The sequence below is a fragment of the Nycticebus coucang genome, chromosome X (genome assembly GCF_027406575.1).
Source record: "Nycticebus coucang isolate mNycCou1 chromosome X, mNycCou1.pri, whole genome shotgun sequence".
NCBI lineage: Eukaryota > Metazoa > Chordata > Mammalia > Primates > Lorisidae > Nycticebus > Nycticebus coucang.
Genome location: NC_069804.1, coordinates 46,320,832 through 46,442,727, shown reverse-complemented (window position 1 = coordinate 46,442,727; position 121,896 = coordinate 46,320,832). Strand labels below are relative to the sequence as shown.

General features: G+C 40.2%; 1 protein-coding gene and 1 pseudogene across 1 annotated transcript; both read right to left on the bottom strand.

The window, feature by feature from the left end:
- Positions 1-3,517: 3,517 nt before the first annotated feature.
- Positions 3,518-104,266, bottom strand: MAOA (monoamine oxidase A). The gene is made up of 15 exons (XM_053579508.1): positions 104,022-104,266; positions 82,524-82,618; positions 77,703-77,840; positions 56,630-56,734; positions 55,489-55,580; positions 50,429-50,570; positions 37,420-37,569; positions 36,970-37,129; positions 33,480-33,576; positions 15,278-15,331; positions 9,889-9,946; positions 8,113-8,210; positions 6,983-7,094; positions 6,719-6,781; positions 3,518-6,578 (listed from the first exon to the last, which is right to left on the bottom strand). The coding sequence occupies exons 1-15, from the start codon at positions 104,092-104,094 to the stop codon at positions 6,432-6,434; spliced, it is 1,584 nt and encodes a 527-aa protein (XP_053435483.1). The 5' UTR covers positions 104,095-104,266; the 3' UTR covers positions 3,518-6,431.
- LOC128577317 (chromobox protein homolog 3-like) lies at positions 36,033-36,960 on the bottom strand (annotated as a pseudogene).
- Positions 104,267-121,896: the final 17,630 nt, after the last annotated feature.

Below are 121,896 nucleotides of genomic sequence, written 5' to 3'. Positions count from 1 at the left end.
TGTGGAGGTTAGGTTCTGTCCTTTAATTTCTGAGATCTTACTTTGCTCCTGATCCATTGTGGTGGTCGGTGTGCAGAACAGGTTGAAGTATTTCCTGTAGAGCTGGTCTTGTTGTGGCGAATTTCCTCAATGTTTGTATATCCATAAATGATTTGATTTCTCTGTCAATTTTGAAGCTTAGCTTAGCAGGGTACAGAATTCTGGGCTCGAAATTGTTCTGTTTAAGTAGATTAAAGGTAGATGACCATTGTCTTCTTGCTTGGAAAGTTTCATTAGAGAAGTCTGAGGTCACTCTGATGGATTTGCCCCTGTAGGTCAACTGGCGCTTACTCCTGGCAGCTTGCAGAATCTTTTCTTTTGTCTTGACTTTGGACAGGTTCATCACAATGTGTCTTGGAGAAGCTCAGTTAGAGTTGAGGCAACCTGGGGTCCGATATCCCTCTGAAAGCAGTGTGTCATGATCTTTGGTGATATTTGGGAAATTTTCTTTTATAATATTCTCTAGTATGGCTTCCATTCCTCTGGGCATTCTTCTTCCCCTTCTGGAATTCCTATAACTAGTATGTTGGAACGCTTCATAAAGTCCCATAATTCTGACAGTGAACGTTCTGCTTTCTCTCTCTTCTGTTCTGCTTCTTTTACTATCTGAGTTATCTCAAAAACTTTGTCTTCTACCTCTGAAATTCTTTCTTCTGCATGGTCTAACCTGTTGCTGATACTTTCCATTGCATCTTTAAGTTCCCTGATTGACTGTTTCATTTCCTTCAGCTCTGCTATATCCTTTTTATGTTCTTCATATCGTTCATCTCTTATTTGATTCTGTTTTTTGAATTTCCTTTTGGTTATTTTCCACTTTATTAGCAGTTTCCTTCATTGTTTCCATCATTTCTTTCATTGTTTTCAACATGTGTATTCTAAATTCCCTTTCTGTCATTCCTAACATTTCTGTATAGGTGGAATCCTCTGCAGTAGCTACCTCATGGTCCCTCAGCGGGATTGTTCTGGACTGGTTCTTCATGTTGCCTGGAGTTTTCTGCTGATTCTTCCTCATGAGTGATTTCTTTTATCTGTTTCCTTGCCCTAATTTTCCTTTCACTTCCTCTTGCTCTTTAAGTTCTCGTGCCTGTGGACTAATGGTTACAGGACCAGAAGTGTGAGAAGTTTGAGAAGCAAAAAAGGGATGAAAGAAAGGAGGACCGAGTGATAAGAAAAAAAAAAAAGAAAACTAGAGAAATGAGAGTGGGTGGGTAAAAGGAATATTGACAAAAAGAAGAGAGGCACAGAAAGAGGGAGACAGAGCAATATAGGTGTACAGTAGGGTACTTTGATACAACCTTAAAAAATAAAACCACCTTCTGGGGGTGCCCAGTTGGGTGGTTCCCTTGAGGTCAGCAGCTCTTTGCTAACCTGATCAGACACAGTACCCCACCTCCACCAAGTAGAGAGGAAAGATAAAAATGCTGTAAATCAAACCAAAACAAGCAAACAGAAAACCTTACGGGATAAAATTGGCTGGAAAAACCAAATAATAGCGGTAGAAACACTAACAAAAATGAAGTTCTAATTATTGAAATAAGCAGCAATGGGAAATTATAATTAAACTAGAAAAATTGAGAAAGAAAGAGGATCTGTATGGAAAAGGTTGAACTTAAAAAACAAAACAACAATCAACAACATCAAAATAAACAAACAAACAAAAAAAACCAAACCAAAAAAAAAAAAATCCACAACCAAAAACAAAGCAGTATGTATATGTTATTGAATATTGTCTGGGCAACACGTGGTCTTCTGGGGTATCAGATGTTAATCACAGTTCTGATACGACTGGAGGCTGCTAGTTTCTCAAACCCCAGCAGGTAGACACCCTAAATCTCTCTTCAGCCCACTTAAAAGACACTTTGCGCTTGTTCACTTGCTGAGCAGAAGCTTTCCCAGGGAAGTGCTTGTCGCTGGAATCACTGCTGAAGTGGCTATCCACTTACTCTGTGTGCCAAAACTGGTCTCACTCTGCCCCTGAGGGTTAGGGCTGCAAGGCGGCTCAGACCCCGCCCTTAGGCTACTTGGTCACTGGGTTACCAGCTCCCACTCAATTCCAGCTCTGCGTCCCTGAGGGCGGAGCTTGCCGGGGCAGTTCGCTCACAATGGCTCCCTGTGACCCAGAGCCAAACACTATTAGCTCCGTCTGGCTCAGCAGCTCAGACTGGGGCCCTAGACAAAGGCCAAAGTTCTCTGCACTCCTGCTCAGGCTCTCACCAAGGCAGTTCAGCTGAGTGCCAAGTCCAAAGACACCAAAACAGATCACAGGTAAGGCCTTTCTGGTTTGCAGTCTCGCTGCTACTGAACTTACAGTTGCGGGCGGGTTGAGACGGATTGAACACACGTGACCACTTGCCGGTTTTCCACTGTTTTAGTCCTCCTCTTGGGGTCCAGAAGTCTCTCGCTGACTCCCTGTATCCTCTCAGGGGTGATGATAGGCAGATCCCACCAGCCAGAGATGCCTGGAGTCCTATCTCCCCAGACTCATGGTGCCCAGATGCAAGGAAGCTGTTACTTGGCTGCCATCTTGCTCCTCTCCCTACATTCACTATTCAGAAATACAATCTTCTAAAAGAAGTTCCCTTCCCTAAGAGGAATAGTTTCAGAGATAGCTCAATTCTTTCCACAAAGCCAAAGCTCAAATATACAACATATTTTACATGTCAAGGCAACTCTATGGAAGAGTAAAGTAGATACTGTGGTGAACTGTCCTGGATCTGTCAGCTGCTGAGACTACAGCTATAGTTCCTCACTAAAACTGTCTTTGAACCTACCTGCTTACCCAAGGTAATATCCTCTCCCAGAGAGCAGCCAATGAAGGGACATGGAGCTAGGCCTCTTTGTCTCAATGAAGGACAAGTCTGAAGGGTCTTTCCAGCTCCCCATTAGGATCTGCTGAGGCCTCAGTTGCAACTACATCGTAGGTTGACTCTTCCTCCTGCCCAATCTTGCCTTCTTCCACCCCTTAGGTATATTTCCTGAGAGCTGTCTCCAATAAGCTTTCTGTTCTGACTGCATCTCAGAGTCTATTTCCAGGAAATCCAATCTAAGACAAGGAGTGAACCAAGATACAGAAAGAATGAGTGTCTTGCCCCTGCCATACCAAAAGGCGAAAAAGTAGATATACTGCTGGCAACAAGGTACATAAATTACAGTATGCTACCATGAAAAGAATCCTGTGAAGCCAGCTAGTGCAATCCACCCTTTTCCAGGTGGGGAGATTGAGGCAAAGAACAAAAGTGATTTGCTCAAGGTATCATAAGCTAATTAGGAGAGAAACTTTTGGATCAGGATCCACACCTATGGCCTAGTCAGGCCAACGAAAGTATTCTGTAGTTCCCAGGATAGTCAAAAACAAGTGAGAGTCAAACCCAACTTTGGGAATTTGGAGTCAATGTCAAGTAGTGTTTTGAACCCACCCTTCATGGACAAAGCCGCTGAAACTTGAATAGAACCATCAACTGAAAAGAGGAGGCCGGTCTGAATCAGGGATGGGTAGTGCACTTTATTAGCAAACAAAACAGTACCATATAGGCAAGATCTTACTTCAATGGCAAAACACACACATATGCATACTCCCACATGTAGCACTAGGGCAAACTTCAGACATGGAACATTAGGCACCAAATTCACAATCAAACTAAACATAACTTTACAATCCTTCAATGATTTTTTTTCTTTAGTGGAGTATGAGTCTTTATTTAACAGTTAATTGTGACAGATAGATGAACTTTTGAAATCTATTTTTTCAGCAAACTATGGAGTAAGGCTGACTCAGCCTCTAGAACTATAAAGTGAATAGCTGAACAGCCAGGCTCTATCAGCCATTTTTTTTTTTTTTTTTGCAGTTTTTGGCCGGGGCTGGATTTGAACCCGCCACCTCTGGCATATGGGGCCAGCGCCCTACTCCTTTGAGCCACAGGCACTGCCCCACTATCAGCCTCTTTAACTGACTTTATTTTTCAGGTTCAGAGAAAAGACCTATGGTAGCTTCATGTTGGACAGCTTTACATGGGGAGTTCTTAGCTCCAATTTCCTGTCTAGGCACATTTGGACTGGCATTCATTTTGATGCCCAATCTGTAGCTTAATAGGGTTGACATAATTAGAATAAATCAATTTTTCAAAAAAGAGAAGAGGGTAAATCACATACTAACAAGTCCTTCAACATTCAAGATACAAATATGTTAATAATCTGATTACTGTTAAAACTGTTGCCAGTTAAAGACTTTAACACTTCCCCAAAGGTGTGTTAGGACTGAGTTAATCAGTAAGTGAATAGAGACAACTGTACTAGATTAGGGAGAGATTTCTTGAATCATTTTAGTGTTTTATGTGGCAACTCCTTATGTACTGGAGCATGTCCAAGATGTTAACAAAATGCCTAACTTAGCAAAAATGCCTTTGAATTACAAGGTAAACAGTGGCAGAAAAATCTAGCTCTTAGGACAGGCAAAACTTTGGAAGACCAAAGTCCTTGCACCAAAGTCCAGTGACTTAAGTTTGGATTTATGATAAAGTTAATGATGCAATAAAATTGGCTTCGGTGGGGTTTCCTCTGGCAATCTTTAATTTTCTCCTTAAATAAAACAAAATATTTTTTAAAAAGAAGTATTTTATGGGCAGCGCCTGTGGCTCAATGAGTAGGGCTCCAACCCCATGTACCTAGGGTGGCGGGTTCAAACCCGACTCCAGCCAAACTGCAACAAAGAATAGCTGGGCACTGTGGTGGGTGCCTGTGGTCCCAGCTACTCGGGAGGCTGAAGCAAGAGAATTGCCTAAGCCCAAGAGCTGGAGGTTGCTGTGAGCTGTGACACCATGGCACTCTACCAAGGGTGACAAAGTGAGACTCTGTCTCGACAGAAAAAAAAAAAAAGAAGTATTTTATGATTGAAACCTTTAGGAGGGGCTTCTAAAAATAGAATTGTTTTGAAAATGAGAAAGATAAGAACCCCACATTACTCCTAAAATAGAGAACTCAGTCTTTCTATATAAAATCACAAAATTTCATGTCTTTTATAAGACTTAATAACTAGGCTCAGCACCTGTAGTTCAAGCCTCATACACTAGAGCTGGCAGGTTCCAATCCAGCCTGGGCCTGCCAAACAACAAGAACAACTACAACCAGCTGGGCATTGTGGTGGGTGCCTGTAGTCCCAGCTACTTGAGAGGCTGAGGCAAGAGACTTGCTCAAGCCCAGCAGTTGGAGGTTGCTGTGAGCTGTGATGCCACAGCACTCTACCCAGGGCGACAGCATGAGGCTCTGTCTCAAAAAAAAAACAAAACTTAATAACTAAAGCAAGTGCAGTTATAATATACAGCCTTAATTTCCTTTCTGTCTTTGACAGTCTTAACAAATAATAATCAGAGATATACCATGTGTTCAGGACTTGAGAGAAATTATTTACACAAAGGTAACCATGTTGAAGGCATATGCAAGCTAGAAGATCTGTCTAATTCTATGGTTATAAGAAAAAAAATCTACGCCTCTTGTGGCCTTCGAACAGCCAGGGGTCACCTGGAAAAAGGAAATACTGCTCTCCTGAAGCCAACATAGAATGTTATCACTAATAAGGATTGATTGGTTCCTAGTTGACTTATAAGGAGAAGAAGAGATGCCCATAGTAGTTGGTCTGAAGCCATACTAGGCTGGGAGGCCTCCTGGGGAATGGTCCTGCCACTTCACTCATTTGGGGAGTGGTACACAAGTCACAGCAAGTCAACTGAAGCATTATGACTCAGTAAACTCTCCTCTGTAGGATGCAAAAGAGGAAAAACATACAAATAAGCTAGTGTTGAGACTAGAGGTCTAGAAAAATCACAGCAATTGTTAAGGGCTCAGGAGCTTCCTGAGGCAGCAGCCCCTGACTGGTTTGAGGGCCTACAAGCCCCTGGCCCCACAGTGCTTTCCTTTATTTCCTGATCTAGAGTGGGGGGGCCTGCTGTGGCTGTGAGCCTCCAGGCTCTGTACCAATACTTCACCATCACCTAAGAACAGAAAAAGGACAGTCACAGATTGGATCTTAATTTATTCCACTTCTATAGAGAGAAAGTCAAATGCTTTCTTTTTGAAATCATCAGGTATTTTGCATTAAAGGGCACATAAATAGGACACAGAAATTGTTTTGAATGAACACATCAATTTCAACTTTTTGAAAGCGATCACCAGGCTTTATTCTATCAATCAACATGAGTTAGTCTACATAGACAAAAAGATGGAACTTGATCTTACTAAAATTAATTAGGTGATTCTTTGGGTTGATTTTACTTTAACATTGAGACTAAATTAAAGGGGGCTAAATCAAGCGCACTTAAAAATTGCCCCATGACATAGCCTTTGTCAGCATTTTCCTTTTGATGGTACTGAGGCCTAAGGAGAAAGCATGAGAAGGAACTTCAAGACCGTGTCAGAAGCTTGAATTTGTACGCTATAATCCACAGGGCAGTTACTGATGTAGAAAATCCAATGATCTTCAGCAGGCCTGTAACAGAAGGCAGGTTTCTCTCCCAGAAGGTGTGGGTGGTCTCTACTGCTGGAACATCCTAGATGAATGAACACAGATCATTAGCAAAACCTCCTGTGCTGATAAGAAGGAATAAAATACATCCTATAAGATCCATGCCAGAAGGTCGATGTGGGTTTTAGATGTCATTGGAGATGGTGTTTGTAGCCATAAACTTACCTTTGATTCAGGTTCTTCAACCCATATGTCCTTCTTGGCCACCTTCCCCAAAGCATTTAAGACCTGAAAGACAGTGACCATGGTATTATGAAACTGTGTAGTTTCAACAGATTCAAGGCCCTGTTGGCCCTGAATGAGCCTCATGAGTGAGGGGTAGAGTAGACATACAGATTCTATCAGTGTCAAGAACTAGCAGGATTTAGCTAGTGCACTGGGTTTAGCTACCATGACTCAGAAGGGAGAGTGCCTCAGCTTCCCCCTTACCTCTCTTGCTGCCCGTTCTCCGGCCTCGACTGCTCCTTCCATGTAGCCGCTCCATTGTGTGGCAGTCTCTGTGCCGGCAAAGTAAACCCTGCCTACTGGCTGACGAATCACCCTTTGAGGGAACAGAGAGGTCACACAGAATTATCCGGGAAGGTGCTAAGGAAAAAATGCCAATTACTGCCCTCAGTTACTCTGCAGAAGACAAGGAAACTCAAAGCATTCTAAAAAACACCCATGTGACTCAGGTCAGGGTGAAAGGTTACTCCTGGTTTCCTGGACCTGTACACAAGGATCTGAACTTTCAAGCCAGGGAGAATCAGGCTGTCACTAAAGTGATACTCATCTTTTCCAAGGCAGCCAGAGCGGGGATCTAAGAACATGCCTTTAATCCCCAAATCAAATTTCTTTGCTGTTTCCTGTTAGTGGTCCATTCTGCTCTCTACAGTCTTTCTAAGAGGCACATTCTTCTTGAGAATAGCTCTGGACCCCAGTCATACAGGCACTCCTAATGAGTCGGAGGAATTGCAGTGGTGAGTGGGAAATTAACTGTCATTTCTGGCAAAAGAAAGACCTGAGAAATTATATGGATGTCTCCTTAAAATACAGTTAGGTTCTCTGAACTTCTCTGGAGACTGCTTTAGGGCAAGGAAATGGGCCTCCTTTTACAAAGAGGTCCTGCCAAAGAGAACCAAGGAAGGGCTGGACTGAATGGGCAACTATTCCCTCCAAGGAGATAATGGGAAAACAGATGTGTTGGATGAACACATTCGATGTCCTTCTGTGTAGACTAGTGCCAAGGAACCTAGGGCAGTTATTTGAGATTAAATATTGAGCTGACTTCAAGAAGGCCCCGGGAGGAGGCTACAGAGGACACTGTGGATTGCTTTATTCTCACAAGTACTATTGACATCTGGAGTCCTCCCCAATGTTCTGTTATTGTTCTATATGCTGACAGCTACTACTCCATGTACTAACATCCTTATTTTCTACAGACATGCAGGAATGTACAGACTGACTATCTGGAACATTAGAAATAGGGATACTGACTACTATCTCTAGAATTCCCATTGAACTTTGCTTTTAAGTTTGGTGTAGGTCTTGTATTAATTGGAGTGGTGCTTGGGTAGTACCTTCCATATAGAGTCATGATCCCAGGCGGGAAGTAGGCTGTGTAGCAGCCCCCAGAGTACTGTTCCTCACACCAGTTCTTCTCTTCATAATGCACAGGCTGCAGTTAAGTGGGGAGAAAATGTCGAAGAGAAAACAAAGCTGAAACCCTTCAAGTCAACAATAAAGACTCTTGATCTCTTAATTATCTTTGTATAACAAAAAGTTTACCTTAAGACAATAAAGACAACCCTGTTTTGCTAACTCAATTAAGGAAAACATGATAGTACCAAGTAATGGCTTTTTGTGGGATAATAAATTGTAAAACATGTATGCTTTGATTTTCTCAACCTTTTGACTAGGGAAAGCATGAACTATTCTAATATCTAGAAGACAGGGCATCCCCATGCAGATTCTGGACTTTAGAGCCAAGTTTCCATCAATAATCAGCTTATGAAAAGATCTGCTCAAATCTCTGGAATCTATAAAATAATAGGCTACCTAGGCATACTGCTCTGAAAAGGGTGGGAAGGAGGAGGTAGAAGACAAATAAATGTCTAAGAAAGGTTTGCCCCTCAATCCCTTCTCTAAGCTAGAAAAGTGGATGATAGGAATCCCACTAAAAAGGGGGCAATTAAGATGGAAAATGTTTCCTAGGGCTGCAGTCCCCAACCCCCAGCCCACAGACCTATATAGGTCAGTCCATGGCCTGTTAGGAACTTAGCCACACAGAAGAGGTGAGCAGAAGGCAAGTAAAGGAAGCTTCATCTGTATTTACAGTCACTCCCCATCACTCACATCACTGCCTGAACTCTGCCTCCTATCAGGTCAATGGTGGCATTAGATTCTCAGGAATGCAAGGCCTACTGTAAACTGCACATGTGAGGGATCTAGGTTGCACACCCTTTATGAGAATCTAATACCTGATTATCTGAAGTGGAGTTGAAGTGGTGATGCTAATGCTGGGGAGTGGGTGCAAATATAGATTATCATTAGCAGGGAGGTTTGACTGCACAGAGATCACAATAAATCAATTACCTTCAGACTCATATCAAAATCATCCCCCTACCCAATTTTTCCTGTGGAAAAATTGTCTTCCATGAAACTGGTCCCTAGTGTCAAAAAGGTTGGGGATCACTGTCCTAGGGGACAGGAGAGAAGCTTCTCTGATTTCCCTAACATATTCTGAAAGCTTATTATTTGAACAGTTCAGAGATAATCCCTAAAAGAGCCTCCAGAGCAGTAGGTTCTTCAGAAATATATAATTTCATTCTCCTCATCATTTTCAGTGGCAGATTTAAAGCAATAAAATTCCTAAGAGAGTTGTGAATTGAGTCTACACATGAAAAATTAAATTAGTATGAGTTTGACCTGGGCAGAGTCTAGATTCAGTCTATCTTATCAAGTATATACCACTGTGCTTTCACCAACAAATGACACTTCTGGAATTTTATTAGGCAGCAGGCAGGTGACACTGGCAGGAGGACAGGACCCTGTTCTAGGAACCTACCTCCCTCATCCTTGACACAATACCTGCAGCTCCAGGCTCTGATCACACTTGGCTGCCAGTTATCCAGTCAACATTTAAATAGCCTGAGGAGCCTCAGCATCAGAAATTCCATGTACCTGATACCAGCTTTTAATGGCCTTTTGTGGTTGCTTAAGTTTTTCCTCCAAGTTAAGCATATCTCTTTATACTCTCTTCATAAAATTGTCAGGAAACCAGAATCTGCTTTGCTTTACCACTTAAGAGAAAGCAGAGAAGAACTTGCTAGAGATTAAAGCTGGGGGTTTCTTACTTGTAAAGCTTCTTGGGATCCCAGTACTTTGGCATAGAGCTCACAGATTTTCTTCTTCCTACAAAAAAAGAGCCAAAAACATGTTAGAGAGTAATAACTGATGGGTATAGAATAAATACAGTGTGTTCCAGGACTCTTGCCAATGAACTAGATTTATTATAAAAAAAATTAAAATCAATGGCCTTCTGTAATTCCACAAAATGAACAGTTCCATGAATCTCTGGATTCAAATTAACTTTCTATGCCTCAATAATGTCATTTGATTTGAAGATTCCACAGAATTCTCCTTTGTTTTGACATTTTTTAAACACCAAATAATGCTATTTGAGGTAAAATGGGGAAAATAAGATTAAATTAGATTTAGTCCGTCTGAGGAATTGATTCTCTATCACTCTTTTGGAATATGCATAATTCTAGAATGATCTCTTTTATAGGTCTACAGTGCAAATCATAGTGAGTGCCCTTTATGCTATACTTGTGTTTTAATGATCGATCTCCAAACATACAGAAATCATTTAATCTTTTTTTTTTTTTTTTTGAGACAGTGCTTCAAGCTGTTGCCCTGGGTAGAGTGCCGTGGCATCATAGCTCACAGCAACCTCCAACTCCTGGGCTCAAGTGATTCTCTTGCCTCTGCCTCCCAAGTAACTGGGACCACAGGTGCCTGCCATAATGCCCAGCTATTTGTTGGCTGCAGCCATTACTGTTGTTTGGCGGGCCCAGGCTGGATTCGAACCCGCCAGCTCAGGTGTATGTGGCTGGCGCTTTAGCCGCTTGAGCCATAGACGCCAAGCCCATTTAATCTTTTAAGCATAACATAAGACATGCTATATTGGGGGAGGCTATTATCAGACTAGTGACCTATCACTTCATAGACTGGTCTGTGAACCACAATACTCCAAAGGGTACTATGTGCTATGTCCATATGTTGGTACTTCAAACATAGTCTTTGGTCGCCCTCAAAATTCATTATATAAAAGACTAGCATAGGGCGGCGCCTGTGGCTCAGTTGGTAAGGCGCTGGCCCCATATACCGAGGGTGGCGGGTTCAAACCTGGCCCCAGCCAAACTGCAACCAAAAAATAGCCGGGCGTTGTGGTGGGCGCCTGTAGTCCCAGCTACTCAGGAGGCTGAGGCAAGAGAATCGCTTAAGCCCAGGAGTTGGAGGTTGCTGTGAGCTGTGTGAGGCCATGGCACTCTACCGAGGGCCATAAAGTGAGACTTTGTCTCTACAAAAAAAAAAAAAAAAAAAAAAGACTAGCATAAAACATAGCATTTTTATGTCTGAAAATCAGTAGCTGTATTTAAACTTTTCTTGAAATAAGATACATTTTAAACTCATAGCTGCTCCTGCTGAAATTAAAAAATTCTAATTTACTAAATCATCCATTTTAGAAATTAATGGTTCTAGCCAGGCATGGTGGCTCATGCCTGTAATCCTAGCACTCTGGGAGGCCGAGGCAGGTGGATTGCCTGAGCTCATGAGCAAGAGCGAGACCCCATCTCTAAAAAAAAAAATAGTTGGGTGTTGTGGTGGGCACCTGTAGTCCCAGCTACTTGGGAGGCCCCCCCCCATAGAAGGTTTTAACTGAGATACAATTGCTACTCCTGAGGTGATTATCACCTGACATGATGTAGATAGTTAGGTTCCAGGACAGTCAGGAAAAGTTTGGTTTCCTTCAAGTTGTTGTTCATGCTATACATCAAAAATCATAAAAGTTGTGGCTCAGTGGGTAGGGTGCCATATACCGAGGGTGGCAGGTTCAAGCCCGGCCTTGGCCGAACTGCAACAACAACAACAACAACAACAACAACAACAACAACAACAAGAAGCCAGGTGTTGTGGTGGGCGCCTGTAGTCCCAGCTACTCAGGAGGCTGAGGCAAGAGAATCGTCTAAGCCCAGGAGTTGGAGGTTGCTGTGAGCAGTGTGACGCCACGGCACTCTACTGAGGGTGATAAAGTGAGACTCTGTCTCTATTAAAAAAAAAAAAATCATAAAGGAAAGGAAGAATGGGAACAGTTTCAAGACCACTGTCTGGAGGGTGGCGCCTGTGGCTCAGTCAGTAGGGCACTGGCCCCATATACCTAGTGTGGTGGGTTCAAACCCAGTCCCAGCCAAACTGCAATGACAACAACAACAAAAAATAGCCAGGCGTGGTGGTGGGTACCTGTAGTCCCAGCAACTAGGGAGGCTGAGACAAGAGAATCGCCTAAGCCCAAGAGCTGGAGGTTGCTGTGAGGCCATGGCACCTTACGGAAGGTAATAAATTAATGGCAGGGGCAGCTCTACTCATTTCTTTTTTTTAATTATTATTATTTTATTATTAAATCATATCTACTCATTTCTTTCTTTTTTTTTTTTTTTGGCCGGGGCTGGGTTCGAACCTGCCACCTCTCGTATGTGGGGCCGGTGCCCTACTCCTTGAGCCACAGGTGCCGCCCAGCTCTACTCATTTCACCCATAAATATTTGTTGAATCAAAATTCATCTTTAATCTAGTATAGTACCCTCTTTCGTAGTCTATGAAAGATGACTGATTCTTGTCTACTTCACGAGTGTGTTACAAGCAATAATTCAGACATTTTGTGTTAATTAGAATATAAAAGTTGACAATCATTATTCTAAAAAGCTTAATGATTCTTATTTTTAGGATACACAATAAAATCTTTATTAAAGCTGAGCGAAACCTAAAATCCAATCAACCATAGCTGAGTTTTCATTCATGAATGATAAAAACAGTTATGATAGTTGTAAGTCACTACTTACTGTACTTTATATCACTAGATGAGCCAAGGACATTTACAAAAATACATCAAAAATGATCTTTCCTTCCCTTTAAAAATAAAAATTCTTAGAAAAGATATCCTTAGGCAAGGATGTTGGAGCAATACATTGATTGATTAGTTTGGCTCTTAAAATATAATGTATTTTAAATGATGGCTAAAAGAAGTCACTTCCTCTTGCAGTTGAATTTATTTATCCACTGGTTTCTAAATATATCTTTTCATCACAGTCACTCAAAATGCTGATTAAAAACTACAAATATTCAGCTCCCACCTAAAATCTACTGAATCATTCTGTACAGTCCTCATACTTTGTGAGATTTTGATGTAGTTAGTTCTTAGAACCACTATACAGGGCAACAGTGACATATACAGTAAGGGTTTTGCCTTGCAAGAACTTTTGAGAAGTTCTGCCACCACGTAGAAGCATAACCAAAAGTCTATCTCCAGGCTGGTATTTATTTTTCTATTAATAAGGAAGGAAAGCAGGAAATCCAAAAGAAAATGTCAAGCTTAGTTTGGTGCAATGAAAAAAAGTAGGAGTTATGTGCTCAACTCAGTCATAAACTAGCTGCTATGACTTGAATATATGTGCCGCCCCCTCCAAAACTCATATGTGAGAACTTAACCCCCAAAGTGATGGTATGAAGAAGTAGGGCCTTTTGAGAAGTGATTAAGCCATGGGGGCTCTGGCTTCATTAAAGAAATGAATGTCCTTATAAAAGGACTGGAGGGAGCCAGCTAGATCCTTTTTGCCTTTCTGACTTCCACCATTTGAGGACACAGAGTTCATCCCTTGTTGTCCTTCCCCTTTCTGTCTTTTCTACCATGTGAGGGCACCATAAGAAAACACAATCTATAGAACAGACTCCTCCCTCCCCCCACCAGACACTACATCTGCTCGCAGTTTGATCTTGGATTCCCAGCTTCCAGAATTGTAAGAAACAAGTTTCTGTCCTTTATAAATTATCCAGTCTTAGGTATTTTGTTACTGTAGCACAAAAAGACTAAGACACTAGCTGTGGGGCCTTGAAAAAAATCATTCCCCATTGCTGGACCTCAAATTCCTCCTCTACTGAGTGACTAGGTAAACACTAGAATATTTTTCCAGACATCAAATCTCATGGTTGCTCAAATAAACAAATCCGTGTGCACACGTGGAACATGTTCTACAATCTTCCCTTGACTTGTAAAATCATCAGAGTAAATCCTAAAGCAAGGGATGCTAATGGATTAGCTATTTAATTTTTAAATTAAATTCAGAGGGAGGTCTACATTTGTGTGTGTGTGTGTGTGTATTGGATCTCTTCGTGATTATTTTTTTGTTTCTAAACATTTAGGGGGTGGGTATAAGTGTTTTTTGTTACATGGATGAATTGTAACATGCTGAAGTCAGGGCTTTCAGTGGATCTCTTTAAAAGCTAGCAAAGGATTTATGGACACCCTGAAGAGAATGCTGAAATTCCCATGGGCATCCCCCAACAGCCAAATGACTCTGATGTTCAATGGCTTACTTTTCCAGGTAAGATTTTATTAGAACAAAGGAATCCAAGTCAAAACAAAACAAATATAATAAGACAGAAAGAGAGAAAGGGAAAAAGATAAAAAAGCTACTGTCCTAAAGTAACTTTTATATTAGGAAGCTTTTGGAAGAACAGAATGTCAGAACTGTGTCTCAGATAATCAGTGGTGAATACTTCCATGTATGTGGCATACAAGTTGTTACAGGTTAAAACACATAGATACAAATTTGCTTTTTAGAAAGACCATGTCAGAGAACCTTAGAAAAGGTATGATGGACTTGCAAGGGGGTCAGGATTTGTTTTTGTTTTTTTTTTGAGACAGAATCTCACCATGTCATCCTTGGTAGAGTGCTGTGGCGTCACAGCTCACAGCAATCTCAACCTCTTAGACTTAAGCATTTCTCTTGTCTCAGCCTCTCAAGTAGCTGGGACGACAGGTGCCTGCCACAATGCCCGCCTATTTTTCGTTGCAGTTGCCATTGTTGTTTAGCTCTCCTAGGCCGGGTTCGAACCCACCACCCTTGGTGTATATGGGCGGTGGCCTTACCACTGTGCTATGGGCTCTGAGCCAGGATTTGGTTTTTATAGCTTTTATCACAGCTAACGTTTTCTATATTTTTCTCCACCCATCTTATGGGAAAAAAGGGCTGGGTTGAGGAAGCTATAACAAAATATAAAAAAGATAATTTGGGGCGGCGCCTGTGGCTCAGTGAGTAGGGCGCCGGCCCCATATGCCGAGGGTGGCGGGTTCAAACCCAGCCCCGGCCAAATTGCAACCAAAAAATAGCCAGGCGTTGTGGCGGGCGCCTGTAGTCCCAAGCTGCTCGGGAGGCTGAGGCAAGAGAATCGCGTAAGCCCAAGAGTTAGAGGTTGCTGTGAGCTGTGTGATGCCACGGCACTCTACCTGAGGGTGGTATGTGAGACTCTGTCTCTACAAAAAAAAAAAAAAAAGATAATTTGTTGGGATTTTAAGAATATTTGTGAAATACAACATTTTTCCTGATTGCTAGTCCCCTATTATCAGTGCAAAAACACAATATAAAGCTAACTTTTAATCTGTTTTTCAGATATAAAGTCTTACCTTATTTCTTTATGGAGCTTAGCAAGGCGATCAGCTTTACGGGCAAGGATGAAGCTGGAGAAAATGGAAATGTTGAAATGATCAGGTTATAGCTCTTTATCTTTCTGAAGTACTCTTACCTCTACCTACTCAGCATTAATGAACTCTCCTAGACCTTTCTCCTCTACTAACGCAAATGCCATGCTGCCTTCAGTCTGCTTCTGTGTCTGAAACCCCAGCTAGGCTGTGCGCTTTTAAATGATAGGTTGCCTTCTTAACACAGTTTTGGGTATACAGTAGGAAGTCAAATTTTAGATGAATTAATGCTGTATTAAGTTATTATTATTATTATTATTATTTTGAGACAGAGTCTCAAGCTGTCACAGCTCACAGCAACCTCCAACTCTTGGGCTTCTCTTGCCTCAGCCTCCCGAGTAGGTGGGACTATAGGCGCCTGCCACAATGCCTGGCTATTTTTTTTTTTTTTTTGGTTGTAGTTATCATCATTGTTGTTTGGCAGACCTGGGCTGGATTCAAACCCGCCAGCTCCGGTGTATGTGGCTGGCGCCCTAGCCGCTTGAGCTACAGGTGCTGAGCCTGCTATTAAATTATTATTTTCATAATTACTGTTGCCTTCTGCCAAATACTCAACAAAAGCTGGAAAAAATAAATACAAAGTTGGACAATTAAGTTCATGAACTCATCCTAGAAAAATATATCTCACTGCTGAATATTACTTTGGTAATCTTTGAAGTACTTCTCTTGGAAAGCTATGTACTGACTTCAGTGCCCACTCCACCCTTCAAAGCATTTTTGTTTTTTTTCAAAGCACTTTATTGATGACAAGTTTGTGAACTTAACTGTCAGACCTCATACGATGACAGCACTGACGGCCATTCCAGAAGAAGTTTCAAAGGCATTGGTGGCAATGTATAGCTTCCCAAGGGGAGTACTTTGAAGGTGACCATAGTGATATTCATCAATGAGGTGTGTAGCACTCCTTGTAAGAGGAGTTCGCAAACTTAATTGTCTGACTTTGTATGTGTCTGTAGTGGACACCATGGTGGGGCTTCAAATCCACTTTTAGAAACCAGGCACTTGGGGGGTGGAGCAAGATGGTGGCCGAGTAACAGCTTCCCTGCATCTGGGCACCGTGAGTCTGGGGAGATAGGACTACAGGCATCTCTGACTGGTGGGATCTGCCTATTATCACCCCTGCGAGGATACAGGGAGTCAGTGAGAGACTTCTGGACCCCAAGAGGAGGACTAAAACAGTGGAAAACCGGCAAGTGGTCGCGTGTGTTCAATCCATCTAAACCTGTCTGCAACTGTAAGTTCAGTAGCAGCGAGACGGCAAACCAGAAAGGCCTTACCTATGAACTGTTTTGGTGTCCTTGGATTTGGCACTCAGTTGAAATGCCTTGGGGAGAGCCTGAGCGGGAGTGTGGAGAACTTTGGCCTTTGTCTAGGGCCCCAGTCTGAGCTGCTGAGCCAGACGGAGCTAATAGTGTTTGGCTCTGGGTCACAGGGAGCCATTGTGAGCGATCTGCCCTGGCAAGCTCCGCCCTCAGGGTGGCAGAGCTAGAATTGGGTGGGAGCTGGTAACCCAGCGACCAAGTAGCCTAAGGGTGGGGTCTGAGCCGCCTTGCAGCCCTAACCCTCAGGGGCAGAGTGAGACCAGTTTTGGCACACTGAGTAAGTGGATAGACACTTCAGCAGTGATTCCAGTGACAAGCATTATCCTGGGAAAGCTTCTACTCAGCAAGTGAACAAGTTCAAAGTGCCTTTTAAGTGGGCTGAAGAGAGATTTAGGGTGTCTACCTGCTGGGGTTTGAGAAATCAGCAGCCTCCAGTCGTATCAGAACTGTGATTAACATCTGATACCCCAGAAGACCACGTGTTGCCCAGACAAAATTCAATAACATATACATACTGCTTTGTTTTTGGTTGTGGTTTTTTTTTTTTTTTTTGGTTTGGTTGTTTTTTTTGTTTATTTTGATGTTGTTGATGCTGTTTTGTTTTTTAAGTTCAACCTTTTCCATACAGATCCTTTTTCTTTCTCAATTTTTCTAGTTCAATTATAATTTCCCATTGCTGCCTTTTTCAATAATTAGAACTTCATTTTTGCTAGTGTTTCTACCACTATTATTTGGTTTTCCACCCAATTTTATCCCGTAAAGTTTTCTGTTTGCTTGTTTTGGATTGATTTATACCATTTTTGCCTTTCCTCTCTACTTGGTAGAGGTGGGGTACTGTGTCTGATCAGGTTAGCAAAGAGCTGCTGACCTCAAGGGAACCACCCAACTGGGCACCCCCAGAAGGTGGTTTTTTTTAAGGTTGTGTCAAAGTACCCTACTGTACATCTATATTGCTCTGTCTCCCTCTTTCTGTGCCTCTCTTCTTTTTGTCAATATTCCTTTCACCCACCCTCTCTCCTTTCTCTAGTTTTCTTTTTTTTTTTCTTATCACTCGGTCCTCCTTTCTTTCATCCCTTTTTTGCTCTTCAACCTTCTCACACTTCTGGTCCTGTAACCCTTAGTCCACAGGCATGAGAACTTAAAGAGCAAGAGGAAGTGAAAGGAAAATTAGGGAAAGGAAATAGAAAAAAGAAATCACTCATGATGAAGAATCAGCAGAAAACTCCAGGCAACATGAAGAACCAGTCCAGAACAATCCCGCCAAGGGACCATGAGGTAGCTACTGCAGAGGATTCCACCTATAAAGAAATGATAGGAATGACAGAAAGGGAATTTAGAATACACATGTTGAAAACAATGAAAGAAATGATGGAAACAATGAAGGAAACTGCTAATAAAGTGGAAAATAACCAAAAGGAAATCCAAAAACAGAATCAAATAAGAGATGAATGATATGAAGAACATAAAAAGGATATAGCAGAGCTGAAGGAACTGAAACAGTCAATTAGGGAACTTAAAGATGCAATGGAAAGTATCAGCAACAGGTTAGACCATGCAGAAGAAAGAATTTCAGAGGTAGAAGACAAAGTTTTTGAGATAACTCAGATAGTAAAAGAGGCAGAAAAGAAGAGAGAGAAAGCAGAACGTTCACTGTCGGAATTATGGGACTTTATGAAGCGTTCCAACATACGAGTTATAGGAATTCCAGAAGGGGAAAAAGAATGCCCCAGAGGAATGGAAGCCATACTAGAGAATATTATAAAAGAAAATTTCCCAAATATCACCAAAGATTCTGACACACTGCTTTCAGAGGGATATCGGACCCCAGGTTGCCTCAACTCTAACTGAGCTTCTCCAAGACACATTGTGATGAACCTGTCCAAAGTCAAGACAAAAGAAAAGATTCTGCAAGCTGCCAGGAGTAAGCGCTAGTTGACCTACAGGGGCAAATCCATCAGAGTGACCGCAGACTTCTCTAATGAAACTTTCCAAGCAAGAAGACAATGGTCATCTACCTTTAATCTACTTAAACAGAACAATTTCGAGCCCAGATTCTGTACCCTGCTAAGCTAAGCTTAAAAATTGACGGAGAAATCAAATCATTTACGGATATACAAACATTGAGGAAATTTGCCACAACAAGACCAGCTCTACAGGAAATACTTCAACCTGTTCTGCACACTGACCACCACAATGGATCAGCAGCAATGTAAGAACTCAGAAATTAAAGGATAGAACCTAACCTCCACACTGATGCAAAAGATAAAACTAAGGAATGGACTCTCACCAAATAAGACGAATAGAATACTACCACACTTATCAATTATCTCAATAAATGTTAATGGCTTGAATTCCCCACTGAAGAGACATAGATTGGCTGACTGGATTAAAAAACACAAGCTAGCCATTTGCTGTCTGCAAGAAACACACCTGGCTTCAAAAGACAAATTAAAGCTCCGAGTCAAGGGTTGGAAGACAATTTTTCGGGCAAATGAAATTCAGAAGAAAAGAGGAGTTGCAATCTTATTTTCAGATACATGTGTATTTAAAGCAACTAAAGTCAAAAAAGACAAAGATGGTCACTTTATATTGGTCAAGGGAAAAACTACAACAAGAAGACATTTCAATTCTAAATATTTATACACCCAATTTAAATGCTCCCAGATTCTTGAAACAGACCTTACTCAGTCTGAGCAATATGATATCTGATAATACCATCATAACAGGGGACTTTAACACTCCTCTTACAGAGCTGGACAGATCCTCTAAACAGAAATTAAACAAAGATATAAGAGATTTAAATGAGACCCTAGAACAACTGTGCTTGATAGACGCATATAGAATACTCCATCCCAAAGATAAAGAATATACATTCTTCTCATCACCCCATGGAACATTCTCCAAAATTGATCATATCCTGGGACACAAAACAAATATCAACAGAATCAAAAGAATTGAAATTTTACCTTCTATCTTCTCAGACCATAAGGCACTAAAGATGGAACTCAACTCTAACAAAAATGCTCGACCCCACCCAAAGGCATGGAAATTAAACAATCTTCTGTTGAATAACAGATGGGTGCAGGAAGAAATAAAACAGGAAATCATTAACTTCCTTAAGCATAACAACAATGAAGACACAAGCTACAAAAACCTGTGGGATACTGCAAAAGCAGTTCTGAGAGGAAAATTCATCACTTTAGATGCCTACATTCGAAAAACAGAAAGAGAGCGCATCAACAATCTCACAAGAGATCTTATGGAATTGGAAAAAGAAGAACATTCTAAGCCTAAACTCAGTAGAAGAAAAGAAATATCCAAAGTCAAATCAGAGATCAAGGAAATTGAAAACAAAAGAATCATACAGAAAATTAATGAAACAAGGAGTTGGTTTTTTGAAAAAATAAATAAAATAGATAAAACATTGGCCAGAGTAACGAGGAATAGAAAAGTAAAATCTCTAGTAACCTCAATCAGAAATGATAAAGGGGAAATAACAACTGATCCCACAGAGATACAAGAGATCATCTCTGAATACTACCAGAAACTCTATGCCCAGAAATTTGAAAATGTGAAGGAAATGGATCAATATTTGGAATCACACCCTCTCCCTAGACTCAGACAGGAAGAAATAGAGCTCCTGAACAGACCAATTTCAAGCACTGAGATCAAAGAAACAATAAAAAATCTTCCAATCAAAAAATGCCCTGGTCCAGATGGCTTCACTCCAGAATTCTTTCAAACCTTCAAGGAAGAGCTTACTCCTGTACTGCAGAAATTATTCCAAAAAATTGAGGAAGAAGGAATCTTCCCCAACACGTTCTATGAAGCAAACATCAACCTGATACCAAAACCAGGAAAAGACCCAACCAAAAAGGAGAATTTCAGACCAATCTCACTCATGAATATAGACGCAAAATTTCTCAACAAAATCCTAGCCAATAGAAGGGAGACAAGATGGTGGACTGAAGCCAGCTTTCAACAAAGGCTCCCGTCCAGAAGGAGAGTTAAGGGACAGGAATTTAGTAAGTATCCTGGTGGACTTGAGCCTCACCAAGAGAGAAGGCTGAAGAACGCACATCAACACCGCTGAGGCAAGTTGTGATCACAAGGACGCAAACAAAAGGTACAAAATCCACCACCAAGCGGACGGGAGTCTCCCTCCCCCATGAGACCGGCTCTAGAGCCGCACAATTGAACAAGCGGGCAGAAATTAAAGGCCCTCCCACTACACTCCACGGGAGAGACCTTCTAAAAACTGGACTTACCTCCCCCACTGGGGTGCCGTGGCGTTCTCCTGCCGGACATAGGGCTGAATAAAACTTTGGGAATCCTTTGCCGGCAACCCTGAATCCCCGGCGCTCCCCTCCCGCCCACTGAGGTCTGGAGGCCTGTCCCCCAGGACTTCGGATCCTTGGGTGATTTCTCAAGGGGAGTGGACAGTCCCCGAGTTGCGACTGGTCAGCATTGACTCTGAGGCGCGCCGAGTGAGGAGAGGGCACCGGGCTAAGGGGGAGTAACGCCTCGCGGCACTTCCCTACGGTGCAGTGCACCAACCGTCCCCGGGCATAGGGGGCCCAAGACTGAATAAGACTCTGGCCTACCCGCTGAGAGCTGAGAACCCCTAATCTCACTCGGGGTCTGAGGGCCTATCCCCCAGGAGTTCGGCTCCTTGGGTGATTTCTCGAGGGGAGTGCACAGTGCCTGAGCTGCGTCAGGTCAGCGCTGATTCTGGGACACGTGAGCGAGGAGAGGGCACTCTGCTGAGGGGAAATCAAGCCTTGGCGGCACTTCCCTGCGGTGCAGTGCAGGAGCCCTCCCCGGACCGTAGTATTGCGTGAAACTGAATGAAACTCTAGCTTCCCCCCGCCCCACTCCCAATCAGGGTCTGGGGGCCCATCCCCCAAGAGTTCTGATTCTTGGGGGATCTCTTAAGGGGTGTGGACCCAGCACAAACTGCGGCCACTCAGTGCTGACTCTGGGGCACAGGACAGAGGAGAAAAGGGTCGCCTGAGTGCCCACACCAGAGCAGCAGTTCCCTGGAGGTAGATCAACAGCCGTTTTTTCTTTAACGGCAGAACGCTCACTTCTGGATATTCTGAGGCCACACCCCCTGTCTCCCTGGGCAACCAGAGGAGGCCACCGGTGACACGGCTCACAAACCTGGAAGCCTCCAGGGCGAGGCCGACCCAGAGAGGTGTTCAGACGCAATTCTCCAGCGGCAAAGACGTTTGAACTCAAAACAGCCCGTCTACTGTAGGCGACGACAGGAACAGAGACAGAACCTCACAAAGTTGTCTGTTCTCTTCTGTTCTGTTAGCAGCATCCATCAGGGACGGGGCTAAGCCTGAGTGAACACCTCCTTCCCATCACCTGCATCAAACACTCAAAGATGTCAGGCCCCATCTCCTCCTGCTAGATAGCGGCAGTCTGCGGGGGCCTGGCAGACTTCCTTGCGATTCAGGAAGGTGCAAACCCCTGGAGTGTCTGTTCACTGCAGGCAACTGGGTTAGCCATCTGCAGAGATACCAGTGACTGGGTCCGACGGAGGGGCAAAGTGGGGAAGGAGACGTCAACCTTCCCAGACTGCTCTGTTTGCTGGGTGGCTCCTCCTGACTCCACGCTGCACTGGGGTGAGCTGTGTCAGAGGAGTCACCAGGCCCCTGTGATCCAGTTCCCAGAGACCTCTTGAACCCTTCCACCCGAGACAAGTGCCGATTGAGACAGTTGATTTGGACCTTTTGAACTGGGCTAATAGACTGAGGACTTTTCAGGCGGTGTCCTGGGTGTGCGATTGTAGGAAGGTTTGATTCTCCTTTTCCAACTGGGGCCAGAGGTGGGCAGGCGGGGTGACTTAATTGCTGATTTTTCCACACAGCTGAGACTTCAAGCCAGAGTAGAAGTTGCAATAGGATCGAACAGAAACCAGCTGAAAACAAGACAGAACCACTTCGCTCCACCACACCAGACAGGGCCCCAGTCTCTCAGGCCACAACACTGTACGGGCCCTCGATAAAACCCCAGGGGAAAAACCAAAGGGAGTAAACCATGGGGTGGAATCAGCGGAAAAACTCTGGTAACATGAATAACCAGAATAGATCAAGCCCCCAAAGAAAAGATACGGCAGATGTGATTGAAGATCCCATTCATAAACAACTGGCTGAGATGTCAGAAGTCGAATTCAGAATTTGGTTTGCAGACAAGATTAATAAAATGGAATTAGCAATTCGAGGAGTAATTCAAAAACTGTCTCAAGAATTTAACGAATTTAAAGACAAAACCACCAAAGACTTAGACACACTGAAACAAGAACTTACAGCTCTCAAAGATATGAAAAATATAGTAGAATCCCTCAGTAACAGAATGGAGCAAGCAGAAGAAAGGATTTCTGACATTGAAGATAAAGTCTTCGAACGCTCCCAATCTCTCAAAGAGGAAGAGAAATGGAGAGCGAAAACGGATCACTCACTCAGAGAGCTCTCAGATAATTCGAAAAAAAACAACATAAGGGTTATAGGAATTTCGGAGAATGATGAAGTGGCTGCCAAGGGCACAGAGGCCCTTCTACATGAAATTATGAAAGAAAAATTTCCAGACATGCCTAGAGAATCTGAAATTCAGATAGCAGACAGCTTCAGAACCCCAGCACGATTCAACCCCAATAAGCCATCTCCCAGACATATCATAATTAGCTTCACTAAAGTTAACATGAAAGAGACGATTCTCAAAGCAGCCCGGTGAAAGAAAACTATAACGTACAAAGGTAAGAATATTAGAATAACTGCAGATCTCTCTGCTGAAACTTTTCAAGCAAGAAGAGGCTGGTCATCAACTTTTAATCTCCTAAAGCAAAAAAACTTTCAACCCAGGATCTTGTATCCAGCTAAACTGAGTTTCATCTATGATGGAGAAATTAAATACTTCAATGACATTCATATGTTGAAAAAATTTGCCATAAGTAAACCAGCTCTTCAGGATGTTCTCAGACCTATCCTCCACAATGACCAACCCAAACCTATACCACAAAAGTGAACTCACTCAGAAACTTCAGATCAAACTCCAACTTCCACACTGGCGAAAGGATTAAAAATGTCCACTGGACCTTTGAAAAACTCGATACCCAAAATTCCACCAGACTTATCAATACTCTCCATCAATGTGAATGGCTTAAACTGTCCTCTAAAGAGGCATAGGTTAGCTGACTGGATACAAAAACTTAAGGCAGATATTTGTTGCATACAAGAGTCACATCTCAACTTAAAAGACAAATACAGACTCAGGGTGAAAGGATGGTCATCCATATTTCAGGCAAATGGTAATCAGAAAAAAGCAGGTGTTGCAATTTTATTTGCAGATACAGTAGGCTTTAAACCATCAAAAGTAAGGAAGGACAAGAATGGTCACTTCATATTTGTTAAGGGTAATACTCAATATGACGAGATCTCAATTATTAATATCTATGCACCCAACCAGAATGCACCTCAATTTATAAGAGAAACTCTAACAGACATGAGTAACTTGATTTCCTCCAGCTCCATAATCGTTGGAGATTTCAACACTCCCTTGGCAGTGTTGGATCGATCCTCCAGAAAGAAGCTGAGCAAAGAAATCTTAGATTTAAACCTAACCATCCAATATTTAGATTTAGCAGACATCTACAGAACATTTCATCCCAACAAAACTGAATACACATACTTCTCATCAGCCCACGGAACTTACTCCAAAATTGATCACATTTTAGGTCACAAGTCTAACCTCAGTAAATTTAAAGGAATAGAAATTATTCCATGCATCTTCTCGGACCATCATGGAATAAAACTTGAATTGAGTAACAACAGGAATCTGCATACCCATACAAAAACATAGAAGTTAAATAACCTTATGCTGAATGATAGCTGGGTCGGAGATGAGATTAAGAAAGAAATCACCAATTTTTTGGAACAAAATGACAATGAAGACACAAACTATCAGAACCTCTGGGACACTGCAAAGGTAGTTCTAAGAGGGAAATTTATAGCACTGCAAGCCTTCCTCAAGAGAACGGAAAGAGAGGAAGTTAACAACTTAATGGGACATCTCACGCAACTGGAAAAGGAAGAACATGCCAACCCCAAACCCAGTAGAAGAAAAGAAATAACCAAAATTAGAGCAGAATTAAATGAAATTGAAAACAAAAGAATAATACAACAGATCAATAAATCAAAAAGCTGGTTTTTTGAAAAGGTCAATAAAATAGATAAACCTCTGGCCAACCTAATCAGGAAAAAAAGAGTAAAATCTCTTATCTCATCAATCAGAAACAACAAAGACGAAATAACCACAGACTCATCAGAAATCCAAAAAATCCTTAATGAATATTACAAGAAACTTTATTCTCAGAAATATGAAAATCTGAAGGAAATAGACCGATACTTGGAAGCATGCCACCTTCTAAGACTTAACCAGAATCAAGTGGAAATGTTGAACAGACCCATATCAAGTTCAGAAATAGCATCAACTATACAAAACCTCCCTAAAAAGAAAAGCCCGGGACCAGATGGTTTCACGTCAGAATTCTACCAAACCTTTAAAGAGGAATTAGTACCTATATTACTCAACCTGTTCCAAAATGTAGAAAAAGAAGGAAGACTACCCAACACGTTCTATGAAGCAAATATCACCCTGATCCCCAAACCAGGAAAAGACCCAACAAGTAAAGAAAATTATAGACCAATATCACTAATGAATATAGATGCAAAAATATTCAACAAGATCCTAACAAACAGAATCCAGCAACACATCAAACAAATTATACATCATGACCAAGTTGTTTTTATCCCAAGGTCTCAAGGCTGGTTCAATATACGTAAATCTATAAATGTAATTCAGCACATAAACAAATTAAAAAACAAAGACCATATGATTCTCTCAATTGATGCAGAAAAAGCTTTTGATAATATCCAGCATCCCTTCATGATCAGAACACTCAAGAAAATTGGTCTAGAAGGGACTTTTCTTAAACTGATAGAGGCTATCTACAGCAAACCCACAGCCAATATCATATTGAATGGAGTTAAATTGGAATCATTTCCACTCAGATCAGGAACCAGACAAGGCTGCCCATTGTCTCCATTGCTTTTCAACATTGTAATGGAAGTTTTAGCCACTGCAATTAGGGAAGAAAAGGCGATCAAGGGTATCCATATAGGGTCAGAAGAGATCAAACTCTTGCTCTTCGCAGATGATATGATTGTGTATCTGGAAAACACTATGGACTCTACTACAAAACTCCTAGAAGTGATCAAGGAATACAGCAGCGTCTCAGGTTACAAAATCAACATTCATAAATCGGTAGCCTTTATATACACCAACAACAGTCAAATTGAAAAAACAGTTAAGGATTCTATCCCATTCACAGTAGTGCCAAAGAAGATGAAATGTTTGGGAATTTACCTAACAAAAGACGTGAAAGATCTCTATAAAGAGAACTATGAAACTCTAAGAAAAGAAATAGCTGAAAATGTTAACAAATGGAAAAACAGACCATGCTCATGGCTAGGAAGAATCAACATTATCAAAATGTCCATACTACCCAAAACAATATATAATTTCAACGCACTCCCTATTAAAGCTCCACTGTCATATTTTAAAGATCTTGAAAAAACATTACTTTGTTTTATATGGAATCAGAAAAAAACCTCGAATAGCCAAGACATTACTCAGAAATAAAAACAAAACAGGAGGAATCACACTACCAGACCTCAGACTTTACTACAAATCGATAGTGATCAAAACAGCATGGTATTGGCACAAAAACAGAGAAGTAGATATCTGGAATACAATAGAGAACCAAGAGATGAATCCAGCTACTTACCGCTATTTGATTTTTGACAAGCCAATTAAAAACATTCAGTGGGGAAAAGATTCCCTATTTAACAAATGGTGCTGGGTGAACTGGCTGGCAACCTGCAGAAGACTGAAATTGGACCCACACCTTTCACCATTAACTAAGATAGACTCTCATTGGATTAAAGATTTAAACTTAAGACATGAAACTATAAAAATACTAGAGGAGAATGCAGGGAAAACCCTTGAAGAAATTGGTCTGGGTGAGTATTTCATGAGGAGAACCCCCCGGGCAATTGAAGCAGCTTCAAAAATACACTACTGGGACTTGATCAAACTAAAAAGCTTCTGCACAGCTAAGAACACAGTAAGCAGAGCAAGCAGACAGCCCTCAGAATGGGAGAAGATATTTGCAGGGTATAACTCTGACAAAGGTTTAATAACCAGAATCCACAGAGAACTCAAACGCATCAGCAAGAAAAAAACAAGGGATCCCATCGCAGGCTGGGCAAGGGATTTGAAGAGAAACTTCTCTGAAGAAGACAGGCGCACGGCCTTCAGACATATGAAAAAATGCTCATCATCTTTAATCATCAGAGAAATGCAAATCAAAACTACTTTGAGATATCATCTAACTCCAATGAGACTAGCCTATATCACAAAATCTCAAGACCAGAGATGTTGGCGTGGATGCGGAGAAAAGGGAACACTTCTGCACTGCTGGTGGGAATGCAAATTAATACATTCCTTTTGGAAAGATATATGGAGAACACTCAGAGATCTAAAAATAGATCTGCCATTCAATCCTGTAATTCCTCTGCTGGGCATATACCCAGAAGACCAAAAATCACAACATAACAAAGATATTTGTACCAGAATGTTTATTGCAGCCCAATTCATAATAGCTAAGTCATGGAAAAAGCCCAAGTGCCCATCGATCCACGAATGGATTAATAAATTGTGGTATATGTATACCATGGAATACTATGCAGCCTTAAAGAAAGATGGAGACGTTACCTCTTTCATGTTTACATGGATGGAGCTGGAACATATTCTTCTTAGTAAAGTATCCCAAGAATGGAAGAAAAAATACCCAATGTACACAGCCCTACTATGAAACTAATTTGGGACTCTCACATGAAAGCTTTAACACAGCTACAACTTAACAATAGGGGGAAGTGGGAAAGGGGGGGGTGGGTAGAGGGAGGGGAATCGGTGGGATCACACCTGTGGTGCATATTACAGGGGTATTTGCGAAACTTGGTAAATGTAGAATGTAAATGTTTTGGCACAGTAACTGAGATAACGCCGGAAAGGCTATGTTAACCACTGTGATAAAAATGTGTCAAATGGTTTATGAAGTGAGTGTATGATGCCCCATAATCATATCATTGTATACAGTTATGATTTAATAAAAAAATTAAAAAAAAAATCCTAGCCAATAGATTACAGCTTACCATCAAAAAAGTCATTCATCGTGATCAAGTAGGCTTCATCCCAGGGATGCAAGGCTGGTTTAACATACGCAAGTCCATAAACGTTATCCACCATATTAACAGAGGCAAAAATAAAGATCACATGATCCTCTCAATAGATGCAGAAAAAGCATTTGATAAAATCCAGCATCCTTTTCTAATTAGAACACTGAAGAGTATAGGCATAGGTGGCACATTTCTAAAACTGATTGAAATATGACAAACCCACAGCCAATATTTTACTGAATGGAGTAAAACTGAAAGCTTTTCCTCTTAGAACTGGAACCAGACAAGGTTGTCCTCTGTCACCTTTACTATTCAACATAGTGCTGGAAGTTCTAGCCAATACAATTAGGCAAGACAAGGAAATAAAGGGAATCCAAATGGGAGCAGAGGAGGTCAAACTTTCCCTCTTTGCTGACGACATGATCTTATACTTAGAGAACCCCAAAGACTCAACCACAAGACTCCTAGAAGTCATCAAAAAATACAGTAATGTTTCAGGATATAAAATCAATGTCCACAAGTCAGTAGCCTTTGTATACACCAATAACAGTCAAGATGAGAAGCTAATTAAGGACACAACTCCCTTCCCCATAGTTTCAAAGAAAATGAAATACCTAGGAATATACCTAACGAAGGAGGTGAAGGACCTCTATAAAGAAAACTATGAAATCCTCAGAAAGGAAATAGCAGAGGATATTAACAAATGGAAGAACATACCATGCTCATGGATGGGAAGAATCAACATTGTTAAAATGTCTATACTTCCCAAAGCAATCTACCTATTCAATGCCATTCCTATCAAAATACCAACATCGTACTTTCAAGATTTGGAAAAAATGATTCTGAGTTTTGTATGGAACCGGAAAAAACCCCGTATAGCTAAGGCAGTTCTTTGTAACAAAAATAAAGCTGGGGGCATCAGCATACCAGATTTTAGTCTGTAACTACAAAGCCATAGTGCTCAGGACAGCATGGTACTGTCATAAAAACAGAGACATAGACACTTGGAATCGAATTGAAAACTAAGAAATGAAACTAACATCTTACAACCACCTAATCTTCAATAAACCAAACAAGAACATACCTTGGGGGAAAGACTCCCTATTCAATAAGTGGTGTTGGGAGAACTGGATGTCTACATGTAAAAGACTGAAACTGGACCCACACCTTTCCCCATTCACAAAAATTGATTCAAGATGGATAAAGGACTTAAATTTGAGGCATGAAACAATAAAAATCCTCAAAGAAAGCATAGGAAAAACACTGGAAGATATTGGCCTGGGGAAAGACTTCATGAAGAAGACTGCCATGGCAATTGCAACGACAACAAAAATAAACAAATGGGACTTCATTAAACTGAAAAGCTTCTGTACAGCTAAGGAGACAACAACCAAAGCAAAGAGACAACCTACACAATGGGAAAGGATATTTGCATATTTTCAATCAGACAAAAGCTTGATAACTAGGATCTATAGAGAACTCAAATTAATCCACATGAAAAAAGCCAACAATCCCATATACCAATGGGCAAGAGACATGAATAGAACTTTCTCTAAAGATGACAGACGAAGGGCTAACAAACTCATGAAAAAATGTTCATCATCTCTATATATTAGAGAAATGCAAATCAAAACAACCCTGAGATATCATCTAACCCCAGTGAGAATGGCCCACATCACAAAATCTCAAAACTGCAGATGCTGGCATGGATGTGGAGAGAAGGGAACACTTTTACACTGCTGGGGGGACTGCAAACTAGTACAACCTTTCTGGAAGGAAGTATGGAGAAACCTCAAAGCACTCAAGCTAGACCTCCCATTTGATCCTGCAATCCCATTACTGGGCATCTACCCAGAAGGAAAAAAATCCTTTTATCATAAGGACACTTGTACTAGACTGTTTATTGCAGCTCAATTTACAATCGCCAAAATGTGGAAACAGCCTAAATGCCTAGCAACCCAGGAATATATTAACAAGCTGTGGTATATGTATACCACGGAATACTATTCAGCCATTAAAAAAAAATGGAGACTTTACATCCTTCGTATTAACCTGGATGGACGTGGAAGACATTATTCTTAGTAAAGCATCACAAGAATGGAGAAGCATGAATCCTATGTACTCAATTTTGATATGAGGAGAATTAATGACAATTAAGGTTATGGGCGGGGGAAGCAGAAAGAGGGACGGAGGGAGAGGGGTGGGGCTTGGTGTGTGTCACATTTTATAGGGGCAAGACATGATTGCAAGAGGGACTTTACCTAACAATTGCAATCAGTGTAACCTGGCTTATTGTACCCTCAATGAATCCCCAACAATAAAAAAAAAAAAAAGAAACCATGCACTTGGTACCTCTAGTTAATAGCTGACCTTCCCCAGCAATTGCACTAGGCAACAGAGAAAGGCCTTGTCTCAGTTCAGGGCAACTTTGAAGGCTCATCCCAGCTCCATAGCTTCCCAGGGGATGGCTGAAACCTTTTTTGGGATAACATTGGTACCCACCTTCTCCCTCTGCCTGATCCTGATTCCTTCCCTTCCCTTATAGATAGTAATGCCCAGAGTATTTCCCCATAAACCTCCTGTACCCAAATCTCCATCTCCCAGTCAGCTTCCCTGGAAATTGACCTAACACAGTCCCTAAATAAAGTAACTCAATAAAACACGGTTATAACTTGTCTGCTTCCCTCTAATCAGATTCTATTTATTATACTATTTATTACTAATTTTATATATATTTTAAAGAATTGAATTGTGACATGGAAGTCCTTAGTTAAACTATTATTAGAAAACTTTCAAAAATCCAAATGAGCTAAAGGACAATGAAATTATTTCTCCATTAAAAAATATAAAACTGTACTTCTCTCATTCAAGACCAAAAAGACAAGTACATCAGAGCTGAAAACAGATGTTTCCTTCTCTCTCCAACCGCCAAATTAAAGTGTTCCTCAAATTTGGCAATTCCCATAGGGCTATTATTAGAGATTGTTCTGAGAAGTAAAGATACAAAATGTGTTAATAAAGAGAACTGTATTTCAGAGGAAGCTATGGATTATTTAAGAAATTCGAACTATTGAATTTTATGGGGTAAAGTCATAATTTTTGCATGATTTATTTAGCACCTTAACTTATGACTATTAATGATTTTAATTAAATTTTAGGGTTTTACAAGAATCAGTAAGTTTAGACTTATGCCATACTTTTCTAAAGTCCTTAATGTCTGTTAAAAGATTAAATGATTTATCTGAAAACCTCTTTAATCAATTCATCTTGCGTGCTTTTTATAGTTCCTTTCCCAATGGGAAGTTAGTGTTGGCTATTTATGTTAAATCTCAAATCATAAATGAAATAATATCTTTCATCTAATCTTAACGATAGACAAATATCCTTTAACTTTCTTTGGTGTTTTATCAAGGAAATTAAACATGTTTGTTTTGTGTTTGGGACATTCATATTTCTAAAGTACAAGGTCCTTTCTAGTTTCCCAAAAAAGCTGGTTGTTACAAACACAGTGCTAGGCTAGGCAATCACCACTCCAGGCTTTTGTGGCCATAGCCAAAAACAAAGAGCAGTGGGGAGGCCATCGTCCAGATAAAACAGATTAGAATATCTCTTGCTAGAAACTGCCTAAGTAAGGCAGTTTAACCCCATTAACATCCGGAAGTACCCTGCCAAACAAAGCCCAGAAGGTCAGATATCACTGTATCTAACTCCTAGGGCAAGAAGAATATCAGTGTTTCTCCATCCATAGTTGGATTGATCTTAGCTGACAGTCTCCTGAAGCCTGTACCCCAGCCTTTTGATTTTCTCTGGCATATAGAAAGAAAGTGATGTCAAACTGCCATGACAATCTGTATCCTTTCTTGCCCGCTGGGGTTAGGGATAAAGATGTATTGTTCCAATGGTTATTATGTGGTAAGAATATACCCTTCTCAGGGAAGCTGGTGCTATTTCTTATATTTTACAACCAGAGAAATGGTTTAGTAACCCAGGACCTGCTTTCTAGAAGAAACCACAGCCTCCTTTCTAAGTCCCCTGGGACACGGATTTGCTCCTTTTATCTTTGTAATTTTCCTTCCAGACATGATGTGCATGTGTTTTGCTTCTCTCTTCAAGCAGGAGGTGTGCATTTCCCAGAGGTAAAGAGGAAACCACTGGTCTCTAAAAGTTACTTGACTATTATTAAAGCTGTGTTCTTTTTGTTACAGTGCCATAGAATAAACAGCTTTTTATTCATGTAGCTTTTGATGGAAGCCAAAAGGCAGGCAAATGAGAGCTAGGGTACTCCTTGGTGATTCCTTTGTAGAGACCCCACTTCCTTTCCTGAACTCCTAGTCCCCAACAGCCAAGACAACTGTGTGCAGGGATGGGTTTTCTAGACAGAACCACAGCTCAGACCATCCACACACTTCCATGAATAAGTGAAGCACTGTTGATGAAGGATAACTGTGGAGTGATTGACCAGAAAAATGTGCTGTGCCATCCACTAAAGCAGTATTTTTTTTTTGAGACAGAGCCTCAAGCTGTCACCCTAGGTAGAGTGCTATGGCATCATAGCTCACAGCAACCTCCAACTCCTGGGCTTAAGCAATTCTCTTGCCTCAGCCTCCCAAGTAGCTGGGACTACAGGCACCCGCCACAACGCCCGGCTATTTTTTGGTTGCAGCCGTCATTGTTGTTTGGCGGGACCTGGGCTGGATTCGAACCTGCCAGCTCAGGTATATGTGGCTGGCACCTTAGCCGCAGGAGCCATAGACGCCGAGCCTAAAGCAGTATTTTTCAACCTCTTCTATCTCATGGCACACTTGAACCTGTAGTTAAACTTCGGCAGCACACTTAAATTATGTGGATCCAAAAAAAACAAGACTAAAAGGAATTTACTTACTGTGCTTTGAACTTCTTTTGAAAATAATTTAGTTAATGATCTCTAAAAATTTTTGTGGCACACCTAAGATCCTTGCACAGCACACCAGTGTGCCGCATGGCACATGGGTTGAAAATCACTGCAGTAGAGGCCTGGCTTAGACTCTGAACTACATCTCCTAATGGGTCAGCTATCTTGTATCTTAGGGTAACAACTGACTTTTGCTACATAGTAGATGTCTGGAATGGAGAAAAGGGGTAAGCCCACAAACCCTGAATTTGGAAAGTTTTACAGGATAAAGCAGTTAGTTCTCATTCCAGGATAGTTGTGAACATCCTGCTTTTAGGTAAGGCTCGCTATGACACCACCTGTCTAGCTGCCTTGTTTTTTTTCACTTGGTCCTCAACATGTAAGCTTTATGAGAGAAAAGCATACATGAGCATAAGTTCAAAAATAATGTCAATTTTAATAAAGTTTCCCTGTGTTCTTATGCTACATAAAACATTACTATAATTTTTAATATATGGAAACATCATATAGTTTTGTATGGGTATTCATCATAGCTCAATTCCAAAGCAATATACTTTGCCAGCATCCAACACAACTCAGAAAACGCAGAATGGCCAGCTTAATCTTACCCCATGATGGCGGGCAGCGAACCATCTGGCTTGGTGTCATCCAAGGTTATTGAAATTGGGGCTTCTTCATCTTCAATGATCATGCAGCCACAGTAGTCTTAACCAGGAGAAAATCAACAGGAAATTGATTTTCATCAGTCACTTCATCAGAGACACACACATACATAAAATATATATAAACTATTTTGCTAAGAGGAAAGCAAATCTTAAATTCTTGGTCTTTGCCCTCAACCCTACAAACTATTTCCAGTTAAAAATACACAGTAACTATACAAGATATGACCTATTTCTTTCCCCTTTATGTAAAGAGCTTAGGGCTGACCAAGGAAGGGCAAAAATGGAAAGATGTCCCTGGATTCTGGATACATGGGGAAAGAGGGAGTGTACTAAAGGGAATCAATCAGCCCTACCAATCCATGGAAGAAATTGCAGGAGGGAACCCTGTGAGTATAAGCAGGAGGCTTAATCAATAGTAGTCACCATCTTTGGGTAGCCTTCTAAGTCCCATACTTGCCTCACTGATCCTCATAACTACCTGACAATTGGTTTTATTGTCCCCATTTTTTTTTTAAGAGGTAGAGTTTTACTTTGTCGCCCTTTGTAGAGTGCCATGGTGTCACAGCTCACAGGAACCTCCAGCTCTTGGACTTAGGTGATTCACTTGCCTCAGCCTCCCGAGTAACTGGGACTACAGGCGCCCACCACAACACCCGGCTATTTCTTTGTTGCAGTTTGGCTGGGGCCGGGTTCAAACCTGCCACCCTTGGTATATGGGCTGGCACCCTACTCACTGAGCCACAGGTATCACCCTACTGTCACCATTTTAAGCTTATAGACTGATGCTAGTAAGCAAGTGAAGTACACAAATGCATGACTTCAACACTGCACTTTTTCTCCGGTTCCCCCTGGCCTTACTCTGTTCATTAACAGGAAACAGCAGAACAAATGCTAGGAGCCAGCACAATGGTGGCTATGTGATTGATGTGATCTCTTTCTTCCCTCCCATTGCTAAAAAGTGCTCTTGGTGTCATTTTGTGTTGCCAAGGGCTATGAGAAATTTAACATACCAAGATTTTTTATCTCTTCTCTGCCAATTTGAAAAGACTTTCTCCCTGACCCCCCTTTCCCGCCTTGAGACAGAGTCTCACTTTGTTGCCCTCAGTAGAGTGCTGTGATGTCACAGCTCATAGGAACCTCAAACTCTTGGGCTTAAGTGATTCTCTTGCCTCAGCCTCCCAAGTAGCTGGAACTACAGGTACCCACCACAACGCCCGGCTATTTTTTTTTATTTTGAATATAAAACTATTTATTGACCACTGTTCACTATTATTTACAATAAAAGTAAACAATATACAATTAGATAACATTCTGATTATTATGACTTTTTTTATGGCTTCTGCTCAACCAGTAACCCAAATACTGAAAAGTTTGAGTCTACATGTAAGGAATGAGTTGCGGTAAGGAAAAAACATGCACGTCAATAGTTTTAGATTACAAAGTTTGTTCAGACATTTATGTAAAAAGGTATGCAACTGCCAAAATGGCTTAACCATCTGATTAGGTTTCTGTAAGCCAAGCCTAGGAATGGATTACTACAAGAATCTTTAATGACCATTTAACTAAGTCTTATTTGTTTACCCATTAGAACACACCAGGATTTGTCTAGTTTCCTCATGCGAGTGGGTAGGTTATTGGTTATGATAAAGCTTTTCCTTTTAGAAATTTTGTAAACACAATTTTGCATTTATATGACTATACATACAGATTCTGACATGGCTGCTTTTAAATTATCCATTTAAATTGTTGAATTAAGAATCAACTATTTAATTTGAAACATTATGGCTTCAGGAAAATTTTCTATTATTACGTTGCTCAGAATGATGGTATTGCAGACACCTGGGCTTACCTGTGACTTTTGTTTTGGTGAATGTTTAAAAACAAAGAAATCATGTACATATGAATGTCACATATACACATACAGAAACAAATTAAAAAAAAAACAACAACCCCAGAATAAACTTTGGCAAAGAGTTAAACACAAGTTCTTACTGAATAATGGCTATGGAAATTTCCCTTAGTATTTAGAAAAACTGTTTTCTAATGCAGAGGAAATAATATACCAGGGTATCAAGTGTTTTTTTTCTGATAAAGGAAGCAACAAGAGAAAGCTTTTATTTGTTCAAAGTAACCAGTGCTATTGATGCAAGCCCCCCCCAACGACTCTCCTAGTACTACTTTCAAAATGAACATATCAAACTTGATTTATTAGAATGTAGTTATTTCTTCTCAATCTCAAGACCCAGATTTTTTTTTTTTTGTAGAGACAGAGTTTCACTTTATTGCCCTCGGTTGAGTGCCATGGCGTCACACAGCTCACAGCAAGCTCCAACTCCTGGGCTTAGGCGATTCTCCTGCCTCAGCCTCCCGAGTAGCTGGGACTACAGGCGCCCGCCACAACGCCCGGCTATTTTTTTGTTGCAGTTTGGCCGGGGCTGGGTTTGAAACCGCCACCCTCGGTATATGGGGCCGGTGCCCTGCTCACTGAGCCACAGGCGCCGCCCAAGACCCAGATTTTATATATATTTAAGTATATATAAAAAGCAATGCAAACAATTATTGAGCTTCATCTTCTGGACAAGAATGCCAAGTTAGTCTCTCTTCATAAAAAGCAATAACAATTTGAGGACACTTCATGTTTGCCTCTTTTGCCAACACCAAATCTGCCTCATCTGAATGTTTCCACTTCATAAGAAACATTAATTCTCCACTGCTCTCTGTGGCACCAATTATTCTTTCAGGATCAAGACCTCTGGCAAAGCCTCTTGGTTTCAGCAGCATCTCTTTTCTTCTTTGATGTGCTATCATCCGATTCACTGTCAGATAAAGATTTTCTTTATGTACCATCTTTTTCTTTACCAGCTTTTTGAGAATTAAGAAATGCTTCAATTAACTCTGGACAATCTAAATTTTCTTCAGGTTCCCAAGTATTATCAGCATCTGTAAATCCCTTCCACTTCAGGAAATACTCCACCTTCCCATTTACTATTCGTCAATCTAGAACTTTTTCCACCACAAATTCTTCAGGCTCTGTCTCTTCAACCTTTTTACTCTTTCCATTCTGCTTCTTTCCCATTTTTTGCAATGTAGTTTTATTGGAGGCCATTTTTTATTGCAGACTTGAAGAGCTATTATTCACCAGCTCTGAGCTGCTCCGGGTTGCGAGTCTACGGCGTCTCCGGCCCTGCACGCCTTCAGTTGGAGCCACATACCCCGGCTATTTTTTTTTTTTTATTGTAGTTGTCATTGTTGTTTGGCATGCCTGGGCTGGATTTGAACCCACCAGCTCCATGTATGTGGCTGGCACCCTTGCCGCTGAGCTACAGGTGCTGAGCCTGCAAACACTTTTTATGTTCAGCGTCTCCTGGTCAGTATTTGTAAGAGTATGGTTCCTTTACATAATATAGTTTAAACATGAATAAGAGCAGCTTACCCTTTTTCTTCCAGAAGGCCTCCTTGTAATACATCATGCATTTAATGACAGCCCCCATTGGAAGTCGCTGAATTAACTGGTTTCTCTCCGATGGAAGCTCTGGTCTAAAGTGAATCTTGGCAGTCAAGGCTGGAGGGATGGCAGTAATTACGTATCTGCACTAAAACAACACAAGCAAGATATCACCTCAAACCTGAGCTACAGTCTTTGCAGAGAGTGTAAAAAATCATCTTAATCATTTTAAAATAATACTAAGCAGTAAGAATACACAAAGTGAGGCAACTGTGAAATAATAAGAACAAGGTAGGTCAATGAAGGCTGGTGATTTTAAAGAGTGAGGAAGAAATACGTCAGCATTAATTATACCACTGCTTAGATTATATCTGTTTGGAAACTGCAAAAGACATAATGCCTGTTTATTGTATGCTCCTTTTGACTGAATTGAATTACCTCATAAAGTTCATGATTCAATGTCCCTACAATGACATGGTCACTTGACTGGTCAACATAGGTGACAGGACATTTCAGCTTTACTCGGTCCCCGAGGAGGTCCATTATCCGTTCACTCACTTGTCCAGAGCCACCTACGAACTTCCGTTCCTACAGGAGATAGGAAGAAAAGAAAATGTTATAAAAGCCCAAAGAAGGAAACTTTTTTTTAGTCATTGATTAGAAAACCTTGAGTCACAGGCCAGACCTACCCTCTGCATACTGTCATATATATATAATATAGAATATATAACTTCTATTAGAAGAACTCTTAGGACAGAGGCAGAAGAAGCGTTTAAGACACATCAGTGATCATTCCTGAATAGCCTCCAGCAGTACAAAACTGTTACTAGTTTATAAAATCACAAAACGAAAGAAGAAATGATGCCCTATGCCACTGCTGCCCTGAACAGATGGGAATATCAGCAAGTCTGTGGGCTGCAAGTGCAGTGCATGGAAGGAGTCCAGAAAAAGGAAGGTGCTTTGCTTAGCCGGGGATATGTGCTTTCTAACTCCCCTTAGCTCTCACAGTCCTAAGCCAGGGCTGTGCAGGCAGTAAAGATGCAGATGATGCCATAGTATAGACAATGTCACGCTAGGAGAACATGCTCAGGGTGCTCTTTGTGATAAGCTATTGTCCTACCATCAACACCAAATGATGTCCTAAGAATCTGACCCTTACACCTTGAGAAACTTTGGAAAACAGTTGGAAAGTTTCAAGGCAGAGGCAGAGAAATGAAGAGTAGGCATGTTCTTATTCTTTTAGACATTGTTAAAGTTCTCTTAAGAAGCCTTTATAAGACCAGGAGTGCTCTGCCCATTGCTCTCTGCTATGATCACATGGAAATGCTTCTAGCTTAATCTAAGGAGGTAAGTCCTTAACACAATGCATTTGGTAAAAATCAGGAAAATATTTTTAGCCCATTGTAGAAAATCCTTTGAATGATTAGAAATACACAGTGGTAGACTGAGGCACACCTCACCATTTGACAACCAGGTACTTCAATCATGTTCCTCCAGAAAACTTTGCATGAGCAGCCACATAGTGAGTTTTACACTTTGACAAATTACTATTTTAATGACACCATAAATGTTCTTTATGAAAACATTCCCATAGTGATTCAGACCTAAATTCATGATTTGTCCTTCCTCCAGAAATTGGTACCATTTAACTTACAATCTGACCTATGTTTTCAAGAATTACTTTGAATTTTAGTACAGTGGAAAGATCATGAACTATTTCCATCTGGTTCACTGTCCACTGGTCCAGATCTAGTATTTGTTCAATTAAATTGTTGCAGGATAAATTTAAGTTTTGTACAGAGATATTATGATAATTGTTTAAGATTCATCTAAACTATACTTTCCAAAAGGCATTTTGGCTCCTCTGAATGAAGGATACCAATATCAAATATGACTTGAGATACCTCAGAAAGTAAAATATAGGTTAAAAGGAGTAATGTGGAATTTCTGCTCATTAAATAAAGACAACATAAGAAAATGCGACCATCAGGGCAAGATGTCTGATTAGAGACATCACTTACTGGACTGTTGTGGAAGGAAGGAAGGGTTTCAGATAAAGAGGGGAGAAAGACCACAACTCAGGTGTAGGTCAGAGAAATAAGCACCGGAGCCTGTTGGGGACCTCATAGAGGAAAATTGCAAAGCAGAGAAAGAAGGGGAAAAAGAAAAACATCAGCAAGGATCAAACCCAGAGAGGCTCAGATCTCAGTGAAGAAGTAAATGGGGAATCCCTTTTTCGTTACAACACTCCTTCAGTGATCAGGAAATTAGCTTCCAAGTAACTTGGCTACCAAGTAACTTGGGTTCCAAGTAATTTGGAAGCTTTTCCAGCCTCATAAGCCCAAGCACTGTAGCAACCATGGAACTGTGGGTCGGGGGAAGTTGGATAATTCCAGAGCTTGGATATATGTGAAGTATTTTCCTCCAAGGAGAGTGACCTGAGAGGCTGGATGGCCAGTTTTCTTCCATTCAGACTCTTATCCTCCCCTGCCCACTGCCACCAGGAGAGCAATTTGAGCCAAGAATTTGGTGAGTGGCTACCTCTCCCCAGCTAGTATATCCTCAATTCTGAGGTTTCCACAGAGAGTTGGGTCCATACCTTTCCCTTTGAGGACCTGGCGTGCCTAATCCCCATGGGATCTCCCTGCCCACTAGCATTTCCCAGAAATACATGCCAGTGGGTCAGACGTGCAAGCCAGATCCTATTCCTCCATGACTGGAGGGAGTTCTAAGGGACACAGCAGGGAGTCGAGGGAGCCACATTGGTGGAACTGACAGAAGAATATGGTGGGGGGGAGGGGGTTCTGAGACTTGGTGATGGGGGGAATGCCATCCCCTCCATAGAAAAGCTGTACTACTGGGACTAGGGTGAGTCCTCTGGCGGGGAAGATTCCAACCCACAGCACCATAGCAACCTCATGTGATGCATTCTCATTTGCAAACAGACACTGGAGGGCAGGGGCAATACAAGAGGGATGGAGCTCACTCCTGACAGCCAGTTGGGTAATTGAGCCCCCTTCCTCATGAGCAGCCTTCCTAGTTTGGAGAGGCTGCCTTGACCCTCTTTCCAATGGCTTTACTAGTAGCCAGGAAAACAACCTTGGAGTCCTGCTGAGGCTCAAAGCTGCACTGTTAGATTAGGGAAGCTTCCCCAGCAGGTAGGATCCCAGCCCATGGTGCCATAGCAGCTGGGTTGGGGTACATTCAGGTACCTGTTTGCAACCAGACTTAGGAAGGCAGGGGTAATGCAAAAGAGGCAAGCATCCTGGTTTGGAGACCCTGCCTTAACCCTCCATGTGGCTCCCCTTGTGGCTGAGCAAATAACCTTTGAGCCCTGCCAAAGTTTTGCAAAGTCTTCCAGGCTCACCCAACCCACCTATGCCCAGACTCACTCCTTCAGCCAGCCCTCTGTGCTGTGGTAGAGATTAAGCAAACTCCTGGGAGTTACAGGGCCCTTCCCAGATCTTCGGGCATTCAAGTGTTTCACCTGAGGGACTACAGCTATCATCAGCACAAAAGAACATCCTGAAGTTGGCTCTTTCCTGTAAGCATCAACGACTGATAGGGAGAACAACTCTATAGCTCTTTTTTTTTATTTTATATATATATATATATTTTATTAAATCATAACTGTATACATTGATATGATCATGGGGCATCATACACTCGCTTCATAAACCATTTGACACATTTTTATCACAGTGGTTAACATAGCCTTTCCGGCGTTATCTCAGTTACTGTGCCAAAACATTTACATTCTACATTTACCAAGTTTCGCAAATACCCCTGTAATATGCACCACAGGTGTGATCCCACCGATCCCCCTCCCAACTCTATAGCTCTTTACAGCATCAACCAACTCATTCAATCAGGGCATGGCTAATTCTTATCTTCTACTATCTTGGAAATTAAGGTGGGGGTCCTAATGCAATTCACTGCTGGGAAGAGGTGAAAACAGCAGGATAGAAGCAACCTGAGGGGACACTACTTTTTAGGAGAGAAAAGTTACAGGCAGCTCAATCTGTGTGGTATTTCCCTCTTGGTAGCCAACAAATTACTGCAGACCTCTGGGCTAATCACGAGCTGCTCAGAGTCTGTGCAGAGACATTACACTGAAGAGCAGGTGTGACAGAGATCTGGTGCCTGTCAATTCCAGGTTTCTACAGTGAATGCCATCCTGATCACTCTGGCACACAGATCCAGGTCCACCTGGGACCCAGTCTTCCAGCATTAGCTTTTGTTTCACCCTCACTGGGGCAGGTGAAGGAACTGATGTTCCCTCATTTTGTGTCCTGTGACTACAAGCCAAGCACGCCTCCTCCCTAGTGTGGGAGCTGAACAGAGGAAGAGCCCCAGATGCCATAGGCACCACTTGGGAAGCCAGTGGTGACTACCTCAGTCGGTCCTAGGCATATAGTGCAGAACCTTGGCCAACCAGCAGCCTAAGAGGACCCTGGGACACTGAGATAACCCCCTGCATGTGACTGGGTATCAGCAGTCCCAATATTGATGGAATAGCCCTCCATAGGGGTAGCTCTGCCTCTGAAATCCACAGACCCAATTCTGAAGCTCTTGCTGTGCCTGAATCCTCTTTCCGTGTAGATCCAGGGCCCCCATTGGGTCTACAACTCTACCCCTGAGACTGTAGAGTTGTGCTCATATCCAAAGACCCATCACTAAGTCCCTACCACTACCACTGGGCTGTCAGAACATCCCTGAGGTCCAACAACACTTCACTCAGGACCCCCCAGCCCTGAGCAGCCATCACTTAAGTCCATCACTTATGGACTTGGTTCAAAAAAGTCTGCGAAAGGAGAACAGAAAGATTGTAGAACGCTACAATCTTTTTAACCTAGAGCTAAAAGAAGAGCAGCTGGATGAGAAGAAACCAACAAAAGACTCTGGAAACATGAAAAAAAAATAGTTTGATAACTCCGGGGAACATAATGGAGCTACAGTAGATTCCACAGTTTTGGCAAGGAAATTGTCAAAATGACAGAAATGGAATTCAGAATATAGATGGTAAATAAGATGAATGGAATTGAAGAGAAAGTTGAAAACCAACAAAAAGAAGCCAAAAAAAATTTCAGGAAGCCAATGAAAAAAGAAAGAAAAAGTCACTAGAAGCTAGCACATAAGAGAGGACATAATACAGCAGTTCTCAACCTGTGAGTTGCGACCCCACAGGAACTGTATTAAAGGCTTGTGGCATTAGGAAAGTTGAGAACCACTGATATAATAGAACTTAAAGAAATGAAAGAGTCATTTATGGAATTTTAAAACATAGCAGGATGCTTTAATAATAGGCTAAACCAAGGAGAAGAAAAATATCTCAGAGCTTGATGACAAGGTTCTCAAGATAACTTAGTCATTCAAACAGACAGAGAAGAGTATTAAAAAGTACAAGAAATCACTAAGAAAGAGGGGCTATGGGAAGTGAACTAATATTTGAATAATATGTATTCCTCAGGGAGAAGAAGAAAGCTGAAAGCATGAAAAACCTTTATGAGAAAATTATTAAGGAGAATTTCCCTGGTATTGCCAGAAGTTCAAAAATATAGACATAAGATGGACATTGAACACCAGGAAGGTTGATAGCAAATAAGTCATAACTAAGGCACGTAGTAACCAACTTAGCCTAAGTGAAAATGAAGAAGTAAATTCTTCAAGTGGCACTATGAAAGCATCAAATAAACTACTAATTAACTGTAGACATCTTAGCAGAAACCTTACAAGCCAGAAGGGACTTCAGGGGAAAAACTGCCAGCTTAGAATTTTGTACTCTGAAAAACTAAGTTTTGTAATTGACAGAGAAATTAAGTTTTTTTTTTAGACAAGCAAATACTGAGGAATTTGCCATGACCAGACCTGCCCTGCATGAAATATTCAGAACAGCATTATACACAAATCCGTACAACAGATAGTAGGTGTAAAATCACCTAATGAAACCCCCAACACTGAGGATTCTTATAAAACAATAGAAGAATTAAAGCAATAAGGTACTACTTAACAGGATGAAAAGAACAACATCTCACATATTAATACCATCAATTAACATTAACAGACTGAATGTTCTTTTCAAAAGACATAGGTTAGTTAAATGAATTAAAAAACACACAAGGTGGCGTCTGTGGCTCAGTGGGTAGGGTGCCAGCCCCATATACCGAGGGTGGCAGGTTTGAACCCAGCCCTGACCAGCTAAAACAGCAATGACAACTGCAACAACCAAAAAATAAATAAATAAATAAAAGCTGGGCGTTGTGACAGGTGCCTATAGTTCTAGCTACTTGGAAGGCTGGGGCAAGAGAATCGCTTAAGCCCAAGAGTTGGAGGTTGCTGTGAGCTGTGATGCCATAGCACTTTACTGAAGGTGACAGAGTGAGACTCTGTCTCAAAAACAAAAAACAAAAAACACACAACGTAAGTATTTTCTGTCTCCAGAAAACCCATCTAACTCACAAGGCCACATACAGACTCAAAGTGAAAGGATGGTAAAAAATATTCCACAAAAATGGAAATGAGGGTGGCACCTGTGGCTCAGTGACTAGGGCGCCAGACCCATATACCAAGGGTGGTGAGTTCAAACCTGGCCCTGGCTGAACTGTAACAAAAAAATAGTTGGGCATTGTGGCAGGCGCCTGTAGTCCCAGCTACTCTGGAGGCTGAGGCAAGACAATTGCCAAGGCCCAGGAACTGGAGTTTGCTGTGAGCTGTGTGATGCCACGGCACTCTACCGAGGGTGATAAAGTGAGACTCTGTCTCTACCAAAAAAAAAAAAAAAAAAAAAAGAAAGGAAATGAAAAAAAGTAAGTACAGCCATTCTCATATCAGATAAAATCAACTTTAAGCCAACAAAGCTAAGGAAAGACAAAAAGAGTCATTATATAATTGTAAAGGGAGCAATTCAACAGAAGACATAACAATCCTAAATATATATGTGCCCAACACAGGAGCTCCCAGATATATAAAGCAAAGACATAAAAAGTACCATCATAATTATTGTGGACTTCAACACCCCACTGTCGGAACTTGACAAATCATCAAAACAGAAAATTAATAAGTAAATAATGGACTTAAACCAAACTCTAAATCAAATAGACCTAACAGACATTTACAGAACATTCTACAAGAAAATTGCAGAATACACATTCTTTTGAGCAGCACATGGGACATTCTACAAGACGGACCATACCTTAGGCCATAAAACAGGTCCTGACAAATTCAAAAAAATCAAAATCATACCCTGCACCTTCTGGAACCACAGCAGAATACAACTAGAAATTAATCACAAGAGAAACACTCAAATAGACACAAAGTCATAAAAATTAAATAACCTGCTGCATAACAATTATTCAGTCAAAAAGGAAAGTTGATCTGAATGATAAAGGGAACACAAGCTATCAAAATTTATGAGACACAGCAAAAGCATTCCTCAGGGGAAAGTTCATAGCCTTTAATGCCTACACCAAAAAGACAGATCACAAATTAACAACCTAATTTTACACCTCAAGGAACTAGAAAAGAAGAACAAATCAAACCCAGAGCTAACAGAAGAACAGAAATAATGAAGGTCAGAGCAGAACTACCAGTAAATGAATAAGAAAACAAAACAAAAAACCCCATAATACATAGGATTAATAAAATAAAAAGTTGGTTCTTTGAAATGATAAACAAAATTGGCAGACCTCTTCCTAGATTAACAAAGAAAAGAAGAGAAAGGACCAAAATAAACTCAATCAGAAATGAAAAAGGTGGCATTACCACTGATAACCTCAGAAATACAAAATATGGTCCATGAATATTACATAAATCTCTAAACGTATAAACTATAGAACATAGAAGAAATGAACAAGTTCCTGGAAGCACACAATCCCCCAAGACTCACCTAGAAAGAAACAGACCAATAACAATGAGATCAAAACAGTAATAAAGGGCAGTGCCTGTGGCTCAAGGAGTAGGGCGCCAGCCCCATATACTGGAGGTGGTGGGTTCAAACCCAGCCCTGGCCAAAAACTGCAAACAAAGCAAAACAAAACAGTAATAAACAACTTTCAAACAAAATAAGCCTTACATTAGATGCATTCACAGCTGAATTCTGTCAGACCTAAAAAGAAGACCTGATACCCATAATACAGAAATTATTCCATAATATTGATGGGAATCTGCCCCAGCTCATTCTATAAAGCCAGTATCACCTTGATACCAAAGCCAGGAAAGAACACAACAAAGAAGAAAACTGCAGACCAAAATCTCTTATGAATATAGATTGCAAAAATCTTTAGTAAAATACTAGCAAACTAAATTCGATAGCACATCAAAAAATAATCCACCAGGACCAAGTGAGCTTCATCCCAGGGATGCAAGGATGGTTCAACATACATAAATCATAAATATGATTCATCACATAAACAAAGACCATATGACAATCTCAGTAGATGCAGAAAAAGCATTCAACAAAATCTAGCACCCTTTCATGAATAACTCCTCAACCAACTAGGCATAGAAGGAACATATCTCAGAATTAAGCCACATACAACAAACCCACAGCCAACATTACACTGAATGGGGAAAAGTTGAAAGCACCCCCAAGAATTGCAACAAGACATGTATGCCCACTATCACCACTTCTATTCAACACAGTTCTTGAAGTCCCAGCCAGAGCAATCAGGCAGGAGAAAGAAATAAAGTATATCCAAGTCAAGAAAGAGGAGGTCAAATTATCATTCTTCACTGATGATATTATCTTTATTTTTTTTAGACAGAGTCTTGCTTTGTCACCCTGGGTAGACTGCCATGGCATCATAGCTCAGAGCAACTGCTAACTCTCAGGCTTAAGTGATCCTCTTGCCTCAGCCTCTGAGTAGCTGAGACTATAGGCATCTGCCATAATACCCAGCTATTTCTTAGAGACAGGGTCTCCCTCTTGCTCAGGCTGGTCTTGAACTCATGAGCTCAAGCAATCCACGCACCTCAGCCTCCCAAAGTGCTAGGATTACAGGTGTGAGCCACTGCACCCAGCCTGATGATACTGTTTTATATTTAGACCCCCCCCCCAAATTCCACCAAGAGTGTCCTGGAATTTAAATTCAGCAAAATCTCAGGATACAAAAGTAATGTATAAAAATCAATAGCATTTCTATATATCAATAATGAGTTAAGCTGAGAGTCAAATAAAAAACTCAATAGCATTCACAATAGCTGCAAAGAAAATAAAATACCTACGGATATACTTAGCCAAAAAGGTGAAAGATCTCTACAAGGAGGACTACAAAATTCTGAGGAAAGAAATCACACAGGATATAAACAAATGGAAAAACACATTATGCTCATAGATAGAACCAAGAATGTTAAAATGTCCATAGTACCCCAAGTTATTTACAAATTCAATGTAATCTCTGTCAAATTACCAAAGTCATACTTTATAGATCTAGAAAAAATAATTCTTTGCTTCATTTGGAACTAGAAATGAGGTTGAATAGCCAAAGCAATCTTAAACAAAAAACAAATCTTGGAGTCATTACATCACCAGACTTCAAACTATACAACAAAGTGACAATAACCAAAACAGCACAGCATTGATACAAAAACAGACAAACAGACCAATGGAACAGAACAGAGAACACAGATATAAAACCATCTACCTACAACCAACTGATCATTGACAAAGCAGAAAACAATATACACTGGGGAAAAGAAGCTCTGTTCAATAAATGGTGCTGGAAAAATTGGATAGCCACATGCTGAAAAATGAAATAGGACCTCTACTTCTTACCACTCACAAAAATTAATTCAAGATGTATAAAAGAGGCTGGGCACTGTGGCTCACAACTGTAATCCTGGTACGCTGGGAGGCTGAGGCAGGTGGATTGCTTGAGCTCAGGAGTTTTGAGACCAGCCTGAGCAAGACCTCATCTCTACTACCCTGTTTCCCTGAAAATAAGACATCCTCTGAAAATAAGACCTACTTACAGGAAAGATAAGACATCCCCTGAAAATAAGACCTAGCACATCTTTGGGAGTACACCTTAAAATAAGACACTGTCTTATTTAGGGGGAAACAGGGTAAAAATAGAAAAAAAAATTTAGAAAAACTACCCAGGCATTGTGGCAGATACCTGTAGTCCCAGCTATTCAGGAAGCTGAGACAAAAGGATTGCTTGAACCCAAGAGTTTGAGGTTGCTATAAGCTATGATGCCACAGTCTACCCAGGGCGACTAAGTGAGACTGTCTTTAAAAAAAAATGTACAAAAGACTTAAATGTAAGGCCTAAAACTATAAGAACTCTAGACGAAAGTGTAGGGAAATCCTCTTCTAGATATCAGCGTAGGCAAATAATTTATTTACCCAATGGCAATTATGGTAAAAATGAAAATTAATAAATGGGATTTTATTAAACCAAAAAGTTTCTGTACACTAAGGAAACAATCAACAGAGCAAATAGACAACCTACAGAATGGGAGAAAATATTTGCAACCTATACATCTAATAAAGGGCTAATATCCAGAATTTACAAAGAAGTCAAGCAAATCAGCTAGATAAAAACAAACAATCCTATTAAAAAGTGGGTAAAAGACATGGACAGAAACTTCTCAAAATAAGAGAGAAAAATGGTCATCAAACGTACAAAAAAATGCTCAACATCACTAATCATCAGGGAAATGCAAATTAAAACTATAATGAGATATAATCTTACCCTCATTAGAATTACTTTAATTAAAATTCTATTCGGCGCCTGTGGCTCAGTGAGTAGGGCGCCGGCCCCATATGCCGAGGGTGGCGGGTTCAAACCCAGCCCCGGCCAAACTGCAACCAAAAAATAGTTGGGCGTTGTGGCGGGCGCCTGTAGTCCCAGCTGCTCGGGAGGCTGAGGCAAGAGAATCGCGTAAGCCCAAGAGTTAGAGGTTGCTGTGAGCCGTGTGACGCCACGGCACTCTACCCAAGGGCGGTACAGTGAGACTCTACAAAAAAAAAAAAAAATAAATAAATAAAAAATTCTAAAACAACATGCTGGCATGAATGCAGAGAGAAGGGAATGCTTATATACTGTTGGTAGGACTGCAAGTTAGTACAACCCTTATGGAAAACAGTATGAAGATTTCTCAAATAACTAAAAGTAGACCTGGCATTTGATCCAGCAATCCCCCTATTAGGTATCTACCCAAGGAAAAATAAGTCACTTTATGAAGAAGACACCTGCACTCAAATGTTTATTGCAGCACATTCACAACTGCAAAGATGTAGAATCAACCCAAGTACCCATCAATTCATGAACAGAGCAATAAAATGTTGTATATGTATGCCATGGAGTATTACTCAGCCATAAAAAGATGAATTCATACCTTTTCAACAACATGGATGGAACTGGAGACCATTATCCTAAGCGAAGTATCTCAAAAATGGAAAAACAAACACAACACATACTCACTATTAAACTGAAACTAACCAATGAGCATGCATGTGCACAGAGGGAAGCAAAACTCAGTGGAAATCGACCAAGATGGAGAAAGAAGGAAGGGAGGGTCAAAAACCTAATGGGTACAAAAATACCATTTGGGTGATAGGCACACCTAGAGCTGGGACTCAAGCATTACAGAAATGATTCATGTAACCTAAAACATTTGTACCCATATATATTTAGAAATAAAATGAATAATTTAAAAATAATGAAAAAAACCAAATCAGCTGTCCTGTGTTTTGTCCTTGCTAAAGCTAAGGGTCAAATGGGCAATAACTCTTGGTATTACAAAAACAATGTGGGGACCTCTCATGGTCTCCCAAAGAGAGGAATAATTCACTTGTACTACTATGCACTCAAAGTAAACTGCTACCAATTAAACTTCATCCCATCCAGGCATACCATTCCTAGAAAAGACACACCCCATTTTCTTTGGGTAAGGGAGATCCTTGAAACAAAGGCTCAATGTAAATTCTAGCTTCACCCTGGGTTTCCTGTGTTTTCAGTCAATGAACCAAATTGGGTATGGAAGCTGACAATAAAAGTGGGCAGCAAAAATTTAAAATTCAAAATGTAGAATTTACTATTCAAAGAGTGGCCATAAATCACTTGTGTAAATTAAAAAAAAAAGTCACTTCCATTCTATCAAAGTTAACATAAAGGAATAGCTCTGAGAAACAGGGCAGATGCCTTATGTCTGGACAGAGATGACTTAAAACAATAATTTTGTAAGCACTATAATTTGAGGAAATTAATTTATTTTTGTAATTGATCTCCTACATAAACAGTCTAATTTTACTTAACTCCAAAGGAAGGAACTTAATTCTTTTTTTATTTTTTTTTTGGAGTTTTTGGCCGGGGCTGCGTTTGAACCCGCCACCTCTGGTATATGGGGCCAATGCCCCACTCCTTTGAGCTACAGGCACCGCCCGAGAAGGAAGGAACTTAATTCTTTTTTTTTTTTTTTTTTTTGTAGAGACAGAGTCTCACTTTATGGCCCTCGGTAGAGTGCCGTGGCCTCACACAGCTCACAGCAACCTCCAAATCTTGGGCTTAAGCGATTCTCTTGCCTCAGCCTCCCGAGTAGCTGGGACTACAGGCGCCCACCACAACGCCCGGCTATTTTTTTTGTTGTTGCAGTTTGGCCAGGGCTGGGTTTGAACCCGCCACCCTCGGTATATGGGGCCAGCACCCCACCGACTGAGCCATAGGCGCCACCTTTTTTTTTTTTTTTTTTTAACTTCAGAGACAGAGTCTCACTTTGTCACCCTCGGTAGTGTACCCTGGCGTCACAGCTCACAGCAACCTCCGACTCCTGGGCTTAGGTGATTCTCTTGCCTCAGCCTCCCAAGTAGCTGGGACCACAGGCGCCCACTACAACACCTGGCTATTTTTTGTTGTTGTTGCAGTTTGGCTGGGGCTGGGTTTGAACTGCCACCCTCGGTATATGGAGCCAGTGCCCCACTCACTGAGCCATAGACACCACCTAATAACTTAATTCTCAAAACATAATTAATTCAAAATGAAATATTCTTTTTTTTTTTGAGACAGAGGCTCAAGCTATCATCCTGTGCTGAGTGCTGTGGCATCACAGCTCATAGCAACCTCCACTCCTGGGCTTAAGTGATTCTCTTGCCTCAGCCTCCCAAGTAGCTGGGACTACAGGTGCCCGCCACAACGCCCGGCTATTTTTTGGTTGTAGTTGTCACTGTTTGGCAGGCCCGGGCAGAATTCAAACCCGCCAGCTCTGATGTATGTGGTTGACATCTTAGCCGCTTGAGCTACAGGCACCACCGAAATATTCTTTAGCTGTGAACTTCTTTTCAAGAATGAAAAAAGGGAAATGAGAAATTTTTTCCATAAAAGATTTTTGAGGTCATTTTACATTTCTAATTATTCATTTTTCAAAAGATTAAAATAATTATTAAAGATACTTCTCTGGTGGACAAAGTCACTAAGGAAGTTATAATTTCAGAATGGACACATCATACCTGGCCTCCATTGGTGACAGAGAATATCCTAGTGGTGCCCCCGCACTGTTTCACATACCACAAGAACCACAGGGCAGACACCTCATGGGGCTCAGAGGTCACGTTGATATTCACAAAAAGAGAAGCAAACCGCCTAGCAGTCCTGTTCACAGAGCAAGAGTGCAAGTCAGGTATCAATACATATAGGAGTCCGAGGACCTCATGTTTTTAAAACACAATTTAGTATGGTTAGAAAGTATTTCTATTGCATTTGGAAGAAGGAAAAAAAAACCTCGTGGACTCAATTTCTGAAGGAATGCATTTAAAAAAATTTTTAAGACAGAGTCTCAACCTGTTGCCTGGGCTAGAGTGCCGTGGCATCAGCCCAGCTCACAGCAACCTCAAACTCAAGTGATCCTTCTGCCTCAGCAGGGGACTACAAGTGCCTGTCACAAGATCCAGCTAATTTTTCTATTTTTAGTAGAGATGGAATCTTGCTCGTGCTCAGTCTGGTCTCAAACTCCTGAGCTTAGGCGATCCTCCTGCCTCAGCCTCCCAGAGTGCTAGGATTACAGTCGTGATCCACTGTACCTAGCCTAGGAATACATTTTTTAACTCTTGGAGAAAGTAAAATTTTCTCCGGCTTTTAAGAAATTATCAATTAACTGCAAATATGTTAATCCTGGTTCTGTATATAGGTCAATATGCTTGCCAGGAATCATTAAGGTTATTTGCGCTCATCTATCTTAACAACCATCCTCTCCTTATCTTCATTGCCATGGCCCTGGCCCAGGCTACCATGGTCCCTCACCTGGGCTACAACAGTAGTGGCTCCTACTCCGCCATCCTATATCACCTCTTGTATCCTCCTCCACATGACAGCCAATGTGATCTTTTAAAAGTATAAAACTCAAAAAAATCTTCTGTTTATAACCCTTTAATAGCTTTCAATAGAGAAAGGCCAAATCTTGAATGTGAATAATATATCCTACACCACTGGTCTCTCCATTAGTCCTTCAACATCCTCTTATATCACTTGTTGGGTTATGCCTAAGGTCCAGAATGGTACCTATTCAGTTGCTCAAACATGCCAGTATCCTTCTTACCTCAAGATCTTCACAAAAGCTCCTACCTGGCTTCCCTGCCTAGATCCCCCATCCCCAAATCACTGAATTCTTCCTGTATCCCCACCACTCACCACTGGGTCAGTCTTGGAAGATACCATTATCCCTCCATCGTCCAACATTCCCTGTCTCTCCATGGGTTCTGAGGGTCATTCCTGGAAAATATCATCCTGCCTCATTACCCAGGATTCCTGTCTCCCTCTACCCCTCTGGATCATTTCTGAAAGATATCCCCATACACACACAATATCCACCATTCTGGTCTGCCCCTTGCCCTTGTAGCCCATTTCCAGAGGATATCATCCCCCTCTGAACATTTCCCAACCCTGTGGCTCATTCCTGGAAGATGCTATCCCCTCCATATCATTTATCCTTCCTGTGTACCTCCTACTCCTATGGGTCATTCTTGAAAGTTACTCACCCCCTTATACCATCTATTCCTCCTGTATGTCCCCACATCACCCATGTGTCTAATTTTTGGATTATATCATTCTATTATAACATCTTATCTTCCTATCTTCCTTCACCCTCCTTGGTCATTTCAGGATGAATCCCCCCCACCCCCCACCCCAACATCTACCTTTCCCTGACTCCTTCCAGAACCTGTAACACATTCCTGGAAGATAACTACTCCTCACACTATCCACCCTCCCTCTGTATCCCCCTTGTCCCTGTGGGTCATTCTAGAAGATACCACCCTGCCCACACAATCTACCTTTCCTGTTTTCTCCACCTGATTCCCTAAAGGTCATTTCTGGAAAATACTATTCTCCCTTACCATCCATGCTTCCTGTCTCTCCCCACTCCTTTGAGTCACTGCTGGAACATATCCTCCCACATTATCCACCCTTCCAGTCTCTCCTAGGAACTTTTGGGTCATTCCTAGAAAATACCATACCTCCATATAAGCCAGTCTTAACAGTCTCTCCCCAGCCCCTGCAGCGCATAACTAGAATATATCATTCCCTTCCCCACATAATCCAACATTCTCTATCCCCCTCCTTGCCCCTGTGGGCCATTCCTAAAAGATACCATCCCCTCATAACATCCATCCTTTTTATCGTCTCCCTAACATTGTGGCTCATTCCTGGAAGACACAATCCTGCCACATTATCCACCCTCCTGTTTTCCCCCTGCCCCTGTGGGTCCCACTGAAAATATCATCCATCCACATTTTCCATCTTTCTCTACTCCCCCCCCCACAATCATGTGGGTCATTCTTGCATCCTCTCCTCACCATTCCTATTTACCCCTGCCCTGTGAGTCATCTCTGGAAAAAAAAAATCTACTCTGTCTATCCCCCTACACCTATAGCTCATTTCTGGAAGATACTATCTCCCTAACAACATTAACACTGCCATTTATACCTACTCCCCAACCACTGAGGGTCATTCCTGGAAAATACAACCCTGCCTCACCATCCATGCTTCCTGTCTACTTCTCCCCCCATCGGGGGGAGATACCCTCACCAACATCCACCCTTCCAATCTCTCCCTTGATCCTTTAGGTCATTCCTGAAAGATACCATTCCATAACACAAACTATGCTTCTCTGTCTCTCTCTAGCTCCTGTGAGTCATAGCTAGAAAATATCGTGCCTCTACCCTACATACTGTCCAACATTTCCTGACCTCCTCTTGTTCTTGTGGGCTATTCCTGGAAGATACCATGACCCCACACCATCCATCCTTCTTCCCCCCTCCTAATACTGTGGGCAATTCCTGGAAGATACCATCCTGCCACATAGTACCCCCCTCTCCCTGTGGCTCATTCCTGGAACGCATGGCCAGCTATGCCTTCCATGCCTCCCATCTCTCCACTATCCTTCTGTGCCACTACTGGATGTTGCGGCATAACAACCAACATTTACCTTTCTGTCTACCCCATGCTTCTTTGGCTCATTCTTAGGAGATACTATCCTGCTACATCATCTGTGCTTCCTGTTTTGCCCTATCTCTGTAGCTCATTAATGGAAGATACTATCCTGCCCCACCATACACTGTCTCCTCCTTTGAACCTGTGTGTCATACCTGAAAGATACTATGTCCCCATACCACCAATCATTCCTGTCAATCCCTAACATCTCTGGGTCATTCCAGGAAGATCCAATCTCCCCCACACCATCCACGGATCCAGTCCCCTTCTGTCCTGTCTCTGTGGGTCATTTCTTTTTTTTTTTTTTTTAGAGACAGAGTTTCTCATTTTATCACCCTCGGTAGAGTGCCGTGGAGTCACAGCTCACAGCAACCTCCAATTCCTCGGCTTAGGCGATTCTCTTGCCTCAGCCTCCCGAGTAGCTGGGACTACAGGTGCCTGCCACAATGCCAGCTATTTTTGTTGTTGTTGTTGCAGTTTGGCCGGGGCCGGGTTTGAACCCGCCACCCTCAGAACTCACTGAGCCACGTATGCCGCCCTCAGAACTTAGAACTCATTGAGCCACATATGCCGCCCATCTGTGGGTCATTTCTGGAACATCATCCCTCCTTTTCATGTTTCATCCTTCTCTTTTGCCCCTCTTGACCCTGTTGGTAATTTCTGGGATATATCATTCCCTCTGCATCACTATACTATCCCACCTTCCCTGTCTCCTCCTAACCCTGGGGTTATTCTTGGATGATACCATCCTTTCCACACACCATCAATCCTGTGTGGTCATTACTGCAAGATACCATCCCTTCATGCCATCTACCCTATTTCTCCCCTACCCCTCTGCATCATTCCTGGATAGTATCAGCCATCAGTCCTGAACATCATCCACCCTTCTGTGTCTCCCCACTGCCCCTGTGGCTAATTCTCAGTTGATGCAGTCACTAACTCTTTGGTTTCTGTTTGAAGCTTGCTTCATTAAACGAAGTTCTTGCTGTTACAGGCAGTGTCCTGTATTAGTATCATGTAATAGTAATTAGTATTATGTAATTATAATAATTAGTCTTATTAATTAGTACTATGTACTAATTAGCACACCATAATTAGTATTATGTAATTATATGTTCAATGTTAGTCTTGCTTGCTAGAAGTATATAAATTCCATGACGGTAAAGGCTATTCCTAAGAAGTTCACCTCCATCCCTTAGTGCTAGGTATAATGTCTTCACATAGTAGGCCCCAAATAAACACACGCTAAATATATGATGATATAAATAAATATTATAAATAATATAAATATAAATATATAAATGTAAGTAAAATAAATAAGTATATGTATTAAGAAATAAATAATACAAGCAAAATAAATACTAATTAATTATAAGTAAACTAAAAATACATATTCTAATGGAAAAGCTTAGGTAGTTTATATTTTTATTATTACAGACTAGTTTTCCTCTAGTTTCCTATTATTCTTTCTTTATTTATTTTTTAAGAGACAAGAGTCTCACTTTGTGGCCTCGGTAGAGTGCTGTGGTGTCACAGCTCACAGTAATCTCCAGCTCCTGGACTTAGGCGATTCTCTTAGCTTCCCGAGTAGCTGGGACTACAGGCGCTCACTACAACGCCCGTCTATTTTTTGTTGCAGTTTGTTCGGGGCCAGGTTTGAACCCGCCACCCTCGGTATTGGGGCCAGTGCCCTACTCACTGAGCCACAGGCATCACCCTAGTTTCCTATTATTCTTTATCTACATGGAATTAACGTTTAAATATCTTTCCAAATGGCTTTTGTAGCTAACCTCTAAATAATATGAAAACACAGTTACTGGTTTTGTTACAGATCACATGATCCATTCATTAAAAGAAATTCTACTTCATTCACCTACTTTTCTCAATTTTTAGATTCATTTTCTGTTCCAGCCTGCTTTAAAGTGTCTAAAGTACCCTCAGAGTTGCTACTAACTAAAAGATTATTAGGTTTCCTCTAATTTTTTTCCTGTAACTTATTAAGAAAAGCACTATAGCTTGAGACAGGATAAAAGGATAGGATGGGAACATCAAAAGTAAGTTTTACACAGTCTAGCCTACTTACTTTGTCCAGCAGATTTTATCGATGAGCTCCTTCATGGTCATTTTGTCCCATTCTTCGGCATGTGGTGCCTGCCAGGGTGCATCAGCTGGAATCTGCAGAGAAAGGAGGTCCCACACTCAGGTGTGATGGTTAACTGCCATCACCTACAGGCCCTCATGAGAACCTCTGAAAAATGGGTCTCTTGGTCTCTATGTTGCTGTGTGTGATTGGCATGGAATTCTATGTAGAGAAAGGGGGGAGGAGTTCATTATTATGCTTTCATGCTATTGTCAAAACAACAATAATAATGACAATAATAACATATAAGTCTGAGCATAAATTTATTGGTTGTTTTTGTTATTACTTTTGAAAGTTAACACCCATTTTATGCCCCCAGTTCAAGTTTGAGAGAATGATGTTACAGAGCCTGAGACTAAGTAAAAACAATCTCTGGGCCAGGTGCAGTGGCTCACTCCTGTAATCCTACCACTTTAAGAGACCAAGGCAGGAGGGTCCCTCAAGGCTAGGAGCTCAAGAACAGGCTGGCACAGCAAGAGTCTGTCTCTGCAAAATAAATAAATAAATAAATAAATAAATAAATGCACACCCATATATATACATAATAAAAAATTGGCTGGACATAGAAGATTGCTTGAGCCCAGGAGTTTGAGGTTTCAGTGAGCTATGATGATGCCCCTGGGCTCATCGATAAAATCTGCCTAGTTGGGCAACAGAGCAAGACTTTGTCTCAAAAATAAAACAAAAGAAAATGAAACAAAAACCAACCCATCTGGGGGCAGCAAATCCTTCTCTCCTTTGGCATTTACAAAGCATTATGTATGGATAAGACAAATGTAAGTAGAGGTACCTGGCAAAAATATGTCATATAAATGCTCAGTGATATAGAGTTGAAGACACATAGGCATTAGCATCAGAGAGTTGGATTTGAATCCTGGTTCCCTTGCTGTGGGGTTTTGAGTAAATTACATAACCTCTTAGCACTCATTTTCCTCATTTCTCAGTTGGAGATACTACCAACTTTGCAGTTGTTGAGTGCTTTGGAAATGATATGCATCAATGTCTACAGCAATGTTCCTCACACCATGAAAGGATGTTAAACAGTTGTCACTGAAATATCAATAATTGGTAATAGGCAATTTACCTCCTTTCCCATGTTATCCATTGTCCGCCACAGATTGTTGTAATCCAGATATGCAATAGGATCCCAAACTGGTGGAAAGGCACCTCGAAATGGATAAGTTTTCCCCTATAATACAAAAGCAAATAGAATCAGTTGAAAGTGGTGATACCTTAAATTAGAATGGCATTCTAAAAATAAAAAGAAACCGCAGGTGTAATCCCATTAATCCCCCTCCTTCCCCCTCCCTCCCCTCCCTTGCCCCTTTCTCCCTATTCTTAGGTTGTAACTGGGTTATAGCTTTCATGTGAAGGTCCTACATTAGTTTCATAATAAGGGTGAGTACATTGGGTACTTTTTCTTCCACTCTTGAGACACTTTACTAAGAAGAATATGTTCCAGCTCCATCCATGTAAACATGAAAGAGGTAAAGTCTCCATCTTTCTTTAAGGCTGCATAATATTCCATGGTGTACATATACCACAATTTATTAATCCATTCATGGATCGATGGGCACTTGGGCTTTTTCCATGACTTAGCATCTTACAAGGGTATATGTGAATCCTAGTAAATGTGGAATGTAAAGGTCTTAGCAAAATAACTAAGAAAATGCTACAAAAGCTATGTTAACTAATGTGATGAAAATGTGTCAAACGATCTATGAACCAAGTGTATGGTGCCCCACGATCATACTAATGTACACAGCTATGGTTTAATAAAAATAAATAAATAAATAAATAAAAAAAATGCAAAAAAAAACAAAACAAACAAACAAAAAAACAAAAAACAAAAAAAAATTAAAATAAAAAGAAACAATCAACCTAAGACAGCCATTTTCAAAGTAACTGCATAACAGTTAACACAGTTGTAGCAGAGTAACCTCTACTGGGTCAGAAGCATTCACTTTGATGGAAACTAAATATAGTTTTCCTATACAGGACCCAATTTTAATAAAATGAGCAAATTTTCCCTGGTGCCATGTTAGCTGTTTTTCCTTTATAGGAAATAATAACTTCAAATTTATTTCTATTTATTTTAAGGTAGCTCATCCTACTACCTAATGCTGACACTATGATATTCTCATCTCCGGAGTTCCTATCTAATTTCTTTGGAAGGATGTTCCCACTCAGATGAGAACAGGATGATGACATGGAGGACTGTCTTTAGACCACATCTAGGACAGGAATAGCAAGGCAGAATATCTCAAACTGTGTTTGAAGTTCTACACAGGCTACTTAAAGACTTGCTAGACTATAGGCTCTGCCAAATGTATCAGAGTATTAGCAATTTGAAATAATGGGAATTTGTCATTTTGGGCTTCCCAGAATCCATTCCACTTCCTAATAGCACTGTGGTTTCTTTATAGGGAACTGCTTCTCCTGTGTATAGCTGTGTAAGGAAAACAGATCTAGGTACCAGCTCCCATTACAGAAGGTGATGGTTTAATACTTTCTCTCCCCCATCCCCACTTCTGCCCCTGGCTGTGAGCCTATAATCTGAGTTTAGCCAATCACACACTCCCAGAGAACTCTGACCCTGAAGTAGGTCACCCAAGTATAGAACAAAGTGGACTGTAGGTTCTCCTGCTCTGTGGCAGCATGCTAAGCAGATGTGTCCTGCTACAAAGACCATGGCTATGGTTCTTGTCCCTAAGTTTCCAGAGCTCTCCTGCTCTCTGCTCATTCTCAAGCATGGTCCTCTAGCATCATGCCAATTCTGCAGGCCCTCTCATATCCTTTCAGTAAATTCCTTCTTGTTCACTCAAGTTGGTTTCTATTGCTTGGCACCAAGACTTCTAACATGAAGATGTCTCATTATTAGCAGCCATTTACTTCATTTCAGTGTATAACAGGCACTGGTGCTAAGTAAAAGCAAAGGTGAGTGGAGAATGAATCTTTAAGAAAAGATACTATGTTTAGGTAGTTTCTAAGGCCTTATTTGCTAATTTAATTCCTTTTACTTTAAAAATAAATGTCTTGCAGATCTTCATAAAGTCAAAATCCTTTCTATTAGTACAATTTTGCATGAGAATTTGATTTTTTTAAGGGAACAAATTATTTGTAAAGAAAACCTATTGTGTGTACTGCACAATATTTTGTGTTGAATTTTTAAAAAGAGGATAAAGCAAAACTCTTGACCATCAAGGCAGAAACACAAGACACAATAAGCATATACACATACATGCACAGGTGTATGCACACCCCCCAACTGAATAAGAATATATAGCAGCCATTAAATGATAAAGAAGTAATTTTCCGGGCAGTGCCTGTGGCTCAAGGAGTAAGGCGCTGGTCCCAAACCTATCCCCAGCCAAAAAATAAAAAAAAAAAAAAAAAAAAAGAAGTAATTTTCCCTTTCACATAGCAAATTCAAATAACTTTGGCAGGGCCAGGTGCAGTGGCTCATGGATGTAATCTTAGCACTGTGGGATGCCAAGGTGGGAGGATTGCTCGAGCTCAGGAGTTCAAGAATAGCCTGAGCAAGAGTGAGACCCTGTCTCTACTAAAAATAGAAAAATTAGCTAGGCATTATGGTGTGTGCCTGTAGTCCCAGTACTCAGGAGACGGAGATAGGAGGATTGCTTCTACCCAGGAGTTTGAGGTTGCTGTGAGCTAGGCTGATGCCATAGCACTTTAGCCTAGGGAAACTGAGTGAGACAATATCTCAAAAAGAATAACTTTAGCAGATTATGTGATATGATTTCTTATCTGAAAATGCTATTTTGTAATGCTGCCATACAACTTTTTGAGACTCCAAATCCTTTATCATAATTGTCACCATCATCACTAACACTGATTAAGATCTTTCTCCATGGCTGGCATTAGCTGAAGCTTTTCATACATATTATCTCATGTAATGCTTGCTCCAACCCTATGGAGGCAAGCACTATTAATATTTCCATCTTATAAATGAGGAAACTAAAGCCCAGTGACATTAGTAGCTAGTAAATAGTAGAACAGAAATTTCCTGCTCCTAAAACGCTTGCTCATAAAATATGCTTTCCTATAAGGCTGATGGAATGTGGAGATAGGTTTATTCTAGAGACATTTAAACTTCTCAACTAAAAGAAAAAGAACTTTGAAATGTGAAACTTATAAATCTTCCACATGCATTTTTTTCTGTTTCTAAGGAGTAAAAATAGAGACTAAGAAACTCCAGGGGTATAAGATGACTACCGAGGAACATGGCCAATTGGAAAATGCTAAAGCATGTTCTGAGAGAAATACACAGAGACATTTTACACAAAACACAAAAATAGCTATGGAGATGTGAGAGGCTGAGGTTAAGTAATAGATCAGGGGCAGCCTTCAGAATAGCTGATTCTTGTTATAATTCTTCCCTTAACTGAAATCTGGAAAAATCTCCATTTCCTCTATAAGATGCATCTATATTAAAGAAACAGTCCAACATAAAAATTGATCTTTGCTTTGAAAAATACATTTGATTAAAAACTATATTCTCAACAGTTTGGACACATTAAGAAAAGTGTTATAAATATAATTCAATAGAATGTATTCCACATTCCTAAAGAAATTCTTCACAGAATGATGCCAGTTTGAGTATGATTTCACACAAGGTCTACAGACCCCATGATCTGGGCCTTAATAAGCAGAGATGGCAGGAGAAGTGAAGAGTTCAGGGAGAAAGGAGAATCTGGCCTGGCAATCTTTTTAGGAATGGGAGCCATGGAAATTCTGGAAGAGCATAAGAGTGTATAAAAAACTTTTATCCTGTTGACAAATGCAACAAGTAGATAAAGGATTTCATTAATTAGTTTCACTCTTAATAGTATCTGGCTTCTTTGTTCTTATTCCACAGAAAACCTAAATCTGCTAAGGAAATACACGTAGTGGGGAAGCGGTACCTATGATTCACTTCCTGTTTTCTCACAAGTGCCTCCTCCATGGCCTACCAGACAATTTAAGGTTACTTTTGCGTATGTCAGTCCCTAAAGTAGTGGAGCTGTCTCTTGGCTGAGAGAAAATTGCCTGAGAGTGGGGACTCTCTCAGTCTCCTAAATGTGATTCTAAAATTGATGTACACAGCTATGATTTAATAATAAAAAAAAGAAGTAATAAAAAAAACACAGGTGCATCTCAGGAAATAAAAATTAGCCTTCCAAATTGAAAAAAAAAAGTAGTTTCTCAATCCTAAACGGTAGTTTCTCAATCCTAAACCACTTTTCTTTTTGTGTGTGTGTGTGTGGTTTTTGGCCGGGGCTGGGTTTGAACCCGCCACCTCTGGCATATGGGACCGGAGCCCTACTCCTTGAGCCACAGGCGCCGCTCTAAACCACTTTTCAATAAGAAATTCCTTCATGACCTAAGAGCGTGAGGCAAGAGCTCTGGGAATACTTCAAAATGATGACTGCTCTTTAAAAATAAAGGGCAACAAAACCTTAGAGAAATAGTCAAGTTCATTCTGTACCTCTACTCCAAAAAATTACTATCTTTCTAAAGTGGCCTTTAATCTCTAAAGGGCAGTGCTTTTGATAAAGCAGAAACTGTTGCTGTTGAGTAGAACACAATGTCCCTGGAATTGTGCCCCAAAATGCTTAAGTCCTTTGAGAAACTACATCTTCAACCTACCAATGTTCATAATAACAGGAGATTATTGCTAGGGTATGACAGTTTACGGCTTTCACATCATTCTTTATTGTTGGTCCTATAAGATAAGCCAAGTTTATAGTAAGTAAGAAAATAGCATTTACTGATTGGCATGCTGGAATTTCATCTCTCTGCACTTTTATATTTTAGTTAAGCAAATGGAAGTAAGTGTTTTAGAGTATCATAGGTTACTGGGGAAGCTGCCAAATTTCTTTCTTTAATCATCTTGAAAATAAACAGATTATCTTTTAGGAACATGCCTGTCCAGCCCGAATGAATTCCTTGGGACCTGTCTAGTCCCATTGTTTTGTGACAAAACCTGTAAAATAGATCTTTGGATAATTTCTATAGTATATAATAATGCTTTAAATAAAAAAAAAATCTAAAAAAACCCCCATGAAATAGGATGGCAGTATTGTGGTATATTAATAATTAATAAATCATTTTCTTCTTGGTTCCAAATGCAGGTAGCCAAGCTTTCTTCAAACATATTATAGTTTCTACTCTACCTAGAAAAAGCCTTCATATTCTACATAGAAGCATCTATCCTTTTCAATTATCACCTTCTTTTCATCCTTAACAGTCCCACTCAAATGATGCCTTCATTCCCTTCCTATCTGTTTATTTTCTAAATTCTAACTTATATCCTCAAAAGTCCATGGATGAGGGTGGCGCCTGTGGCTCAAAGGAGTGGGGTGCCAGCCCCATATGCTGGAGGTGGTGGGTTCAAACCCAGCCCCAGCCAAAAACTGCAGAAAAGAAAGTTACTCCCTCGAAAAGAACAACAACAAAAAAATGTTAAAGAAACCAAACCCAAGAAAATAGAAAAACAAACAAGCAAACAAACAAAAAACTCCACGGATGATCTGTTCTCTAAAGTCACTAATAAGCTCCTTTTAGTCAGATCTGAAAGGATATATCCATCCTATTAGCACTTGGCTACATCTGACACCACCCCATTGGATTGTTCTTGTTCTCTTAAGCCTCTACCTAGCTCCACAAGACCGTTCCTTCTCTGATCCACAAAGTCCTCCAGGGTTTGATCCTCAACCTTTTCTTTTCCTCTGCTTACTCATTTCCCATTTCCCTGAGGAATACATCCACCATCTGGGTGTGCTGATATATTGGCACAGTCTTTTGGTTTGCATTTTTTTATTTCTCTGCTCCCTCTATATTTATGAATACCAGAGTATCTACAACCTCTCACATAACACTTCAAGGACTGGCAGCACATTCCTGTGTGTTTTCTCATGACCTGATATTACATAATATTCTCAGCTTCTGGCTTCTTCTCTTTAGACAATCAAGACTTGCACAACTATCAAATAACACAGTGGGCAGCTGAGTTGTGCAGTCCCATCTCTAGAAAAAGAGAACCACTAAACTCAGGTATAAATAGTGTCAAGAGTGAAGGTTTTTAAATGAATAATTATGTCATCTTCCTCAAGGGGTTCTAGTTGTATACAGAAATTACAAACAAAACAAATAAGATAGAAACAATATGAGTTCTTCTGGAGGCGCTTGGGTAATTATATATCACTGACAGCATTTAAAAAATATTTTTCCTCTTTCAGAAAAGCCATTCACTCAAGAGAAATAGGTAGTTAGATAAAAAGATGAAAATGTTATGAGGACGAATGGCTGTTTAACAACTTTATTAACATATCATTCATATACAATATAATTCATTCATTTAAAGTGTACAATTCCAAATTGTGTATAAAATCAGCACATTGTACCTCACAAATTCAGTAATGATCTAATTCAGTTATGATCTAATAAAAAATAAAGAGTAGAATTCAATAGTTTTTGTATATTCAGTGTGAATTTTAGAACATTTTTGCTATTCCAAGAATAGATCCTTACTCATTAGGAATTACTCTTTGTTCTTTTCCACCCTGTTTTGAAGAGCTGCCAAATTATTTTGCAAAGCAACTATACCATTTTGCATTCCCACAATTAATGGATGTTGATGCCAATGTCTCCCCATCAACACAATACTTGTTATTGTCTGCCTTTTTATTAAAGCCATCCTGGTGGGGATGAAGTGGCATCTCATTATAGTCTTGACCTGTTTTTCTCTAATGAATAATGATGTTGATCATCAGTTTATTTGCTTATTGGCTGTTTGTATATCTTTAGAGACACAGTCTATTCAAGTCTTTCACCCATTTTTGAACTGGCTTGTCTTCTGAATTGTAAGAGTTTTTCATACATTCTGGATACAAGTCTTTTATCAGATATATAATTTATAAATTATTTTCTCCCATTCTGCAGGTTGTATTTTCAGTCATTGGTATCCAAATGACAAAATTAAAAAAAAAAAAAACTATTTTCAAGAAGTCCAATTTATCTGTTTTTCTTCTATTGCTTATGTCAAATAAATTATCACCTAACTCAGATAAAAGTTTAGTCAAATTTTTTCTTCTAAGAGTTTCATATGTTTAGCTCTTATATTTTAGGTCTAAATCCATTTAGAGTTCATGTTTGTGCATAGTATGAGAAAGGGGTCTAAATTTATTTTTTTGTATGTGAAAATCCAATTGTTCTAATACCATTTATTGAAAAGACTATTTTTTCCACACTGAATTGTCTTGCTACCCTTGCCAAAAATTAAATGATCATATATGTAAGGCTTTATTTCTGAACTTACAATTCTACTTCATTGACCTACATATTTATCTTTTTTTTTTTTTTTTTGAGACAGAGTCTCTCACTATGTCACCCTAGGTAGAGTGCTGTGGCGTCACAGCTTGCAGCAACCTCAAACTTTTAGGCTTCAGCGATTCTCTTGCCTCAGCCTCCCAAGTAGCTGGGACTATAGGTGCCCACCACAACCCCGGTTATTTATTTATTTTTTTTTGAGACAGAGTCTCACTATGTCACCCTTGGTAGAATGCTGCGGCATCACAGCTCACAGCAACCTCCAACTCTCGGGCTTAAGCAGTTCTCTTGCCTCAGCCTCCCAAGTAGCTGGGACTACAGGTGCCTACCACAATGCCCAGCTATTTTTTGGTTGCAGATGTTTAGCTGGCCCAGGCTGGGTTTGAACCCTCCACCCTCAGTATATGTGGCTGGCGCTGAAAACCTTGCGCTACGGGCGATGAGCCTATATACACATTTTTAATATATATGTAGGTGCGTGTAATATGTATGTATGTGTAATTTGTTTAAATCCAGCTGGCACCAGGTAGAGACAGAATGGAGTTCACTCTCGGTTCAGACTCCCCTGTCATCTCCCCACCCAGGAGTCTCAGTCAACATGTCAAGAAGATTGGACCTGCAATGCCCCTGAATTAGATCTTCATCAAGAGCCTATCAGGATGTGCTTCTAGGCCTGGATATTGTAGGTGTGAGTGAACACTGACCTGCGAGAACCATAGTCCCAAAAACTCCACCTAGATGCTAGGTCAGAAACCACTCTGCTTCCTCTGATGGAAGAGAAGAGAGCACCTTGTTCATCACCCTTATCTTCACCATTCTTTACATTATTCTTTATACTGTATTAAAGTATGGGCATGTCTTACTTTCCCAACTAGTCTTAATGCACCTAAGAAGAGGAATTATGCCTCACACATGTTTCTAGTTCCTACACTGGCTTGTAAATAGCAGAGATCTAAGAAATGTTAATTGAAGAAATAAAGGAAATAATGGAATTCTTGCTTTTATAACCCATCTGGTATCACATCTGGCTCCCTGAGGCCCCAGAAAGGGTCTAGTTACTTTGTATGAAAATAGTCCCCGCCCCAGATAAGACTTTCTAATGAATGCCAAATTAGCACTGATTTTTTTTTTCTTTTTGAGACAGTCTCACTATGTCGCCCTTGGTAGAGTGCTGTAGCACCACAGCTCACGGCAACCTCAAACTCTTGGGCTTATGTGATTCTCTTGCCTCAGCCTCCCAGGTAGCTGGGACTATAGACGCCTGTCACAACGTCTGGCTATTTTTTTGTTATTGTTGTTTAGCAGCCCCTGGCTGTGTTCGAACCCACCGCCCCCAGTGTATGTGGCCAGCACCCTAACCACTGAGCTACCGGTGCTGAGCCAAATTAGCACTGATTTTTAATAACAGTTCCACATACAAACCTTTTCCAAAATGGCCAGAATCAATATTACCATCAAATTGATTAGAATGAACTACGTGTGAGGTACTAAAGGGAACAGAAAAAAGATGCAAGATTCAGTTAGTGAACCTAAATCTCTAAAAACATTTTCTGCATTAGCATTTCTTACTCTGAACTTTAATGATGCTGTATGAAAACAGGTTCTATGGTCTTAAGCCTGGGAAATCCTGGTTTATGTTAAAGAGTCTTTTTTTACTGCCAGATCTCATAAGACTCCTAATTCATTAATAGACATCTAGACTCTGAAAGACAGGGATAGAATATGGAATACTTCCAAAATTTATCTGACCACTAAATGCTCTCTTTTGAAAAGCATTTTTGAGATTAATGCTTTGAGATTAAAACACTCAGGAAATATTCTCCAAGGCATTCTACACATTCTGGCTGACATTCTGGCTGGCACCTGAGATAACACAGGAAAACATGGGATGAAAGAGGAGCTGTGATAACCAGAATATTTATTTTCCAAATGCTACATATCAGAATATATTCTCAATTGTATCCCTTCTGAACAACAGGCTATATCATGCCACAACACTGAGTCAAACAGGAGAAATGCAATGAAACTGCTTGCACATCTAATTAAACTGCAGGTGCATCATGGGCTTGGTGTCAAGTCTCTGCCCTGGGCCCGTTCCCCTCACAATCATATAGAACAGTGAGAAAGTATATCAGAGCAAGTTAAGAAGGCCAAGGGCAAAGCAGAGCTTCTTGGCAGTGAGGATGTTAACTGAGTGCATTCACTTTGTGTATCCAAGTGACTGGGTGGATGTAACCCTGCCCTTCAACTGAACAAAGTTACTTAAGTGATGGCTCCACAACCATGATGGCAAAGATATAATAATGGCATGGAATAGGAGGAAGGGTAGACCAGAAGCCATCAGACTCTCAGTACAATCTTCCTAGCATTTAAAATCAGAAAAACATTTTTTGACAAATCTACAGATTGGGGCAGCCCCCGTAGCTCAGTGGGTAGGGCGCCAACCTCATATACCAAGGCTGTCGGGTTCGAACCCAGCCCAGGCCAGTTAAAACAATGACAACCGCAACAACAACAACAAAAAATAGCCAGGCGTTGTGGCGGGCACCTGTAGTCCCAGTTACTTGGGAGGCTGAGGCAAGAGAATCGCTTGAGCCCAAGAGTTGGAGGTTGCTGTGAGCTGTGGTGACACAGCACTCTACCCAGGGAGACAGCTTGAGCCTATGTCTCAAAAAACAAACAAACAAACAAAAAACAAATCTACGGGTTGGGAAAAGTCATAGGACTACTGCATTGGTGGATACCCAAATAATTACATGGATTAGCAACTGCGTCTGTGTCCATGTCACAGGGTCTCACTATCACCCAATGCTGGTAGCAATTGTGAGCCAGAGTGATTCCTTCCCATTGTCTTTGAAGCCTGATGTTTTTTCAGAGACATTTCTGTGCTGGATATGGCTGTGGAAACTAGGCCGTTGGATGCTTTGGCAAACACACAAAATTAAATCTCAGCCTTAGGTTCACTGTGCATCATCAGTATCATTTGAGTTTCACAAAGTATAAGAGAGCTATGGAAATAAAAGGAAATGGACTAGCTTAGTAATCGTTCCCTTTGTTCGAAAAACCTGACATGAAAAGTCTTCTACATGAAAAGGACTCAGTTCTATAGCTTTCAGAATCAAAGTATTCATTACACTGAACCATAATTAATGCTCAAATTTTCTATGATTCCATGGAGAAATTTTTTTTGTTTGTTTGTTTTTGGCCGGGGCTGGGTTTGAACCTGCCGCCTCCGGCATATGGGGCCGATGCCCTACTCCTTTGAGCCACAGGCGCTGCCCCCATCGAGAAATTTTGTGGTTGCATGAAACTTAAACACAAAGCAAGAGCCAAAATTAAGTATTAATATCACTGGACTGCACAAATATCAAGTATAGACATTATTATTTGTCTCCTTTCAGTTTCAAGTTTTGGGTTTGTGAAGGTTGGTGATTGACGAGGCTTTTATATCTGGCTTTCTCTCTTTCATTTCAGTGGGACCTCGAACCAAATATCCTCATTGTTAGAGCTTTCTCTCATATCTGAAGTAGGAATAACTGTTACTTACTAAAATTCTGAGGTCCAGTAGGTTTCCAAAAGGTATCAATTCATTGAGTTTGACACAGAAATGAAAAAGTTTGAGTTTATACCTGAGACAGAGGGCTACACAGTGGCATCAATCCTGGTAGGTGGCAGAATGGGACAATGACAAAAAAGATTTTCTAGCTGGGTCAACATGTGCTCATGGGATAACTGAACTTCCCTGCTTTAGGAAGTGCCCCAAATGGACTAGATTTGGGATTCATTGGACATCAGAGGATTTTTAAAATTTCAATTATTAGAAGCTATGCTGCAAAAGCTCAAAAATTCATATCAATGATTGAACCTTTTGATTAGGATAGTGGGTGTGTGCTCTAGATTGCAGAGAAAGAAATATGGAGGATGTAGAAAGAAAGGAGGAAAGGGAAAATTTTAACCCTCAAGGGGCAACTACTTTCTCACCTGAAAGGTCAGAACCTTCAGGAATTCAGTTATGGAGACTTGAGTGATTTCTCTTGAGGAAGCTACTCATGTAATGTTTCATTCCATCTACAAAGATCTTTTGGCCATTAAACCAAATGCTAAGGCCCCACATTGTAGGAGGCACCTGTAAGAAATACCTTGGCAATAAGGGATTGGGGAAGGGATTTAACATCATTGGCTCTTGTTAGTGAAACGCACCAGAGCATGAGAGTATGTATATCATTGGGTAGCGGTCTACACACCTGTGGCACAGGCGGCCACAGGATTACTGCTACTATAAATAGCTTCCGGTCACGTTAGCCTGGGATCCTCCTTTGGCTCCGCTTTTTGCTCGGAGGATGCCTGATCAATGCTCCCCTACTAAGACTGCTGCTGAGATGCTCACTCCTACTAATTGACTGTGACTTCTAAGGTGCTTCGGTACCTGAGATCTGAACGAGACCTACCCCGAGTAAACTGGCGCAGAAGCCTGCGTCCAGACAGTTGAGTGAGCCAGGGCTGGAGACCTAGCGTCCCAGCTCCCACAAGGCCTTGGGTCGGTGGCGTCGGCGTCGCGGGCCCCAACACCACATAAGGAAGTGATTGCAAATGTCCATAGCCTGAGTGTGAGAGAAATCCTTTGTGAATGACCTAACTCACCTTCTATACCAGTGAAGGCCAGTCCAAGGAGGGAAGTGACTCTCGATTTTTTATCAATAAATGGTTGGAAAACAATTCCTGTAGTGAATTAGCCCTTATTAAAAATGAATGAGGCCAGGCATGGTGGTGGCTTATACCTGTAATCCCAGCACTTGGGAGGCTGAGGTGGGTGGATTGCCTGAGCTCCTGGGTTCAAGAATAGCCTGAGCCAGAGTGAGACCTTGTCTCTAAAAAATAGCCGAGTATTGTGGCAGGCATCTGTAGTCCCAGCTACTTGAGAAGCTGAGGCAAGAGAATTGTTTAAGCCCAAGCGTTTGAGGTTGCTGTGAGCTGTGATGCCATAGCTCTCTACTGAGGGTGACAAAGTGAGACTCTGTCTCAAAAAAAAAAAAAAAATGAATAGAAGGAAGATGAAAAGGGTCCTGGTGGATGGATGGCTATGGTGATGATGGTAGCACAACAATGTGCATGTACTTAATGTACACTGTACACCTAAAAATGGTGAAGATGGCCAATTTTATAATAGTGTATTTACCATAATTTTTTAAAAAGAAAGACATGAATGGAAAGAAAAAAGATCTAATAATTGACCTCACTTTGCTATCATTTCCACTGAGTAGGAACTTTACATTCTAGAAGCCAAATATGAGACTGTCCCTGAGAGCTTCTAGGAAAAAGGAGCCTCTGAGTGGAAATGGCTAATACTGATCTAGGTCTCTAAATAAGACGAGGCTTTAAGAGTAATTCTGTCATTAAGCTCACTGGGAACCCACAAGCAGCAAATGAAATCTTTTCAAAATGGGGGAAAAAAGAATGAAGGTTGCTAAAACCTTTTTTTTTTTGAGACATTGTCTTACTTTATCGCCCTTCGGTAGAGTGCCGTAGCATCACAGTTCACAGCAACCTCCAGCTCTTGGGCTTAGGCAATTCTCTTGCCTCAGCCTCCCAAGTAGCTATTTTTTTTTTTTTTTTTTTTTTTACCAACTACCTCCATATATCTGTATAATGGATGTTTGGGTGGATCAAACCAAAAATAAGTAAACATTTTTAGCCTCTCTGCTTTCAGAAACTTACTTGTAATAAAACAATTTCTCTTGTATTACCTCATTTTCTACCATCAAAACAGAATTTCTTATCATGAGCACAGGCCCATGATCATTTGCCTGTCCTTATCTGTTTCTTTTTCTCATCTTCTTCCCTGACTTAGATTAGTAATACTTATCAACATTCACATAAATCCTTTTCTCATCTTTTTCTTTTTTAAACTGGGAAGGATATAATTTTTTTTTTTTTGAGACAGAGCCTCAAGCTGTCACCCTGGGTAGAGTACTGTGACATCATAGCTCACAGTAACCTTAAACTCCTGGGCTCAAGCGATTCTCCTGCCTCTGCCTCCCAAGTAGCCGGGACCACAGATGCCCGCCACAACGCCTGGCTATTTTTTGGTTGCAGCCGTCATTGTTGTTTGGCGGGCCCAGGCTGTATTCGAACCCGCCAGCTTAGGTGTATGTGGCTGGCGCCTTAGCTGTCTGAGCCGCTTGAGCCACAAGCGCTGAGACTGGGAAGGATATAATTGCATAAACTAAAATACTCTCATCTTGGTCAATACTTTGACTAATAAGTTTACACAAATCATTTAGCAACAACAAAAAATTACAGCCAACAATTCCAAACATGCCCTAGACCTATAGACTTAGTATGTGCATATTTTAACAAAAATTATTGGATCCATCTTTAGTCTTCAGCTTGCTGAGCCTAACTGGGGCAGCCTGGGGGTTGTTCAGGAGCCAGAGGGCATCCTGATCTATAGCTCAGGAGATAAGAGAAGAGAATAAGTCCCCTCCCCCATCCCCCTCTCCCCACCCCCGTGAACTGTATCACATATAACTCCCAGGTATCACCACCCCCTTATCCATAGGAGCCACTATTTCTTTTTTTTCTCCAGCAGCCAGCATAAGGCTGTGGGCCCCAAGCCAGAGACTGTAGCAAGTGGGGCGCCCTGAGCAGGAGCTACTATTTCTGAAGTGGCATCTTATGACTCCAGAGCCTACTGGGGTAAAGTGATTTTTGTAATGCCTTGGAGCAGTTTATTAGAAGGGTTCACAAGTTGACTTTCTCTTCATAGAATAAGGAACAATGTGATGTAACCCACAGAACACTGGGCTCAGAGCTGAAAATCCTCACTTTGGCTCCTAAACTCTCTGAGCCTCAGTTTTCTCATCTCTAAGATGGGAAAATAATGCTTATTGACTCATAGGACCATTAAGAAGCTGAAATGAGTTAAAACACATACAGGCACATTACAGATGGAAGACAATACTAACAGCATGGAGTCAGGAGGGAGGAATTTAGGTGATAAAAAGAAAGGAGACAAAGACACAACAAGCAACATCTCTACAAGGGCTTAACATCTTCAGTTCTTTGAGCTTCCTTCTGAGAGGGGTTGAAAGTGAAAATATAACTCCTTTTGATGACAAAAGAAACATGTTCTGTGAGTTGGTAAGAAAAAATGCTAAAAGAAACTTAAAATTAAATGTCTCTTATCCAAAAGAAACAATTGTAAGCAAGAGGTCAACAACACAGTTATATCTGGTAAGCATTAAGACAAACTAACAAAAAATATACTCTCTGCTTTATACATGACCTACTGGCTAAAATCTAGTTCATTTCTTAGCAACAACAAAATGTACTTAGCATTCCAGAACACACACATTGTGAAAAGCTTTTGATTGGTTGTTGGCATAGAAACCTGAAGTAGACGGCTGTGGGACGAATAGAACCAATACTAGAATAAACAGCTTACTGAGCAGTTGCTATCAGCAAAGTCTGTGTTGTTTTAAATAAGTCTGTATCACACCATTCTCTAAACCAAATATGTGGTATATATTTATAGTGTCTACTTTTATTTAGGGAGGATGTGGAAAGCAGGAAGAAAGGGAGAATACATGAAGATGTCAATTTCTCCTTCCAAGTAGCTTCTGCAAAATGACTTTCTCTGTTTCTGGCTTGGTTCTTCCTCTCTATGCCCCTCACTCCATCTGCATTATGATGTGGAAGAACCCATGGAAAGCAAAAAGGAATGAGGTATTTCCTCTTTTCTCTATAGTACTCAGTACTGCAAGATTTAACCAAAGATCTCCACAACTAAACTCGCTCATAAAACAAACTTGATGTTGGAGCATCTTATTTACTAATGCAAGTAATAAATCAATCCATTTGGCATCCAGGTCCAGCTGCTTCCCTTTACACCATTCAAAGGAAAAGAATTTCTAAAGAGAATGTTTTAAACATGTCTAGCTGATACTATTTTAAAAATACACCTTGTAGCTTAAAGACAGCACAATTAATTTATATTAATTTCACAGATCAAAGATAATCTCTTAAATAAACCTATATCAAACTCACAACATTCAGAAAACCCACGCACTGTAGAAACTAGTCAGAAATCTGTTACATAAGAATCATAATTTACTAAACCAGAATTAGAAGAGGGATTCTATTCACAGGATCAATAAAGGATAGAGGCAAAAATGTGAGCTATTATTATTTATTGTTATTGTTAACTTATCTTCTCCCATTAGATTGGAAGTTCCATGAAGCCAGAAACTTTGATCATTTGTTCACCACTCTATCTGCAGACTGAAACAATATTGGGTAAAGAGTAGCTTGCTCAGTAAATACTTGCTGAACTGATAAATGATATGAATCTTCTATGAACCTTCTTGGAAAGGGACAGGGTGGGGGAAATACCACTAAAAGTGTATCCCCAGTGCTCAGCTAAGAGGCTCAGGTTTGAAACTAAACACTGTTATATCAAACTTGTGTAAACACAATCTAGCAAAGGTAAAGAGCTGTTCTTTGGTGGATCCTAAACACTATCCTAGATTGAAAATAGATGCACTATAGTCTTCTAACAGAAGAAACAATTTAGACACTCTTTAAGGTTTCACACTGGGAAAATTTAAGAACTGAAATAATCTGAATCATAAAGGATATGGCTTGGTTTATCTAGACCAGGTGTCCTCAAACTTTTTAAACAGGGGGCCAATTCACTGTCACTCAGACCGTTGGAGGTCTGGACTACAGTTTAAAAAAAAAAACTATGAATAAATTCCTATGCACACTGCACATATCTTATTTTGAAGTAAAAAACAAAATGGTAACAAATACAATTCACACCGCTTCATGTGGCCCGTGGGCCGCAGTTTGAGGACGCCTGATCTAGACAATGGCAATCCTCCATTTCAGTGTTATTTACAGAAAATAATGCATTGTGTTAGATGATGGAAGCTGGGCCTGTCACAAAGCAATGCGGAGAATGTCACAATGACAATTTGTATCATTAACCCAATATATTATAATGTTGGGGAAAATCCCATATTCTCCCGTAGAAATGGAGAGAACAGTAAAAGTTGAGATTTTTTAAATAAGTAGAGTTACTTTTTACTATAGTTTATTAACAATCTTATCTGGAATATGGACCTAAATACTATATATTTCTGCTTTCCCAAATATGGCCTCTCCCCTGATCATCATAAAAACATCTACTACAGGGCAGTGCCTGTGGCTCAAAGGAGTAGGACGTCAGCCTCATATGCCAGAGGTGGCGGGTTCAAACCCAGCTCCGGCCAAAAACTGCAAAAAAAAAATCTACTACATTGAGTATTTTTCATTGCAGAAATGATATTGATTTATTAGAAAACACTAGCAAAAAGGCACTCACTCAGATAATATAGTCTTTAACTTACCCGCTATTTTTACTTGCCTTAACATTGCTGTCTCCCTTGTGAGAAAAATACACACTCTCTGGAAGGTTAAAGCATGTGAGAGAGTGGATTAATGATACATATTTCTATTCTCCATATTTTTGTTAGATGAGATTACATTTTAAAAGAACAATGCTTAGCATCTTAAATATGTGGTTATTGTGAAGAACTAAAATTCCAAATAGAGCTTCAACATTCATTGGCAGTTAAATGGCTGTTTTCTAGTCGCTACATCCATCACGCAATAACCAAAGGGCAGCGATTATATTATAGCAGGTAGTTACACTGCTCTTCCAGGCTTCCAGGCTAAAAGACTGAGTAAAATGGTCACCAGAACTGCATACAGGGGCAAAGTGAAGGACATAGGATGACCCTCAGAAGAGAGCTGCCAAAGAGGAATAGGACAAGCACAAATCGTAAGGCAGCTTCTTGGAGTCCACAGTCGGTGACAGTGGATTTTAGCCTAGCAAGAAACAGCATGGAAAAGCCAAATGATCTTAATCTGAATTCCAGCTCGGTGACCCTTACTCACTTGGGCAGTTTACTTATCTCTGAACTTTAGACCCTTTCTGTGAAATGGTACAACAATTCCTGCTTTAGGACCCTTGTGAGGATTAAGCAAGATAATGAAGGTGAAGACCTTGGCACAGGGCCTGGAACATATTAGGAGCTCAGTAAAGGAGAACCATTAATATCATTACTATGGGAGTGGTGCTGACCTTGAGAGATCAACCTGTGGCTGTGATTTTAATATCATTACTATGGGAGTGGTGCTGACCTTGAGAGATCAACCTGTGGCTGTGATTTAAACATGCCATTTGTTATCCAAAGTGCACATGAAGCATGCATTTTAGCAGCAAGCCTGCCATATGCTAAATATTCCATAATTATGTTCTAATCTTATCATTATGTTGATGTGTATGTCCATGCGATGGCAAAGATCCAGAGGTTAACGCTATATATTCTGGAAAGCATCTTCAGGGTACCAAGTCTAATGCCATGACAAGATGCCTTTTTCCAGGAGGTTATGCAACAGCTCAGCCATAGTTATATTTTTGTGACAGAAAAATATGGTAGAAAGGGAGTGGTTCTCCCCTCCAGAAAGCTGAAGTTGTAACAGGACTATCAGGATGGTTTAGACCAGGCGTCCTCAAACTTTTTAAACAGGGGGCCAATTCACTGTCACTCAGACCATTGGAGGGCCTCGACTATAGTTTTAAAAAAAAAACATGAACAAATTCCTATGCACACTGCACATATCTTATTTTGAAGTAAAAAAACAAAACAGGAACAAATACAATCACACCGCCTCGTGTGGCCCGCGGGCCGCAGTTTGAGGACCCCTGGTTTAGACCCAAGCTTAGAGAAGGACTCAGCAGCAGCAACAGCAAAGAAAGGATGCTACTCTTAACATTTCTCTTTTCTTACTTAGGCACCTGGCATTTCCTGACATCTTTCCTACGTAAGTTTACTGTCTACTAAAGTTTGCGGCAGGACCCTTTCAAAGTACAGAACAGTCACACCTGGATTTGTAGAAAGCAGGGTTCACCGTGAAACTTGGAAAATTCCACCAACAGCAGAAAATCAAACACAACTAAGGATACTTAACTCGTAAGGCCCTATCAGGAAAGTTGAACAGCAGCCCATCGCCTTTGATAACCTTCAGGCAAAGTCAAGATTCTCAAACAGCACTTTCTCATTTTGAGATAAGCCTCCATCAAGAACGATGAGGACTTAAATTACTTCAAAACTGGCTATTGGTGTACCTTTCAAAATCTCACTTTAGGCTCGGCATGAGCCACATACATCGAGTATGGCGGGTTTGAACCTGGCCCGGGCCTGCTAAACAATGACAACAAAAAAATATCAGGGCATTGTGGCGGGCGCCTGTAGTCCCAGCTACTCGGGAGGCTGAGGCAAGAGAATCGCTTCAGGGCTCCTCAAACTACGGCCCGCAGGCCACATGCAGCGGTGGGATTGTATTTGCTCCCGTTTTATTTTTTTACTTCAAAATAAGATATGTGCAGTGTGCATAGGAATTTGTTCAGAGTTTTTTTTTTTTAAACTATAGTCCAGCCTTCCCAGCCTTCCAACAGTCTGAGGGACAGTGAACTGGCCCCCTGTTTAAAAAGTTTGAGGACCCCTGGAACTTAAGCCCAAGAGTTTGAGGTTGCTGTGAGCTGTGGTGCCACGGCACTCTACCAACGGTGACATAGTGAGACTCTGTCTCAAAACAACAACAACAACAAGAAAAAAAAAAACTCACTGGGCGGTGCCTGTGGCTCAAGGAGTAGGGCGCTGGTCCCATATGCCGGAGGTGGCGGGTTCAAACCCAGCCCCGGCCAAAAAAAACCAAAAAAAAAAAAAAAAACTCACCTTAGCACAGTTGGGAATCCACAGATAATTAGTTTGAGAACATATGTACAGATGTCTAGTATTTCCTGGTTTTCAAAATATACATAAAGGAACATGGAAGTAGAAGAAAGTGAAAGAAAAATGGTCTTTTAATTAACTGCATCTAGTCATTGTATGAGCCAGGTCTCAGTGATACTGATGGTGAGATACCTTACAATAGATAGGCGTTTGGCCAAACAATTGTTAGAGGCCCAGAACGCTTCCATTTAGGACCTTCAGTTTCATTTCCTAATGAAGAGTATGCACTTGGGGTTTAAGTAGACCCTAACTAGTTCTATAGCCTGGTTAAGCCACTTCCTCTTTGAACCTCAATTTTCTCATCTGTAAAGTGGGGATAATCATGCCTACCTAGCAGGGTGGATGTAAGAATTTATTGAGTTCATGCATAAAATGTGGTTAGTTGTTTATTTTTAGCCTCCAGGTGAAGTAAAATTCAGCACCTGAATCTCAGGGAGGAAAAGATTATAAGCATGAATCTGCTAAGATTCCAGGATAATCATTACACTCACTTGCTTCCCAGTTGGAGTGGAGAGTGAATTTACATGATTACTTAATTACTAGTTGAGTGCAAAGGTTTGGTCTTTCTCCCTACATTAAATGTGAGAATGCAGGTAAAAGTGCTCAATAATGTTAACTGCTGTTATTCTTACTGTTGTTCTTACTTACTAGTCCAGGAAAACACCATGCAGTGCAGAAAAGAGAAAGTGGGGAAGCAAAGATTTTTTTTTTTTTTTTTTGCTTCTAGGGCCCAAGGCAGATAGAGCAAGTCCACTCTTGGAAAAACTCCAACCAAAGCCCTGGATTAGCAAACCTTTTCTTTCTGTTTGTTTGTTTTTGGTCATGGCCTGTTGAAGCCAATGCCCCTAAACACTTTGTATATTTTTTATACTTTCTTCATTCCTCCCTTGACCTTTGAACCCACTGGTTTTTTAAAAGAATACTGTGTTTCTTTTTTTTTTTTTTCCGTATATGTCACTGCCAGACTCTCCCAAGCATCCAAAAACACACAGCTATCAGAGTTTGCAAAGATTCCTGGTGTGCCCTGACTGGGCATCATTGTGCATGCATTGCAATTATCATTAACTCCTAGGACATTCTAAAAGCCCTGTAGCCTCCAGACCCACAGTGATTGTCCATAGTGAAGTGGGATGGGAGATGTGTCTGTTGGGAAGTAACATGATTGGCGGCATGGGAATCCTGATGTTAGATTGAATAAATAAATGATCCTTTCCCCAGTGACACTAGCTCCAGGAAGTGGGGTACAATGTCAGATTGGAAACTTGATTTCTCAAGGCATGTTTCCAGACTCCAGCCACTCCATGTTAGGATTAAACAAGAAAGAAAAACACTGGCAACAGCTGGTAATTTTTGGGTGGATATCAGCAGCTAGAGTTTAAACAATCTCTTGTTTAAACAGTAGGAAACTGGACACTTGACAACAGAGCTAGACTCTCCAAGAGTCAAGGCCAGGTACAAAAGAAATGATCAAAGTGTTCAAAGAAATGCCAGATAAGAATGAAGATGAATAATCACTTCAAGGCCTCAAACTATTGTGTTCTTTGGGCCTTAGAGTTGCCTCCCATGTAACTCAGAGATGACCTGGACTTGTGGCGTGTACATGCATATATATGTGTGTGTGTGTAAGCATGTCTGCTGCAGGCTCCCTCCACATCCACTCCTATGCCCTGCAAATACATTAGGAGAGCGCCAAAAGCTTCCCTGCCTACTGTGGTTGGATTAGGAGTTGGGGTATTGCCTGTGAGGGCCATAGTGTGTGACTTGGAGGAGTGCCACGCTGAGGCATGATCTCCCATAGTGATTCCAGGAGTCCTTAGGGATTTTTTTTTTTAAAGAAAAAAGAACAAGTAAAGGAAAGAATACTACTCTAAAGCCAAGTGGCTGTTTTGTGATCGCTTTGAGATGAAAACAAATAACTGAAAATAAACCAAATGTTTTTTCAAGATGCTGCCCCATTGGCCACTTGGGGTAAAAAGTCAGCCTTACCTTGACATACTGAACGAGACGTTCAGAGACATTCACTTTGTAGGTCTGAATGCCTAGCTCCTTAGACAAGCGCAAGATTCTGTTCTGGGTAGGGCCAACATAAGCTCCGCCAACATCTACGTAATTCACATGTTCATTCTGCAGAAAGAGAAAAATTAGTCAAAAAACTATAGTTAAAACTTGGGGGGAAAAGTCTTTATGCCTTATATGAAATAGCCCCATTTACTTTGTGTTTTTTTTTTTTTTTTGCAGTTTTAGCCATGGCCGGGCTTGAACCCGCTACCCCCGGTATATGGGGCCGGTGCCCTACTTCTTGAGTCAGAGGTGCCGCCTCCCATTTACTTTTTAAAACTTAAGTGTGCTTTACATCTCCCTTATAAAGTGCATCTGAGGCTCGGCACCTGTAGCTCAAGCGACAGTCTGAATGAGAGTTTATTTTTATTTATCATGCTTTGGGCATGTCAGGTGTCAAGACTGTGTTCCAATAATGTTCAAAATCCTTAGCCACTAATTTTTTTATACTATTGTAACACTATCTTCTGTGTCTCTTCTTTCTTCCAACACATTTTCTAATTTTTTATTTTTGAACTGCATTGTAGATGATTCCTTCAGATCAGTTTACTCACTCTTCAGCTATGTCTAATAAACTATTTAACCTCCACCAAGTTTATAAAATATTAATTGGTATATTTTCAATTTTAGAAAGGATTTTTTAATCTACTTGATTTTTTAGTTTATTTCACCCTGCTCCTAGTTTTAAGCATTTCTTTTCTTTAAAACATATTAAATAGCAATTTTACATTCTGTATATAATTCAACTATTATAAAATTTTTCTGAATTTTTTTTTCTGCTTATTCTCTTTTGGTGCCTTGTTTGTATGTTTTATAATTTTTGACTCTGGGTTGTTCATTTGTAACAGTCTTGATGAAGAAGATCAGAAGCTGGATGTGCTACAAATAAAGTTTGAGATGCCTGTTCAAGATCCAAGATTTCTGCCATAGTATCAGAAATGAAGGGCTTCTTTGACTTCTTTAACTGGTCTCTCTCTTTAATCCTTATGTTCACTGTTACTAACCATTGGTACCGTCCTCCAAATCTTTTGTAGTGTCCAACATCCATTTTAAAATATGAAAAACAAAACTACAGTCAGTACTCCAATAAATTCCTAGGTTTTTACAAAGACAGCAAGGAGACTCTCTGGAATATTCAAACATGGTGTCTTTAGAACAATGACACTATCTTTAAAGCAAATAATCCTAAATAGAGCAATAAAGACAGTGAGACATTTTACAAATGTTTCTTTACAAAGAGGTGCCACGAAGATAACAGAAGTGTAATACTGTATTCTACTACGCTGCACCATGGTCTTTAGGATCTTGATTAAGATCTCACTAAGAAAATAGCAGGAAGGCAATGTTAACCAGTGTGATGAAAATGTGTCAAACTGTTTATAAAACCAGTGTATGGTGCCCCATGATTGCATTAATGTACACAGCTATGATTTAATATTAATTAAAAAAAAAGATCTCACTACGCAGTCTTTGAAGATGCTACAAACATGCAACTATATTAGGAGACAAATACACGAAGCCTGTGGTGGCCCTGAAGGCATTTCAACTTTATGTATTTGATTCTGAAGAAATACAAATGAATCACATTAGAAAAAACTGGGACATTCTGAACTAATGAGAGATCTATCTGAACAGCTGCCTGGTGATAATATCAAATTTAACATTTCAGTACCTAAAGACCAGAGTAGACTTTATGACATCTCCTTCCCAAATCATCATAATTGATTATGCTATTAGAAAGTAATTCTGAATAGTATTTGCTTTCAGTTTCTTATTAAATAACCATTTTCACCCCTGCTTCTGAAAGCTCTTTTTTTCCCTCTAGTCATTTGAATTAGAAATGCTAAATCCTACTTAGCATTCAGTATTTTCTTTTCTTTCTTTTTTTTTTTTTTTTTTGGTTTTTGGCCGGGGCTAGGTTTGAACCTGCCACCTCTGGCATGTGGGACCGGCGCCCACCTACTCCTTGAGCCACAGGTGCCACCCTCTTTTTTTTTTTTTTTTTTGAGATAGAGCCTCAAGCTGTCGCCCTGGGTAGAGTGCCGTGACATCACAGCTCACAGCAACCTCCAACTCCTGGGCTCAAGCGATTCTCTTGCCTCAGCCTCCCAAGTAGCTGGGACCACATGCACCCGCCACAACGCCCGGCTATTTTTTGGTTGCAGCCATCATTGTTGTTTGGCGGCCTGGGCTGGATTTCAACCCGCCAGCTCAGGTGTATGTGGCTGGCGCCTTAGCCGCTTGAGCCACAGGCGCCAAGCCAGTATTCAGTATTTCTAAGTATTTCAGAGATTCCTTTCTCATATACCTAAGGGTGGTGTAAAATCATGCTGAATATACAATAATAGTTTCTGTATGGCGCTGACACATACAAATGATGCAGCATGGCATAGCAGCACAGGCCAATAACATAGATTCTCATTTCCCCTACACAAAGAAACTTCTTAACTGAAAATCTGCAACATGACTGATGCTCCTATTTAATAACCAAGAGGTTTTACAGATAAGGAAAGTAGGGATGAGGGACAACTTAATAACTATCTCCAAAATGAAGGAGTATTTTTCAGAAAATGACAGAAGAATTCTATCTAATAAGGGCACACTGACAGAATATGCAACCCTTCATTTGCACTACAACACACTGCCTTCAATTAGAATTTGAAGATGGAAGAGAGAATCTTCAAGGGCATTTAGAATGTATCTTATTGCCCAGATGAGAAAGCAGAGATATGAAGTGCTAACACAACTTACCCAAAACAGCATGTTGGGCCAGTATAGAGACTAGAATCCTAAGCTCATCACTCCCAGGCCAATAGCCTCCCAGTGGACTACATCTAAAGGAGTACTCAGAAATCCCCCAAATAAATTTAATCTGAATTGATGTTAATTTAAGGCAATCAAGCAAAGATAGAATAGCACTTCTGTAGTGTCCTCTGGGGATCTTGTCAAAATGCAGGTTCAGATTCAGAGGTCTAGAACAGGTCCTCAGATTTTGCATCTCTATTGAGCTCCCAGTTGACTCTGAGGCTGCTGACCCCTAGATCATACTTTGAGTAGCAAGGCTGTAGAGCATTCTTAAAGCTGAGCAACGTGGAAATAGGCCTATGATACATCCCTGTATATTTAAAATAGTAGGAAGCAGTGACAGAAGGGTAACATGGCATAGTGTGACTGAAAGAGCTGCTACAATGTCCTAGGTCAGATGCTGTCTATTGGTTATTCCAGTGTCCATTCATCTTTTTCTCCCATGTCTGCTTCTATTATGTATCCTGGAATGTTAAATATTTGCTTTCTCAGGCTCCCTAGCAGCTGAGGGTGGCCATGTGACCCAACTCTAGCCAATGAGATTAAAGCAAACGTCATTGGGGTCTTCTGGCAAAGGGAACCCTTTGTTGCCAACAAGGCTGGGATTGTCCCTTCACTCTCCTTGCCTTGAATGAGAACTTGACACTTAGAATCACAACACCCATTTTGTTACCACAAGGCAATAAGCCAATATGAAAAGAATGGCAGAGCAGAAAGATAGCAAGAGCCTGAAGCTTTAATAACAAAACTGAACTCCTGCACCAGCCTGGACTTCCTACCACCAAACTACTGTGAAATAATCAAATGTTTGCATTGCTTAAACCATTCTGTTATTCCCATTGCCTACACCATTCTGTTATTAGTTTCACTGAAACAACTTCTGGTTAGACAGATGCTTCCTTTCTTTCCAGTCACTTCCTCTATCTGGTTTTGTCCTTACTGACAATCCTCAGCTTTTAATACTCTATTTGTGTGCTCCAACAAACAGTCTCATTAAGGACCTTCTAACTGCCAAGCATAAGGGTCTCTTTTCTGCCTTTATCCTATGTCATTTGACTGTTGAGCATCCCATCTTCTTCCGTTCAGTGACTTACAAAGCTCTACTCTAGTCTGGTCCTCCTCCTCTGCCTCTACTGCTTCTCTCTGGCTCCTCTGCCTCTGTTCCTGGCCCAGCTTTTATCTGCATGTTCCCCAAAATTTCATCTTTGACTCTGTTTCCTTCTCACACTTCATAATCTCCTTACGTACTTTCATGAGCTCCCACAGATTCAAATACCTGCAACCATTCCTTTAAATAGTCATAAATAATAGTGAGCATACATTTTCCCAGAATGGAAAAAGCATAAAAATCTAAAAAGGCAGTGATGTAAACAAGAACTGGGCTTCCTTCTCATACATAGCCAGACCCAACCTAAGCAAAGAGTGTTTCTGGTAGCAGCATACCTCTGAGGGAACGAGGGCCAAGGGCAAAAGTTGCACAAAAATAAGCTGTATTTGGTCCTGCTTCGTGTAGCCACCACACTTCTATTAAGTTGTATATCACTGGATAAATATGGAATCTATAGTAAGTGTGTGTCTCTATGCATGTGGATGTGTGTGTTGTGGGTATACAGTCAATTCTAGTCCAGTCAAACTGTAACCCCACCTGAGATACTACACACTTGATTTAGATCTCTAGTATGGAATTATGATACTGTATTAAAGTTATTTCTTCACATTTGTTGTCTTCACTACAATTTAAGCTACTTACTGAATGTCAGAGGCTATACCATTTTTTATTTAGTATTGGTGAAGAGAATGGACATTTATTTGATGGAGAACTTTAGAGCTATGGAGGACAAATGGGTTACCTGTATGAACTCTTAAGATTGTCTCTAGTCCTGTGACTTCCAATGACATCACTTATAGTTTGAGTGAGAGAATATATATATTAACATCACTTACCCTCACAGTGTATGTTCTTCCGCCAACTCTGTCACGAGCTTCCAAAACCAAAACGTTAACTTCATGTTCTGACAGGAGTTTGGCAGCAGACAGTCCTGAAGGGGGAAAAAAGGGAGGTACGGGTTAACATCTAAATGCTAGACATCCAAGATTTAACACATCAAATGAATATAGGGCATCACATATAATCTAATGATCTTGCTATCTTTCAAATAAATTTTGATCACACTGTGACTAATTAAGGCATCAATTTTATCATCCATCATAAGGGATACCAAAATGACCAGTTTAGTTGTCTTGCATTTCAGGTTGGTTAACAGAAATGAGATATAATAATTCTAAAATGTATACCTTGTTTTCTGGTGACAATCATATTTAGAGAATTTTTCAAGGCTCTTAATCAATCCCCATTGTATCCCTCTTTCAGACATCTTGATAGTATAAAAAGAAGAGTATGCTTTCCTGAATCCTAAAAACTTTCCGTGGGTAAACCAGGCCTCAGTGGCTTTTCTCAACTTGAAACCCTCATATAATCACTTCCTTTGCTGTATAACTGGACTAAGGTGCTTGGTAGATCTTGTTTCCCTCCCTAGATTCTAAGTTACCCAAAGGTAGGAACCATGCTTTATACTTTATTCATTGGCTCCAGCACAGCCATGAATGGGTAAGTAAAACCTCGAAATAAAAGCTTTCAGAAAAGAGTAAAAGCCAATATAATAATACCAGAAAAGTTGAGAAAGTATTATAGATCAATATTTTATTAATGGTGCATGCTATCAGCACGATTTATCACTGATGTTGACCTTGATCAGATCACCTGGCTAACGCAGTGTTTGTCAAGTTACTCCTTGACGCAGTGTTTGTCAAGTTACCATAAAGTTACTCCTTTTCCCCCTTTCCATAATATACTCTATGGAAAGAAGGCTATGCACAGCCCACACTTAAGCAGTGGAAAGTATGTTCCACTTTCAGAAGGGTGGAGTATCTACATACAATATTTGGAATTCTTCTGCTCTGGGTATTTGTCTCTGCTCCCCATTTATTTATCAAATCATTTATTTGTATCAGTATAGACTCACAAATACTTATTTTATACTTTGGATTAGAATTTGATACTATGATATATATTTTGTTACTCAAGTTTTTCCAGCTTCGGTCATTGAAAGGTCTTTCAGTTAGTTGGCTCCTGTGCCCCTTTGACATATTCCCATCATTTTGTGAGTGTGTGTGTGTGTGTGTAATTCTTCACTTTCTGTTACAACAGGATACCCAACCTTAGAATCAGCCATTTCTCCAGTGAGCTGTGGTCCCCTTTATTGGAGAATAGTATTAGAAACAAAGATCCAGGCTCCAGGTGTGCTCACTGTAACTTGGGTGCCATTACTTCTAGGAACTCTCAGCTACAGTGTAAGGAAATTATATATGCATACATTTATTTTTAAATTGACATTTATTTTTGCACTTCAAATGCTATCTTAATACTTATCTTTATAGTTAATGGATCTTGTTACAAAAAATGAAGTAGACTACAGATAAACATAATACAAGGGGGAAAATGCTAGTTAGAATAATAGAGTAAAAGAGAAATAAGAATGGCACCAGGGAAAAGACTAATAAAATGATATAAATGATGTGCAGATTTGTATACAAGTGGTTGATAAGAGAAACTATTCCAAGTGATTTTAAAACTCAATGATTGGATGGTTCATTTCTAATGGTATATATCCTAAAGATAAACGGAGCTGCAACCATTTCTCTGAATAATCATTTGGTTGGTGGTAGTATTATTGTTGTTATCTTGAAGCTGTTAAGTACGTAGTATGGGATAAAACAATTGAGTAATCAGGAAGGTGTTGTTGAGATGCAGGATTTTTGGCCTGGGGATAAGGAAATCGAAGTGTTAAGATAAGATAAAGTAATAACCCTATAGTACTAAATGTGAATTGAAATTATTGGTATGATCCCTGGATAAATTCTATATTTTTTAAAAAGAAACATATTTCTGGTCAATGAAAAGGCCTAGAAAAAAATAACCATTAGCAGTGAACACTCTGAATACCCAGCTTGTGGTTTCTAAAAATTCAATTCCCACTACAATAAACCATGGCTTATGACCTATTTCAAATCTGAGGAAGATGTATAAAATAAGCCTGGAATATTAAGTTATACCAGAAAGCAAAGGGGCTGTCAAAAACTACTACCCTGTTTCCCTGAAAATAAGACATCCTCCGAAAATAAGACCTAGCACATCTTTGGGAGCACACCTTAAAATAAGACACTGTCTTATTTTCGGGGAAACAGGGTAGAATTGTATCAATAGTACTCAGAAACCTACCTATATATACTCTCAGTAGCCAAAGACAGAATAATTTGAGTATCAAAGATAACAACTGCAATGGCTTAGCTCCATGAATTCATAATAATACTTAACAAACACAAAAATTCTCATTGGCTACCTTGGAAAAATGCTAGGGAACCAACTTATCATTTTGAAAATGATAAACAAAGGAAAGAATCTAGCATTCATCTTACCTTTCCAATTTATACTGAATCTCAAAGCAACCAAATAGCTAATGAAGGGAGATTTCTCTGTACAAAGTATGCCAGCTAGTAAGTAAAGACTAGAATGTCAGCATTTTGAAACTTCTAATGAATTAATGGATCTAGCATAATGATCATCAACAGCTGCTAACACCACATACAGAAAAAGAGATAACCAGATGTTATCTGCCTCTGGATGGAAGCATATACCACTACTGATGAATAAGTTTTGCAAACCAGAAGGACAGATGGATGGACAGACAGAAGGAAGGAAGGAACAAATTAAATTCTACATGTGATACCTAGGGGTCAGAGGGACACATTAAATAACACCACTAGGATGTAGTCAACAAAATCCAGATTGTAGAAAATCATACAGGATCACTTTGATTTTTTTTTTTTTTTTGTAGAGACAGAGTCTCACTTTATGGCCCTCGGTAGAGTGCCGTGGCCTCACACAGCTCACAGCAACCTCCAACTCCTGGGCTTAAGCGATTCTCTTGCCTCAGCCTCCCGAGTAGCTGGGACTACAGGCGCCCGCCACAACGCCCAGCTATTTTTTGGTTGCAGTTTGGCCGGGGCCAGGTTTGAACCTGCCACCCTCGGTATATGGGGCCGGCACCCTACCGACTAAGCCACAGACGCCGCCCTGATTTTTTTTTAATTGTCTACTCCTGCTCTCTTTCCCTTTTATCATTCACAGGCTTTTCCTACAATAACTCTCTTAGACTACTAGTTCTGTCTTGATGCCTGCTCTCAGAGGATCTGGGCTGACACAGCATTTTATTCATGTATAAAATAGTATGGGATATACACAGCCAGAATCAAGGATGAGTTTGAGTCTCCAAGATCTAAAACACAGAGTCTAAACCATATCCAGCACTGCTATCTGCTAATGCTTATGTGCAATTTTGACCCCTTCAAATACACTACCCTTACTTTGGTGATAACTATCAAAGATTTAGGTATACAACAAATCTTTGGAAACTGCTAATAAAGAAAGGCATCCCCTGACAGTTATATAAATTCAAACCAATATCTGACAATCTTGGTGCAATTTATTTTCTGGAACACAGCCAAAGACTTCTTGTTCTGACTGATGTAAAAAAAGAATGAAAGTGTAATGAAAATATGTTTATGCATAAATATTTGGTCTTATGCATGATTATTTCTTCAGGGTTAAGTTCTAGAAGGGAGATTACTAAGTCAAAAAAGATGAACTTTTTTGACTCAAAATGATACTTCATATTTAAAATCAGAATAACTCAGATGCAAAAAGTTTCAATTCTTCTCTGTTCCCTTTAATTGATGTAACTATAAACTAAATAGATAAATATAACGAAAGGTCTACTAGAATTACTCTGGCAGCTGTTATTCTAAGGAGAAACATGCCCTCTCCATGCTGCAAAAGGGGAAGCAGGGGTGTCTCTGAACACCAAAAGCAGTAGCAGTTGTGCACCTGTAGCAGTTGTGCCCATGGAGGCACACTGGGGTGGCATCTTGTGGTGGCACCCTACAGATCTGTTTCATATGCTTTTCCTTATTGCCTTTTACAATCATCCCTTCGAGGTCACATCCCCATATTCCAGATCAGAAAACCAAGTGCCTGATATGACCACAACAAAAATCTGCTGAAAAGTGAAGAATTTTACTTCTCACACTTTCATTTGGAGCCTTAATAAAATCTAATCTAACGTATAACTCCAAACAAGTTTGGTGAGTGAGATTCAGTGCCAATAATCAATAAATACTATTCAGGAGACTAAAGGGGATGTGGGGAATGGGACTACCTGAGCCAGTACAATGACCACACTAGTGAGTGATGAAGGTAATTTTGCAGTTTGGTAGTCAAATAAAATAAAAAAGTTGAAAAAAAGTGATTGTTTTGGGCGGCGCCTGTGGCTCAAAGGGGTAGGGTGCCGGCCCCATATGCCAGAGGTGGCAGGTTCAAGCCCAGCCCCAGCCAGAAACTGCAAAAAAAAAAAGAAAGAAAGAAAGAAAAAAGTGATTGTTTCTACATTACAGGTAAGTGATTAGCCCTATCTCAGCAAGGAGAGTTTAAACTCTTAGCTCAAGAAATAAGGAATATGTTTAAAACATTTAAAATGGATTTCAGAAAAATAGTTTTAAAAAAGATCTTGGAAGTGAAAGTGGAAAGATTTAAGTTATTTAGAAAAATCTCCTATATACGAAGCATATTTCTTCTAAGATGCTAAGTAAATGGGTGTTAATGTTTCAGTTTGCATATTTACTATGAAGAAGATCCTGATAAGGAACTTCCATGACAATTTAAAGGTTAGAAAATACATAATGTGTAAATAAAGGTAAGGCACTGTTAGGAAAATAGTTCCTGCAAACACTTGCAGTCCAGAGAAGCTTTTCTAACATAACAGCTGTGGCTATCTGTTGATTTGAATGGACAAAACTAAAGACATTAAGTCTTAAGTTATGATTCCTTAACTTTTTAGTATTTATTTTGTGTATCATTCATTATGTATTCTACCATCCCCTAATCACTACAAAATTCAAACATCTCTGACAGAAAGAATATCGTATCTCAATTGTCAATTGCACAGAGTTAGCTTAAGGGCTTTTGCAATAATCTTTCAAAATATTTATTTATCATTTTGGGGGGGATACAATTGGTAGACAAGGTTCTTAAGTCTGAAGGCAAGTCCCTAATTAAAATGCGGCTACTATAAAAATAGATTTTATAATCAATACTTTTATTTTTCACATTTATTATGAACAGAGAAAAATGTCATCTCAAAAAAGAAAAGGTTTACTTTTATTTCATCTTGTTCCAAAGTGATATACATTACTAAACAAAAACAAAGACCATTGTGCATTATGGCTCTCCCTTTCTTTGATTTTCCATCATTCAGTGGCCACAAGAAATGTGGAGTGATAAGCCTGTTTCTCACTGTTCCCCTCACCTACGAGATGAGGAAAGGGTCTGAAACAGGTATGCCAGTAAATGATTAACAATCAGCTGGCAAGGGGGAATAGATAGAGTTGGGGGCAGCATCTGTTTTGCAGTACTTGGATTTCCATGGCGTATATGCAATATAGCATGAATTTAAAACTACCAGTGGAGTTTCAGGCTACAAGTGCAACTGTCTATTAAATCAGTAAGTGTTTATGATATTCACTGGGTTGTCGGAGATGAGGGGCCACCTTAGAAAGGGGCCCCCTTAGAAAGGGGCTACTGGGGCAGACTCTCAAGTGTCCTAGTATTAAACGTTTGTAATTCTCCCTCCTTCTTCTTTATAGAAGAAGTCTAAGTAGGCACTGAAAAAATTTGCCATCCCCTACACCCAAAGGTCTTCCTTTCCCAAACTGTAGTAAATAGAGCCCATTAGGAAGAGCCCAGGATTCCAGGGTCTCTTAATGGCTTTCTATGAGAGTAGAGAGCCCACAGAGGCAACATTCACAAAGAGTTTGTTAAGGCCTTATTGTGCAAATAACAAGATGAAATCACTGTCAAAATACAGAAACCCGAAATAGGAAAATAGTAGCTTTAATTAAGTTGCAATAAGTATTTTAAATAGGGATGATGAGTTCAAAACAATAAGATTTCTCGGCGCCAGCCCCATATACCGAGGGTGGCGGGTTCAAACCCGGCCCCGGCTTAACTGCAACCAAAAAATAGCTGGGCGTTGTGGCGGGCGCCTGTAGTCCCAGCTACTCGGGAGGCTGAGGCAAGAGAATCGCTGAAGCCCAGGAGTTGGAGGTTGCTGTGAGCTGTGTGATGCCACGGCACTCTACCGAGGGCTATAAAGTGAGACTCTGTCTCTATAAAAAAAAAAAAAAACAAAAAAAACCCAGACAATAAGATTTCTCTCTCTTGCATCACTTAGGTTTTATAGAAACCAAAATAAAATAGGTCAATGAATTAGAGAGGTCAAAAAAAGCAGCAAGTCTGCTAATAGCACACCTTATTTGACAGTTTAAGGCAAAGTTACTTCTAGTTATTAGATCAAGAGAGCCTGGGTGAGATGTACTCAGTCTGCAGTGGTGTTGCCATGGCAACCTCACACCAATCTCCAGCTTCTCACTGCCCATGGAAACTCTTCTCATTAATTCTGCAGTGTTTCCAACATCCCCAAATGGCTATTGTCCCCAGAGAACTGCTATAAGAAAATGATTTTATCCACAAACTGCACCTTCAGAGTTAATATATGCAATGAAGTTGCTAAGTGAAATGATCCCTTTGCTTCCTGGGGCATAAATCTCAAGCATCCTGTTACACTGGAACCCAGCTTCCACACTTGCCCATGCCTTTTCTACCTTACCAAGGGCAATTCGCTTTATCTGCTTCAAGCACATTCACATTACTCTATCTCAGCAGAGAATGAAATTTCCCCAATTGCCTCATACCACCCTTTCTAGTTCCTAGGCGATTTCTGATTTTACAAAACATGATCTGGTGTCTCTATTTACTCACTAGAACAAACCTTGAAATGCAGCAAATTCCTCATTAAAGATGTCCAGTGATCCTTCTATCAAAGCATACAACCAAATAGTCATCTGTCACACTCAGTCCTGATTTATTTTTCTTCTTAGCACTCATTACCACCTAGCACTACACACACACACACACACACACACACACACACACACACAGGTTTTTTTTGCAGTATGTTGTTTAATTAAGCCCCCAAGAAAGTAGGGTCTTTGCTTGCTTTTGCTTACTGCTACATCTTCATGGACTAGCACTATACCTACCACACAGCAGACACTCAGGAATTATTTGTTGAAATAAATTATTAATGAATGGTCTACTTCAGAGATTACAATTCAAAACCCCTCAGAAACACAATGATATGCATTCCAACTGAAGGCATTCACAGTTAAAGAAAAACAAAAAAACTTATAATGAATTGGTCAAATGAAACATTCCTGAGGCAGACTCCCAACTAACTGTCCTACTAATATGTGGAAGAGCCCCCACTAGAGAGCTAATATGATGTGGAATCACATTTTGCCATTTACCATGTGATAACCTTTAGGAAAGTCTCTTCAGACTGCTTTCACATCTGTAAACAGAGATAATAATCATTATTCCTTGGTGGTCAATGTGAAGATTAAACAAGGTAATACATGTAATTACTCAGACAAGTGACTGGTGTGTGACAAATGTCCCATTAGTGTGAACCGTCATCATCACTGTTATCCTTAAGGTCGTTGATAGCCTCCTTTTTTCTAAGGCTTGTAGTTTTGTTTGGATCCTTAAACTTCTTTGTGCTATATTTGGTATTGCTGATTACTTACTTGTAATTTCAAGTTCTTCATTAAACAATACTTCTATGGTCCTGATTTCTCTAACTCAGAATTTCTCAAAGGGCATTCTGTGGGAAAGTACTTCCTTTGTTGATGTGTACAGGATTTTTCAGAGTTGTTCAATAAGGTAAACATATTATCAAATATTCTAGACTATAATAAAGACATATAAAAGGTACTATGAGGGTACTTAAGCCAGCTTGCCTAGTGTGACTTAGAAAGGCTTCTATGACTTTTTTAGTGGCTGGCTAGCCAATGTTATTTGATAAGAGTGAAATGAAGCATAAAAATTACAGAAGAGATAAAATTATCATGGTGTGTAGACAGTAGACACCTAGCCTAGAACACTGATGAGAAGAAATGAACAAAGAGAGAAACAAGAAAAGAATTCAAGAAGTAAGGTGTCCAGTTTTAAAACTATAGATAGTTCTTATTTGTGGATGGGAAGAAACAGTATTATAAAGACCTTAATTCCTCCAAACAAACCTACAAATGTAATGAAATCTCAATTAAAATATGAGCACTATTTTTCTTTATTTTAGAGAATCTGATTCTAAACATCAAATGAAATGATAGCTTGCCAGGAAATTCTTTGAAAAAAATAGCATAGCTAGCCCAACCTTTTATTAAAATACATGATAAAACTACAGCATAAAGAGTGGTGCTGGTGGGTGGCACTTGTGGCTCAATGGGTAGGGTGCCGGCCCCACATACTGAGGGTGGAGGGTTCGAACCTAGCCCCAGCCAGCTAAAACAGCAGTGGCAACTGCAACAAAAATAGCCAGGCATTGTGGCGGGTGCCTGTAGTCCCAGCTACTCAGGAGGCTGAGGCAAGAGAATCGCTTAAGTCCAAGAGTTGGAGGTGGCTGTGAGCTGACACCATGGCACTCTACCCAAGGCGACAGAGTGAGACTCTATCTCAAAACAAAAAAAAAAAAAAAAAAAAAAGAGTGGTCCTGGTACAATATTAGAGAGACAGAGAAATGTGACAGAATATGATCTAGAAGTACCCTGAATTATGCAAATTAGTAGATAAATCCTGGTGCACTCAATAAATGGTGCTGGAACATCAGATTTGAGGAAAGAAATAAAAGTAAAGAATCTCTCTAATTCTTTACTCAGAATAAACTCAGATGAAAGATTTAAATGTAAAAAATAAAAAACAGATCAAACTAGAATAAAAAAGGTATAGTTTTCTAAAATAATATTCTTGGAATAAAGAATGCTTTCCATGCAAGACACAGAACCCAGAAGTCATAGAAAAAAAGAAGATGTTTACAACATTCAACAAAGAATTCATTTCCTCAAAATAGAAAAAGTTCTCACAACTCAATAATAAAAAAGACTAAACACACTTTTACATGGGTAAAACATGTGAAGTAAAGTTTCACAGATGAAATGTAAATGTCCTTCAACGAAAAGGTGCTCAATCTTACCCACAATTTGACAAATACAAATTAAAATAAGTATCATTTTGATTTATGGGACTAAAGTGTTGAAGTAGATATGGAAAAAAAGAATTTCCCTTACATTGTTGGTGGCAAAGTGATCCAACCTTGTAGGTATTAGCTATCAAATATTTGAATGCACACCTGTAATCTCAGCACTCTGGGAGGCTGAGGCAGGTGGATTGCCTGAGCTCACAGGTTTGAGATCAGCCAAAGCCAGAGTGAGACCTCATCTCTAAAAATAGCCAGGCCTTGTGGCAGGCACCTGCAGTCCCACCTACTTGGGAAGCTAAGGCAAGAGAATCCCTTAAGCCCAAGAGTTTGAAGTTGCTGTGAGCTGTGATGCCACGGCAGTCTACTGAGGGTGACAAAGTGAGAATCTGTCTCAAAAAAAAAAAATTAAATTCATGTCCCCTCCATTTACTAATTTCCGCCTTAGTAAACGTTTCTACATATAAACTCATACATGTGCTCAATGAGCTTTATATAAGGACATGATGGAGGCATTCTGTAAAAAACTGTATGACTATTAAAAATAGTGAAAGCTCCTGAAATATAGAAGATGAAATAAGCAAGGTTGAGATCCTACCTCATACTTTCACAGGAAATGTTTGAAAAGATACACAATGAACAATCATAGCAGTTATCTTTCAGGGAGTACTGCTGGGGGTCAAGAATGGGAGAAAGTCATCTTTTAATGTATAGGTAGACTTGTTTGAATTTACTTCATGCATGTTGTTTCATATAGAACATCACTTTATTTGCAAAAAGAAAACTATTGCACATAAGCATTAAGAATTTTTTTCCATACAAAATTACTTTCTCCTTAAAAGGTTTCAAATATAGTCTACAGACACATGGAATGTGGGCCATGTTCATGAGAAGTATCTAGGGCATGAGTAGCAACTGAATCTCTTTGCAAGTACATATATTTATACCTTCACAAGTATCACAAACCCATATAAATTCATTCTTTTATCCACTTATCCAACAAATAATACTGCATCCTGTGAGTTCTAGGCTGTGTCCTAGGTGCTGTGATATAGAGGTGACTATGTGCATATGACAAAGTCCTCATGCAGCTGACATTCTTATGGGGGAGACAGACAAACACATAAAGGAATAAATATTAGGTGTTATCAACTATTATGGAAATATTAAGTGCTATGAAGATAAATAAAGGAGAGTAAGGGAAGAGAGTGTTATGGAGGTGGGGACTGCTCTTTTAGATAAGGTCATTAGTTAGCACATCTCAGAGGGGACATTAATGCAGAGACGTTAATGAAGTAAGGAGGTGAGCCACACAAGTATCTGGGCAAGATGGGAACAAGGCTGATGTGCTTAAAGAACAACGAGGCATAGCCAAAAGGGAATGGGTGAGGAGAAGATGAGACCAGAGAAGTAAGAAGACACTGAATGACATGAAGCCTTATAGACTATAGCAATGATGTTGGGCTTTGGTCTAAATGTGATGGGGAACCACTGGAGGTTTATAAGTAGGGGAGTGATTCATCTTATCTCAACTTTTTAAAAGATCATCCTGGTTTCTGTGACCAAAGCAAGGTGTAAAGGGAAAGAAGAGGAAGAAAGAGCCAAGTATGGTGCCTCACACCTGTAATCCTAGCATCCTGGGAGGCCAAGGCAAGAGGATTGCTTGAGCTCAAGAGTTTAAGGTCACTGTGAGCTATAATGCCATGGCACTCTGCCCAGGGTGACAGAGTGGGGCTCTGTCTCAAAATAAAATAAAATAAAATAGGAAGGAAGCAGGGAGTTTAGTAAAGAGGCCCATCTCTGGGCAAAAGATCATGGTGGCTTAGACAAGAACAAAAGACCGCAATGGCCTGGACAGGCCTGGCTGTGGTTGTAATTGTGGGAAGCAGTTGGATTCAGAACATATTTGAGGATACAGCTAACAGGATTTGCTGCTGGAATGGATGTGGTGTAGGACAGAGAGGAGTCAAGATGGCTCCAAATTTTGTTCATTCACTCTGTAAGTATTTGTTGATTGTGCGTTCACTTACATGCCTTGAGTAAAATTTGTGGGTTTTACTCTCCGCTCCTGCTTTAGGAACATTGGCTAAAAAACTTCAGTTTGGCTGTATTTTTATTGTCCTAAGAGTGTTCAGTCCATTATCCAAGTAATAAGTAGTTATGTAAGCATTCTACTGGCCAGAGACCACTTCACTGAATAATAGAGAATTAACTTTAAAATGTATTATGCAATATTCTCTATACACATTCCTAGATGATGATGAATGTTAAAGTTGAAGAAAAATGCAGATTCCTGAGCAACTGGGTAAACGTGATGCCATGTACTAAGTTGGAAATAGCCAGGGGAAGAATGAGTCATGCAGAAATATCAAGTGTCTTGTTTTAGATCTATTAAGTTTGGGATGCCTAAATGAGCTAAATGCGTGTTTCAAACTTCTCGAGAACAAAAATGTGTTACACATCTTCGCATCCCTAGAATAGAGCCTGCCACGTTACCCATGCCCAAATGCTTGTTGCAACAAATAGAGGAACCACATACCAAGAAAACAGAACCATGCCCGCGTGGATGAGGGCAACAGGAAAGTTTCAAATGCTACTCAGATTACATTTATCTCTAACAAAGACTGGCAAAGATAGGATGCCAGATCATTTTAACCTTTATGCCTAAGTAAGTAAGCGGATTGTAAATACTACTAACACATTCTCATCTTTGACCCAGTATTGTGCTTTTTGGCAGAAGAAAATAGACTACCAATGTGCACAAAAACTTGTCTCTGATAAAACCATTCATATCAATTTAATGTATACCTATACCCATCTGTATCTTATGCTTCCTTTCAGAGACAGAGTTCTCTGCTTTCAGAAAGGCCAAATCTTCTAGTCCCTTTGATAAGCTAAAAAGATAGGGCTGTCTCAAATAAGAAATAGATGAAAGCTAACAATTAACTTCAATTTGCCCTGAATTCGACAGACTGGTTGTCTAGACAGTCCTAATTTATTTGATTATTGTTCAGCATTCATCTTCACTTTAGATAAAAGGATTTCACCCAAGTTAGGGAATGCAATTATCTCTTAATTCATTATTCACCTCATTCTTTCATTGAAACTTAAAATACACCAGGGGCACTCCACACTGCTGTCCTCAGATTCTGCACACTGGGATGGGATGTAGTTTAAAGCAATAGTTCCCAAAATGCTTTATAGAACACTGGTCAAATAAGATGCTCTAGGGAAAAGTATCAATGTTCTTGGAAGTTGGAGCATTTTATATTATTTCTCCTTCCAGAAAATATTAAAATGTTAAAGGCCTGTACAAATCCACAGCAAAGACATTTGTTTCTCACAGCATCTCTCCCCCTTCTACCTTAAAAAAAAAAAAACAAAAAACTATATCTCAAAACACACTTTGGGACAGCTGGTCATATCTCTCTTAAGATTGTTCAAATAGGCTGGGCATGGTGGCACTTTGGGTGGCTGAGGTGGGCAGATTGCCTGAGCTCAGGAGTTGGAGACCAGCCGGAGCTAGAGTGAAATCCCATCTCTAAAATAGCCGGGCATTGTGGTGGGTGCCTGTAGTCTCAGCTACTTGGGAGGCTGAGGCATGAGAATCTCTTGAGCCCAAGAGTTAGAGGTTGCTGTGAGCTGTGATGCCAATGCACTCTACCCAGGGCGACTAAGTGAGACTCTGTCTCAAACAAACAAAAAAAAAGATTGTTCAAATAGAGTAATAAATTCCCATAGGGCCTAAGGTGAACAATCCCTAAAACATAAGCTGAGAGTTGGAGAAAGGCTTTGGGTAGCTATGACTTAAGCTCTGCTACCTCTCATACTTCCTTCTCTTTATTACTAAAAGTGACATTTTTCTTCAACTTTGGCATTCATTATCACCTAAAATGTATTATGCAATGTTGCATAATACATTTAAAAATTAATTCTCTATTATTCATTGAAGTGGTCTCTGGCAAACAGAATTCTTACATAACTGAACTTTTGGACTCTTAGACTGAACACTCTAAGGACAATAAAAAGTACAGTCAAACATTAACTCATACTTAAGTTTTTTAGGCAACATTCCCAACGCAGGAACAGAGAGTGAAACTCACAAATTTTACTCAAGGCATATAGTGAACATGCAATTGACAAATATTTACTGAATGAATACACATACATACAGCTACACAAGACAAAAGTCTTTAACTTAAGCCACAGCTCCCAACTGACTCATTTAATCCAGAAACAGTCACCTTAAGGTCATCTTCATTACATTTGAGAATTTATCCAAAATCTAAGACACTTCTGTCAAACACTACTTCCTCCATGAAATACTTTTCTTTGTCATTTCCTCCAGGTAGAATTAACCATTCCTTTCTCTGTGCTGCCATTGGATCTCTGAACTAACCTCAAATACCAACAGTACTTCAGGCTCATAGCTGTAATCTCTGCGACACAGAGGGATCCTTGCTTCATACAAGTTACTGGATTGATGAATGGGTTGACAGATAAACTAGACAATACCCTCACACCAAAACTTCCCTCTTCCATTTGGGTCCAAATTTTGTCAAATGCTTTTAGTAGCCACTGATCTTTATAAGCTATCACAAATGCATATTAAATAAGAAATGCGTGGTTAAATCAAAGTTTCACTTCAAGATGTAAAATCTTTAAACAGCGATCTTGGAAAGCTACTAAAAGAAAGCCTATCAACCACCACAGCCTTTGATTTCTTTTACCAATGTTTTCTCTCAAATTCTTTCTTTTCAAGACATGTCAGGTTTACTTCTCAATTTATTGTGGGCTTAATACAGGAAATGTAAGTGCATTAGTTTTCAGAATGAATGTTTTAACTGTTTTCATCACGATCTATTTACTAATTCACTAGTTAATGTCCAATGGACTAGTTAATGTCCAATGATGTAATGAACACTTTGAACTTTTTTTCACCACTTCTGTGACATCTCAGTATTAGTCACAAATACTTCTGTGACATTGAGGAGGTTTCCATAACATGAGATGTTGGCCTAGTATAGGGGGGAAAAATCTATTCTTTTTCTTTGTGTGTGTGAAAAGGTCTAATAGCTTTCATCAGATTTTTTAAAGGGACATTTGATCTAATAGGCTAAGAACCACTGATCTAAACTACTCAAACAATCTCTATACATTATCCTAAATGTACTAGGAATGAACTTTTCAAAAAGGAAATAAAATTGTCATTTGAAAGTTATTTTACTTAATAGGATGCCCCATATTTTTAAATTTAAATGTTCACAAAGCTAATACGTTCTAATGTATAAATTACTATAAAACAATAGTCACTAGGCCTTAGAGCATCAAGCTTCAACATAAAGCAATAATAGGGTTTACTGGAGATCTATAGATGGATAAGCTAACAGAGCAAGTTCAGTGAGTCAAGGTATAGAAAGAGCACAGTCCTGAAAGTCAGTATTTTAGGTGTCCAAGGTCAACTTATGTTACTAAGAATTCTGTGGCATTTGGTAATTAACTTGATTATCTGAGCCTCCATTTCTGTTCCTTTGAGCTTTTATAGGCCACCCTTCTGTGACCCTTGGATGTGGTTAATATGTAATTAACTCAACACTCAAAGATTATCATCTGCTTTTTATGTTTATATTGACATGCTTACATAATCAATCAATTAAATACTGTTAATAAGTGGGGCTTTGTTGATTTAGCCTAGCAACAACTAGAAAAGGGCTCAGAGAAGCCATGGGGAAGATATGAATGAGTATCTGTGAAAAGACCCAGGCCCTGATTTAAGTGAGTGAAGTATGTCAATATGAGATGATATAAACTATTTCCAGAATAAATCATGGAAGAAAGAAATTATTAAGGAGGGGTCTGGAAAAGAAAGCTAAAGAGACAAACCTTTGGCTCAGCGACTGTAGCCCAAGCAGCTAAAGCACCGGCCACATACACCAGAGCTGGAGGGTTCGAATCCAGGCCGGGCCTGCCAAACAACAATGACAACTACAACCAAAAAAAAAAAAAAAATAGCCAGGCATTGTGGTGGGTGCCTGTAGTCCCACCTACTTGGGAGGCTGAGGCAAGAGAATCACTTAAACCCAAGAATTGGAGGTTGCTGTGAGCTGTGATGCCATGGCACTCTACCCAGGGCAACAGCTTAAGGCTCTGTCTCAAAGAAAAAAAAAAAAGAGAGAGACAAACCTTCATAAAACTAAGTACTAAAAAAGATACCAGAAGACATAACACATATAACTTAACCCTATGTCTCAGATGACAAAAACCATTATTTCAAATACTTTATATAATGCTATATGACAACATAGAAAGGAATAGATTGAAGGAAAATATAAATTCTTGGCAAAAATATATTAAATATTTGTCACAATTAAGAGGCAGAAACAGCTTGTCTCAAACGTTCACAACATTTAAAAAATGTTTTCATTCAATTTGTGAAGTTCTAATCACTGAAACTTAAAATGAAAAAAACCCGTATCATTATAAAATATATCCATTTCATGTATATAAATATATTCTTTAAATAAGTACTTACTGGGTGTCTATACTTTCTAAATCTCAGAGGTTGGCACTCTTGCAAGCCTCTATATGTGATATCAAACTATAACACAACCTCGTTCTTTCTGGATACACTTGTATCCAAATGCTGCAAGATTTTTCACATGTTAAAATATTTCTATGTCACAACTACATGATTATATGACCCAATATTTTCCAATAATGGGCTTTCAAATTTCTATTTCTTCTTTATTGGCTTCTGTGATATATAGATGTATACTATAACTAGATTTATTTTAAAATAAATTTTCAGATTAGCTGAGGATTATGTATAAATTCAAATCAATTAGTATTCACTAAATGCTAAAATTGCCCATTAAATGTCAAATAAAACCAAAGTGCATTCAACCACGAAGATTTCAAAAACCCAGAACCCAAATAACTGTAATTCTTATATTCTTTGTTCAGCATGAAGAAGTCTATAAAGTAAAAGTTTCCTAGTTTATTTTTGAGGAACAAAAATAAAATAAGGGCAGAGAAGTATCCTAAAAGGTATAAAATAAATGCTCATTCTACACTGAACCTCAGAGCCCCTAAATAACTCAGGCACCAAAAATAAGCAGCCTTTTAAAAATAGAAGCTTTTCTTAGTCACTGCAAAACCACACAACACGTGCTGCCAAGTTCTGGGTTAAAATGTCTAAAATGGCAGAAAGAATTTGTATGGATGATGTATTTCAGCAAAAGGGGAAACTGTGGTACGCTGTGAACTCAATCTTTGGAACGCCAAACATTAGTCATTCTTGCAAAACAGCTTTCCTGTCTCAGATGAAGAGAATAATTCGATCCCTGCTGGTTTTACACAGCACTGAGTTTTGGGTGGCTAGTGCTCTCAATTCTTTTACTAGAGCTTGGCTCCTGAAAAAATATAGAAGTTCTATTGCTTAAACGCTATTTGGACACTAAGAGCTCTTTCTACATGACACTTGGGATTTAACTGCAAATACATGGAGAAACTCTATTTGCCCAGGACCATCCAGAATTATCATGAGGAAGGTGTTTTTACTGTGCATTCGCTAACCATTCACAGTTCACACAGGCACAAAAATCACAGGCAGATGTCATACGCTAAGAGTCATCTCAATAGCTACCAGGATCACATCCCTAGTGGAATAAGCAGCAATTATTTCCTTCCCTGGAATTTTCACCATGGGCTTAAATTAAGCACTGCTCATGTCTGGCTTACACCCTCATGACTATCTGTGCTCCTCTAATTGCTCCTGTTTGGTATGTCATTTTTCTAGCCTCTTATCTCTACCTGTTAAAATCCTACTTATCTTTCAAGGTTCTAGAATTTTGTTCATATTTATAACATTAATATTTATCTCATTGTATTCATGTCAATTATTTACCCATTTGATTACTTCTACAAACAGGACGTGGGCATCTTATGTGCAGGGATACTACTTACACATCTTTACGTACCTCTTTCTTTCCCCATGATCTAGCCACTGCCAGCACACGGTAGAGGCTCCTGAAATACTAGAACAAGCCTAGGAGCCAGTTACCTCTACCCTCTACTTGTAATGAATTCTTTGAGGGATAGAGTATTCCCTTTTCCTAAATGTGTTCGAAGCTATTATCCTTAGATAATCACTAAGGAGATGCTGTCCAGAGGATTAAACTTTTAGGTGATTGGACTAGATTGCCTTTTAAAACCCCTTCAATTCCCAAAGACTCTAAAATTTCAAACAGATCCATGAAGGGAGTATGCACTGTCCCCTAGAGGTGGACTTTTTTCTCTTTTCCTTTTTTTCCTCTCTCTAAAGAGAACCATTTCAGAAATTCTTAGTTAAGGGAAGATTTTAAATCTTCCACCATTAGTTTTCTGTCATTTGTTATATCTGTGATAGCTCATGAATAGAAGATAGTATCTAAATTCAGTGAATGAACTACACGATACTTAAAATAAAATCAAGAAATAAGAGATAATGTAAACATTTCACATTGTATATCGAAACAGTACCCTGAACCCCATAAATGCATCAATGTACAAAGTTATGATTTAATAAAAAAAGAAATAAGAGACAGAAAATCAGTGTAAATTTTTAAGTATAGATTACAAGTTACACAATAGGAGAAAAAAAAATCAATGAGAGCCAGACTGATCAAGGAAAGGATCTTCAACCAGGTATGAAGGATGGATAGGCTACATAGTCAGAGAAAAGTACCTCCATGCTAAGAAAGAAAAGAAATAGGATGGGAAAGGCATGAAGGGACATAATAGACTAGTGTAGCCCTGAGGACGACAGCAATAAGACAAATCCCATGTTGGGGAATGGTGAGAAATTCTATTTGTCCAACAAAGTGGGGGCAGGTAATTGAGGGTGTGGAAGGAGGGCTTGAGAGGCTGGTAATGGGAGACCATTAAAACCCTGAACAGAGGAGGTGATGAAAGAAGCATTTAAGAAAAATCAAGTCTGGGAGAACACTGCATGTGGTATGGACATGAAGGGAGAGCCATTACTGTAAAGGGTGGCCACTGGGAAGGAGGTCACAACAAAGTGGGCTTCCGGGGTGAAAAGTCTGTCCCAGGGGGATGTGCAAGGGGGCATCACAGGGAATGTAGAAGAGGGATAGCCCAAAAGAGCAGTTATAAGGGTTTGCTAAAAGTGTGTAGAAGATGAAAGAAAAGAATGTGTTAAGATGATGGATAGGATGGTGATGTCAAGAACAGAGTCAAGGGACTGAGGAAGAGAGGTTGGATTGGCGGGCCTGGCCACTTTTGGACACATTGAATCTGAAGTATTCAAGTGTAAAATATCCAAGACCAGATAAGCTACAGGATAGGAGTTCAGAGAAAGAAAAGGATTCAAATTAAGGACTTGAGAGCTTTCTACAGATATGAGAAAGCTGAAGTCCTAAAATAAGAAAGTGGAGGTGTGTAAGAGCCCAAAAGTGATAAACGGTGGAACCTTCAGCTCCAAATGTGTTCAAAGCTACAACCTAGAAGCTACAACTTCTTCAAAACTAGAAATTTGCAAGAATATGAGCACAATGAAGGAAAGGAAAAGGGCCAATCAGTATGGGATAAAAATCCAACAGTGTCACAGAAAACATGAAAGGACTTTCACAAAGGAATGGGTGATAGATGATGAATGATGGATCAGGATCAGAGCATGTTAAAGACACCACCCCTAGACTAACAAATGAGCAGAACTGTTTCCCCTTTCAACTATTAACACAGTATAGCATATGAAATTGGGGGAGGTGGACAGAAAAAAAGAGTTTTGTGGCTGTAAGACATGCTCTATTTTATGTTTTTAATGACGAAAAGGAGATACAGCAGGATGCTGCTATTCTTTGTGTAAAGAGAGTAAAAGATAATGCTGATAATATAGATATGGTTTGAGTAATGTCACTGAGAATATTTACTCTTCTGGGAGCTATAAAATAGGAATAGCACTGCAAATGCTAAGTACTGGCTATATGTTATAAATATGTGGATAACATATCAAAGTGTGTAAGTCCTTACAAAGTTATAAGGAGTATTCAAAGGCATTTAAAACTGACCCAGGGACAATTAAGTAACTCATGGGATACTGCCAAGCACACATAAAGATGATGTGTTTCTGAATTCACAAGAATGCTTGAGAAGTGATGCCTCTCACTTGCTCATGGAATACCCTATGTCCAGGATCTGACTTGAATCACACTTGTCTCTACTTTCATTTTAGTTGTGAACTATCTGGAAAGGTACCACAGACAGAAAGCAATGTTTCTGGTCACTTTGAGTATCAAAATCATTCAGATATAAGAGAGATGACATTAGAGGAAACCAAGTACTTTTCCAGTTGCTGACAGATTAGAAGCTGGCCTCTGGAATAGCCGTGTGACCTACTGTGCAAGAGATGCCCTCTACCTCTCCCAAATGGAAATTAATTAATAATTAATGGGGATCATGAACCATGGACAGACCCAAGTTTTGTGGGGCCTGAAGCTTATATAATTTGGGTACCCTCTTTAAGAAATAAGAAAGCAAAATTGCGAACATGAGATTCAGTGTGAAACAGATTTACAATAAGAACCAGAGAATACCTGCAGTTGTAAGGCTATAAAGTGTAAAGTTCTTCAGTACATGCTGAATCTACCTCTGCAAATGACCACATATTGAAAGTGTAGGAAGAGAGAAGGAGTAGGTAATCAGTCAAAGGAAAAATAAAGGACAGTATTCCTTAAGGAATACTGGAGTCAGAACAAGGAAAAGACAATAATAAAATCCCATAAACAGCAGTGAATTGTGGAATATAAATGATATGAAGATGGGAGAGGACACAAATCTCCCAATCAATTTTCACAACACATTATCATATTAATTTCCCAGAATAATCAACAATCATAGTGCTTCTAGGAGGCCTAAAAGGACTAGATTTTTGGAAATAACAGTCCACTTCATTGCAGGCACTCAACAAGTATTTGCTGAATGAATGAATGAAGGGAAATATTCCATTTCCTTACTCTCCATCAGGATCTTTCTTCTGATGTTCCAACACATATGCATGTTTTTGCTGGCAGAAGCTGGAATTGTCAAAGCATTAGTTCCTACCAATCTCTTTTCTAGCGACTACCTAGAACAGATCAAGTCAAAAGCTTTCTCCACCCAAAATGAATTTGTAAGCACATTCAGAGTCCCCTCGAAATGATTATACATAACAATAACTACTGGGGGGGGTCACTCTACCTACTCCCTCCCATCTTCTTTCTTCTTTTGTCTAAATCAGATCCTGCTGGTATGAGGGCAAGGTCAACAGGTCAGTGTGGGATCCTGGCTAGGACTGAAATGCAACACAATTCCTACATTTCAACATTTTACCAATTAGGACAACATAAGTGACAATTTAATATGTGAATCACGATTAGGCTTCAGCAAGATACTGAAAAGCCTCATGCACCCCTCACTTGATCAGCCACAAACCTAAACCAGGAGAAGGGGAAGGGTCTGACAGATGGAAGACAAGGTTCAGGAAGGGGGAGCTGTCAGCAAAAGCGGGAAGGAGGGGAAAATAGGGCACTTAGCCTCTGCTTTATAAAGGGGATCCCTTTGGGCAATAAATGCCTTACACCTTTGGCAAGTTCTTAAAAAAGGCAGTAGTAGTTTAAAACTAAGAGCTCACGCCTCTTTCCTTTAAAAAAACATCTTTTCCTAAAGGATTTTAAGGTAAGATGCTTAGAGAAGAGCAGGATATAAGTATAGTAAGATATAGATAGCTGATATAGTGTTTAGGGCAACAGCCACCTCCGGAATTAGAAGTGTGGGTCTTAAATGGGAGATAATCGTTCAGCCACTTCTAAGCTAGGCGACTTGACCTCAGGAGAGTTACTGAAACTCCCCAGCCCTCCATTTCTTGGCTTTCTAAAATGGGAGTGAATTTAGTACCCACCTCACAGGACCGTTGAGAACTGAGGAAATTCACATAAAGTGCACAGCACTTAATATAACTGCACAGCAAGTTAATTAAATATTAGTGTTTAATAGTAGTAGTAGTAAAATTACTGTGCCTGCCTCCCCCAGTTCACACCACCAGCAAAACTGGCTCATGCCCCATTCCCACCTATCAGGATCCGAGCCCGCCAAGGTTACATTCTTGCATAGATACTCTCCAAATGCAATACAGCTACTACTAGCCCCCGACCCTGGGCCAGCCAGAGCCCCTCTGGCCACCACTACGGTCCGTACTGACCTGAGATACCGCCTCCTATCACGACTACGTCGAACATGTGGCCTGCGATACCCGTCTTCTCCTGACTCGCCATTCTTTGGAACAGACTCTCCCGAGGCTTGGGTACAGGAGTAGAGACGCTGAAAGGCGGGATGTACCCTTCTACCAACTCTCTGGGGGAGCCCGGGGGCGGAGCCGATCTTTCTGCAGATACCCGGGGGGAGCCGGGCGCTGAGGGCGTGGCGAACCTTACGGCTGACACTCCAGGAGCGCCCGGGGGCGGAGCTGATCCTCCAGCTGATACCCGGCGGGACCTCAGCTCTGAGAGCTGGGAGGACCTTCGCGTTAACACTCGGGGAGAGTTACTGGGTTTAGGAGGTACTTGTATTGGCACTTGGGAAAGATTATTGAGTGTAGGAGGAGGTCTTTCTACCGACCCCCGGGGGGTGCTGGACATTAAGGGCGAGGTGGTGGACTCTTGTACTGACAGTTGGACGGAGTTATTGGGTACGGGAGGTGGTGTTATCGACAACTGGGAAAGGCTGCTGGGTAGAGTAAGTCCTGGTACCAATATCCAGGGGAAGCCGGGCACTGCGGGTGTGGCAGACCCTAGTGCTGAATCTCGAGGGCTGTTACTGGGTGTAGGAGGTCCCGGCACAGATGCTTGGGAAACATTACTGGGGACAGTAAGTCCTGGTACCGATAACCAAGGGTAGCCTGGCATTGAGGTCGTGGCGGACCCCGAGGGCAGGTTAGGCTGTCCTACCGAACTCCGGGGGGAACTGGACACTAAGGGCTGGGCTGATCTTTGTACTGGCCCTGGGGAGGGGCCCACGGGGGGGACAGATTCTGCCACCGATAACCAAGAAACGTTGGTGTCCTTGTTAGAGGTTGGCGCTGCCCCATCAGAGGTGTTGAAGGCGGTAGATATGGAGGTCTGATCGTTGAAGACAAAGGCGCTGAAGCTCCAGCCACTATTGGAGTCGGAGTCAGTCCTGGGATCAAGACTGGTGCTGTAGTGGGAAGGTATACTAGAGGTCCAGGAGCCGCCCAAGTCCGTAGTAGTCTGGGAGCTGGAAAATGGGTGGGAGAGGGTCTGCCACTCAGAGCGGATGCTCCACTCGGATGGGTTGGACAAGGAGGCCTCATCCGTGCTGGAAGTCGGTGCCGGTGCCGGTGCTGGGACCTGGGCAGCAGCGACCCTGGCCTCAGGCGGGAGCTCCGCCCCACGCCCCCTCCCGGCGCCGCCGGGGGAGGGGGCTGAGCCGTAAGCGCTCATGGTTCTGGAGCCCAGGGGGCGCTGGGGGCGGTGCTCTGTTCTCCGCAACTATTCCCCACCGTCGTTAGCCTCTCCCGGCCGGGAAGTCCCCTGTCTGCACTTTCCGAGGCCCGCCCAGGGAAGCCAGCCCACTCGGAGGCGGGGAGGCGGCGAGGCAGGAGACGTTGAGCTGGTGCGGCCTGGCTCCGCCTTCCCACCGCCCCGCGAGTAAGCGTTAAAAAACCTCCCACTGGGTGTGGCCGGGCGATGCCACTACAGAGTGGGGGAGCTGGTGTCTTGACAAGGGTGAGGGAGTGAGTGTGGGAGTGATTCTTGGGGTTTCAATCCGATGCTTTCATTGTATAGGTTTAACTGCCAGGGGGCTTGGCCACAGTGGACCTAGGGAAGATGTATTTGAAGGAAGCAGACCCGGGGAGGGTCGCGGGATCGCTGCCTCACTTGGTCTGGTCCTTTATGACGCCAGGGAGGCCAACTGAAGTTTGCGCAGCCGCGCATCCTCCCTGGGGAGGGTGCAGGGCGGGCGCCAATTGTCTCTTTTTTCTGTGGGGTTTTCAAGCTGGGGCGTTTAACCAAAATTGAAGCAAGTAGGCAAGAAAAATATCTCAGTTATCACAGATTAAGTGGGATTGCAGTTTAAGTTTCTGCTAAGATGCAGAAACAAAAATAAGTTTTCCTCATCCTACTGAAAAGAGTAATATTTACTGGACATATTTTATTATGTAGCCATAATACACAATTTTTTGCTAATTTTATCCATTCCGTATATTTTAACTATCTCTTATCCTCGTAGAGCTGGATTTTGAATAACTTGAACCCTCAAAAATAGATGAAATTATGACAAATTCATAGTAAGTGGTGGAAGGTTTAACGAGATATCCATTCTCACCTATAAACATTTTTCCTGCCCCCACCCCGTTCTCTATCAAACATATGTTGAATAAATTGTAAGGAAATACAGAGGTAGTATTGCCTTTATCCTGTTTTAATAGCTCTTACTTGCTAGAATAGGATTTGAGACTTAAGACTGAAATGAAATCATTTTTATCTCAGTAGAAATGAAATCATTTTTATCTCAGTAGACTTTGAAGCATAGAGGAGGAAATTAGGTACAAAGATTAAGCTCTGACTAATCTTGCCCTGTGCCTAGTGCATAGTGTGAAGTATTTGAAAAGAAATGAAAGCAGTGAGAATGGGCAAGGTACTTGGGATATTCCAGTAACACAAGACAGATACTTTCATCAAGGAACACAGTCTAGAATGAAGAGCTAGTAGAAGAGAGAGACAACTGCATGTTGATGTGTAAATACAAACTATGATAAATGTTAGAAAGATTCACAGTGATAGTGTTAAGGTTTTTTTTTTTTTTAATTGTTGAGGATTCATTGAGGGTACAGAGATGGAGGTTACACTGATTGCATTTGTTAGGTAAGTCCCTCTTAAAATTGTGTCCCGCCTCTTGACCCCTCTAGACAGTGTTTTTCAATCTTATTCATCTTATGGCACACTTGAACCTGTAGTTAAACTTCTACAGCACATTTAAATTATGTTGATCAAATGAAAGAGTAAAACAAAGAACATATTTACTGTGCTTTGAACTTGTTTCAAAAATATTTTAATTAATGGTCTTCAAAAATTTTCAAGGCACACCAATTGAAAATCACTGCTCTAGAGGTTAACTTTGGGAAGGGGAGAATAAAAATGTTCCAGAAAGAGAGAACAATGTAGGCAGAAGCCCTGTGGTAGAAACAAGCATGGATCATTAGGACAACTTAAAGTCAGCCAATGGTGCTGTGGCAAAGCAAGAAGCACAAAAGACAAGGCTGCTAAGGTGGCTGAGCTAAGGGTCACATTCTTGATCTTTATCCTAAGAGCAACAGAAGCCGCTGCAAGACTTTAAGCAAGGAGTGATGTCCCTAGCTTACCTACATTTTGGAAAGGTGTATATGCCTGCCATGTGAGTAATAGGGCAAGAGTAGATAGATAAAGGGAAACCAAAGTTAGGCATTGTTCAAAGAAAGAGGTGAAATTCTTGAGACTGAAGTGGGTGGTGGCAGTGGAACTAAAGAGATGTGTTTATATTAAGAGACATTTACAAAATTGGCAGAACTTGGTTGTGGCTGGGATCTGGAAGATCATGAGCATATTTTTGAACATGTTGAGTTTCAAGTGCCTTTGTGACATCCAGATGAAGGTTATAAAGTAGGCAACTGAACATCAAGCTTGAGACTCAAAGTAGGAGTTTGTCTGGAGATCAAAATGTGGCAGTCTTGAGCTAGCCCGTAGCTCAGTGGATAGGGCGCTGGCCACATACACTGAGGCTGGTGGGTTTGAGCCTGGCCCAGACCTACTAAACAACAATGACAACTGCAACAAAAAAATAGCTGAGCATTGTGGCAGGTGTCTGTAGTCCCAGCTACTTGGGAGGCTGAGGCAAGAGAATCACTTGAGCCCATGAGTTTGAGGTTGCTGTGAACTGTGACACGAGGGCACTCTACCAAGTGTGACGGCTTGAGACTCTGTCTCAAAAAATAATAATAATAATTTAATTTAAAAATATCAAATCATCGAAAGGCTAAAAGAAAATGTAGATTTCTTTTTCCTTCAGATCTCTGAAAGACAAGAACTCTCTAAGTTTAAAAGCAGTGGAAGAAATCACTAAAAAAAATAAATACAAAGGTCGGCCGTGGTGGCTCATGCCTGTAATCCTGGCACTCTGCGAGGCTGAGGCGGGTGGATTGCCTTGAGCTCACAGATTCAAGACTACCCTGAGCAAGAGCAAGATCCTGTTTCTAAAACTAGCTGGACATTGTGGCAGGCACCTGTAGTCCCAGCTGCTCAGGAGGCTGAGGCAAGAGAATGGCTTGAACCCACGAGTTGGAGGTTGCTATGAGCTATGACGCTACAGCACTCTACCCAGGGTGACAATGTGAGATTCTGTCTCAAAAAAAAAAAAAATCAATACAAACACATAAATTTAAACCTTCTGTACATCCAAAATGTGATAAACAGTACTAAAATATAAATTGGGATATATTATCTTTGCTGAAATTACATCAATGGGACATTGCTATTTAAATCAGTGTTTCTTTCATTACTGATAAAATACTTTCTTCATATACATATTTATTAGCTATTTCAATCTCCTCTTTTGTGAATTATCAGTTCATGCCTTTCTGTAGTTGATTTCTGTAAGAACTTTATATAGTAAGATATTAACCCCTTGTCTGTATTTTCAGATTGCAAGGGTACATGTCAAATCTATTAAGAGTAGAGTATAAATGTCTTAACACCATAAGTAAGTGAGGTAAAGGCTATGTTAACCAGTTTGATGTAAGCATTCCAAATTGTATATAAAATCAGCACATTGTACCCCATAAATGCATTAATGTACACAGTTATGATTTAATAAAAAAATTGTTAAGAGAAAAAAATAAAATAAATAGCAGCATCATGCTGATTTTTCACCTTCCAAGTTAAGAATGATCAAAAAGTTAACTTGCTTAATGTTGGAATGGGAGAAATAGACAGCCATTTTAGGTATTGCTGATTAAGTATAAATTTGTATGATCTTTTGGGCATGAAATTTGAGAACTTCAAAAACCTTACAAATACTCCCTTTTTTTTTGAGACAGAGTCTCACTGTGTCACCCTGGGTAGGGTGCTGTGGCATCACAGCTCACAGCAACCTCAAACTCTTGGGCTTAAGAGATTCTCTTGCCTCAGCCTCCCAAGTAGCTGGGACTACAAGCATCCGCCACAACGTCTGGCTATTTTTTGGTTGTAGTTGTCATTGTTGTTTGGCAGGCCCAGGCTGGATTCGAACCAGCCAGCTCCAGAGTATGTGGCTGGCGCCCTAGCCACTGAGCTATAGGTGCCGAGCCAATACTCCTACTTTTTTTTAATTTTTAATTAAATCATAGCTGTGTACATTGATATATTCGTGGCTACTCCTACTTTTTAACGCCATAATCCTGTTTTTAGGATTCTATCTTGAAGAAATGATAAAAAAATACATTTTATGCACAAAATGTTTGTCCCATGTTATGTATTATATTAAAAATTGGAAAGTTCTAAGTGTTACTATTGGAGAATAATGGCTAAGTTGACTACATGACATGAATATATAATACAGTTGACTACATGACATGAATATATAACACAGCTTTTAAAAATTAAAATGTGAATATTTATTAATGATTGCATGTCAGGTACTATGCTAAGTATTTTGGAATCATTTGGTCATTTAACCTTCACTTCAACTGTACTGGAATCATTTGGTCATTTAACCTTCACTTCAACTTCCCTTTGCCCCTCTGGATACACCACTCCACTTCTCCACTCTGTTCCTGCCCCTGAAGACTGACCTGTGTCAACTAAAGTAAAAAAAAAATCAAACTTTTAAGGAATTAAATTTATACCAAACTAAAACTACAGACTGACATTTAAAGCCCAGGAACACCCCTTTAGAGAGGTTCTGTCAGGCTACTCTTGCACAGCACAGTATTTCAGCTCACTGCTTATGTATAGGTGGTGGGGGTTTGGTCCATGCAAAATCACATCAAATTTACTCAGAAGTTACACTGAAGCCAAATTGCATCAAGGTTTGGGTGTAAGAGCACATCGGTTATAGCTCATAGAAGCATAATCACTAACTTTGTCAGTCGTTATTTTAGGTATAAGGAAAGAAAGGCCAAGGATTAGAGTCATTTATCTTTTAAGTAATATAGTGACCCAGGCAAGAGATCTGGAGGGGCTGTGCTCTCTATCATGTTTTGTCTTTGAAGCATCTTACCAGAAAGCTACAGGCCATCACAGAGTCAGGGGCTTTGTGAAATTATGACAGTAAACAGAAATGAGCAAACATGACTTCTGAAGCGTTTGCTACTTTGTCTCACACCGGAATGGACTGCATCAGCAGGCTCCCTTCCCTTCCAGCTTCTGGTTGGGTTAAGTCAATGGAGAGGACCAGCAAGAGAGAGGAGGGAGGTAAGCAGGATGATTGGGTATTTATTTCCTTAGCACCTGTCCTGTGGGTTTCCTGTGGGCTTCCTGTGGGCTGGCTGTCTCTCTGAACTAAAGGGCATAGTTTGTGTCAGGTAGCTTTTTCCCAATAGATCTATCACCAGTTTCTGCTCTCTCCTTTTATCCCTTCAAAGTGATGCCTTCTTGCTGATACCAGTGGGGGTTACCACACAATGTCGTGTGGCTTCTCTCCATCTTTTCTTCTCTCCTCATACCTTTGAAAGTAGTTCTTTGATGATAATCTCTTCAAATTACTTCACTTGAGTTTGCTGTTTCCTGCTGGAGCCCTGATAAATTCAACAATTTATTAGATTCTAATGTTGGGGAGACAGGCAGAGACATTAAGTAATTTTCCCAAGGTCACACAAAGAAGAAATAATATTTATGGGATATTTCACAATTATTCCTGTATCTATTTAAAGAAACTTCTTTCTTTTTTTTTTTTTTTATTGAGACAGTCTCATTATGTCGTCCTTGGTAGAGTGCTGTGGCATCACAACTTTTGGGCTTAAGGGATTCTCTTGCTTCAGCCTCCCAAGTAGCTGGGGCTATAGCCACCTGCCGCAATGCCTGGCTATTTTTTGGTTGCAGTTGCCATTGTTGTTTAGCAGGCCCGGGCTAGGCTCGAAACCACCAGCCTCGGTGTATGTGGCTGGTGCCCTACTCACTGAGCTATGGGCGCTGAGCCTAAAGTAACTTCTATTGGTTTTATTACAAGAGATATACAAAACATATAACACAAACAAAATGAAGAGAGAAAATGCCCATATTTCTACCCACTGATTTTTGTTTTTTTTTTTGAGACAAAACCTCAAGCCATCACCCTGGGTAGAGTGTCTTGGTATAACAGCTCACAGCAACCTCCAACTCCAGGGTTTAAGCGATTCTCTTGCCTTAGCCTCCCAAGTAGCTGGGACTACAGGAGCCCACCACAACACCCAGCTATTTTTTGGTTGCAGCCGTAATTGTTGTTTGGCGGGCCCTGGGCTGGATTCAAACCCTCCAGCTCAGGTGTATGTGGCTGGCGCCTTAGCCGCTTGAGCCACAGGCGCCGAGCTTCTACCTGCCGATTTAATCTATTACTTATTTGATAAGACTTCCACTTTTTTTTAGCCCTGGATAGAGTGCCAAGGCGTCACAGCTCACAGCAACCTCAAACTCCTGGGCTTAAGCGATTCTCTTGCCTCAGCCTTCCAAGTAGCTGGCATTACAGGCGCCTGCCACAATGCCTATTTTTTGGTTGTAGTTGTCATTATTGTTTGGCAGGCCGGGGCTGGATTCGAACCCACCAGCTCAGGTGTATGTAGCCTGTGCCTTAGCCACTTGAGCTACAGGCGCCGAGCCAAATTAAATTATTTAATCCTAATCTACTGACATTTATTTTGTTATGTGCTATACAGTGAGTATCTAAATGGATCCCCTCTCCCACCACAAAAAGTTAACCAATCATAACAGAACTGTCTATTGATAAATCCTTCCATTCTCCACTGATTATTGTTACCTCAGCCAATATAAATACTGAGATCAGTTTTTGAACTGTGTCTTCTGTTATATTGACCTGCTTATTTTTGCCACATTGTTATTAATGCCACATTGACTTATTATTGCTTTACACTAGATTTTACCAGATAGAAGAATTAGTCCCCAAGTCTTTTAAAAATAAATTATTACTATTATTATTATTTTTTTGTTGAGACAGAGTCTCAAGCTGTCACCCTGGGTAGAGTACCATGGTGTCACAGCCCAACCTTCAACTCTTGGGCTCAAGTGATCCTCTTGTCTCTTGACAAGTGGGTCTCACTTTTTGCTCAGGCTGTTCTCAAACTCGTGAGCTCAAGCAATTCACCTGCCTCAGCCTCCCAGAGTGCTAGGATTACAGGCATGAGCCACCGTGCCCAGCAAGATAAACTATTTATAATCTTACATATTCCTTCCATTAATATATTCTTATATATTTAAATGAATTTCATTATTATTTCTTCCTTAAAAAACTTTCTTGGTTAATTTAATTGGGATAATAGTGTTTTCTAAACATCAATTTGAGAAATTTATATTTGGCAGCCCGATTTAACTTCTTCGTAAATGTCTTCATTTTCAGAATACTCATTGGACATTGTTTCATTTATCCCTGAAATTAAACAATTTTGTGAAAATAATATGAGTCTGTGTATGTGTCTGTGTGTGTGGTATCATAAATCCTTTCAATCTGTAGATTTCTAATTTGGGGATTTTATTAATTCTTATGCTGGGACATAAGGATTAATAAGTTTTCTCCTACTATGAGTTGGATTATTGTCTCTGCTTTGAGGGTTTAGGTCCTCCCTGAAAAACACCAATAATTAGCTTATGAGCACCTTTCTATGTCCTTTATCATTATTACCATCTCTTTGTTCTTTTCCTCTGAATTCTGAGAAAGCTAATTAGATTTATCCTTTATATTACTGATTTAACTTTCTAAAGTTTTAATTCTATTTTTACTGCTTCGAATGCAGATTTTAACTATATCATTTCATTTTAGACTTTGGTTTTATTTTATTTTTTACTTGAAATTCTTATGTTAGCCAATTCATTTTGCATTTCTGCCATGCATATCTTGGTGTATTTCTCCCCTTTATGACTTCCTAATTTTATTTCATGGAGGCCTAGTTATATGCATTTTCTGGAGATAACTGTTCTTGAAAAAACTATTCTCTGTCTATAGACACCTATAGCATTCTCATACATTGCTGATGCAAATGAAAAATGATATACTTGTGACGAGCAATATGGTAATATCTATCAAAATCACTTAAGCATTTACCTTTTGACCAAGCAGTCCTACATTTAGGAATTTAGCTTAATGATACATTTTCACAAACAAAAAAACAAAATACATACAAGGTTATCTGCTGTGAAAATTATTTTGAATAAGAAAATATTCAAAACAATTTACATGCCTTTCCAAGGAACAGTGGTTGCATAAACTTTATGCAACTGATATGTCTTTATGCACTGATATGTCTATTCAGTGAAACACTATGCAGCCAATACAAAAAAAGAAAAGAATGAAGGTCTCTATGAACTGACATAGAGTGATTTTCAGGATATATTGTCAAGTGATAAAATCAAGGTATGAAGGAATGTAAGTGGTATCACTTCGTGTGAATGTGGGTACATTTGTTTCATCATGTAATAAAAACATTTACTTACATTTGCAAAAAGCTACATAGGCAGGAGAAAATCATAAATGGGGAAATGGGTAAGAAGGGGAAGAAAGGAGTGGGGATGGAAGTGATTTTTCTCAGAGTATTTTTTTTAAAAAAGTACAACTCCTATCAGAGAGGCTTCATGGGTTCAGATTCACAAAACTACCATGGACGACATTTGGCATCAGTTTGCTCAAAAGGATACAAAACAGAAAACACAGCTTGCCGGCAAGACTGAGTCTAGTGTTTATCTTCCATGGGCATTCTTGAAGCAGATCAGAGAGCAGTCCAAATAGCTTCACTGTAGCTTTTCTCATTAGTTTTCCAAGTGGTTGTTTAGGTACAAGGAAAAAAGCTTCACATCAGATAAGCGTGAAACCTAGCCTGGGTTAGCAGCCTTATGCCCCATAGGAACCAATAACTTTTGTAATAGTTCCACAGATACCATTTCCTCACATGGGGCTTAGCAAATTTTAGTAGTCGCCACACTAAAGGAAGCCCAAAATTATGGTATTTCCATCTAGAATTTAGAGTTCATTTGTAGTGTCCACCAGTTCCAATGCTATTTATGAATCAGAGGACACTTTTTTGCCATAAGTAATGTTGCCTAGAATTGGAACAATTTGAGCATAAAAAATAATTCTAATAACAAAACATTAATAAAAATATCCATCAGCCCATTGTGTTATTCCAAAATAAATAAGTCAATAATACATAGGAAGAAAGGGGTTGCAAAGGGAAAATTCTTTGTTACATAAAAATATTAAGTAGTAAATGGAAAAAATTATGAAAAAAAATCCACTATAACTCTTGTTGTTCTTTTGTTTTCTTTTTCTTGTTTTCCTTCCTAATTTTTATGATTTTTTTTCTTCTGTTTACTTTTGGTTTAATTTGTTTTTCTTTTCTTATTTCCCTCCCTCCCTCCTTTTCTTCCTTCTTTCCTTCCTTCCTTTCTTTTTTTTCTCTTTCTTTCACAGAGTCTCACTCTGTTGCCCTGGTAGAGTGCTAGAGTGCCATGGCATCATAGCTCTCACAGCAATCTGAAACTCCTGAGCTCAAGTGATCCTCTTGCTTCAGTCTTCCCAGTAGCTGGAACTACAGGCACCTGCCTCGACACCCGACTAATTTTTCTATTTTTACTAGAGACAGGGTCTTACTCTTGCTCAGGCTGGTTTCGAGCTCCTGAGCTCAAGCAATCCACCCACCTCGGCTTCCCAGTGTGCTGGGATTACAGGTGTGAGCCACTGCTCCCAGTCTTCAGCTTTAACTCTTATAATAATAAATTTAAGCAAGAATTTCAGCAGATGCTAAAAACCTTGAGTAAAATATTACTGGGAAACTATTTATTCACAATGTCTGCAAATATCAGTCCACACATTATTTTATTTATACAGGAAAAAACTGTTCCTTTATAGAGATTTGTCAGTTACTACCTGAACCAAATGATCAAACTTAAGCTCACCAATCATAATGATCTATAATATGTCCTTTGATGAGACATAACAAGTTCACAACCTTACTTATGCAATATTCTTACCCCCAAAACATGTTTAACTTTAATCCAATCATGAGGAAACAATCAGACAAATTCAGATATAGGCCATTTTACAAGACATTGGATCTTTCAAAAAAAGTCAATGCTGTGAATAAAAATGAAGCGGCAAGAGAACTGTTCCAGATTAAGAGAATAAAGATACATGACCAAAGAGTGTGTGTGAAACTTAACTGGATTCTGGGTAGGAAAATTAAGGTGCTATAGACCTTGTGACAATTTAGGAAATGTAAATATAAACTGTTTATTACATGATATTATTGATTAGTGTTAATTTGCCCAGGTGTGTTTATAGTACTATTGTGGGGGAGAATGTTCTTCTTCTTATTTTTTGAGAAAGAGTCTCACTTTGTCGCCCTCAGTAGAGTGCTATGCGTCACAGCTCACAGCAACCTCCAACTCTTGGGCTTAGGCGATTCTCCTGCCTCAGCCTCCCAAGTAGCCGGGACTACAGGTGCCCGCCACAACGCCTGGCTATTTTCTGTTGCAGTTTGGCTGGGGCCAGGTTTGAACCTGCCACCCTTGGTATATGGGGCAGTGCCTTACCCACTGAACTACAGGAGCCACCTGAATGTTCTCATTATTAAGAGGTACAGGCTGAAGTTCTTTGAGGTGAAATGTCACAAGTGCTTCAACTTATTTTCAAATAATTCAGGAAAAAAACAAATAATGAAAATGTGGTAATGTATATGACAATTGGTGAATCTAGGTGAAGGGTGTATTGTGTTGATCAAAGTATTCTTTTCTTTAGGTTTGATATTTTTTCAATAGTAAGTGTTGGGGGAAGACAGTTTAGAGGAAAAATTATTATTTTGGACCAAAAAATCTTTACCAGGTGGCACCTGTAGCTCAGTGGGTAGGACACCGGCCACATACGCTGAGGCTGGTGGGTTTGAACCCAGCCCCAGCCAGCTACAACAATGACAACTGAAAAAAAAAATAGCTAGGTGTTGTGGCGGGTGCCTGTAGTCCCAGCTACTTGAGAGGCTGAGGCAAGAGAATTGGTTAAGCCCAAGAGTTTGAGGTTGCTGTGAGTTGTGATGCTATAGCACTCTACCCAGGGCAACAGCTTGAGTCTCCATCTCAAAAAAAAAAAAAATCTTTACCAAAGTAAGTTATCTATTCCAAAAAATGCAAAAGAAATTTGTCTTCATACAAGAAAAAAGGAAGTTTACTTCTCTTCCTGAAAGAAAACTTCGTAAGAACACACTCCAGAAAAATGATACTGAAAACTAAGAGGGCTATTCCATGAAAGGAACTGGAAATTCTGTGACATAACACAGTGACCACCAATCAACAGTCTGGAAAAGAAAGAGGCCAAATATGAATTCATAGAGCTCTAAGAAAAATATAGTAGATTACAAATTGTGGTATACGTATACCATGGAATACTATACAGCCATAAAAGATGGAGACTTTACATCTTTTATATTTACCTAGATGCAGTTGAAATACATTTTTCTTAGTAAAATATCTCAATAATGAGAAAAAAAAGGTGGCGCTTGTAGCTCAAGCAGCTAAGGCGCCAGCCACATACAGCAGAGCTGGTGGGTTCGAATCCAGGCTGGGCCTGCCAAACAGCAATGACAACTACAACCAAAAAATAGCTGGGCATTGTGGAGGGCACCTATAGTTCCAGTTGTTTGGGAGGCTGAGGCAAGAGAATTGCTTAAGCCCAGGAGTTTGAGGTTGCTGTGAGCTGTGACGGCACAACACTTTACCCAGGGTGATAGCTTGAGTCTCTGTCTTAAAGAAAAAAAATGGGAAAAAAATACAATATACTCAATACGAAATCAATATATAAGCAATTACATGCTCATAGGAATGATAAAACACAAATATAGTCTAGCAAGGGGGAGTAGAGAGGAGGAGGGGTTGGCAGGAGGAGGGAGGGCAACTGGTGGGATCTCACCTAATGTGCACAATGTGAGGGTGTTCAGCACACCCAGGGGTAAGATGCTCTTCTACAACTTAAACTTTACCTTGGAAGTGAGAACAATGTAACCTAAAAATTTGTACCCTCGGGCCAGGTGTGGTGGCTGACACCTGTAATCCCACCACTTGGGAGGCCGAGGCAGGTAGATTGCCTGAGCTCACAGGTTTGAGACCAGCCTGAGCCAGAGGGAGACCCTGCCTCTAAAAATAGCCCAGCCTTGTGACGGGCGCCTATAATTCCAGCCAGTTGGGAGGCTGAGACAAAAGAATCACTTAAGCCCAAGAGTTGAGGTTGCTGTGAGCTATGATGCCACAGCACTCTACCGACGGCAACAAAGTGATACTCTGTCTCAAAAAAAAAAAATGTGTACCTTCATATTAATTTGAAATAAAAAATAAAAATACAGTAGATTCCAAAGGAGATATAGAATGAGTAAATTGGAAAACATTAGCATTATGGTAAAGAAAATGATGTGATTCAGGACATGACATCCCAAAATATGACACCTTCTCATTTGAGAAAGCCATAAAAGGAGGAAGGCTACTCTTACCTCCCCACAACCTTCTCCCCTAACACAGGTCATAAAACTTAAAAAGGTCATGCTCTGACCCTCTTCCACCCTGCTCCTCTGAAGAGGTCAAAAGATCCTCAATTCAGAAAAGACTTTCCTATTCAGCGAGGCCTGTTTTTTCACATTCTTGTGTCCCTGTCTTTATTATTATTTTTTGTTGTTGTTTAGACAGAGTCTCACTTTCTTGCCCCGGTAGAGTGCCATGGCGTCATAGCTCACAGCAACCTCAAACTCTTGGGGTCAAGAGATCCTCTTGCCTCAGCCTCCCAAGTAGCTGAGACTATAGGCATACACCACAACTATTTTTAGAGACGGGGTCTCACTCTTGTTCAGGCAGGTCTTGAACTCGTGAGCTTGGGCAATCCACCCACCTTGGCGTCCCAGAGTGCTGGGATTACAGGTATGAATGTCCCTGTGTCTTTAGAAATGAGGATGCTCTTTTCTTCCAAGTATAGGAAGGATAGCCTTTCACAGCAGAAAGCAGTATAGAAAAGAGTAGAAAATAGATCTGGAGGAGTAACTAGAAGACATCCAACATGGGTAGCCTTCAATTAAAGCAAGACTATGAATCAAATACCTTTCGTTTAACAACAACACACCATCTTTGCTATTTTCAGGCCTAGAATATATGACTCTTGTACTAAACATATTTTAACTTTCAAACAACCTTAGTCTCTGATCATTTGCCATTCACCTGCTCTGATAATCCTAATTGTTAAAAACAAAATCTATAGGAATGACCAAATGGTGTCTGCTAGTACTTGAGGAGCCAGTAAAATTTGTATTAACCTTCATTTCCCAAATTCTCCAGTAATCTGGTGTGTAAAGTGACTTGGTGTGCTCTTTCAGAAGTGACAATTTAAGAATGCAGTGAAAGGTTTTCTTTCACCTAAGTCTTGAAAGGGTTGGTTACTACAAACTTATTGGGAACACAATATGGCAATGTTTATCAAAAAGGTCAATAATGTTCACTCCTATTGACTACCATTTCTATTTCAGGGAATCTATTATAAAAATACAAAGAGAGGCAGAGGATTTATGTACAAAGACTTTATTTCAATAATTTTAATAACTTCCTCCAAAGGGGAACCCCTAAAACTCAGAACAATGAAACACGAAACAAAAAGGAAATGGATAGAAAAAATGTTTATGAGGATGCTAGTAGAGGTTATGCATCCTTCAAAAACTGTGTGACGTACCCAAAATATATATACCCTCCCTAAGAAAAAAATGAAAAACAAAACAAAACAGAAAAAAAGGAAAAAATACGTGTACCCCCTAAGATTTTGAAATTAACAAAAAAGTGTACCCCCAAAAGAAAAAAATGAAAAAAAAAGAAAAAGTAATGTACCCCCTAAGATTTTAAAATTAAAAAAAATCAAAACTCAATTAAAAAAAAAAAGTAAACAGGGGGGCACCTGTGGCTCAGTGAGTAGGGCGCCAGCCCCATATAGCAGGGGTGGTGGGTTCGAGCCTGGCCCCGGCCAAACTGCAACAAAAAAATAGCTGGGCGTTGTGGTGGGTGCCTGTAGTCCCAGTAACTTGGGAGGCAGAGGCAAGAGAATCGCCTAAGCCCAAGACCTGGAGGTTGCTGTGAGCTGTGATGCCACTGCACTCTACTGAGGGCGACAAAGTGAGACTCAGTCTCAAAAAACAAACAAATAAACAAACAAAAACCCAACTGTGTGATAGGAATGCTTATATGGCATAAGGAAATGACTATATAAGATTGAATGAATAAAAAAAAAAGCATGATAAAGCTGGGCGTGGTGGCTGACGCCTATAGTTCTGGCACTCTGGAGGCAGAGGCTAGTGGATTGCCTGAGCTTAGGAGTTTGAGACCAGCCTGAGCAAGAGCGAGACCCTATCTCTACTAAAAATAGGAAAAAAAAGTAGCTAGACATAGTGGTGGGTGCCTGTAGTCCCAGCTACTTGGGAGGTTGAGGCAAGAGGTTCACTTGACTACAAGAGTCTGAGGTTGCTGTGTGCAATGAGTGCCAGGCACTTTACAGAGGGAGACAAAGTGAGACTCTGTCTCACAAAATAAAGAAAGAAAGAAAGAAGCATGATAAAAATTTAAATAGAATGTGCTTTCAATTGTATACAACAAACTGAATAGGATGAGAATCATTGAATCATTCAGCTGAACTTTAAGTTTTAATTTGAAATGATTGTAGATTCATAGGAACATGAGGAACTGCAAAAATAGTACAGAGAGATCCTGTGTACACTTCATTCAGTTTTCCCCAAGTATAACATCCTACATGACCATAGTACATTACCAAAACCAGAAAATGCATTCATATAGGTTGGTATATACTCACCAGTGGTGGTCTACATAAGCCAGCGGTTCTCAACCTGTGGGTCGTGACCCCTTTGTAACAATGAAAATACATCCTGCATATTAGATATTTACATTACGATTCATAACAATAGCAAAGTTACAGTTATGAAGTAGCAACAAAAATAATTTTATGGTTGGGGGTCACCACAACATGAGGAACTGTATTAAAGGATCACGGCATTAGGAAGATTGAGAACCACTGACGTAAGCCATTAGTGATTGTATTAGCAATTATAGTTGATATATACACAAGTACCTATTGAAATGCTGACACTTCAACTTTTAGAATATTGTTATTTGGAGAAAAATCCAAGTAAGATCTGTAGTCTAACCAGGCCAGACACCATGGCTCACGTCTGTAATCCTAGTGCTATGAGGAGGCCCTAGCAGGAAGATTGCTTGAAGTCAGGAGTTCAAGATTAGCCTGAGCAAAAGCAAGATCCTCAGTCTCTATGAAAACCAGAAAAAGTTAGGCAAGCATGGTGTTGTGTACCAGCTACTGGGGAGTCCCAGCTACTCAGGAGGCTGAGGCTAGAGGATGGATCACTTGAGCATCCTGGCCAGTTTCCAGCTACCACTATGACATCAGGGAACACAGATCTGTGAAGAGATGTGCCAGGCCATGGTTGTTATGTAATGTTTCCACTCCACAGATACACTGCATGAACATCATCTCAGGACCATGAAAACTAGTAAAGTGTAACAACAAATTAGAAAGTGGTTGAGTTCTGGGTATTTTTTACTTTTGTTTTCAGTATAATTCTTTGTAAGTTGATGGTCATGCAAGGTGGCTCATGCCTATTATCCTAGCACTCTTGGAGTCCGAGGCGGGTGGATTGCTTGAGCTCACGAGTTTTTGACCAGCCTGAGCCAGACCCTGGGCAGGTGTTGTGGCCAGCACCTATAGTCCCAGCTATGTGAGAGGCTGAGACGAGAGGATCTCTTGAGCCCAAGAGTATGAGGTTACTGTAGCAATCCGCTGAGAGTGACAAAATGAGAATTGGTCTCGAAAAAAAAAAAGAATCTGTAGTCAAGTTACTTGTATTTTATCAATGTCAGTTTTTGATTTGCCCCTCCGTTCTTCTCTCCTCTACCCCACACAAACACACAACACATGCACATTCTATGCACCAGGGATTACTGCTCAATGTTTAACAGTATCACCCCTTTACTCGTACTGCCTTCTGTGTTTTATTCTCCCACTATACAGATTTTTGTCTAGATGTTGCCTATTCATTCTCCTAGTTCTAAATCACTGTCTCCTTATGAATCTGTCATAGATCAGATTCTCTGGGAAGCTTAAGCTGAAATGGAGCCAGGAGTGAAATGAGTTGGCTGGGAATAGCACCTGCTATGAAAGGACGTGGGAGGAAGCAGGATTGGGCAGGGGGAACCATCAGGCTGCACTGGGGATCTAAAAAGTCTCTGCCAGCCCAGCAGGATCTCTAAGCAAAGGCTATCCACTAGAGAAGCCCTGAGTTGGGTGTAAAAGGCTGCCCTCGAGTATCACTGCCTTGCTTAGCCTTTCACTGGGGAGTGCCCTAAGAAGACTGTTTTGCTTAATTATTTTTTTTACCTTTGTCATTTAATTTATTTTTTTAATTAATTATTTTTTATTAAATCATAACTTTGTACATTGATGTATTTATGGGGTAAGAATGGATTACATCCATATCCATCACAATTATACTTATTTCTTAATAGTTTTGAAATGTACCATTGAATCATGTACATTAGGTGAAGTCCCATTTTGCTTAATTATTGACTTGTGTTTTCCCAAAAATATTGTGAAGTTAGTTCTAAAACTGAGGCAGAGCCAGAAGAAAATCACAGCTGAAGGCTGTCAGCTAAACATATTCCTTACATCTGGGCTGAATCCTTTCTTGATTGATACGTGTGGTGCATCTCCATACCTGCCATAGCACTCAGAGCTGGCTTCAGGGGCATGGGACCTGTGCAATTTCACACTCAGAAGGACATTGCCCTTGGTTTAATGCCCCACTGTCT

Coding starts and splice junctions, on each gene's coding strand:
- MAOA (XM_053579508.1), bottom strand. CDS start 104,094: ATGGCGAGTCAGGAGAAGACGGGTATCGCAGGCCACATGTTCGACGTA. Junction 55,581..56,629: donor TGGATAACATGGGAAAGGAG/GTAAATTGCCTA, acceptor CTTTCTCTGCAG/ATTCCAGCTGATGCACCCTG. Junction 37,130..37,419: donor TGAATCATGAACTTTATGAG/GTAATTCAATTC, acceptor GTGTTGTTTTAG/TGCAGATACGTAATTACTGC.